This window comes from Mesoplodon bidens, assembly GCF_964165515.1.
Source record: "Mesoplodon bidens genome assembly, chromosome: 18".
NCBI classification, from domain to species: domain Eukaryota; kingdom Metazoa; phylum Chordata; class Mammalia; order Artiodactyla; family Ziphiidae; genus Mesoplodon; species Mesoplodon bidens.
Window position 1 is genome coordinate 4,540,192 of NC_138175.1, and position 102,348 is coordinate 4,642,539.

At 51.9% G+C, this 102,348-nt stretch overlaps 2 protein-coding genes across 7 annotated transcripts; one reads left to right on the forward strand and one right to left on the reverse strand.

Moving 5' to 3' along the window:
- Positions 1-6,041: 6,041 nt before the first annotated feature.
- On the forward strand, positions 6,042-31,133 carry CIBAR2 (CBY1 interacting BAR domain containing 2; the record flags this gene model as incomplete). Its single annotated transcript, XM_081215303.1, has 8 exons — positions 6,042-6,077; positions 22,223-22,456; positions 24,300-24,368; positions 24,447-24,548; positions 25,482-25,586; positions 28,542-28,655; positions 30,430-30,528; positions 31,020-31,133. The coding sequence occupies 8 exons, from the start codon at positions 6,042-6,044 to the stop codon at positions 31,131-31,133; spliced, it is 873 nt and encodes a 290-aa protein (XP_081071429.1).
- Positions 31,134-36,066: 4,933 nt separating this feature from the next.
- On the reverse strand, positions 36,067-95,033 carry KIAA0513. 6 transcript variants are annotated; one of them, XM_081216853.1, is made up of 14 exons: positions 94,928-95,033; positions 92,114-92,227; positions 59,987-60,219; positions 56,638-57,141; positions 54,500-54,599; positions 54,003-54,076; positions 51,203-51,273; positions 49,834-50,038; positions 49,086-49,126; positions 48,565-48,643; positions 46,861-46,938; positions 42,750-42,830; positions 42,214-42,308; positions 36,067-41,225 (listed from the first exon to the last, which is right to left on the reverse strand). In XM_081216853.1, the coding sequence occupies exons 4-14, from the start codon at positions 56,970-56,972 to the stop codon at positions 41,176-41,178; spliced, it is 1,209 nt and encodes a 402-aa protein (XP_081072979.1). In that variant the 5' UTR covers positions 56,973-57,141; positions 59,987-60,219; positions 92,114-92,227; positions 94,928-95,033; the 3' UTR covers positions 36,067-41,175. The 6 variants fall into 6 exon arrangements, with proteins under 6 accessions (XP_081072979.1, XP_081072980.1, XP_081072981.1 ...); XM_081216854.1 differs by lacking the exon at positions 92,114-92,227; XM_081216855.1 differs by lacking the exon at positions 94,928-95,033 and having other exon boundaries at positions 92,114-92,703.
- Between the last annotated feature and the right edge of the window lie 7,315 nt (positions 95,034-102,348).

Here is a 102,348-nt window from a genome sequence, read left to right on the forward strand (position 1 = left end):
CACAACTGCGTCCCTGACTTGGGGGAGTGGCTTCTCCCGCCCCAACCCTGAGGTTCTGGGGGCAGGTGCCAATCACAGTATTTTGCTCTTGTCCCTCTGCAACAGGGGGGAACATGTGACCCAGTCCGGGCCAATCACAGTTTCCCATTCTCCTAGCCACTGTGATTGGTGCTAGGATGGGCATGTGACCTAACCAGGACCAATCAAAGCCCTTCCCTGAGACTTTTCTAGGAAGATGGCAGAGGTGGAGGTAAGTGTCATCCTGAGTGAGGACCTTGTGGGAGGTGGAGCTGGAAGGATGTTCAGGTAGCCTGAGCTGCTCCATGGACAAGGAAATGGGGCCCAGACTTGCAGGGAGAGGAGGTGAGCTGCATGACCCACTGACCTTGGGCCCTAGAGCACCAGGAAATCGGAGCGACTGGAAGGATCGGGGGCGCTGCAGCTGTGCAGGGCGGGGAGACCGTCCTGGATGGTACCCGGAGAGGTCTACTTTTGCCTTAAAATGCAGGCTGAGGCCAATTAAACCAAATGGGCCAGGTCAGGCCCTGGCCAAGTGGCTGAGGTGACTTTGGGCAGGGGAGGGGTTAAATCTGGGCAGGCCTGATTGGCCAGATTGGGACAGGAAGTGGGGCCAAACCGAGGGCAGGCCCTGGAGGAAATGGAGAATTCTTTCCCTCAGCCCTCAAACTGACCTTTTGGGATGGCCCGAGCCTTCTTCCTTTTTTTCCTAATGTGTATGAGCACTGAGGAGCCCGCTAATTTCATCTTGCTAGCTTATCTACTCCTCACAACCACCCACGAGGTAGGAACTATGTTTTGCTCACTTTCCAGATGAAGAGACTGAGGGTCAGAGTGGCAGTATATCCACCCAGGAACGCAACTGTTAGCAAGTGTCAGCACTGAGGCTCTCCTGCCCACCCCGGGCCAGGGCTCTCTCCTCTGCAGCACAGCGGCTCCCACTGACAGGGCTTCCCTGGGGATCTGGGGGGGGCAGACACGGTCCCCATGCCCTGGGGACCCCCACTGGAGGAGCCATGCCTTCTCTCTCATAACCCCCCCTGGCCTTGTGGCTTGAGCGTGTTCCCTGCCTGCCTTCCCCTCTCTTCTCCTTCCAACCCCTCCCACTGTCCGCCCCTCTTCACTCTGACAGCCAGGCTCTGAGGAGACATCGGTCCTCCAGGTGAAGGTGGTAAAACACACACACACACACACAAACACACACACACACACACACACACAAACACACACACACACCCCGGGGGTCTGTCCTGGAGAAACGTCAGAAGGAAGTAACACAACCGCTTCTGCTCTCCCCCATAAGAACACTGTTTGGGCAAAGTCCATCCAACTTCCTGGTCCATTCAGGGTGTTCTGTTGGATGTCACTGGAGCCAGGAACGGGGCGGGGCGGGGCGAGGGGAATGTTCTCTCTGCTTCCAGCACAGTCCTGGGCATCTCCACCAGGGGTGAGAATCCCAGACGCAGCCTGGGTGCACGGGCTGAAGTCCTGGGGTGTGCAGGGCAGGTCGGCAGAAGGGTTAGACACTCCCAATTTGGAGGCAGACGTGCTTGGGCTCAAACCTTGACTGCCTCTGATAAACTTAGTGTGGCCTTGTCAAGTCCCTCAAGCTCTCAGAGCCTCAGTTTCCCCACCTGTGAGGTTGGGATAATGACCCCAGCCTATCCAAGGACCGCCGCGCGAGGCCTGAGGGAGGGAGTGTGGAGGGCATCCACACGGTCCCATGACACAGGTGAGCACTGCAGTCTCCAGACCCACCGTCCGCGAGCGTGACACACGAGTCAGCTGCACACAGCCAGAGCCGTCACCCCCTCCCTGGGGGCTGAGGCCCCCAGCCCCGTGCCCCAGGGGGACAGCCCAGAAAGGCCGGGGCTGGTGGCAGGCAGAAACTGGAGCAGCAAGGCCAGCAGGGTGGGGGCCGGGAAGAGAAGGGGCGGCCACAGGAAAGCGTGGCCGGAACCCCCGGAGCCAGCAGCTGGAAGGAAGGAGTCGCCAGGTGGGCCCCACCCTCACCAGGCGGCGCTGGGCGGGCAGAAGGCCAGAGCACTTGGCAGGACCGGTCCAGCCTCCGGAGACCCCGGGATGTCCTTCGGGAATGAGGGCCAAGCATTGTCCCTGATTACAAGAGGCTCTGGCCGGCGGCTTTCACACGGCTCACTGTGTCCCGGGGCCTGTGGGAACTGGCTCTCTTCCCTCGGCTCAGTGGGGTTTCAGATTGTAGCCCCTCCATCTGCCACCACCCCTGAGCTCAGTGCCCTGTGGGACGCAGACAAGGGGGTGGAGAGAGGAGTGGACTTAGCTTTCATTCACACAATCATTCATTCAGGCTGCCTTAAGGAGCCCACTGCATGCCAGGCCCTGTGCTAGGACTCGGGAGACAGTGATAAAAGCTGGATCTAATCCTTACACCTCTCTTCCTTCCTTTCTGATTCATCAAGTGCTCTTTGTCATTAGCAGTTAGAAGCTGGGATGGGGCCAAATCGCAAGCCAGCTAAGCCATGGGAGGAGCCTGGCAGTACCCAGGCTCTGGAAAGACAGCCCCAGGTTCAAATCTGCTCACTCATCAGGGCTGCTGTGTTCGGTTGTTTAGGTTTTGCACTGCACAAGGTGCCATATCCAAGGGGATGCTGTTCGCACTGTGAACATCTTTATCATTTAAAAACATTTTTGAATTTTTATGACAGATTTATTGACATGAGAGGTGGGCTATTTGCGCATCAATTATGCCCATTTTCTGTCAGATGGTGGGAAAGGGACCCGCTATGACAAAACTGGCCTAACACAATTGCCTTAATTATTCCTGATGGTTATGAAAAATTTGAATTCTTCATTATTTTATGTTCAACAGTTTATAGAGAATGCCTTTACATGTGGCATCCTCTTGTTAAACAGAGAACAGTACAACTTAAAATCATCTACTAGGGAAGAGATGGTTCTTTCTAAGGAGCCGGGGTCAGCCCATCTGCCTCTCTCAGCCACGGTTTCCACATCTGTCTTATGGACCTAATGGCCCGTCCCTTGCGGGGATGTGTGCTAAGGATGCAGGGAAGCCTGTGGTACACAGTAGGTGCTCAGCCAGCGGTCCTTGTGGTCATTCTCCCCCGACATGCAGTCCTCGTTTAAACCCTCTCTGCAAAGTGAAGGTACGTTGGTGCCTCAGTTTACACCCCCCTCCCCCAAGCAGCAGAGGCAGCTCTCCCCAGGACCACCGTTGGGGGAGAGTGCTGTGCCTTTACAGCGAGTCCTATTCCTGCCTGGGCTGAAATGCTTGCCCCTGAGTTTCTCCAAATTTGGTCCTGCCCAGACTCCCAAACCTGTTTCCTGTCCCCCGCCCCCGCCGCCGCCCCTCCGTGCTGGCCGCCAGAGGGGCCGCCACTGATGGGGGCCCTCCCCAGAGCCCCCAGAAGCCGCCCAAAGAGGAAATCCTCTTCCTCCCCTTACAGGCTGGAAACTACAGAATGTTTCTTTTGGAATTTTTTGGCTTTCACACTGCAGAATGTTCTAGCCTCATCAGCCACAGGTTCCCCTTCCCTGTTGGCCAGCAATTCTTCGGCCAAAGATGTGCTTGGACCTTACCGCCCCTTTCCCCACCCCCTTCGCCTATGTTTGTTGCAAGCCAAACAAAATATGCCAAGGAGCCCAGAAGAACCGACCGGAAATGACCCAAACACGCCTACGGCTGATCCTTTCCAAAACTAGAGAGGCCGGGTAGCAGGAACATGACAGCCGTGGCCCCCAACATGACACAGGGCAGGAGGACGGGGGAAATCCGAAGGGCCAGGTCGGATCCTGCCGTGGCCTTTGAAAAGAAAAATCCACCTCTTTATCCATTTAGCTCCCAGCCCTCCCCTCCTGGCAGCAGAATAATTAAATATTCATGCATTTTCTCCTTTCCCCTAAGAAAGCGATAAGTCAGATTTCTGCACACACATAGAAAAAGTGCCCCAAGGCGAGAAGCTGGAGCCAAATTTCAGTGGAAGACAAAGCCTCCACTTCAATTTACGAATGAAAACACCCTTCACCTTTGCTGCTGTGAATTTCCTAGATACACATGGTCAAGACAATCTGAGAATTATGAGGCTCCAGGACCAATTAGGGCTGTTTGTGTTGACGTAAAGTCTGGGGGAATTTTTTTTCTTCCCCTTGCAAGTATTTATGATCCTGACAGATGCAACAGGAAGAAAAAAAAATCCCCTAACAGGAATAAGGCTTCTGGGGCCATGTGGATGAGGATTCAAGGTGAAGAACAGCCCCCGTTTTTTTTATTTTTTAATTTTTTTTTGAATTTTATTTTTATTTTTATACAGCAGGTTCTTTTTTAAATAGATTTATTTATTTAATCTATCTATCTATCTATTTATGGCTGCATTGGGTCTTCGTTGCTGCGTGCGGGCTTTCTCTAGTTGCGGCGAGCGGGGGCTACTCTTCATTGCAGTGCACGGGCTTCTCATTGCGGTGGCTTCTCTCATTGCAGACCCCGGGCTCTAGGCACGTGGGCTTCAGTACTTGTGGCTCGTGGGCTCTAGAGCGCAGGCTCAGTAGTTGTGGCGCACGGGCTTAGTTGCTCCGCGGCATGTGGGATCCTCCTGGACCAGGGCTCGAACCTGTGTCCCCTGCATTGGCAGGCGGATTCTTAACCACTGCACCACCAGGGAAGCCCCTAGCCCCTGATTTTGTTTAAGCCACCAGATCTGTGTGTGCTGCCACGTGACGATGGGGACAGAGCTGTCGCCACAGGTACCAACACCCTCCCAGGCACGCTGCACAGAGTAGGTGGTGTAAGCCGCACAACAAACCTAGGGCAAGGTGTTCATCCCATTTTGCAGGTGAGGAAACTGAGGGCCAGAGCAGCCAAGTCGTTTTCTCAAGGTGGCAAGGCCAGAGGTGGGGTGTGAACACAGGCTCTCCCAGTGGCAGAGATGACCCTGCTGTTTGGAATTCAGTCCATTTAGGCCCTACTGTGTGCAAAGCACGCTGGGGCAAGAAGAGGTACAGGCGGGGAGCCTACTCCAGAGGGGCTAGTGGGAGGCAAAGGCCAGCAACCTTGGGACTCCGTCCTGAAACAAGCCTCTTCTGGGGAAGAGGAAAGTCGGGGAGAGGGGAGCAACTTAAGGGGTAAAGGCCCCCACATCAGACTCCATGTCTGACCCGGCCTCCCAGGGAATGCGGACCCCCTCTGCCTCTCGCAAAACTTCCTGGAGAGGGACTGGGCACTGGTGCACATTACTGCACCCAAGCATCACTCACATGGGCCTTTATCCAGCACCTACTGTGCACAGAGGCACAGTGTGGTAGTGTGATCTAGTATCCTCCATGCTGGGCCTCGAGCCCTGGACAAGGAAGTGACTGAGCCCTCTGATCTCACTGTCCCATCTGGAAAATGGGCACAAGGAGAGAAGCCCCTGGCAGGGGGTTGTGAGGATTCCGTGAGCCGAGCCAGCACAGGATCCCCGTGGGTTGATGCAGCCAGAGGCCTGGGTTTAATCCTGCCTCTGCCATTCACTGTGTGATCTCAGGCCTGCAACTTACACTCTGCATCTCAGTCTCCTCCTCTGGAAAATTGGATGGTAATAATGACCCCCTCGCGGTGCTGCCGTGAAGGTTAAATGTGTTTATAGTTTGTTGACAGTACATAGATGTTTTGTGCAGTTTTCTATATATGTGTTATGCTTGGTAATATAAAGATTGCACGTGATGGGGGAATAGGCATTGCACGGAAAATCCCTTAGCTCAGTCTGGGCATATAGTAAATGATTAGGAAGTGTGAGCGCTATGTTATTATTATCCTAATTTTTATCCTGTAGGTCAGTGGGAACCATGGAGAGTCTCAGAGGGGGGGGGGTGGAAGCGGAGTCACACTTAGCAAAGTTCTGTTTTAAGCGTCTTAGTAGTAAAGATACAGGAGCCAGGACCACTAGCCCAGGTGGTGCCTTTGTGTGTGTGAGGAAGAGATGCTCCGCTGGGCCACAGAACCCCACGCCAGGGCACGCGGCTTGCTGGACGGAGCCAGGTCTTCGCGCAGAATGAACGACCTGCCCGACAGTCCCCGGCGGCCCCGGGTGAGAGGGAAGAATGGAACGGTTGGTGGAGGGGTGAGGGGGCCTCCACCTCTGAAACTCTTTGCCTCTCGGGCCACTCCCCCCATCTCCACAGCTCGGGCAGCCCACACAGCAGATGGAAAGGCTCCCCGGCTGGCATGTGTGTGGGTGGGTGGAAAGGGGGCGGAGCAGCCACTTCCTGTGCCCCAATCCCAGCTCGCTGGCTCCCTGACCACATTTTTCCACCTCGCTTCTCTCCTTTTAATGCGCTCCTACGTCTTAAGATCTAGATTGTTTTTTGTGAATGGAATGTAACTGTAGAGCTGGAGATGCAAGTCCCGGGAAGCCCTGCAGATGGAGAAGGTCCCCTCTCCGCGCGAAAGGCTCCCTGGTGGCCCGGGCAGCCTGCGAGATGGACGGGGCCAGGTGGGGAAGGTCACGGTGCAGGCAAGGCCGCTAAACAGGAGAGGCCAGGACTCCCCCCCTCCCCCCACCACGTGGGGGCCCTACAGCTGTGTTTTCTGGGCTTTGTTCTGATCACACCCCAGGGTAGGACCACCCATGGAGACTCTGACCTCTGCCAGGATGGGGCACCCGGGGGCTGTGGCCTCTTGTACCAGGGGTCTGGTGACTTCCAGGGGCCCATCCTGCAGTCTCAGCCTAGCTCCCAGCACTGAGTAGGACACATTCATTCATTCGTTCCTTCATTTGTTCAAAAAAATATTAATTACATGCTTACTACGTGCCAGGGAATGCACCAGGCACTGGGTACTGCTATGAGTGGGACGGCTGGGCCCCTGCCCTGATGGACTGATGGGGAAACACAACCAGCATAGGATTGTGAAGCAGAGAGATAAAACAACTTGCAAGAGAACAGAGCCAGCTAGGTTGGACCCAGGTCCTGTGACCCCTTGTGCGAGCATCTAACCACTGCACTTCCTCCAGCGAAGGCCAGCTCTAGGCGTGGAGAGGCCTGGGGTGGTGGAGAACTCCGGCTCCTCCCAGTGGTCAGGCAGGGCCTGCTTTGCAGGAAGGCTCCTGCTGGAGTTGCATCCCTCCCAGCACAGCTGTGAAAGGAGCGGGAATTAAGGGGAATCATGAAATTTCCCAAGGCTCCTGCCTTCATAAACTGAGGGTAACAACTCTCACCCAAGGGTGAATGTGAAGATTAAACAAAGTTCATCGTAGAAAATGAGCTCAGTACGGTTTCTGGTATATCGCAAATGTTCAATGAATGCTGCTTGCACAGTGAACAACCTGCCCCACAGGACCTGGCAGTACCCACTCTGTTCCCTTTCATTAGAAGGCTATATGTCCATTTAAGTGGAGAGGGTCCAACAAGGGCTGGCTTTGAAGGACAGAAGGGTCTGAATGGAATTTAGACCTCCGAAGTAAAGCAGAGAGGTGACTGGCTCAGACATCCCTGTGGCTTCTGACATGCCTGCATTTTCTGAGCCCTTACTGTGCTCAAAACGTGCTAGCGCCTTCCCGGGACAGCCCGGGCCACAGAAATAACCGCTAGCAAGAAGATCATGAAGAACAGGCCACAGCTCTCTGGCCTGTGAAAGCCTGGAAGGTTTAAAAGGAATGAATAGTTTATACACTTTCCAGGACTTGTGTGTGGAGAGATCCTTAAAAGATTGAAAGCGCCCATTTCCCGGCCCTTCTCTCTTTTTTTTTCTTTTTCTTTTTTTTTTTTTTTGCGGTACGCGGGCCTCTCACTGATGTGGCCTCTCCTGTTGCAGAGCACAGGCTCCGGACGCGCAGGCTCAGGGGCCATGGCTCACGGACCCAGTCGCTCCGCAGCATGTGGGATCTTCCTGGACCGAGGCACGAACCCGTGTCCCCTGCATCAGCAGGCAGACTCTCAACCACTGCGCCACGAGGGAAGCCCTCTCTGCTTTTTTTAATGTTGAGCTATAATTCATATACTATAAAGTTCACAATTTCAAAGTGTACAATTCAGCAGTCTTTTTAAAAACGTATTCACAAGGGCGTATAACCATCAGCACTATGTAATTTCAGAACAATTTCACCACCCCCCAAAGAAACCCTATATCCTTTAGTGTCCACCCCCATTCTCCCTACCCCCCAGCTCTGGCAAACACTAATCTACTTTCTGTCTCTGTGAATTTTCCTATTCTTGACATTTCGTACAAGTGGAGTCACACAATACGTGGGTCTTCTGTAACTGGCTTCTTTCACGTAGTAGGATGTTTTCAAGGTTCGTCCAGGTCCCAGCCTGTGCTTCATTCCTTTTTATGGCTGAATAACATCCCAGTGCACGGACAGACCACATTTTGTTTATTCATTCATCCACTGATGGATATTTGGGTCGTTTCCATTTTGAGGCTATTGTGAAGAGCGTTGCTGTGAACAGTTGTGGACACTTTTGTGTGTGTGGGCGTTTCCGTTTGTCTTGGGTAGATACCTAGGAGTGGAATGCCCGAGTCACGTGGTCACTCTATGTTGAATCTTCAGAGGGGCTGCCAGGCTGTCTTCCCAAGCAGCTGCACCGGTTTCCAGTCCCAGCAGCAGTGCATGCTGGTTCTGATTTCTCTGCACCCTCGCCAACACTTGTGACTGTCCGTCTTTCTGATTGTAGCCGTGCCAGTGGGGGTGATGTGGCTTCTCTCTGCTCTCACCTTGCTCGTCCACCAGATCTTCTGAACACAGACTTTACCACCCACGGAACTGCCAAGCTCTTGTTTAAATGGGGGCTCCCTCGGGACTTCCCTGGTGGTCCATTGGGTAAGACTCCGGGCTCCCAATGCAGGGGGCCCGGGTTCGATCCCTGATCAGGGAACTAGATCCCGTATACGTGCTGTAACTAAAGATCCCACGTGCTGCAACTAAGACCCGGCACAGACAAAAAAAAAAAAATGTTGGGCCCCTGTAAACATTTAAAAAATAAATAAATGGGGGCTCCCTCTGGACTGAGACTCCAGGAACTCAGGGCGCACACCTGTCCCGTCTACTGTGGTCCTCCAGGGCGCAGTCCAGAGCAGCTGCTCGATCACAATCTTGTTGAATGAATGGATGGCTTTATGACCATCCTAAGCAGCCACATGGGAACACAGATCCTGACCGCATACTGCGCTCTGAGTTCTAAAGACCTCTGATCATTCAGAAGTCCAAGGAACCAGACCCAAACTCGCATTCTGTGGAAATTTCCACATTCTCATCAAGTTCTCCTCCGATATCATGTCGTCACTGAAGGCCCCGCCGGGTTGGACGGCATCCTCCGAGTGACTGTCCTGGGAGGGACCTGGTCTCGGGCCACACACACACACACCCACCCCTCCGAGTCTGCAGTTCTGCTCCTGGACGGAGCCCATCCCCCATGCCTTGGCCTCCGCGGCGTCCATCCCGGCCAAACGCAGCGGATGTGCGATGCCGCCCTTGTAGGGGAGGAAGCACAGGAGCTCAGCACTTATTGTTTAGAGGAAAAAGTTCTGCAGAGCCCGAGGGAGACGCTGAATTGTGCCTGTGGAATCGGGGAGCCCGAGGGGAGGCCACCCTTCGGTGCCTTGGACAGAGGCGGCTTGGATGCCTTGGTGGAGCCGGAAGTCAGTAGAGTTGACCTTGGCCATCCTCCCACTTTCCTCGCTCACACTCCCCCCATCCTCCCTGTCCTGAGCCCAGCCAGGTCCCTGCTTCAGGACCGGGGACAAAAGTGACGATCACTTCCGGGCACTCACCCCACGCGAAAGCCTGTCGAAGGGCCATCTTACTGTTCCCATTTTACAGATGAGGAAAATGAGGCCCCAGGCAGGTCAGACCTGGGCCACAGTCTCAAGACTGGCAGGCGGAGGAGCTGGGATTTGAATCAAGCAGTTTGGCCACCGGGAGCTCAAAAAAGAGGAGCAAAATAGGGACCCTGAGCATTTAGAACACGTCAGCGTGAGGGGGCAGCTGGCACCTCCTCTGAGGTCATGCGCGTGTGTGTGCGCGTTACAGTGTTCCTTCCTCGAATAAAATGCTGTGATAGGGGAACCTCAGTTTTTTGGGCTTTTGAAAAGTGTTTGTCTGGGCCAAATAAAAAGGTGTCTTACCTGCATTTGTTCCCCCCAGATTATTATTCCTGAATTTTCCTGATTGGTGAAATCGGGATCCCTTGTGGAAGGGAGGCACAGGCTTTGGCGCCCGGCTCTAAGCTCCTCGGGCACAGGACGCAAACCCTTCCGTGCCTCAGTTTCCTCATTTGGAGGGCTGGCATAAAGGTGCCCCTGCCACACGTACCAGAGAACTGTATCCCTGGAAGCCACGAGCATCCTTTCCCCCCCCCTCACTGACAGAGGTGGCTCACCTATCTCCCAGGTGAGAATGCCCCTCCCCCTTGAGGCCTGGGGCCCGTGGACACTGGGACAGGCTGGATGGTAAGAAATTCAAGCTGCACACTATTCACAATAGCCAAGACATGGAAATAACCTACATGTCCATCGACAGATGAATGGATAAAGAAGATGTGGTACACATATACAATGGAATATTACTCAGCCATAAAAAAAGAATGAAAGAATGCCATTTGCAGCAACATGGATGGACCTGGAGATTATCATACTGAGAGAAGTAAGTCAGACAGAGAAAGACAAATACCATATGATATCACTTATCTGTGGAATCTAAAATATGGCACAAAAGAATTTCTCTACGAAACAGAAACAGACTCACAGACATAGAGAACAGACTTGTGGTTGCCAAGGGGGAGGGGGGTGGGGGAGGGATGGAGTTGGAGTTTGGGGTTAGCAATGCAAACTACTATACATAGAATGGATAAACTATGAGGTCCTACTGTATAGCACATGGAACTATATATGATAGCCTGTGATAAACCATAATGGAAAAAAATATGAAAAAGAATGTAGATGTATGTATAATTGAATCACTGTATTGTACAGTATAAATTAACACAACATTGTAAATCAACTACACTTCAATAAAATAAATTAAGAAAAAAAAAAGAAATTCAAGTTGTAGATCAGAAAGCAGGAAAGGGTCACAATGCCTTGGCCATTCCCACCCTCTGCGAGTGTGTGAGATGGACCCAATGGCAGCTCCCAGCTCTTAGATGTCATAGGTTAGTAATTCTTCTTTTTCCCCAGTTTTGGGAACTAACAGAGGGTTGCCAACTCTTTGTATGGCCAAGAAAGGACAACTTCTAAAGTACCACTTACAACCACTGCCATTTTGCACCAAGCAAGAGACACGTTAGCACCGAAAGCAAAGGAAATCAACGATCTCGGAATTTTTTTTTAATGGGATCAGCCCCACTTTGTGAGTACACTTTTGCGTCTCCCATGTTCCTTCCTGTCTGTTTGCTTTGGACTGTGCAAATGCTTAAGCAGGCCTGCTTTGGCATGTGGTCAGCCTTTGGGGACCACTGGGCTGGGCCCTGCTGCGGTGGCATCTACCCACAGCCGGTGGCTGTTGTGGAGACGTGGCTGAAAAAAGTCAGGGATCACTTGGCACTGGTTTCCCACTGGCTGGGGGATGCCCTGATGACTCTATTGTACTGAGGAAGTGGGCCCCAAACTGATGGCCAAAGTCCCTGTAGAATATATAAAAGAGATAACCAACCAGGACCTACTGTAGAGCACAGGGAACACTACTCAGTATTCTGTAATGACCTATATGGGAAAAGAATCTGAAAAAGAAGAATATGTGTATATGTATAACTGAATCACTATGTTGTACACCTGAAACTAACATGCCATTGTAAATCAACCCTACTCCAATAAAATTAAAAACACACACAAACACACACACACAAAACCCAGAAGTCCCCATAGAGAACTTTCCCCCGTCTCAAGGGTGCCCTGAGCTCCCAGGAAGGCTGAGTTGCATGTTAGAAATTCCACTTCGCCTGCTGGCTATTGGCTCCCTGGTCTGGCTTCGTTCCGCACTGAATGTCCACTCAGGAAACGCAGGCCTACGCTTCCCTGACGTGGCCCCAGTGCCTAGGAGATTGCTGGGCACAGAGTAGCCACTTAATAAATATTTGTTCAGTAACTGACTGAGTTCAAGTACACCTACTGTCATGGAATATTATATAGCCATTAAAACAAGGTCACAGACTAGCAAACATTAACAGTATTCGAATCTAGATGGTGGGGACACAAACTATGTTGTCCTATTTTTTTTCCCACTGTTCTGTATATTTGAAATCTTTCTTAATAAAAAGCTGGAAAAAATAACAAAAATTATACCCATGCAGAGTTTATAAGAAACAACAGGGGCAGACCTGTGATATGTAGAAATTATGAACTCATATAAGTTATTTACTAAAGAGATTGTAAGGAAACGTACCCCAATGCAACTAAGGGATATTTCTGGATGTGGGTTATCAGCTTTTCCCTCCGTACTTTCTACCTGTGTTTCTGGATTTTCTAAAATTAGGGGGAAAAAAGCTTTGTAAAAAATATGAATAAGATGCATCTTAGGGTTTTCTTTTCCCATCGTCCTTCCCTTTCTCTCTTCTCCCAGGGAACTGCTAATTGCTCCTAAATTGTCTTCTCTTTGCCTAGGAGGGAACAAGGCTTTCCTGTTCTGGAAACGTTTGTGCTGCCAGGAGTCCAGCAGATGAGAAAGAATAGAGGAGAGAGGCCCCTTCACGTGGAGCTGGGGCCGGGCTCCCAGGAACCACGGGTTCCTGGGGCAGCGCTGAGTTGTGGGCTGAGGGTTTTTCAGAAAGCTATACAGGGTCAGAGTGCAGGGTGCCCTGGGATGTGGAACTGATCCCCAGGGCAACAGAGATGGGGGGACTCTTGATCCCACCCTCTCATTATACAGATAGGAACATGAGATCCAGAGAGGGGAAGTGACTGCCCAGGTCACATGGCACCCAGCAGCCAAGGTGGACTTGATCCTATGACTGCTGAGCCCTCCTCCCCAGATCCCTCTCCCCATCCTTCAGGGCACTCTCCCAGGAGTGCTTCTGGATTTTTCTCTGTTCAGTGGACCCAGAGAGCAATCACTCCAACCCCTTCCCAACATTCTGCATCACTGGGTTTCAAAATCACCCCTGAGTTTTCCAAGGGAAACATATTTTGGTTTTGGTTCTTTTCTTCCACTCATTTGAAGAAATCTGAGAGCCCTTTCTAATTGTTTGGTCAAGACTGCAGACAGGCAGTGAGGCACGCCACAAACAAGATCTTGAGCCTGGGGAACCCAAGGCCACCGCTGGCCTGGAGAAAGATGGGACACCAGGCCTGTCCCTGGTGCTTGCTCAGCACATGAGCCCCGAGTTCTTGGAACACAGGGTGGGGTGTTTGCCAAGTTCCCCAGATCCCTGACATTGGTGTCCTGTTGGGAAAGGCTGGGGCTTTGGTGGCTGTGAGTGCATACTGAGTCCATGCGAAGCTGGTAGCTATGGGCCCTGCCAGAAGTGGGGCCCTGCAGCCTAGACTACAGTTCCTAGCCTCCCTTGCAGCTAGGTGTAGCTGTGTGACTAAGTTCTAGCCAGCAGGACGTGAGTGCAAAGTGATGTACAACTTAAGTAAAGAAAGGGGCATGCCGTTCTTTGCCCCTCCCTTCTTCTTGCTTGCTAGATGGTAGATGTGATGACCAGAGTTCCAGCAGCCATTTTGGAGCATGGGGTGACTCTAGGAACAGGAAGAACAAGATAGGAGAAACTTGGGCCCTGACATCATAGAGCCCCCTGCAGTGAAAAATAAGTTTCCATCTTCTTTCTTTTTTTTTTTTTGGGCCACACTGCACAGCTTATGGGATCTTAGTGACCCGACCAAGGATTGAACCCAGGCCCTCGGCGGTGAAAGCACAGAGTCCTAACCACTAGACCACCAAGGAATTCCCAATTTCCATCTTCTTAAAGCCATGATTATTTGGGGTTTCCTTTGATTTGTGGACCCCCATGAGTCCTCTGGTCCCCCAGGGTTCACACTAGCTCTGTGTCCTCTGCAGCCAGCCCCAGAGAGCAGATGAATGGCCAGGCTTGGAATTAAAAAGGAGTTTCCTGGGGCGGCTGTAACCAAATGACCCCAGACAGAACACGTTTATTAGCTCACGTTTCAGAGCTCGGAGTCAGAGTAGGAGCAGAAGCTGGGGGGGTGAGGGGCAAGCAGGGCGAGACACCCCCAGCCCCACCCCGGACGCTGCCCGTCACGTGAACTTGGACGTTCTGCTTCGCTCTTCACTGCTCTGTTCCAATTCGAGGCCAGGCAGGGTCAGGGAACCTTCCCCATCGCCCCCTCCAGCCTTATCCCCCCCGGCTGGCCTGATGCCCCCAGCGCAGGCCCATCTAGGACAGAGCCATTTCCGGGCCTGGGACCATCCCCACGCTTTCACCGAGCGGGACCCACTGGGGGGCCCTACCCGACCCCTGTCTCCCTGGCGCCTCTCAGCATGTCCCCCAAGCCGGACTCAAGAGTCAGAAGAAACACCGGGCCCGGCAGGGCTGCAAAGCCACTGCTGACTGTAGGGTCTGCAGCAGCCCCAACTGAGTGCCCCTTGCTGAGTTCATGTACCTGCCTGCTGGCTCCGTGAAGCCTGTGAAATGCCAGCTCGGTGTGATGTGGCTGCTAAAAAAAAAGCTAATTCAGGGACTTCCCTGGTGACGTAGTGATTAAGAATCCGGGTTCAAGCCCTGGTCCAGGAAGATCCCACACGCTGGGGAGCAACTAAGCCCGTGCGCCACAACTACTGAGCCTGTGCTCTAGAGCCCGCAAGCCACAACTACTGAGCCCACGCGCCCTAGAGCCCGTGCTCCGCAACAAAAGGAGCCACCGCAATGAGAAGCCCGCACACCACAACAAGAGTAGCCCCCGCTCGCCGCAACTAGAGAAAACCCACGTGCAGCAACAAAGACCCAATGAAGCCAGGAAAAAAACAAAACAAAAACAAAGCTAATTCAATCTTGAGTGGCACTAAAAATGTTCAGGCTTGGATCTGGGAGGGCAGAGCTCCGGGAGCTCGGTGTGGTCAGACCCCACATGGGGATGGGGCCCCTCTGGGCAATGGCAGCCACCCCCATGCTGCCCAGGGCTACTGTGGCCTGACACCAAGGGTCCCTTCCTGGCACCATCTCATTTCCTCCCTGAGGTCACCCTGTGAGGGTGGAAGATGACTGTCCCCACTTCACAGATGAGGAAACTGAGGCTCAGGGGAATCCTGGCCTGCCCTGAGGCCCAGCTAGGAGGAAGGAGCCTGGACTTGGCCCCTGGGCACAAGCTCCACGAGTCAGGGACCCTTCTGTCTGTGTAGAGAGGTGTCCCCAACAGCAGCCCAGGGCCAGGGGTGGAGGAGACACTCGGCAAACCCCTGGTGGGGGGGGGCGGAGGATGACTGAGCCAGATCCTGGGCTCACCAGCAGGTGAGGGGCAAGTGACGAGAGCAGGCAGTGACATCACATGGGGAACGGTGGAGGGAACAGAGCTGGCTATGGAAGACAGTCTCATAAAATGGGACAAGACCACCCGCCTCTGAGTCCTCCTGCCCGGCGCCCAGCCCAACGGAGCGACGTTCCCCCAAAGCAACTGGCCCCCCGTCCACGAAGACATCAGAATCGTGCCAGCTAAGGACAGCGGGTGACCCTGGACTGGACGCTGGAGCAGGAGAAAATTATCTGCTTGCTTATGTACTGAAATAACATTACGGGGACAAGTGTGAAATCTGAATGAAGCCTGTAGATTAGATAAAGAGTGAAAGACTGTGTGACAGTGTGAACCCTCTGGTTTTGAGTTTGTCTGTGGCTGTGAGAGGCTCGTCCTGCTCTTAGGAAATGCACACTGGGTATTTGGGTTAAGGGGCATCGGGTCTGCAACTCACTCTCAAGTGGTTCAGAAAAGAGGGAGAGAAGGGGGGAGGGGGGGAGAGGGAGAGGGAGAGAGAGAGAGAGAGAGAGAGAGAGAGAAGAGAATGATAAGGCAAACTCAGTAAAATGTTAACAGTTGGAGAAACTGGGTGAAGGAGTTCTTGTATTATTTCTGTAGGACAGAAATGATTTCTGTTACAAACAGAAAGTCAGCATCCTGAAAAGAAAAAGCCTGGGGGGGGGGTGCCCATTTTCAACTCAAGGAGACTAAACAGACTCAGCAGGAATTGCAACGCATCCCGAATCAGCGGAAAAACCAGCCACCAGTGACTTTAGTGGGATGGTTGGGGAAATGCGATCACGGAGACAGTACTGCATGCCGGCCCTGCATCCATGTTTTCTGGGTGTGATGGTCACATGAGGTCTCGCAGGAGAACACAACGAACTTGCTCTCGAGGTGCACGCTGGACTGGGGGCAAAGGGTCAGGATGTCTGCAATGGGCTCTCACGTGGTTCAGCAAAAATACATATAGGAAAGAAAGAGTGCAAGCCATGGGCACTAAACGGGTGGGGGTGGGGTGTGCACGGGGTTCAGGCCACTTTTCTCTAAGACACAGACCTGCTTGCCCCTGCAGCCAAGGGTGGTGAAGGGGTCTGGGGTGGGGGAGGGAGGAGGGGAGGGGGAGGGGAGGGGAGAGGGGAGGGGGAGAGGGGAGGGAGGGGAGGGGGAGAGGGGAGGGAGGGGAGGGGGAGAGGGGAGGGAGGGGAGGGGGAGAGGGGAGGGAGGGGGGAGAGGGGAGGGAGGGGAGGGAGGGGAGGGGGGAAGGAGGGGGAGGCTCTCTCCCCACCCAGCCCCTGCATCCTCCTCCCTCCCCCTATCCAGCCCCTGCGCCCCCCTCTCCCCAGTCTCTTGGCTTTTCTCTCTCTGGCCACAAGATGTCTCTGTGTGGCCCTACTAGAAAGTGGTCTCTGTTCTTTAAAGTTCTTTAAGTTCATGAACGACCCACTGCCCTTTCTCTCCATCCGCTGCTCCTTCTCCCATCTTGCCTGAAGGCATGGGCTTCCTCTGGTGCGTTTCCTGCGGTCACCTCCCACTCTGCCCTCCACGTGGGAATTCCCCATTAGGGGGTCTCTGCTGCCCTCTGGTGGTCGTTGCCTATAACACCGAACTCATACTTCCGGAGCCCCAGAAACCTGAAATGGCTTTGCAGCCTCTCCTAGTCCTACAAGAGGTGGGTGCTCCAGGGAAACAGAACCAACTGAACATATGAGGAGATTTATTTTAAGGAACTGGCTCACGTGATGTGGGGCTGGCAAGTCCGAAATCCACAGGGCGGGCTGGAAATTCAGGCAGAAGCTGAAGCTCCTGGAAACCTCACTTTTGCTCCTAGGATCTCCCAGTGGTGAAGGGATGACACCCCGCGCCCCTCCCACCCTGCCACGTCACTGAGGGTCAGGTCCTTTACTTCAAGCCAACTGACTGCAAGGCCGACCGCATCCCCCAGTGCCTTCCCAGCAACCCACGGGTTCGTGCTGGATGAAACGGTGGGTCACTGTGGCCCGGCTGAGATGACACAGAAGACTGACCATCGCAGTTCGCTAACTGAAAAGGTTGCATTTTAAAGTGAAATGTCACGTCTCCAGTTAATGTTGTCCTGCTGATTTCCAACTCCAACTTTTTAAAAATCCCACATTTGGTAAGAAAAAGCTTATTCTGGTTTCTGAGTGTATGAGTGAATGAGTGTGGGGCTTGGAGCAGGACAGGCCCAGAGCTGCCCCGCAGGTATTATTATTGTTGCCGTTGTGATGAGAATGACCTGCATGAAACGTTAATGAAGTTGGAAAGAGACAGAGGGAAGGAGGGAGGGAGAGAAATCATACATAAGGGATGGAACTGAAGCTTTTCACCAAATGTGCAGGAAGCGAGGGACGCCAGGCCAGGCGTAGCTCACAGCCACATCCCTCCGGTCTCCGCCCCTGCTGTCACGTGGCCATCTTCCCTGTGTGTCTGCTTCCTCTTTTTACAAGACCCCCGTCGTTGGACCAGAGCCTGTCCTGCTCCAGGATGGCTCAGCTCAGCTAATGACATCTGCAAAGACCCTATTTCTAAATAAGGTCACATTCTGAGGTCCTGGGTGGACGTGCATTTGGGGGAACACTATTCAGTGCAGTGCAACCCCCAAGAGAGATGGAGCCAAGAGCGTGCAAGGGATCTGACCGGTGCCAGGATGGCTGCTCCACACAGAGCTGGGACACAGGAGCCCCTCCCGTGGCCTCATCCAGGAAAGACTTGCACAGTGACTGGCAGAGCCTCAGGGCACCGGTCAGGGCCACCGTGTGGTAAGTCAGGGGAGGTGACATGCCCCAGACAGGAAGAAGCTGAGTTATGTGTATGCATTGCTCAGGGCCCACGGGGAGCACTGAGCTTGTGCAAAGGGACGTATGGAGTGATAAAGGGACCACGCAGAGATGTGGGGGGAGGGGGCAGGTAACCAGCACAGGACCAGCCACCCCAGAGCTGGCACCACTGTGGGCAGACAGGCCAGGAACTGCCCTGGGGTCTGCCCTGCCATCTCTTTACTGATGCACCAGGGACTTATTTCTCCTAACAACAAGGCAAGGAAAGAGGGCCACAGTCCTATTTTACCGGGGAGAAGACTGCCGCCCAGAGAGGTCAGGTGATTTGCCTAAGGTCACACAGCAGGGCTGGGGGCTGGGATTTGAACCTGTATTTCGCTGACTCTAAAGTCCTCACTTTCACGGTGTGGAGAAAAGGGAACCCTCCGACACTGCTGGTGAGAATGTAAGTTGATGCAGCCACTATGAAGAACACTATGCAGGTTCCTTAAAAAACTGAAAATAGACCTACCATAGGATCCAGCAATCCCACTCCTGGGCATATATCCGGAGAAAACTATAATTTGAAAAGATACATGCACCCCTATGTTCAGCGCAGCACTATTTACAATAGCCAAGACATGGAAGCAACCTAGATGTCCATCAAGAGATGAATGGATAAAGAGGATGTGGTGTATATATACATATATACACACTTACAGAATGGAATACTACTCAGCCATTTAAAAAATGAAATAATGCCATTTGCAGCAACATGGATGGACCTAGAGGTTATCATACTAAGTGAAGTAAGTCAAACAGAGAAAAAACAAATATCATATGATATTACTTATATGTGGAATCTGAAAACATGATACAAAGGAACTTATTTACAAAACAGAAACAGACCCACACGCATAGAAAAGAAACTTACGGTTACCAAAGGGGAAAAGAGGGGAGGGATAAATAAGGAGTATGGGATTAACAGACACACTCCTATATATAAAAGAGATAACTAACAAGGACCCACTGTATAGCAAAGGAACTATATTCAATATCTTGTAATAAACTGTAATGGAAAAGAATCTGAAAAAGAGTGTCTGTGTGGTGTGTGTCTGTGTGTGTGTGTATATCACCATGCTGTACACCAGAGACTAACACAACATTGTAAATTAGCTGTATTTCAATAAAAATAAATAATAAATAAAGTCCTCGCTTTCATATACACTTAAAAAAAAACGCTCTTCGTTATAAAGACCTTCAGACATATACGAAGTGAACAGACATGTGCAGCGGGTCCTCCATGGCAACAGTTACCAACATTCCGCTTTTCTACCTTCCCCTCTTCCCACCCGATCTCTTACTGTTGTGGTTGTTAGCTGCATATTTCTTTTCTTTAGGTAAAACGTAGATGCACTGAATTGCACACATCTTACAATTAGCAAAATGTACCGTACTTCAGTTAGCACAATTTTGTATGTGCTGTTCTATTTTCTTCTTTTTGTGTTATCTTTGTTTTCTTGCTTTTCTAGCAATGAGCAGATAGTGTTTATAATAAGGGGGAAAAGACCAGTAAAATGATGATTAACACGTTTAAGATGTCCCTGTGGGCTGGTGCCCTGTCTGTCCCCTCGATTCAGCGACGAGCAGCGATTCACTGTGCTTTTCCGCAAACCCCTCCTGAGTATCCAAGTCTCCTAGGAGCCTGGGGAAGGCCGGGTGGCCTTCTCGGAGGAGGGGAGGAGGAGCCCCAGCAATACGACCCACGAGCACAGCTGGGCGCAGGGCCAGCAGCCCTAAGTCCGGTCCCCGCACCTCCTGGGGAACCCCAGCGCTGCCGGGTCCACAAGAACCTCCATCTTCACCGGGAGAGTGGGAGCCTCTCGGCGACCCCACCTGGGCCAGCGCAAGGCTGGTTGAGGCCTCCTAATCCGCTCGGGGAGGCTGGCCCGTGGAGAGGTTGCCTTAGTGACCAGCGGAGGCTCCTCCCAGGGTGACTGCGGGCGGCCACGTCGCCTGGTAGCCAGGCGGCAGCACCCCTTGAGCCAGGACCATGCAGCTGCACCCAGCCCTGTGTGGCTTCTCCCAGGCCTGTGGGACCCCTGGGCCCTGTCCTTACTCCCCAGGACCAGGACGGCTGCTGTCTCCAGCCACAGTGAACATGGTTCTCTCCAGGTGAGCAGCCCCACGCTGGCCTGGGTTGGGAGGGAGGGGGTGGCCGGGTTTTCGGGGCCAGACGCACCAAGACTGATGGGGCCGCCTGGACTGCTGGGGGGGGGCGGTGCAGTGGTAAGGATGCTCTCCCGCCCACAGCACGCCCACCTGGAGGTCTAGAGACCATGGAGGCTTCCAGAATCTGGCCTCTGCTTCTCCAGCATTTTTGCCCACAGCCCTGGGGTAGCTAAATTCACAGGGGCCACCCCAACTTCCCTCACTCATCTCTACCTGGGAAACCCCTCTTCATACCTCAAAACCCCATCAGGCATCACCCCCTCTGTGGAATCGTCCCCGAGCCCACTGCCTGCAGCCTGAATCTACCACTGCCTTCTCAACTTGCCCCTTACCCAGTTGTTTCCACACCTGGCTCCTCTGGGGCCCACAAATTCCAGGGTGCCCCTGGACCACCTGATGGACTTCTTTAAAAATGCAGCCCCCTGGACCTCGCTCACAGGGAGTCTGGCAAAGAGTGGGCTGGGATGCTGCAGGCTTAACTTGTATCCCAGGCAATTCTGATTGAGGGGGTCCAAGGACCCCATGTGGAGGGACAGGGACTGTGGCCAGCTGTGTGACCTGGAACAAGATGCTTCACCTCTCTGGTCTCCGTTTACCTTGTTTGCAGGGTAACACACACGAAGCACACTGCAAACTGTAAAGGGCTGCACCAGTTAGGGTTTGTTAGGAGGACAAAGGGCCCTCCTCTCAGCTTCCAGCTTTAGAGGTGTGATTAGAGGGATGCACAGGTTGGGGGCTTTGGTCTTACAGAGAGGGGATGGGGCAGTGACCACCTGGGTGGGACGAGAGGCAAGGACAGGGTGCAGTGGTGCGAGAGGGAGGCGACTGTCTGAGGCTGTGCCCCCTTTACTGTCTCGGGAAGATGAAATCCAGCGGGTCCTTCACTCACCCTGTATTTTTTCATGGAGCACCTGCGATGGGCAGGCCCCAGGCTAGCAGCACATAAAGATGAGTCAGCAAAAAAAAAGAAAAAGATGAGTCAGCAAGCCCGACCCAGAAAGATGCAGAGGGTGACAGAAAGCAAGCACAACAGGAAGTGACACGTGCTGATAAATGGCACGCCAGGAGGACAAACTCAAGGTTCAGGGCTGGGGGAGGGACCCACGGGCGGAGCCTGGGGTCTTTAGGGCGGTGAGAGTTCTCTGCGACACTGTGATGGTGGAGGCAGGGTACTGAGCACTCGTCAAAATCCACGGAATGCAGGACACCAAGAGGGAGCCCTCATGTAAATGAGGGGCTTCAGTTAATAAGAATGTGTCACTATTGGTTCACCTTTTGTCACAAAGGTCAGGCAGTACAGGGGAGCTGTTGATTGTAGGGAAACCCTGCGGGCCGGGGAGGGGGTACGTAGGAACCCTGTGCACTTCCCACTCAGTTTCTCTGTAAACCTAAAACTGGTCCCCCCACCCTGCAAAAAAGTTTATTAATAAAGATTTACGATGTAGAGAAGGGAGAGAATTTCAACAGCTCGGGGAAAAGGTAGAATCTGGGGATTTCAGCAGCTCGGCATGGTTGGAATACAGACCAACTCTGCTGGGAAGATAAAGCCCCTCTAAAGGGCCCCAGGGTGGGAAAGGCCAGGTTAGGAGCCAAGCCCATGTTTGCACTCCTGCCCAGCCACGGACCAGCCCTGTGACCCCGCTGGTCTCCCGCATCTGCCTTGACGGCCTGACCCAGGGACTTCAGGCATTATCCTGGGGACCGGACGCCTGGCCTGGGTTTGCCACCTAGGAGGAGGGCGGTGGGTGGGTGACCCCTGCTTCGCTGTCGTGGCCTGGCTGGGCGTCCCTGCCCAGAACGGCTCCTCAGGCCCCCACCTCCCCAGGGACAGCGGGTGCGGGTGACAGAGGACACAGTGACCAACACTGAGAAGTACTTTGGCCAGTTCTGCTCGCTGCTGGCCGCCTACACCCGCAAGACAGCCCGGCTGCGTGACAAGGCCGACCAACTGGTCAGGCAGCTCATCTACTTCGCCAACACGGAGAACCCGGAGATGCGGGCCGCCCTGAGGAACTTCGCCGAGGACCTGGTCAAAGTGCAGGATTACCGGCAGGCCGAGGTGAGCGAGTGGCCCCAGCGGGCCCATTTCCCAGGGGGATCTGAGAGTCGGAGCTGGCCGGCCGGGTCCACAGTCAGCGGACGCATCTCCTCCAAAGGTGTCCCCAGAGTGAGGACGCTCCCATCACTCCCTCCCCAGGGTCACACCTCAGTTTACAGGACTGAGAGCCTGGAGGCTTGTGGAGGGCAAGGAGGCTGCAGGGAGTTAGGGAAAGAATTAAAAATAAAAATCCCCATGTGGCGTCTATACAACGGAATACTACTCAGCCATAAACAAGAAGGAAAGAATGCCATCTGCAGCAACATGGACGGACCTAGAGATTATCATACTAAGTGAAGTAAGTCAGACAGAGAAAGACAAACACCATATGATATCGCTTCCATGTGGAATCTAAAATATGACACAAATGAACTACGAAACAGAAACAGACTCACACACATAGAGAACAGACTTGTGGTTGCCAAGGGGGAGGGAGTATTGGAGAGGGAAGGGTTAGGAGTTTGGGATCAAAAAAACAATAAAATAAAAATAAAACAAAACTCCAGCCAGCCCAGAAAAATCCTCTCTGCGATGGTAGAAAAGAATGAAACAGCTTTTCTATTGAATAAGCGTCAAGCCAGAAGGTAGACTGAATAAGTGATGGCAAAGACAGAGAAACCTCACTCCCCCTGAGGACAGGGAAGGGGACAGCACCCTTTGTCACACAGGACTTCCTAATTCCACCTGGCGATTGGGTGGCCATCTGGGCTGGCTAATCATCTTTATCCAAAGAAAACGAAAACCTCATCTCTCTCTGACAAGCAGGTAGGTACAGCTGGGAGCCAGGCACCAAGCAAACTCAGCCTGGAGACACTGTCCTCCCAAAGTTTACAGTTCAGAGATGACTGGGCTTTCCTAGTTGTAAAACCAGCCAGAGGCTTCTTTAGCTTTTAAAAGCTTTATATCCATCTCAAAGGGACAGAGAAAGGATTTACAACTGCATGTTTTCTCAAAGGAATACTGCACAGAAACGGAAGGGATAAGTCCCTTTCCCTTTCAGCACTTGGGAAAATTATTTCTTCTTTAGGTTTGCGTTTACAAGAGCCATAAGCCGTAATGGAGGAGGAGGAGGGGGCTGGGTGGGGACTCCGGCTCCCCTGGCCCATCGGGCAAACCAGACTCTCAGGGGACCTCATCCTCCAGGCACCAGCCTCACCTGGGAACCTGTTAGAAAAATGCAGATTCTTGGGCTGCACCCTGGACCTGCTGAGTCAGAACCTCTGGGGTGCTGCCCGGGGATCAGGGTTTTAAGAAGCCCTTGGGGGACTCCTACACCTGTTCTACTGTGACACCCACAGGGTAAGCGCTTAACCCACACTAGCTTTAACTGCGACCATTGTTACCAGCACTGATATTGTTTATCCTCGTGTCTAGTGTTAGGCTTGGCACACAGGCACTGACTCAGGGGCATGAGGTGTCCCCCTCGCTGACCCTGCCATGTCCCTGGGGGCTGCACAGCACAGTCAGCTCTGAATTCCCTGCTAGTCCGTGTTCCAGGTGGATCTATCAGCATCCCTGGTGAGATCTAAGGCAGTATGGAGAAATGAAATAGCGCTGGGTCCCATCCAGTTGCTAAAAAACCGTGGGCGGGTACACTCCTTATACCCACTGTACAGGCCGGGAAACAGGGCTCAGCCAGATGAAATGTGTCGCCCGTGCTCGCAGCCCCAAGGTGGGAGGAGGACCCACCGTGCAGCTCCGGACATGCAGACGGCGCTCTGTAAATGCAGGCCAGGGGCCGTGCAGCCCCCCAGCATCTCCCTGGCTCCACCCGCTCTGACTGTGTATGTCCGCGTGCCCCCAGGTCGAGAGGCTGGAGACCAAGGTGGTCAACCCCCTGAAGCTCTACGGGGTGCAGATAAGGCAGACCCAGGTGAGGAAGGGCACGGCACTGCGGCGTGGGCCACGCAGGGTGCTGGGACCCCAGGCAACCACCCTCCTCCTTCCATAGGCTGAGATCAAGAAATTCAAACACGTCCGGAACAACGAGCTCAAACAACTGGAAAAGCTGGAGAAACTGAGGCAGAAGTCCCCTTCAGAGCGACAGACCATTGTATCCTTCCCGAGGCAGGGGCTTGGGGGCGGTGCAGCCGGGGCCGTACATCACCGTGCCCCCTCCGTGGGGGCTGCTGACTAACCTGAATCCCTAACAGCACCTGTTTCAGTCCCAGGTGAGTATCACAAGTCTGTCTGGGGAAGGCAGGCTCGCACGCAGGTAACGAATGGCCTCACAAAACGGCGAGGTGAGCTTGACCTGGGCGGGTGTGTGCAGGGCCCTGGGCTTAGGACAGGAGAGTCAGAGGCTCTGGGAGAGCCAGCCATCGGCTGGGGCTCAGGAGACCTGGGTTCCGTCCCATCAGCGATGCTACTCAGCGAGTCAGAGACACTCCCCTCCACAGCCTGCTTCCTTGTCAGGGTTGCTCACAGAAGGTGGGTACTTCTAGGTGGGGAAACTGAGAAAAGTGACTTGCCCAAGGTCACACAGAGAGCTAAGGGGCAACCCCCAACTCAGCTCTGCAGGCGTCTGGCTCTGAAATCCAGCTTCGTCACGTGCCAGGCCTGCTGTGGAGTCAGGCCATGTAGATGCCAAACAAAGCAACCAATAAGTTAATTACCTAAAAGCGCTCCACATGTGGGAATTAATTATCAGCTAATGTGGAGTACCTGTCATAGCAGTAGTTCAGCTGAGCCCACTCTCATTCTTGCAACAATCCTGCAAAGCAGGCCTTACACCTGTCCCCTGTTTGCAGGCAAGCACACTGAGGCTCAGAGGGGTTCAGTGACTTGCCTGAGGTCACACAGCTAACAAGAGGGTCTGTCCAAGCAGCAGCTGCCCCTTTCGCTGTGGTCCCACTCGGCCATTCCTTCCACAACCAAATTGGCAAGAGACTCCCACGACGCAGGACAGCTGGCCCAAGGGTGGGGCAAAGGGCCAGAGAATGATCCAGAATGGAGCCCCCATGACACTTTGTATCTCTGGGGCCAGGCGGAGACCAGCATGCAGAGGGCCCCCGTGGATGCCAGCCGCACCTCCCACCAGCTGGAGGAGACGGTGGATGCCTTCCAGGAACAGAAGCTGAAGGACCTCCGGGTAGGGGTGGTCGGTCCCCGGTCGGAAGTACTCTGGGCTGCCCCGTGGGTGAGCTCGGGTGTGTGTGCACCTGTGTCTGTGTGAGTGCACGTGTGTTCCCTGTGACAGAGTGTGTGTGTGTGAGCTTGTGCCTGCTCGGCTCTCAGAGCCCTGACTCCCAGGACAGTTCATCCTGGCTTCCTCCGGGCCGCGGCGGGTAGAGGCCGGCTGCTCCCTGGGCAGCTGTCTTGCTCAGCTGTCCTGCCCGGAAGCCAGCAGTGGCAGCCGTGCGCTCTCAGCACCCGGCCAAGCTGCCCGCCTGCCAGGAGAACTGGGCAGAGTCTGTCCCCCCAGCCCCTGCCTTTCCTCACAGGATCCACAGGACCCTCCACTTTTCCTCCGCACAGCCCCAGGGGCACAAATCCTTCCTCTCTCCACCCCGACACACCCAGAGCCCCGGGGCCCAGAACCCCAGCTCTTACAACAGGCCTCAGGGAGGCGGGGTCTTTAAGGGCAAGACGGTCACAGAGATCCCTGCACCCACTCTTGCCCCCCTGCCACTTTAATCCATTTTCCAAACTGCAGCCCCAAGCATCTCACAAAAGGCAGCTCTGATTTGTCACTCCTGGGCTTAACACCCTCCTGTGCTTCCCTCATTCCAAGGAGAAAGGCTGAAATCCTCCCCAAGGCTTCAAAGCCCCAGCCCCACCCTGCAGCCTTCTCTTGGACACACCACTCCAAGCTCGAGTGCACCAAGGTCTTTTATACCTCAGGGCCTTTGCACAGGCTGCGTCCTCTACCAGGAGGGCTCTGCCCTTACTCTGCATCGAGTTCACACCGGCTGTCCCTCAGAGAAACTCACCTGGACCCCCAGCCCTGGTCCGACCAACTGTCAACACTCTCTGCTCCGCTCCCTCTGGGGGCAGTTATCCCAGGGGGTGGAGTCATTGTATCTTTAATTCACTCGCGAATCTCACACATGTTGAATACACACCTACTATGTGCCAGGCGCTATGCCTGAGGCTGAGGACACCACAGCCAGCAAAGCAAGGCCCTGTCCTCACAGAGCTGACACCCTTGGGAGAGAGAGTTCACGCAGACCCCGTGATGGTGGAGAGCCGGGGAGAACTCACTGCTCCACGCCACCTCCTATACTGTACGTCGAAGCCACAGAGCAGACCCCCTGCCTGCCACGTCCCCTCCTGGGTCCTGGGCACCAGGTCTAGGGCCTGGCACTCGGTGGGTACTCAGTAAATATTGGGAAAATGAATGAACGAAGCGAGTGAAACAGTGGTAATTACTGCTCACGCACCCACGTTGCAGGCAGAACCTAAAACCCCCAGCTGACCGTTATCAAGCACCTGATGTTTTCGAGGCCGGCGAGAGTCTGCTCTGTCGGCGGCCAACAGAAGCGTGCAGTTTAACACCGGCATCCTTTAAAATCGGGGGAATTCATTTGTAAGAGACGCTTATCCAAACCTCCAAATGTTCAAAGAGATAAAAGCCCAAACTTGAAATAATCATTACCGTTATATCAGTTTTAGGTCACGGTTCTAATGAAATATCTACAAAATAACTCTCTGGCTCCTCTAAAAAGAATGTAAGCCGTGCTTTCAAGCAGCGGTTCACTCACCTGAGCGTGCGTCAGAAATGCCCTGGCGGACTCCTTAAAACGCAGACGGTGGGCCCACCCTGGCGTCCCATCCAGTGGGCCGGGGTGGGCCGAAGAATTGGCATCTCTGACAAGCTCCCAGGTGAGGCTGGTGTTGATGAGGGGCCCGCAGGTCCAGAGCCGCGGCACTCAACGAATCTCTCGTAGGGCTTTGTGAACCGGGACCACTCCCGTCCTTCCTGTGCAGACGAATAAACTGAGGCTTGAGAGGAGACGTCATTTACCCGGGGCCACAGGCCGGCAAAGGGCAGGACGAGGCCTGCTGTTGTCACCAGCACTGCCTCCCGGGGGCAGGACGGGAGGAGGCAGGAGGCAGGGATTTCGAGCACAGTCCTTGGCCTCCTCGCCCCTTCCTTCTCCCAGGTAGCCTAGCGGCTTCCTCTGGCCCGCCTCTTCCAGGCGCTCCCCATGTGACCGGAAGAGGTGTGTTTCCAGACTGCAGGCTCCTCCCCCAACAGCAAGCCTGTGTTCTGCTGGGGCCTGCCACGTTGTAGGAGCTTGTGCTGAGCCCAGCACACAGTGGGAGGTTGTGCTGGGCGCTACACACAGTGGGAGGTTGTGCTGGGCCCTACGCATAGTGGGAGCTTGTGCTGGGCCCTAGGCACAGTGGGAGCTTGTGCCGGGCCCAGCACGTAGGAGGGGACTGACACACAATAGGAGCCTGTGCTGGACTTGACACACAACAGGAGTTTCCCCTCAGGTCTGGCACACAGTAGGAGCTTGTGCTGGGCCCAGCACACAGTAGAAGCCCCCACTGGAGCTGGACACGCAGTAGGAGCTCTGTGAGAGCTTACTGAGCCAAGCTGAACCATCTGATCAAGAGAAGCCAACGTTTCCATCACTAATAATGTTTTGACAAGCTGGCTTATCAGGTTGTGGGGCTTCTAGGCCAGTAGCATCCCCTCCCCCTGCCATAAGACCCACTTCCAGCCCGTGGGTGACAGAGGCTGAAAGTTTGTAGCCATCAACCTGACCTCAGAATGAGAGAAGTGCAAGCTGAGTGGAGGAGCCCAGGTTGACAGAGCTGAGAAAAGGATGCCCCTCAGAAAGTCCACAAGCCCTCACACATTTCTGGAACAATCTCTGTGCAAGGCAGCTTTCGAACTATGGGAATGCATTATCTGTTCAACAAAAATAAATTAATTAGAAATAATATATTGAAATTCCACACCTAGGACCTGCCCCGCAAGGACAACTAAGCCCCCGCCCACACACACACACCCCCAATTGGTCCATGTCGAGATGACCCCAGGACAGTCCTTCTGACAGTGTTACTTATGTGATCTGGGCGTCTCTCCCCATAGAAAAATTTTTTGGACTTTGTGACCATTGAGATGGTCTCCCATGCCAAAGCGGTGGAGGTGTATTCCAGTGCCTTCCAGACCCTGGAGAGCTACGACCTGGAGAGAGATCTGGAGGTGGGTCACAGACATCCCATCTCCTATTTGGGGGTTGGGGCTGAATTGGAGGTTGTTTTTGTCTTTTTTTTTTTTTTTTTGACGCCTAGTTGATTTACAATGCTGTGCTAATCTCTTCTGTACAGTAAAGTGACTTAGTTTTACACATACGACATTCTTTTTTTAAATATTCTTTTCCATTATGGTTTATCCCAGGAGATCCAATATAGTTCCCTGTGCTCTACAGTAGGACTTTGTTGTTTATCCATTCTATATGTAATAGTTTGCATCCACCGACCCCAAACTCCCAGTCCATCCCTCTCCCTCCCACCCTCCCCCTTGGCAACCACAAGTCTGATGTCTCTGTCTGTGAGTCTCTGTTTTGTAGATAGGTTCATTTGTGCCATATTTTAGATTCCACATATAAGTGATATCATATGGTATTTGTCTTTCTCTGTCTTGACTTACTTCACTTAGTATAACTTTCTAGTTGCATCCATGTTGCTGCAAATGGCATTATTTTGTTTGTTTTTTTTATGGCTGAGTTGTTGGTTTTGTCTTGAAAGAAGCAGTTTTTGTTGGCAACATTCTGCAGTTTCTCGAGCTTTGAAGGCTCATTCTAATGAACTCTTTTAAATATCTGCCCCTGGGCACTGAACCAGAGGTGGGGAATTTCCCCAACACTGTCTCTCTGGACCATCATCGTCATCACCTGGGTGCTTAAAAACAAATGAATCAACAACAAAAAGCATCTCCAGGCTGATGCCTGCTGTACTTCGGAGGTAGACAGAGTGCTTATTACCCTCACCTGATGTGATTAGGATCTAGAAAAAGCCATCTGAGTTATCTATAATGTGCTGTGTCACACCTCGGGGGTCCTTTACCGGGATTATCTTCTGTGGCTCTAGGGTTGGTGGGTTCAGCTGGGCTGTCCTCACTCTGGTCTTTCAGCCAATCCGTAGCTGGGGCCGGAGCTGTTTCCAAGGCTTCCTCGCCCGTGTGTGGTAGATGATGGCTGTCATCTGGGTCCAGGATGGGCCACGTGATTCGCAGAGTTCAGGGCAAAATGAAGACGTGGGCCCTTTGTTCAATAAGTATTAAGAATTCCAAGATGGCAGAGCCCTTCTGAGCTGGGGGCCCTGGGCGACAGCATGAGCTGTACCCCAGTGAGGCCCATCCTGTCTGGGTCTGCAGTGGGGTCTGCAGCCTGAATAACTGCTCACGGCCTCTCCATGGGGTGTGGACGTCCTCACACCATGGCAGCTGGTCCAAGAGTGAGCATCAGAGAATTACACTGTCACCTTCTGTGACCTAACCTCCGAAGAAACTGAGCATCCTGTCTGCCACATTCTGTTCCTTAGAAGTGCGTCATTAAGGCCATATTCAAGGGGAGGAGAATTATAGTCCAGCTCCTGATGGGAGAAGTGTCAAAGAATTTGTGGATGAGCTTTAAAACCGTCATAGGAGGGTCAATGAAGGTTGGCTGGGCTCTGGTGCATTCACTCAACTCTACTTTATTTTGGTTGGAGGGAAGTGTGATCTCTAATCTTCCTGCATGACTGTGGACATGTTACCTTGCCTCTGAGCCTCAGTTTTCCCATCTGTAAAATGGGATGACAATGCCCACTTACCGCTCTGCAGATCATATGGAATAAGAAACAGGAGACTCCTAGGCAGACCTGGTGTAGGTGGGGGTCCCTGCAGTTACCTGTGCACCGGCCTTCTTGTCCCACGTCTTTCTTTCCCGCTGGCACCCCTTTCTTTGTTTCCTGACCAGATCCAACCCTCCTGGCAGGATTTTAGAGCCAAGATGCGTGGAGTTTATGAGCGTTATGACGCTCGGCTGCTCACGGACACCACCCAGTCCCCGGCTGTCCCGTGGTTTCTTGCCCAGGTGAGCACTGGGGGTGGGGCGTAACACCTGTGACAAGGTGAAGAGACCAGAGACCAGAGGCCGGCTGAGAGCTCGGGTCTGAGAAGGGAGTGCTGCTTGGGGAGTGGGAGGGTGGCCCTGAATCTGACCTGGACCTGCCTGAAGCAGACTCAGGGAACCACAGTGTGGTGAGGGGCGTCTCATGCTTTCTGAATAATTCTCTTGAAAGGCAGCAGAGGAAGTATGGTCCCCAGCCAGACTGCCTGGGTCCAAACCCACTGCTCCCAAGCTGTGTGACCCTGGGAAAGTTCCTTAACCTCTCTGTGCCTTAGATTCCTCACCTGCAAAGTGGAGCCAATGATAGTAACCCCCTCAAAGGGCTGTGGTATTAGGCGAACACATCTACCCGAAACATTTAGGAAACAATGCTTGTCACTGTCATTATTATTATTGCTGTTGTTGCTGTGATGATGATGATGGTTTTGTTATTGTTATATATTTTTTTTATTTAGAGCACCCAGAGCACCAGACGGAGCCAGAGAAAAGCAGCAGCCAGTGAGGACAGCTCTGCTGAGGAGGACCCCGTGGAGGACCTCAGGGGACAGGGGAAGGGGCTCCATCAGTAGGACGAGAACTCCCCAGTCAGGAAAAGGGGGCTGAGGCTGGATGCTCAGAGGCTCTGCCGTGCGCAAGTCCCGTGTCCTCTGAGTCCCGCTTTCCTCATCTGTCTGGCAGGAATCATATCACTCAGCTCACAGGCTGCTCTGGGGATCAAGGTGCCCAGAAGGACACCTGGTACATAGCAGGTGTTCAATAAACGTGCGTGCATCTCACCCTGACTCCTGCTGGGTCTCATTTCCCGTCTTATGACTGGGCTTCGGGGTGTTTAAGCCTGTGTTAACGTACCAAACTCGGGTCCATTTGCCTGCGTGCAGTAAAGCCAATTTGCTGACACCGGGTTGTAGTGAAGGAACAGGCAGGATTTGTTGCAGGCGCCAAGCAAAGAGCCCAGGCAGCTGGTGCTCAAAAGGTCCCAGCTTCCTGATGACTTTCAGGAAAGGTTTTTTTTTTTTTTTTTTTGCGGTACGCGGGCCTCTCACCGTTGTGGCCTCTCCCGTTGTGGAGCACAGGCTCCGGATGCGCAGGCTCAGCGGCCATGGCTCACAGGCCCAGCCGCTCCGCGGCATGTGGGATCCTCCCAGACCGGGGCACGAACCCGTGTCCCCTGCATCGGCAGGCGTACTCTCAACCACTGCGCCACCAGGGAAGCCCTCAGGAAAGCCCTCAGGAAAGGTTTTTAAAGACAGGGTGAGGAAAGGAGACTGTGGGGCGCGTTATCAGTTCTTGGACGTTTTTCTTTTATTCTTTTTTTTTTTTTCCAGCTGCACCATGCGACTTGTGGGATCTTAGTTCCCCAGTCAGGGATCGAACCCGGGCCCCCTGTAGTTGAAGCACAAAGTCCTAACCACTGGACCACCAGGGAAGTCCCTTGTGGACATTCTTCTGATTGGCTGGTGGTGAGGTAACTGGGCAGCATCCAGTTAACTTCTTCCACCTGTGGGGTTTCCATACCTGCAAAACAGCTCAAAGGACATGGCGCAGAGTATTATCTATAGCCCTTGAGGAGGAACTAAAGGTCCTTGGCTTTGTTTAATGGCTGAACTCTTTATTATTTTGTCTTGCTTGACTATTTTCCTTAGCTTCTGCATTTTCTCATTTCTCTGATTAAATTTATTCTTTGGAACTCGGGGAAGGCCTAGGAGGCTAAAGTTTTTCTACAAACAAGAGGCAGGTGGAGGACATTGGGTGGGTCTGTCCCGGGAAAGCCCCATAGAGTCCTTATTGGGTGCAGGTGAATCGTCTCCCAGGGCTGCCTTAAACAAAGCACCACACACTGGGGGCTTCAAACCACAGAAATCTATTCTCCCTCAGGCTGGACTCCAAGATCAGGGTGCTGGCAGGACTGGTTCCTTCTGGGGTCTGTGAGGAGAATCTCCGGGTGGTTCCCAGGCCATCCTAGGTGTTCCTTGGCCTGTAGACACATCACCCTGATCTCCGCCTTCATCTTCACATGGCGTTTCCCTGTGTCTCTGTGTCCAAATTTCCCCTTTTTAAAAGGACGCCAGTCACGGGATCAGGGGTCCACCCCATTCATCCTAACTAAATATATCTGCAAAGACTCTATTTCCAAATAAGGTCACATTGTGAGTACTGGGAGTTAGGCCTTCAACACATGAGTTTTGGGGACGCAATTCACCCAAACCATAGTGACGTGATGTGCGGGAATGACCTTGGGACCAGGGACACATCACAGAAGTGGAGCAGGGGTGGGGGTCCGCAGGCTCGGCCGCCTGCCTGCCTGGGCCCCCTGGGTGTGCACATTTGGGGAGCAAACTCCTGACGGTGGCTGGGGGCATCTGAGCTCTGGGTCACTCGGCTCTCAGCACACCTCCTGCTGCCTCCTAGAGACCTCTGCCAGGGAGAGGACGTCCTGCAGCCGTTCAGGATAAACGTTATGCTCTGGAGCCAGCTAGCCCCTGATTGCATTCCCCACTGCGGGTACCATGATTTCCTCATCAGCAAAGTGGTAAACAAAACCTTCCTCGAGGGTGTGGCGATAAGGGAACCCTCCTACACTGTTGGAGGGAATGTATTAGAAACTGGTGTAGCCACTACGGAAAACAGTATGGAGGTTCTTTAAAAAATAGTGTTACCATATAATCCAGCAATCCCACTCCTGGGCATATATCCGGAGAAAACTAATTCAAGAAGATACATGCACCCCAATGTTCTTTGCGCACTATTTACAATAGCCAAGGTACGGAAGCAACCTAAATGTCTATTGACAGATGAATGCATAAAGATGTGGTACCTATATACAATGGAATACTACTCAGCCATAAAAAAGAATGAAATAATGTCATTTGCAGCAGCATGGATGGAACTAGAGATTATCACACTAAGTGAAGTAAGTCAGACAGAGAGACAAATATCATATGATATCACTTAAGTGTGGAATCTAAAATACACAAATGAGCTTATCTACGAAACAGAAATAGACTCACAGACATAGAAAACAAACTTATGGTTTGTTTAACCAAAGGGTTAAAGGGGGTGGCATAAATTAGGAGTATGGGATTAACAGATACACACTGCCATATATAAAATAGATAAACAAGGTCCTACTATATAGCACAGGGGTATCTTGTAATAACATATAATGGAAAAAAATATGAAAAAGAATATGGATATGTATAACTGAATCACCTTGCTGTACACCAGAAGCTAACACAACATTGTAAGTTAGCTATATTTCAATAAAAAATTAAATTAAATTAAAAAAAACCCAAACCTTTCTCATGGGATCATTGCAGGATTAACGTCTTCGCCACAGTGACTTATATTTCCCAAAATCCAGCTCCAAGGCACCTCCTCAGGGAAGCCCACCCTGATTCAACCAGGAAGGACACTCACTCCAAAAATAACTAAAACATTCTATATTTCCTATATAATAATTTATAAAATAACCTTATCATAGATTGTATTATATATCATCACATTTTACAGTATATATTTTGTTATATTTTTATACTCTAAGCATATATATGTGTGCACATGCACACACAGACAGACACACACAAATGTACCTTTTTTTAACCTCAGTTGTGTCTGAACCCCACTGATAGTTTCTGAAGGAAAAGGACCTTGCTTCTTCACCTTCTGGTCCTGGAGCCTGGTGGAACCTGGCACATAGCAGGGGCTCATTAAAGGTAAGTGGACGGCACAAGGGGCCTCTCCCCTCCCTCTCTGGCCCCAGCACCCCGAAGAGACCAGTTGTTCCCAATTCCAGGGTTGGACATTGGCCAGGAGCTTCCCTGTCTCTCTCTCTGTGCATGGTCGCTTGGGAGTAGGGACAAAATTCCTAGCTCCTCTCTTTGGGGCCCAGGAGGTGGGAGGTGGGGTGAGCAGGGGTGAAAGGAGCATAACTTTTGGGGTCTCTTGCTTTCAGAGTCCCAGGCATTGAGGGCAAACCCACACCACTGGTTCCCAGTGCAACTTGCGCGGGATCTGAGTACCCGAGAAAAGAGAGCACCTGCGGTCATTTCCTGTGACATTAAAAGATGACTTCGTGAGTGAGAGGCTTGTTCCAAATATGGAAAGAGGGAAGATGCTTCTTTAGGGGAGCAGGGGCGTTTGTGGCACTGCGCAGGGGAGGTGGCTGCAGACAGAGGTGCTCGGCACGAATTTAAAGGACAAGAGCGTTACATGATCAGGGTGCCCTGGAAGTCTCAGTACAGTTTTAAGCATCAATAAAGTCAGAAGTAGAAAGGTTACAATTTACAAAGAAACACCATTTGAATGCTTAATTGTTTAAATTTCTTTTATATTTAGTGTCATGAATTTTGAAGAATATGTTTTAAATGGATTCCTATAAAATTTAGAGAGAAGTTTGGTCGTTTTTCTTTTTCCTTAAATGGGCAGGACCCTTCCTACAGGTACAGCTCCCAGGTTGATTTATTTCCTCATCGGGACGAGGAGGAAAGAGATTGGAGTGAGAAGCACGTTTGCATTTCTCGCAGGAACCGCCTCGGGGTGGGTGATGCTTTCCCTCCCATTATATGGATGAAGAAACTGAGGTTCAAAGAAAAATTTGGCAAAAGGCACGCAGTGGGTTGGTGGGGAGGTAGAACGGGACCCAGGCTTCTTCCCAGGGCCACCCCACCCCGTGTTCTTCAGGGTCCTTGCTGCCTTCAGCTGCTGGACTCTCCTGGCACCAGAGGAAAAGTCAGTTGTGAAGGCTTCTACCACCCGGGCCGGTCCTCCAGGCTGGGTGGGAGAACCAGAGACAGGGCGGTCCGGCCCCCGCCCCACTGAGCATCAGGGCACATACCCCAGCCCATCTCAGGTGGCCAGGCCAGGGCTGGGGGACCTGCCTGCACCTTCTCCCTGGGAACCATCCCACCCAAGGCCCCTGGAACTGAGTCCACTGCTCCGGGTACCAAGGACACTTCCTCTAGGCCCTGTGCTGGTCCTCAGGCTCACCTCCCAGATCTGTTAGTCTGGAGACTTAGAACATGGCTATTGACCTCTTATAATCAGAAAAAAAGCAAGCCCAACATTTCACAAAATACGTCTGTCAAACCAACTTGTAAGGGATGATGAAGGTGTCCTGTGTGTGTCAGGCAGGGGTGGTAATCGCGATCTACTCACAGCCCCCCGACCCCCAAAAGCAAGAAGTGAGGCAGCTGAGGCTCAAAGGCAAGACCAAGATATCAGCTGGAAGGGCTGGAGGCATCCTGGAGGCCAAGGCCCCTCCGTTCACTAACACACCCCCGGCGGTAACTCAGCGAACTCTCCCTCTGCCCATCGGTTTGGCCACGACACGCACACACGTCTGCACAAGACCCAGCTGCTCAGCCTAAGTGGGGAGAACGTCTATTTGACCCTAGAAAAAGGTGTTTTCTCTGTCGTCACTGAGAAGATTGCAAATTCTGTAAAAAAAAAAAAAAAAAAAAATGTGCTCACGGACATGTGAAAACAAAAATTCAACAGACTGACTTCTTTTTTTTAAGATAATTTATTTCAGTTTCTGCCTTCTGACAATCTGAGGTGAAATATATAGACGTTTTTTTTTTTTTCACAGGAAACAGCTTTGATTTTAGCACTGTTCTGAGAGCTCGACCTTGAAACTTTCTCTACCTGAAAACACAGTTTGTAGAACATCGCCTCGTGGGACACGAAATTGCGTAAGTGTACATATGACACACCTGCATCACAGACCCCGACTTCTGGGCCACTAAGGGCAATGCGTGGATATGGCCAAGGCAAGTTCAGGTCCGAGACCAACGGGTGGGAGAGAAACAGGGGATGCACGTGGGAGACCCTCCTGAAGCCCCAGAGGCCACAGTTAGAACCATGAAGCTCTCAAGCTGACACATCTTAAGGGGAGGTACCTGCCATTTGAGTTCGAGCCTTTCCTACTGTTCAAATGGTCAGCCCGTCCATCTCAAGGCATCCACGGGAACCTAAGCAAGCCTCCAGCACAGGGACAGATCAGGGCCCACATATGCAGCCTGTGTGTTGGAACAGGGCCTGCTGAGCACTTCCCTTTCATTTTCGCGAGTGCGCCATCCAGGACCAAGGTGGGGACAAGCACAGCCCCCCAGGGTCCGAGGGGCGTCACCAGCAGGAGCCCTCCTTCCAGCTCAGCGACCCCGTCGGTGCTGCTCAGGAGGGCGCCGAGCGACAGCGCCCTGGTCTGACCCTGCAGGACAAGCGAGGATGCAGGGTCACCCCTGCCTGCACAGAGGTCCTGCGGGAAGTGACGGGAAGACGGGCAAACCCAGACCGTCCTGACTCACTCTTGGAAATGACGAGGTGTTCCTTCTCCAACAGTAACCAAGAACTCTGGAGCAGGAGCAGTATCCCCTTGACTCCTGGGGACACAGCCAGGGGGAAGGTTCCCCCCGCAGCCCTTCACTCATCTCAAGCGCAGACAGACCAGCCAACTCAGGGACACAGGCCAGCGCCAGGACACCCAGGGACAAGGTGGGCGGGCCGGCCGGCCGAGGCGCTTGCTGGGGAGGGACTGCAGGGAGATGGTGGCAGGACGAGGCCGGGGGGGCGGCCACGCGGAGGGTCTTGGCGTTGAGGGTGCTCCTGGGTGGGAACCATCTGGAGAACCCACACAGGCCTGTTCCCGGCCGCCGGGCGACAAGGACGTACTGGGACACGTGACTTGACTAAGGCCTGACTCCAGCCCAGGTCTGAACGTCGCACACCAGCCAGTTAGGGGTACTCGTCACCGATGCCATTCCCCTGTATGAACTCAGCTTCAAAGGCTTTCCTAGCGAAACTCACCCTCAAGAATCGTAAAAAGGGATCAGTGATTTGCAGGAAGACGGAGAGATGGCTGAGTGGCTGGAACAGTGGTTCAAGGAAACTAAAAGGCCGGGGTGGGTGGGGCGCTGCGAGAAGAACCCTGGGACCGAGGGGCCATGGGCCCCCAGCCCCGCAGCTCTGCCTGTGGCTGAGGAAGAGGGTGGCCAGGGGGTGACCAGCCTGGGACCGCCCGGCTACTCCCCCTCCCCCGAGGCTGGTGCTGGGCCCTTCTCCCCCCTGCTTCCCAAGCTGCAGCCCTGACTGCTGGTCACGGTCACCTGGGTTCAACAAAACTCCTCGCAAGCCCCTCTGTGGCGTGAACACTGCGCTTCTCACACTGGGAGGCTGCAATACCAAGTGCTCTGGGTGAGAAACTAACCCACTTAAAACAGCAGACAGAAAAGCAAGCCTCAAGGCTGCCACCTTCTCTCCACAGCAATGAACTTCACCGTCTCACTGGGCAGGGGGAGATCAGTATGGGTTCCACTGGTTCCAGCTCCCGGGAAGGACGAAAGAGAAAGGTCAGGCGGCACCTCTGACTCCAGTCCTGGGTCTCTGCCCTAAATCCAGCGTGGGGCTTGCCCGTGACCCTGACCGTCCCGGGTTTCACGGGAGCACAAAACTCGCCAATTGGACTCTCTCCAGCCCTCCTTTTGGCAACTTAAGAGCTCCTAGGTCTGCTTTTTTCCCCTTCTGGCAATAGGAAAATCATGGTCTACTCCCTTTCACTGTACAAAGAACTTACATCAGAACTTGGTTCTCCTGCCTTTGATTAAACGCGCGCACACAGTAGATATGATCTGAACATTAGCACAGCCCTTAAACATCTAACAACATTGCTAAAACTGCAACACAGGCTGAAGACGTACAAAGCCACATCTCGACATCATCCTATTTCCAAAGCAGAGTACTTTTTACCTGGGAGAATTAGCTGGTTTTGGCTCATTACAATTCACACAGCCCTGAAGGGCAGACAGCAGGAGACTGAAATGCCACTGCTAACGCAGGCCTTCGAAGCTCCTGGCTTGGGACCCTGAACCTGCCGGGACTGGAAACTCTCCTCGTGGATATGACCCGACGCTTCCTGCCCCGAGCCTAAGGGTCCTGAGTTTACAGGGAGGGCCACCAGAGCTTTCTCCAAAGCCTCCTGTGTGTACGGCGGGGTGAGACTTCTCCGAGCTCGGACCTGACGGCCCGCCCTGTGTCTGTCTGCGCTGAGCAGGCCTCGGAGGGAAGACAGTGTCACAGAGAGAGGAAACGTCAGCGAGGCAAGCTGCCGGCTCCTGCTAGGGACGCCGTGCGTCCTCCGGGTGACAGTGGCCGGACACTCCGAGGTGAAATGCTCGGCCAAAGGCAGACGCCACCAGGACACAGCAGGGCAGCCTCAGAGCCACCCCGACATCGGTCACTCCACGAGGCCCACGGTCTCCGGCAGTGTCCCCTCGTGGGGCTGAAAGCGACAGGCAGGACTTCTGGGGTCAGGCTCCACTCTTAGGAGCTAGAGTTACACAAACAAGGGGAGGGGAAAAAACCCAAAGCAACCCTTGCTTCTACCTTCAACTGCTATTTCAAGAGGCCTGTATGGAAAAAAAAGGTCTCAAGATCATCTGGAAGTTAAAGTGCCTGGAAAAGCCCAAAGAAGTCAAAGCTGCATTTCCTTCCAAGGCTGCACGGGCCCTCCCGCCCCACCCTGGGGGGAGAGAGCCACCAGCTCCCCAGCAACCCTGGGAAGACCCAGAACCTACCATCTCCCTCCAGAAATCAGACTGGATAGAACGTCCGTACAAAAATCTTCTATGTACAAGGATAAGTCATTTGGGCACCTTAGAATAAAATCTTAACGCATTTCAACTAACCACTAAGAAAGCCAACGACACACAGCCGCCGCGGGAGAGTCCTGCGAGGGCACGTGGTCCTGCTCTTACGGGGGGTGGGGGGAGCACAGCACACCCAGGGGTTGTGGTTGAACGTCTCAGGAGGGGCTGCATTATCTTCAGGAGGCACTGGAGGAGGGGCCCACACACCCGTCAGCTGGATGTTATGCAAACTGGCGACACAGCTGTGCTTTGTTTAGTGACGTGGCCAGAGAGGCTGCCACCCCCGACACACACAGACACACACACACACACACACGCATGCGCGCGCGCGCCATTGCGAAAACAGCAGGGTTTCTGAGGCCCCAACCCCCCAGGTCTCCTGGAGGAGCAGCTCACGCCGGCGCGCTCGGGTCCTGCCGTGTTTCCCGTCATCTCTCTTACGATCACCTGGATGTGCGTTTCTCGGCTCAGCCAATGCACGCTCTGCTCTGGAACATTCCAAGGAGGCATCCCCCACGAGGGGAACCTTGGAGGGCTGGAGGGCTGGGTATCAGGCGTGTGTTTGTCATGCTGGAGGAGGTGCAGCAGGCACACGGGACGAAGGATCAAGGCGAGAAGGACAGAGCCCCGCTGGCCTCGTCAAGGTCAGCGCCCAAGAGCTGGGGCTGGGGCGGGGGAGCCGGGCTCGCCAGGGCAGCTGGCAGGCTGGAGGCCTGCTGGCCAGACTGCAGTCCCTCGGGCTGGTCAGCTGTGCCTGGTACAAACCTGGGGGGAAGAGCCCCGATTCCCGGCACCTGAGACGGCGAGGGGGTGTCTGCAGAGTCTGCAGGAAAGTGGTCCAAGGGCTCGGGTGGCGGAAGGTACAGGCTTCTCCAGGCGGCCGGGGTGGAGGGCCCGACCCTCCGAAGCCCCCGCTACCCAGCCTCACACAGTCACCGCCAGAAGCGGCCTCTGCCACGGTGCCTGTGACACTGACACAGATTCTTTTGTCTTTTTTGAAATAAAGAGCAGCACTGTTTGCTTTCAGAAAGGGCGGTTGTCTTGAAGCTGCTGAAGAAGCTTCTCTTGTCTGTGCTTCGTCACGGGACTGATAGCCCCAAGCTACTCCCAGGGAGCAAGGGGCGGAAGCTTCTCCACTCCAGAAGGAAGCTGTTGGCTGAGCGGGAACATCTCAGACGGCCTGACACAGACACCTGAGTGCTACGTGGGTCCAACACAGCCACTTGGAGCCGTGCCGTCTCCCGGCGCCCACACCCCTGACTGTGGCCGGGCCTTCTGCAGCCGGGAAAGCACGTCCTCTGCCCCGGTCTCTCTCCCGTCCTGGAGTAGGGGGTGTCCCTCTCCTCCTGGAGCTTCCTGGGACTCCAGTCCCTGCTGCACGGAGAGGGGACCCGGGAAAGAGCCACACCAGCCATGGACCGACACTCAGAGGCACCCGCCCCCTCTGCTTGGTCCCGGCTCAGCAGGAACCCCACTGTGGGAGGAACCCAACCCCACCCTGCCAGGGGCCCCCGGTCATCCCTCCTCACTGCCCTGTGTCACTGGCGTGTGCCACCCCACAGCTGCCCTGCCCCACCCTCCCACGGGCGCCCCAGCCTCTCCCGCAGGAGGCTACGATGGACGCCGGCCCATTGTGGACCCAGCATCCTCCCTCCTGCGCCCCCTCGGTCCCACGTCGCAGGTCTGCCACTCGGGGATATGGACAGTCACCTCGGTGCTAGCTGTGTAATCCCAGGGACACTTTGGCACGCAGATGGGGGAGCAGACACAGGCAGAGGGGAGGCAGGGAAAACAGGCAACCAGATTCTTCTAACCACTCGTTCTAGGGCAGTGTGGGGCGGCTCTGGGTGCAGCCAATGTCATGCGGGGGCGGGGTGTGTGTGTGTGTGTGTGACAGCCAGCTGTGGGCCCGGGAGGGAGGCGTGCACCCACAGTCCTCCTGGGGGAGCCTCGGGCCACCTCCCGAGGCCTACTCGGCGGCCATCTGCTCGATGTGGTCGCTCAGCAGCTTGTACTGCTCTGCAAGAGAAAACAACGTTATTCCTCGTGAGAGACACGGCGACACGGACAGGCAGGTCCTTCTCATTCGGGGTGATAACAAAGCAGGCCCTCCCGGGCATGGTGAGTGTGGGCTTCTGAAGGTGTGCCCTCGGCCTTGCAGTGGGCTCCTTGGAACCAGGATGCATCTTCCCATGGCCATGATGCTCCGGAGGGCAGCCCCGCAGGCCCCCAGGAAGCCTGGTGTGGGCGGAAGAACCCTATCCCGGGAGCCAGGCGCAGGTCCTGGAGGCCACGCAGGAGTCACGTGGTGGACGGGACAGTGTTCTTGCCCTGTGATGAGTGGTGGGGCTGGTGACAGCACTTTGAGATTGCCCAGGGGCACGTCCCGAGGCCACCTGTCCTTGGCCCTCATTAACTTGGTCCAGGATGGAGTTTTATTTGTAAACAATATTGATCTGTACCAATCTATGTCTAAGTGGAAGACTTTTCAGGGGACAAGGAGGAAGCATCTTGCAGCACGTGGGATGACGCATAAAGGCCAGCTGTCGATCAGGGAAGCTGACATCAGCAACGTGTCCCCTTCCGTTACAGAAGTTAGAGATGCTGGAAAGACCTCAAGGCCCCCGCCGCTCCCCCAAGACCTCTGGCAGCAGTGTCATTCAAGGAGCGAAGGCAGGCCACGTGGTGGCCGTTTAGAAGGAGGGGCAACTCAGGGCCAGAGTCTGCCCATTTTCAAGGTCAGAGTCTGAGCACCAAGTTATATCTTTTCCTGGGCCCTGTCTGTAAGCACTGACCTGGTGGGCCCCGCACCATCCTGCCCCACACGGGCAAGCCCTACCTAGCACAACTGGGTCTCCAAGTGGAAGGAAAAGTGTCCCACGCACGCAGGCAGACAGGAACGTTTCATGTCCCATGTGTAATTACAGCAGGGACCGTCCTCCGAGCGGGTGGGGACTCCAGCATGCGGCGCACTGGCCCCCGAAACCCCGGCCCCGCCGCCACTCACCCTCGTCCAGGTTGCCGATCACCGCCTGCTTCTTCAGAAAGTCGTTGCACAGCTTCTTGTTCAGCCCGAACGCCAGCATGTTGTGCGTGAACGTGCTGGGGGTGGGGGGACACGGCCGTGAGCTGGCACCCCTCCCGCCTCCAGAGGGGAAGGGAGCCAGGGCCCGACATGCAGCCCACCAGGCCGGGGAATCGACAGAAAGATGTAAAACCAAATCGCCTCATCGGCCAGCCTTGCTCACCATGAAACTGTGTTAGGGGCGGACTGATTAGGAACCGGAGTCAAGGCCAAATGGAGTGAATCGTGTGCTTCTGAGCCGTTTAAGAACGCACAGTGGTGGTGACACTGAGTCAGGGACGTGTGACATCATAAGGGTGGCGCTCCCCCAGCAGAGCCCCCGGGTAGGAGCGTCTCACCCGGAGGCCCCTCCTCACACCGCCCTGCTTGCTCATCTCCTGGGTGACCCGGGGTGGGCGTGGGCCCCGTCCGGGTCACGGGGCGGGGTGGGGGGGCGGCAGGCCAGCCCTGGCGCTCACCCCAGCTGCCCGAAGGTGATGTTCTCGTTGAACCGCAGGCTGTCGTCCCGCTCCTCCTGGGTCATGTGGCACCACCTCTCTCTGCAAGCACAGGAGGGGCAGTGGAGGGGCTTCAGAGCCCACATCCCTGCCGCTTGGCCCTCCCCTGCTCTGACCCACAGGTGCTGGCCTCCCTGACAGAGAGGGGACACCTCTGCCGAAGAGCTGTTGGCGCTGCTTCTAGGAAGCCTGCCCGAAGGCTGCCCCTCTCCCTGGGGGCCCGAGGCCCACACTCATCAGCTTCTCCTGGTGGAGACAAGGCTCAGGACCCAGAGACAGTGTGCACTTAGCGGCTGCCCGGAACATTCTCCAGGAGACGAGAACGCTGCCCCCACACCCTTCTCTAAGGTTCCAGGACAACGGAGGCCAAGGCCCGTGTCACTGGTGGGGAGGCGCGCCGAGAAGCCGGCGGAGCAGGGGCCAGGAGCCCAGCGAGGAGGCCCTGGGCCCCGCGCTGTGTGCAGGTCCGAGGCTCTCCGGCGGGGGTCTGCGGCCTCTGGCCACACGCTGCCCGCCAGGCCGGCCCGCCTCCGCCACTCACTCTGCTTGCAGGCTGCCTCGCAGGGCGCGGGGACGGGCCCGTGAGCGCAGTGAAGACGGCACAGAGCCTCTAAGCAAAGCTGGGAAACCCAACGAGGAGGGACCACAGCCCGTGTGGCTCCACGTGCTCTCCGTGAAGGAGCACACGGCTCAGGGTTCGGGCAGGGAAGGTGCTCTTTTGGGCTCTTTTTGAGCTCGGTGTCCCTGAGTGAGAGCGAACGCCGCCCGGTCCTGCAGGGCGTCAGCCCCTCCCCTTATGGCCGAGCACCCTTGTCCCCAGTGGCCCAGGACCGTAAGCCACTGCACCACTCCACCTCCACCCCCCCGGGGCACGGGAGCCGCGTGCGTGGCCACCTGAGAAGTGAGCAGATGCCTATTTCCCCTTAAAAATTACACTCTGGACAAGCAGTCTGACTAAAACAGGGCTGAGAGGAAAAAGACAAAAGAGAAGGGAGAGAAGAGGCAGTATTAGGGGGCGAGGGGTCAGGGCGATGGAGAAGCTGAAAGAAGAGGAACAGAACCAACAACATCGACTCTTAACTCCTCTCCCCACTCCCAGCCCAGGGAGGCCACGGGTGCCGCTGCAGTTGAGCGGGAGCCACGGGACACCAGGGCGGCACTGTCAGTCTCCCAGTCTCCTCATGCTGACAGGACACCCACGAAGATACCTGGAACGTGCTTCCAGGCACTATGCTAATCCCATGCCATGTTCCTCCCCATCCTTTTTCCCTGAGTGGTCACATATGTCCAGGCACATAAACTCCCACATCACCGCCAGGCTCGCTGGGTACAGGTGCGCAGGTTGTGCACTGCACAACCCCAGACCACGTGGAAGTGGCCGCCTTGGAGTCGTGCAGCACAGCAGCCCTGACCCAGATGAGGAGGTGAGTCTTCTTGCTGTGGTGAGGACTAGAGTTGGGACATTTTATCTGATCTCTGAAGAAACAGGTAGAAGGTCATTTGGGATCAGGGGATGCCTACCAACAAATCAATTCCTTAAAATTGAGTTCAACACCCAATACTGGTCGAGGTCTAATACCACCGGAGGGCAGATCGTGTGTCTAAACTGCCACAGTGGGAATTCGGATGTGTCCAGCAGCTTACAGAACAGGAAGCCTCCTGAAAAGGGGACCTTTCTGCCTCTGAGCACAGAGAGGGTGCTGATGGTGCTGTCGGCAGAGTCTGCCAAAGAGGAATCATGCTGGAGGCACAAGGCTGCCCAAGGACCCAGAGCCAACCCCCGGCCCCCAATCTTGGGGTGTCCTGGGGGTCAGATCTGGGATGTGCATGGCCAGACCACATCTGCTCTGGGTGAGGAGGCCTGTGAGGCCCAGAGGCTCACTTCCCCTCGTGGGGCTCAGAGGTCATGATGCTCCAGCCCTGTCGGGCCTCGGCTGTGGTGCTGGCAAGCCTTGCTCCAGGAAGGCTGGTTAATTACACACACACACCCGCCCCACAGAGAGTCTGTGGGAACTTGGGGGCTTCTTAGGAACGGAGGTAGCTGCCATGCCTAAATGCTCCTTTTAAAGCCACAATAAGGCTGCATTAACAAAAACAAGATTTCTCATAAAACAATAAGCACTAAAAATACATCACTGATTAAAGGAAGCATGCTTTGGGAAATTTCCACCAAATTAAAAAAAAAGCACTGAATCAGAAACTGTATTTTGAATAGGCGGGCCTTTCACTCTAAAAATATCTTAACCAAGATATCGAACACATATCAAGTTTAAACAATTGAAGTCAGACCCCACCGTGGGCTCGCAGGAAATAGCCTGTTCTAGACCTTTGTCTTCAGGGGACCCCCTCACACACACAGGCCTCACATCACACAGTGGCCGGGGGGAGGAGGCAGCTGTCCTTCCTCCGGGACCCCCCAGACCTGTCAGAGTGGGCGAGGGTCTGCCAGAGCCCGCAGGCCCCTAGGCATGACTGCAGGGACAGGTCCTCTGGCCCGACCTGCGGCTCCTGAGCCCGGATCAATGACCGAGCGGACAACAAGGGAACCCAAGGGTGTGGTTTCAGGGTCCGCTGGGAGGGCCAGAGTGGCCCATGGAGGCTGGACTCGCTCCAGGTCGGAGCTGACCTCCTGGACCTCACTGCCCTCACCTCTCGGGATGCGCACCGGACCTCGTGGGGGTCTCGGGGGCCGTGTCTGTCTCCTGACCATTTCGGGGTCTCTACGCTCGGTGAGCTCCCCACTGTCTGTCGCCAGCCTGTCCCAGCGCTGGGCCCGCCAGCTGCGAGTCACACCCACGTCTGGTCACACCCCACTCCCCTCCGACCCAGCGGCCCCGGAAGGGCCCCCGCACTGTCCATGGACAGTCACGTGGACACACACCTCTTCTTCTCCTCCTCTCCAGCATCCCCTCTGGAGCGGCAGCAGAAACAGGTAAACAGAGGAACACGTCAAAGTCATGCAAGATATGTGGATGGAAAAGAGAGCAAGCGCGGAAGGAGGGTTATCACAGCGGAGACGGATATGGAGACGGGGTTCCAGGGGGCGGTGGCCTGGGAGTCTGAGAGCAAAGCAACACGAGGATCCCCCTCGCCTACAGGCACCTCCTGCATCTGCAACTCCCACAAGGGCGGAGAACTCTCTCTCTAGAATCCTGAGGAACGTTCCAGCATCGCTTCCTCTCCACGTGCTCCCCTGCCTTTCCGGGACACACGGCCACAGCAGGCCACCGTGGGGTACAAGGCAGGTCATCCCGATAGGGTTTACTTCCCCCCAAAAAAGTTTTCACTTAAGATCCCCCAAGTGCTCGTGGACTAAAGCCTTTACCAGCAGGCACCTGCCCTCTCCTGCCGGGAGAAAGGTTAAGGGGTCTCCCCAGGGTCAAAGAAGGCGGGGATTCATTTCATCAACGAGGAGAGACTCAGACTTCAAAGTCCCATGACTGGAGGGGCCAACAAGGTGACCCAGGCCTGGGAGGCCGCTGCCCCTTCCCCGCCCCGCCGCTGCACACAGCAGGCACCAGCCTTAGCTCACCACCGTGGCCAGAGGGAGCACCCGTGCCCAGCCCTCACCGCCGCCCAGTGCTTAGTGAACCGGGTTACAAAGGGAGTCTTCCGAAGTGGCAAGACTGCCCTCGGGGAAGCTGCAGCCCAGAGGAGTAAGTTGACGGTAGCGACTGCCCTGCCCAGACGTGAGCCCAGCATCCAGGGTCCCGCGGCAGTGGTCTCAGCTCGGGAGTCTGGAGTCTCACAGAGACAGGCAGAGTGGGTCCGAGGGGGCCCTGTGGGCTTCACTCAGTGGGAGTCTGCATTTCTTAGGAGGGTCAGGCCGAGTCATGCCGGAGCCCCAGGGCAGGAAGCGTTCATGCAAGCTGGGCCCCCCCACCCATGAAGCGGTGCGCCCGGGACCCTTCAGGCAGCTTGCAGGGCACCAGGGCCGCAAGGGGTTGAGGAAGAAACACAGACGCATCGACTCAGCCGTTCTGTCCTCCTGCTTCCTCTTCAGAAACGGGGCAATAAAGCCTCGCCCTGGTCCTCTTCCCTGAGGCCAAGCGGGCCCGGACTTGGCTCCTACCTGGTGGTGGGAGACCGCTTTCTCCTCTCACAGTGGACAGCGTCGAAAAAGGCCGCGTTCCAGAACCTCAGCGTGTGCCTGCGAGACAGACAAGGCCCATGTGCCTTTATCTTAAATGGAGCTGGTTCCCCCACCACCCGGCAAAGTGTCCTGAGGGCATCTGTGCGTCTCTCCCAGGACTCAGCCTGGACTCATCGGGTCAAAGGGGAAGCCGCCTCCAGCAGGATGTGGGCGAAGGCCATTTCCCCTTCTCTGTCTCCGGCTGAGGCTCCCAACAGGAAGCACAGGCTTTAAAGGAGACCTGCTTCTCTAGAACAGGGTCTAGGAACATAAATGGGAACCCCCGGCAGGGACAGGCCACGTGCAGAGAGCAAACACGTTTATAGCGACACACGAGGGAGAAGCATTCTTCCCGAGGATCAGGGTCAGCAAACCTACGGCACGTGGGCCAAGTCCGGCCTGCTCTCTGTCTGTGTAAAGCAAGCTTTATGGGATCACAGCCACACTCCTCCACTTACATCCTGCCCACGGCGGCTTTGGCGCTACAGCAATGGAGTGCAGTGGTTGCCTGTAAAGCCCAAGACACTCACCACCCGGCTCTGTACAGAAAAGTGGGGCTGAGCCCTGTATGACAAGATAGCAGCTGAGCCTACCTCACGGACAGCGGGACCGGGGCTGCTGGGCTCCTTCTCCCTGCTTCCCCCCGAGGCGGGCCCTGCAAGGTGGGCCCTCCGCACGGAGGCTTCAGGAGAGCTGCAGCCCAGCCCTGGCCGGCCGCGTGCCTCACACACCCCATTCTGCTGCACCAAATTCTCCCACCGCCGCTAGACTGTGATCCTCGCGGGAGGGGCACGCCTGACACCCTTTGGGTTCCAGGTGCTACTACACCGCCTACTTGTGAGGAAGTAAAAGCCACCAACGGAGAGGCTTCAGAGGGAAGAGAGCGTCCTCCGAGAAAGACAGAGGGCGAGATGTCCCCTGACCACTGGTCTCCCACTGCGACCATGACCATCACGTGTGTACATTATTGACACATACAGAACAGCTGTACTAGGATATAAGTCGCATACTGTAAAATGCACGCTTTTCAAGTACACAATTCAGTGCGTTTTAGTATATTCACAGAATTGTGCAACCATCGCCACTATCCATCTCCGGGACGTTTTCATCACCGCACTCCCGGCTTCCCCCAGCCCCTGGCAACCACCCATCTGCCCTGTCTCCAGGGCTTTGCCTCCTGGACACGTTGTGTACATACACTACGTGGTCTTTTGTGTCTGGCCTGGGTCGCGTGGCAGAATGTTGTCCAGGTCCACCCACGTCGTGGCAGGTGTGGGCGCCTCATTCCTTTAGGTGGCTGAGTGACAGCCCACATTTCGTGTAGCCACCTCTGGGCTCTTACGAATAACACTGTCATGAACATACGTGCACAGGTTTTTCGCTTGAGTACCTGTTTTCAACTCTTTTCAGTATCTACTCAGGAGTAAAGCCGCCGGGGTCATGGGCTAAAACTCTGTTTAACTGCTGCCCGACCATCCTCCGCAGTGGCTGCTGCACGGGACAATCCCGCCAGCCGTGTACGAGTTTCCCATTTCCCTGCATCCTGGCCCATCTTTTCTCCTTTGGCTCTCCCAGGGGGCGTGAGTGGCCCTCACTTCTGATGGAGACATGGGTGTTGGTGACTCAGGTCGCGGGTGGCCTTACCAGATGGGCTGCTGCTTCAGGTGTGTGTACAGGTAGATCTTCTCCCCTTTCCTCTCCTCCTCTGGGCTGCACACGGTCACTGCGGGAGGGGGAGGGAGACTGAGCGAGGCAGAACCCCCCCACTGGCCCGACTCCAGCGACCCTCCTCCCAGCAGGCCCCGCACCATCCCACAGGTCACACAGACATGCAGCGGAAACTCCATGGCACCTGCCCTGCGGCCCTCGGGCCTGGCCCTGAGGACTCCTCCCCAGGGAGGGCCCCGGGAACAGCTCCCCCACTGCTGGGGATACTTTCCTTGACTCCCCTGGGATGAGGGGTTGATCCCCAGAGAGGCGGGTTTTCCATGGAAATTCAGTAAGCGGTTGGAGACCAGAGCAGAGGGCAGTATGACAGCGTCCCCTGCGACGGGGGAGCTGGAGCCCCAGGCCTCCGGGGACCTGCAGCTCACCGTGGGCTGGACTCAGGCCCCGTGGCGCTGCTGTGGCACCGCCCGGCCCCGCGAGCACAGGTAGGCACTCACCCGTCTTCCGCGGCTTCTCCTGGGGCTTGTCCTCTTTCTCCCTTGGGGAGAGAAACCATAGCAGTGACAAAACGACCCAAAGAACCCTGTTACGTTGCTGAAATGGGATGATGCCCATAACCAATGTGTAAATCAAAGGTGGTCTCCTCTGAAAACATGTTTGTGAAGTCAACGCCACATGTACCAACTGCCAGTCTTCTAGAACTGAGATGTGCTGTTCAGGCTTCTTCGTGCCATTTTCTCTGAATCCAAGACTGTCCAGACCAGAGGAGGAATAAAGCCAAGTGGCCTGGTTGTAACCGAGCCGTCGGAGGGGACGGCGGGGACCACAGGTGCCCCTTCCTTGTGGAAGCCTCGGCTCCTGCACTGTTCTGAAGCGGCCCCGCCCCCCGCGGGTCCCCGAGTGGCTGTGGGAACACCGCTGCCCTGGGGAACGCGGCTTCTCTCACGGCAGCGGGGGGCGGGGTGCAGGGAGGGGGTGTAACTCGCCTCCTGCCTACCGACAATTTCCGCACACTCCTCTCCAGTCCTAGAAACGCGGGGCCACGGGGAGCATCCCAGCACGTCAGCAAACGCAACAGCGTTCGGAAGCCCCAGAAAACTGGAGGGTGGGGAGGCAGCTGCCCCCCAGGAGCAGCTCTCAGGCCCCAGTGACGGCCGAGGGCACGGAGATGCTCCTGTCACTGGGCCAGGGTGGCCTCCTTGTCACGCCCACGGTCGGAGAGGGACGCACGCAGGCGACACTCACTCGCTTCTCCTGGCCAGGGGCCCCTTGGGCTTGGTCTCCAGCCCGAAGAAGCCCTTGACGTTCTCCGTCTTGGCCGATGTGTTCTTCAGAAGCCGCTCGGCGATATCCTTCTTCTCCGCTAACCAGCTGTTGGCCGACTTCAAGTAGGAGTCGATGCTCCCGGCCGGCTTCTCCTTGAACTCGGAGGGGAGCAGGTGTGGTTTACCTGGAGGGAGGGGGAGAGAGCAGGGATGAGAGCCAACTGGAACCACGGAGGCCGGGGCCACCTCCCTCCGCCATCGTCAGACACGGCGGCGGTGGGACGCAAGAGGCTCAGGAGGCCTGTGGGCACACGGAGAGCCGGGGCCCCTGCCCTCTCGGGTGGTCGCTGAGCACCTGTGTGTACAAACCAGCCAGGTGCCACCAGGGGCTGCAGAGGAAACAGGCAGGGATCCAGCCCCAAAGAAGCACCAAGTCCAGAAGGCGGGGGAGCAGCGCGCACAGGGAGAGTATAAGGTACAAAGTGATGGAGGAAGACACAAGAGTCTCTCCTTGTGGAGGGAGGGGGCGTGCGGATTCCAGACGGCCAGGCTGGCACCTGGGCTGGTCCTGAAACAGGGAGGCCATTGGACGTGGGAGAAAAAGAGGCATGTCCCTTCCTAAGGCTGTGCACGGACCGAGGCCCAGGCACCCCGCGGGCCGAGATGTCCCGCCCCAGATCAAAGGGCTCCACGCTAAGGCCGTCAGAGCAGCTGCTGCAACAGCGCGGAGCAGCAGGGAGAGGGTGGGCTGCCGAGGTGAGGAGAGGACGAAGCTGAGCTGCAGAGGTAGGGGATGCACCACAAGCGCCAGCCCACTGGTGCTGCGCTGCCCTGGCCCAGCTCCAGCCCACAGGCAAGCCCTCAGCAACCCTCTCCTCAGGGCGGCCTGAATGAGTGCCAGTGGTCACAGCCCAAGGAGCTTAACACGGGGAGCCCCCCAGCTGCCCCCAGCTGCGATTCACCAGGAGGCCCCAGGGCCACGAGCCCGAAAAGCTCAACCCACACTCTGCCCCAGACCCCGGGCTGCTCCAGGTCACCCCCGTCCACAGCTGACCCTGTGTCACATTTGGCCAGAACGTGAGACGCCGTCCTGTGTCTACCCTGCAACGTCCTGCACACGTGTCTACTTTCTCGCGTCCTCCCAGCCAGGACCGTCAGCCTCCTGACCCACGCTGTGGACCGTTCTTCGCCTCCCGTTCTAGGGGTCTCCCTCCTCCTTGTTCCCGCCCTAATATCAGCTCCCTTTGTTTCCTGGATGCCTCACAGCTTTGCCTTCAGAAATCCCCACTTGACGTGGCCTTGGAAGGCGACAGGTCTGCCTCCCGTGTAAGCTGCACCCCGGGTCTCACCGATGTGATAATACGTGAAGCACATGGTCATGAGGTTCTTTGCGGGTCCAAAGTCGTCCATCTGGTGACACCTGAAACGGAAAGGGGGTGACTGGCTGACGGATCCTTCCACCGGCTCCTCTCTGCACGTTCCTGAGACAAGACCAGCATGCTCCACGGACACCTCTAAACTAGTACCTCACTCCCCAGACACTCCAGAGGAGAAGCCACAGAAAGGACTCCCCTGGGTCCAGGCACCTGGCCTGGGAGCGGGTCTGATTTGGGGCACTAAGGTGCTCACCACCCATCCGCCTGGCCTCTTTCACTTTCAAGGTGGAATAGCCAGGGCCCCACCCCAAGGAGCAGACCCGGAACTGGAGGTCGGGCCTCAGGTCTCAGGCTTAAACCGTTGGCCCCCTCCAGCCCCTACTTCTCAGGAATGAGCAGTGACTTAGATGATACCCCCCAGATGTGGGTAGCAGCAGAGTCACCTGGCGGGGGGGCGGGGCGAGTGAAGATGTGGATTGCTGGGCCCACCCTGGAGTCTCTGGGTCAGCAGGTCTGGGGCAGGGCCTGAGAATGTGCATTTCTAACAAACTGCCTTGGGAAGCTGATGTTCTGAGGCTCCTGGCCCAGGGACAGCACTCTGAGGATGACTGGGAATACGAATACCTACGTACCCTACACCACTTGCTGAAAATCAAATTAAAGTACTACGCGCCAGAACCTTTGCTGTGCAAAAGATGTCCTACAAATATAAAGGATTATATTAATACTTACTATATTATATCACACTTACTATATTGAGAGTATGAGACATACATGGATTCATTCAATTTAGCAAACAAAAAGGGGGGAAACACTTCAAAAAGAGGGTCTGCCTGCCACTAAGAATTTGTACTGTTACAGTGGCAAAAGCTACAGTGATGTCCACTGTTGCACTGTAAATTAAAGAAAAAAATGAGGAATCAGCTAAATGCCCATCAACAGGGCAGGAGCCGAATTAATTATGGTGCATTCGTACGTTCATGTATTAGAATACCTCACAGCTGTTACAGATGCAGCACTGAATGCAAATGCACAGTACTGCCTTTTTAGAAAAAATATCTATTTGCTGGCATGTGCATTATTAAGAGTAGTTATCACTGAGAGATGGACCAAAAGTGAGAGAATAGGGTGTGAAAGAACACCTCCTTTCCCTCTTAGGCTTCTGTGCCTCTGCATCCTGTTCCCTCATGCACTTTGCTTTCCTGTTTAGTTTTTCACCTTGGACTAGTGTTACTTAAAGAAAGAAAATCAACAGAAATTATCTAGACAGTGGGATGAGGGCCATTTTTGTTTATCTTTTTAACATAAAAATAACAAATCTAAAAAACTAAATGTCTGTAAGTTCTTTTTTTTTTTTTTTTTTTTTTTTGCAAAAAAATATACGCTCACAGACAAAGTAATGAAAAGGTTCTGTGTTTTGGCAGGGTTGGAACTTGAGGTTAACTACCCCCCCACCCCCCACCTACCAGTTTGCTTATTTAAGGAAAAACTGGAAGAAAAATTGAGAATTAGATAAGCACGTTGCCATGTGGACAGGCACCATCTACACAAAATACAGGTTCCTGAAAATTATGGATGCAAACGTCTGGAGGTCAAAGGGTCTTCAGGGCAGGAAGCCACACTGACCCCCGACCCCCTGGGGCTGCTTTACCGAAGCTCCGGAAGCAAGCTAGCATGGGCCCTTGGCTACCTCAGCGAGGGCCTCTCTTCCCTCTGCCCACACTAGCTCCCAGACCCAGATCCCAGCCCCCGCCCCTGGGGAGCACACCCTGAACTTGGGACATTCTGAGCAAGTGCAGGAAAAACAGGGGCTCCTGTCTTTTGGCCATTTTCCTCCAGTACATGCCCCGTGCTCATGGGGGACAGAGAAAGCTGGGGAGGCACCGAGACAGGGAATTAAAGTCAAGAGAGCAGCTACATTTCTGCTGGGAGAAGGGGAAGGAACAGGAAGGGAGGGGTTTTCAGGCCTGGAAGGACACAAGGGACACAGAGAAGCGGCCACGGCCTAAGCCAGGGGACCAGGACCTGCTCCGAGGCCACACTGAGGTGAGGGGGGGGATGCGGGCTCAACCGAAGGTCAGATCAGGGTCAGAGCTTCCCTCCCTGTCCCACGCACTTCCCCCACACCCCATGATCCCCCAGGCAGACACGGCCGCTCCGGATCACACTGCGGAGGGCACGTCCAGCTCTGATGCACGTCAGGATGTAGGAAGAGGGTCAGGAGTCCTAGAGCCGTGGGCCTCAGGAGGAGGAGCCCCTCAAGGCAGGTTGCCGTCCCCCCCGGCCACACGGAGGTGGGGGGCCCTTCTCCCCAGCCCACGCTGTCCTGGGCGATAAAAGGCCCCAGTGGTGCCTCATTAGAACTCAGGGCAGCGATGCCATCCAAACATCTCATTAGCGGGCGGTGACCCGGTTTGGAGTACTTCACCACAGGAAATCCAGAGAACCCCAGACCTCAGCTGGAGGAGGGCAGGGCCGCTGTGTAATCACAGCCTGTCCTGGGACCCGCAGGAAGAGACCGACGGTCCTCTGATCGCTGCTGGCAGGTGGGGACCGCTCACTCCCCGCCATGAGATACTGGTCACGACTTCCAGCCAATGCTGCCGCCGCGGGGGAGGGGGGTTGGGAGGGGGGAAGGGGAGCAATTGAGCTGATGACGCATGCGGCTGGTTCTCACGACTGGGGTCTCCCAGGTGGGGAGGGAGGGAGGGAGGGAGGACAGGAGGTCAGGACGGAGGTCAGGACGGAGGCGCTAAGCCGCAGCATCACTTACTCAAATAGGACCACGGCGAAGGACTGCACCAGGCGGTAGAAGGTGGCCTCCGAGACGCACTTGGAGTTGCAGCGCTGTCCGGGAAGAGGGCAGCCGCGTCAGGCGGCCGCTGGCGGAGGTGCACCCAGCTCAGAGGGGCTGCGTGCTCACCCCGCCCAGCATCTCTAAACACAGCTGCGGCAGGAGCCCAGGACAGGCCCTGCTCCCCAGAGACCGGGACCCAGCAGAGGGCTGCCCCCCCGCTTGTAGGTTATTTAATAAAAACATGTGTGGACATAGCCCATGTGCTTGTCTTTAAAAAAATGAACTTTTCTGGAATTTCATGAAGTTGACAGCCCAGCATTCCTTTCTAGTGGGGCACCTTCCACTATTCTAATTAGACTTTATAACATCTCTAGACGAGCTTTACGCTTTTGCCTGTGGGATCGTTTTCCTCAACTCCCTTCTCCAGAGCGGGCGGGCTGCCCCACACCACAGCCCGGCGTCACCCCTCTTACCTGGGCGCTCACGTACCGGGCAAACCATTCCCGGCCTTTTCCGTTCTCACTGCTGCAGTACTCTCCGAACTTGGCTTTCTCCTCCTGGTCCAAGTCCTCCCTGGAAAAGAGGGCAAAGGGAAAAGACAGGAAAGCTTTAATCCTCTGCAACAAAAATGGCTACAGTAGGGAAAGAGGAAGGAGAGGAACTCCTAAGTGCAGTCGGCCCTCGGCATCCGCACCACGGAACCCCGACGGTAATTCGCCCCCGCCAAGTGCGGATGCTCATCTCAGCCTCCGGGCAACCCCGAGAGGAAACACTTATTATTTCTGTTTCCAGGATGAGAAGCCTGGCTCGGAGGATCACACACAGCTGGGGAGTGGCAGGTGGGAGCCCCATCCAGACCTCCTGGCTCCAAAGCCCACGTGCATTCCCCCGACCTCCTGCCTCAGTGAGGTCCGGGTACTCACAAGGGTTCCATAACTCTCCAAGGGCTTGGTTCTCCAGCTCATCCAACTGCCCCCCATCTTTGCTGCTGAGGTCGGTATGGAGCCACCGACTGGATTCAAGAATTCCTAACGTGCTCAGTCTCAGCAGGACCCACTGAGGCCAAGAAACACAGAGGTCTGACGCCACCTCCAGCCATCAGAAGGAGGGCATGGTTGCTTATTCCTCTGCACTTCTGAAGAGCCGGTCTGCTGACTCTCCATGGCTCTGTGTGAGGGGTGAAGATCGGGGGACCCCAGGCCTGAGGGTCGCCCCCTGCCAGGGTGGACAAAATGCTCACCTGATCTCAAACCACTTCCAATCATCTTCGTTGGGGGACCAGTACTCTACCCCAAATGTAATGACTAAAAGGGGGAAGCAGCAGGCTGAAAATCCACTGGCTTCTGCAATTTCATTTATTTAAGGTTTTATAGAAAACATCTTGGTCTCATTTATCCCAAATACCAACACCAGATGAAATGTGAGAATTTGCCAGGCGTTTGCAGGGAGTTTTGGAAGGCTCTTAAAGATGCATCCCACTCACTTGTCCACGTTCCATGTTACCGACTGCCTGTCACAAATCTAGAGTGGCCTTCCCGGCAAATTAGTGAGCTTCTGGGCTTTCTCCCCTTTTCATTAACTGGGTGTACTCGGAGAAAGCTGACTAATTTCAGTGTCAGTCAAACAAAATGAGTAGGAAGCCACATCTACTGCTCTCCCAGGATGCACTCAAAATCAAACATAAAAGCAGTCTGGGGACAGTCAGATATTAGGATCCTAGAACTCTCCCCACTTCTAACTGCAGAGAAAACTGAGGCACACCTGGAAAAGGTGGAAATCAACCTTGCCAGTTAACAAACGAGGGGCCTAAATCTCAGCAGGAAAGGACATCCTCAGTGCGTGGCGTCAACAGGCAGAAATTCTTCTTAACGCTTTAACGAAATTGGAAAAGGGTCCCTTCAGCCAGAGCTCCTCAGGCCGCAACGCATGCAGGTCTAGAGGTCTCGTTGAAATGCAGATTCTGACTCAGTGGGTCAGGTGGGGCTCACGACTCTGCATTTCTCACACATACCCCACCCCGCTACGCTGATGCTGTGGGTCCCAGAGACAATCTGAGGGGCAGCACCTCCGGCATTTCGCGCACCACTGTGAACGACGCAAGACCAGCCGTCAAGGCCTGAGGCCTGAACTGAGTTTGCAGCGGGCTCCCCTTTCTGCTGCTGTGACGGCAATAGCCGTGAGTCAGATTCCCGGCTCCTCGGCCTCCGCTCTCACCCCAGGCCCCACCAGCGCTACACCTGTCACTGCTCCTTGTTTGCACTGTCAAGAACCACCAACGAGAGGCCAGAAGGAGGCGCGAGGGTGGGTCCCCATCCTAGCAGCTGCTTAAGGCTCAGCTGCCCGAGAGCATCCCAAGGGCCGCGGGTAACTGAAACCTCCTGGCCTGGTACTGCCCCTAAGTCACTGCCAGCTAATAACCACCTCTGAAGGCGCGCCCATGGGGGCTCACCCGAGGGGCCGCGGGAGCAAAGCCAGGGCCCTGAGCGGAGGGAAGGAGTGGCAGAAGCTCCCCACGGGGGCCTACGTGCACTGGGGTGGGGCGTAGACGCGAGGGGGCCAGCGGCTGGTGAGGCCTGGAGCCCTGGCCGGCGGCGCCCTGCGTGTGGCTCACCCTCCGGAGAAGATCTTCTCCACGTAGCCGCGCATGAACTCCCGGAGCTCCAGCAGCTCCTCATCCTTGGCCGAGTCGGTGCTCTGGTTGGAGGAGAAGGACTCGCTGGAAGAGCAGCGGCGGTACTGCCCCCAGGACAGGTGCGAGGGCGATTCGCCCATGTCGTTCTCGCTGTCGGCCGACTCCGTGGTCTCGCTCTCCGACGCGCCCTCGCCCGGGGAGCAGTCCCCGTCCTGCAGCTTTGGAGACAGCACCTCCAGGGGCGAGGAGGTGGATGGCTTGGCCCCGGCCCCAAAGTCAATCAGCGAGCCCACGGGGACCTCGGGGGCCTCCATGGCTTGGCGGGGTGGAGGGCACTGCCGGCAAGGATGCTGGGCGGGGGCCGGTGAACGAGGTTCCCAGGTGCGTCAGCGGGAGCCTGAGGCTGAGCGCATGCGAGCTGCTTGGGGGCCGCTGGCCACCGGGACTGAGCCCTCTGGGGCGGCCCACGGGGCCCTAAGGCATCTGGAATGGAAGCAGAGACACGTCATCATCACCACGAGAGCTTCTCGTCATATAAGGGGAATGAATCAGGGCACGAATGCCCTGTAAGAGGCTCCAAACTTCCAGAATTTGGGCCACCTGTCTGCTGATGTCATCTTCCTACTGCCCACTTACCGTTAAACACCTGCTATATGGTAGGCAAACGATGAACAAACACACACCATCCGTCAGGATTTCTCCAAACTAAGCAAGGAGACCTAGAGGGGGCTGCACCCCCCGGCCCTCTCCCGACTTCGGCCGACCAGACTGAGGCCAGTCAGAACAGAAATCACTGCAGACGGCCGTCTGCCGCTCACTCTTGCTGGGTCACCAACCACTGAAGATGGTGTCGTCAGGCACATGCTAAGCACAAGGGTCTCCAAGGCCCACGTCTCTTCCTTCCTGGGTTCCTTTCTTAGCATTTTCCCACTCAAGACCCAGCACCTTCCTGGATGTTGGATATATGTCCCCTCTCATCATCCCCTTAAACCCTCCCATGGTTTCATGTTTTTCTTTTCTTTTTAAAGCACCTCACCAGACACAAGACCTGCTGGCACATTTTTAAAAATGATTTTCATTGTTTTTTGGCCGCACCGCGCGGCATGCGGGATCTTGGCTCCCCAGCCAGGGACTGAACCCGCGTCCCCTGCAGTGGAAGCGCGGAGTCTTAACCACTGGATGGCCAGGGAAGTCCCTCCCTCTGATGGTTTCTAAGCCGCATTTGCCGTTGGACCCACCTCCTCCTCCCTGCCCCCTCCCTGCACTACGGCCACCCTGGGCAATGGCATCCACCTCTGGTGTCTGTTCCTCCGCCCCTTAAGCTGGACGGTCCTCTCCCTTCTCCCCTATCTTCCTCCCTCAGCCCCAACCGGAGTTCTGTTCATCCCTCGAGGCTCAGCTTAGGGCCACCTCTTCTGAGAAGCTTCACTCAAACCCTGTGCAAACTATGTACTGATTCCTGTGTGGCCCACTGGCATTTTACTGACACTCATTTCTAAGTCTGCTTGTTTGATAGGTAGATGTGGGTATTTCTGTTTATCCCACTGAAGTACAATCCCCTGAGGATACCCCATGCCTCAGCCACCTTTGTAGCAACGCGAGTGCCCAGCACAGAGTCCTAACTAAGTGTCCACTGTACGTTTGCTGAATGGATGACCAGATCTGACCGTGAACACGCTCTAAGAGTCGGGAAGTCGACGGTGTAGGCAGAGCTGGGATTAGGATCTTCGCTTCTAAACCAGTCTCCTGCTGGTCAGTTCAGGGGTCACCTGCCAGTTCTGGGGCTCCCTCCCCCATGACGATGGGCAGACAGCTAAGCAGTAAGTCAGAGCCCTCCTGATATAAGAGTCCAACTTGATCCTGGGCAATGTCCCTATCCTCCACCTCTACAGACCCCAAATATCTAGGACAACACCTGGCAGACAGGTGGCTGCCGATACTGTGAAACTAATGCATCTTCTGAGGGTAATTCAATATCAAAGCTGCATTCACTGCCTGTTAAGAGCTTAATGTTCACGAATCGATTACGGGCTCCTCCAAATTCCCCAGCCCAGGATATTTTTAGATGCCCTGAGTCAGAAGGATGGAATGGCTGGCTCTGTGCCACTGGAGTGGCAACGGCCCCCCTTCGGAGAGTCCTACAAAGCCCACCTTGGTCCAAAACAGAGACGCATACACCTCAGCTCAGAAGAACTTTCTGGGCCAGGAGAGCAACAGGGAGTCTTAGGAGCTCAGATGGCAGCACAGACTAAGGAGTCGTGGGCCAGGGCCAGGGCAGCCCTGGCCCCTTCTCGCTGGCGGGGCCGGTGAGCTGTGGCCTCTGCTCTCGGGGCCAGAGTCCCCGCCAGACACTGAGGTCAGGTTAGATCTCTAAGGTCCTTCTGGCAACCACACTCACGGACTCTCCAAAGAACAGAAAATAACACCTATAATGACTCACCGGATATTAAAAATGAAAAATCACACACTAGGAAAACGTTTACAGCCACTATGATAGGAAAATTGAGTTAATCATATCTGTACGATAAATTCACCCACATCCAACTAAAAATCTATATTCTAATAGATACACAAACTACTCAAATAGGCATGGCACACAAGAGGAAATATTATTATTAAGTGCTTAGACAATTCTTCAACCCATACTAATGACCACACATATAGATAGGCAAATCAAAACAATTAGGTACCTGCTTATACTACAAAATAAGCAAAAATTTGAAAATTATAAGCCAAAGCAGATGAGATTAAGATAAAACTAATATTCTCAAACAATCCTGGCAATACGGATAAATGAGATTTTAGAAAGCAATGTCTATAATTCTTATTTTTCTCTCCTCTGATCCAGGAACTCAAATGCTTGGAATTTATTCTGAGAAAATAATTCTAAACAGTCAAAAACAGTTATGTGGAGAAAAATGCTCGCTACAACATTATTTATAGTCCGGAAAAATAGGGGAAAAAAATCTAAATATAGTAAAGTGGCAAATATATTCTAACAACTTGATATAATGGTCATCAGTGTATGATGCAATTAGAAAAATGCTCACTTTATACTTAGGTAAACAAATTTCCACAATCAACAAATATTTACTGAATCCTGTTGCATGCCAACCTCTTGCTTTGGGTGCTAGAAATACTGGTGTGAATGAATTTTAATTGTACTGTAATTACAATCACGTATACATATGAAAAAGGACTGAAAAAGGAGATAGAAATGTATTACGGTGCTGGCACCGAGGTAACCGCCCCTTTTTATTTTATTATCTTTAACAGTGGAGTTTACAATCAGTAAAAATTCAGAGGAAAAGGAAACAAGTTACTGTACCTTGCAACGTTTCAGGTGGTTGGTCTCAAGGGTGGCATCTATTTACCAGAGCAGAACGTGACAACGCAGGAGGGGCAAGATCAGACCCAATTGTTACGGCTATTTCTGGTCCGGCCCAAGGCGCTCTCCCAGCGCCTTTCTAGCTTGGAAATTCAGGGAGTGCATGAGTCATCCTTTCCCAGAAGCCTCCTCTGTGGGCTCAGGAAGGAGCGGACAAGGTGAGGGGCCTGGCCCTGCAGGAGAGGAAGCAAAAGTGACGGGGGGCCCAGTCCTGGGCGCCATGTGGGCAGCGTGGGCTGCAGAGTGCGGGTCCCTCTGCCCGGGATCTCATCTCTCAGCCAACCTTGCTCCCGGAGCTGAGATGCAGGTGAAGTGGCCACTCATGCTAAGGGCCTTGGAAGTGACCCCACCCTCTTTCTCCAGGAAGGAAACATAATTCCGGGCCTCCGTCCAGGGCAAGGTGACGGTCACTCTCAAGACACCAGGATCACACACCTCACTCGACTGCCTGTGCTCTCCCAGCTGCAGAACAGAGAGGAAGTGGGCCCAGTGGGGACTGACTGCACTGTCCCCGAGTAGGGCCAGACAGTGGCTGCCACTCAGGATCGTGGGCCCAGTGGGATCAGATCTAAAGAGCTTTCTATAAAAGTGCTGAAATCCGCTTCATGAAATCTTTCAACTCTTCAACACTGGCAACTAATTCAAATTTATTTCAAAGCACATCATGGACCAAAGAGAACATGTCTGCGGATTGCACTCAATCCCTCTGCTCTGTCCTGTGTACAAGGAGGTCCCCAGACCCACTGCAGGGCCACAGGCTCTGAGACTCAGGGTTTTAAATCACAGTGGAATCTCTGCAAACAGACAGCGTGGATATTAAAAATGCTTTCTACAGACTTGCAGCCAAACAGACCTTCCTGCAACCGCATCTTTACAATTCACCTCTTAGGCCCTATGGCAGAAGCTTCGACCAATCAAATTAGGCTAAAATTCTAAGTCAGCCCATGTCTCTGAGCGCTGAGAGGGGGCTTCTTCGGACTGGAGGTCAGGGAGGTAGGTATCTGAGCTGAGATGGAGGGGGGCCGGGCCAGCCGAGAAGACTCGAGAAGGCTGGAGAAGGCTGTCTTCTGAGCAGAGGGCAGGGGTCTGGGTGGAGGAACAGCCCATACAGAGGCCCTCGGCAGCCACGACTTCGGAAAGTTCAGGAAATGGGAAGGCTGAGGAGGGAGCAGGTTGGCAAGGGGGGCCAGGTGAGACACTAGGGGCCTCGACTGGGTTCTCAGGGTGATGGGCAGGCAGCAGTTTGCAGAAGAGAACGAGCGCAAGGGGGCCAGGGGAGGTGGTCCCAGCCGGCGCATTCGGGGGTAGGTTTCCTGAGCTCCTGCCCCGCCTCCCGCCCACATCCCCCCACCACGTGGCCCCAGCTGCGGCAGCAACTCGGAAGGAGATTGCCTTCTGTGGCTGCTGCGCCACATCCCCAGGGGCTTTGCTCAAACCCTGATTTCCCCAGCACCCAGGGCGCCCAGAGTGAGCCCTCCTCCAGCAGGCTGACCTTGGGCAATCCCACAGGTTCCCGGGGCCGGGGGAGGCTCCGGAACCTTCTGGAACTCTGCCTCTGCCATCCGTCTCAGGCAGCTCCCTCTCCTTTACTGTCCCAGAGCCACCAGACGTGCTGCTCCTCCCACCAAAAGAAGAGACGGCAAGCCTCAGTGGACCAGCACACACCCCGCGCTGGCTCCCTCCATCCCCCCCGCCCCTCCTCGCACAGCATCAGAGAATCGAGGCGGGGGTGGGGAAGCAGGAGGTCCCCCCGCACACAGCTAGGAAGTGACGGGGCCCAGAGTCCAAACTCAGGTCAACGCCGAGCCCAGGCTCTCAAGTCACCACATGGGCCCTGCAGCGGCCTCTCTGATGCTCTCCTGCGGGTCCACCTCCAGAAGCGGAGCTGAGGGTCAGAGGCCTGCACAGCAGTGAGGCTCTGCTGGGGCTGCCGAATCGCCTTCCCCAGTCTGTGCTGTGCGCTAGAACAGGGGTCCCCAGCCCCCGGGACATGGACCGGTACCGGGCCGCGGCCTGTTAGGAACCGGGCCGCACGTCAGGAGGTGAGCGGCGGGCGGGCGGGCGGGCGAAGCTTCATCTGCGGCTCCCCATCGCCCCCGCCCCCGGCCCCCAGTCCGTGGAAAAATGGACTTCCACGAAACCGGTCCCTGGTGCCAAAAAGGCTGGGGACCGCTGGCCTAGAAGGCAAGCCCGGGTCACGCCCAACAAACACCTTCCCTGCCAGTGGAGCCGAGAACCTGATGTAGGACTTCACACACATCGGTTAGACGGATTCTCCCCAGCACTCAAGTCAAGCTTGTGGAGATTATTTTGTTTTCTTTTCCCTTTATCATAAATGTATCGTTAGAGAAAGATTTGGAAATAGATGAGGGAGAAGAAGCTCCTGGTCCCACCAGGCCGACAAAATCCCGTCTCCATTCTCGTGGATGCCCTTCTGGTCTTGGTCAAAAGGCAAACTCTTTTTTTTTTTTTTTTTTTAACCATTTCAACGGCGAGAGAAATTCGGATGTTTGTTTGGCACCTAGCTAGTGGCTGTCCCTCTCGTGACAGCTACAAACCTGCAGGGGACCCCAGGGAAGAGGGCCTTCTCCGGTCTCCTGAGGAGTGTTTTACTTCAAATGGACCTGACGGAAGGTCGACAGGCGGTCTGGGTTTGGCTGCAGGGATGAGGGGAGACAAGTGAACTTGATCGATGATTAGATTACTGTTATCTGTTTCGGTTCAGCTATGAAGTGACTTAATAATGCACGGCTTCCAGGAAAACTGTGCCTCACTGGAATAGCTGGAGGAGAGGAGAGGGAGATGAAATAAGGGAGACCTTTCAACCCGCTGCTGCATCCTTCGCCCTGTAGAGACCACTGTGGACACGATGGATGGACTGCAAACCTCAAGGTTCTGCAGGGTCCTCCTCCCCTCCCCATGCGCCCGCCTGTGCCCTGGCAGGGTCCCAGCAGCACGGGGTGCAGGTATCACTTCCACACCTCCCCGGCCTGCCACAAACAATCAGCCTCACAGCACACAGGCTCTTCCTGCAGCTCCATCTGCATCTGTTCCCCGGGCACCCCTCCCCCTCTGAGGCCACAGGTCACAGAGAGACCCTGCGGGCTGGCCAGGGAGGCGGGGCTGAGGAGGAGCCCCAGGTGGACCCGCAGCCACAACTGAGGCTTGTGGAAATCCGCTTCCTGTTGCTCAGAACCTCTCCTGCAGCGAGACCATAACAAGGACCTGCATTTGCCTCCTCCAGGGGCTGGTCACAGCGCAGCCCTACAGCTCCTGATGGATAAATCCGCTCAGCGCTTTCTGGCTGGGATAACTGACACTGCCTTGGAATCACGAAGAAATGTGGGGCTATTGGGGGCTATGAGACAATAGTCATTCCAAAGAATGAATACGTGTCAAATAAGAAGTGTCACCATCCTTTCAGATGTCAGTGTGTTCGCGCAACTGTTCAGACGTAGATTTAAGTCCAGTCAATGTGGATCTAGGGCAACCTCAGGCCAGTGGGATCGAAACCCATTATTGCAGTCGGGCAACGAATGTAGTGGAGCTTCCTGGCAGCCAAAGCAAAAATGGGAATTACAGCGGGTCACAAATTCTTTTCATTCTGACAAACTCATCTGTACATGAACTTTATCCAAATACCTAACTTAAAAATCAATTTGTCGGGCTTCCCTGGTGGCGCAGTGGTTGAGAGTCCGCCTGCCGATGCAGGGGACACGGGTTCGTGCCCCGGTCCGGGAAGATCCCACATGCCGCGGAGCGGCTGGGCCCGTGAGCCATGGCCGCTGAGCCTGCGTGTCCGGAGCCTGTGCTCCGCAACGGGAGAGGCCACAACAGTGAGAGGCCTGCATACCGCAAAAAAAAAAAAAAAAAAAAAATCAATTTGTCAAGAAGATCCTCCTATGAAAAGACACTGATTATTACAGTGGAAGTCTCTAACAGGTTCTGTAAAAGACACAGAGATGCTGAAACATACATTTTTTAAATGGTTCTCCAAAAATCTGAAAGCACATGTTACATGCATTTGGAGCAGGTATTTGTCGGCTGGAGCACGCTACTGGGTTAAGGTAAGATCTCCTTGGTGGTGCAGGGATGGAGCGTCACAGACCTGGAGACGTCAGAGTTAATAATATGCCCATGAGGGTCCATCTCCCTCAAACATCAGATGTCCCCCAGGGCTTCTGGCAAGCACCAATCACCACCATTCACTGCAGAATTCTCTGAAGAGCACTTGCGCCAACATTCTGATTTGGTGATCAGAACAGAACTAGAGCTGGAGGGGTGCAGGGAAGGGGCGCCTCCAAAGCCCTGCCTGAGGCACCAGCTCCAGGGGTTTCATCGGGATGAGAGCCCACACTGGTTAAGGAGAGGGGAACTGAGCAACTGGTGAGGAATCACAACCCACAGCCTCTGCAGGGTGTCTCTGAGCCATGACCTCTCGTCCTCAAGGAAGGAGAGAGGACGGGTGGGGGAGGGAGAGGGACATATGTAACCTGGTTTCAAAAGGGAAGACAGCAGATGATGAGAGAGAGAGAGAGAGAGAGAAAGAGAGAGAGAGAGAGAGAGCCACGTCAGGGGACACCCGGGTCAGCAGCAGGATGGCTCTGAGCACCAGGACCGGGAAGCGGGGAGGACCAACGTCAGAGCCTGATGCCAAACGAAGCTCTAGAGCCTCACTCGCACACGCATGTGTGTGTGTGTGTGTGTGTCTGTGTGCCTTACAGACCCATCAATCAAGGGAATACCGTGGAAACAGCACAAGGGTTTTAGCAAGATACTAGACAAACGCATTACAGCTTCGAGGACAAAACAGAAAAATGTGGCCGGAATACTGTGTAATTAGGTGGTTTCATCAACACTATATTTCATTATCCTAAAATGCACTTTTTTGGCGTTTTAAGGTCTCTGAAATCAGATGTGCCTTAGCATTGCTCCCAGCCAGGCCCCCTGGGATATAGCTGTCATTGTCCAGAGACAAGAGTGGAGCCTCTTCTATTCTTTAGTTTTAAAAATCAATTCAAAACACATAAACTGTAGTCATACCATTCCCGCAAAGTGAACTCTCCCCGAAATCCACCACCCACCTCAGGGAACAGAACACGACACGCCCCCACCTCGTCCCCCTCCCCCCGGGCTCCCCTCCTCCCCAAAGGGAAGTGGACCAGCACCCCGTAGAGGGCATGTTGACGGCAGAGAGGATGGTATGTTACAGAAACCCTGCTGCACTTCAACGGCTCTGAGGCAACTGCAGAAGAACAGGCCTCTGAATGTGAGGAAGTTTTAGAAGTCCTTTAGCCAACTTATTTTGCTTATATTTTCCTCTTTATTATGGACGAGAGGGATGCTTCATAATAATCTATGCCCAAGTCATTCTATAAGGGTTCTTACAAGAAAGACAGAATAAAATTCTAGGGACAAGAGAGCATTAGGTCACAGTTTAAGTGGCAGCGCTGCATCTTAATTCCTTGTGCATAAAAGAGTGGCGAATCTTACAACTGACGGGGTCTTCAACTTGATAAAAGACGGTGGTTGAACCCCTCCCCCGGCGTCAACTTGGAAAGATGTCTCTACCGCTCATGGGCTAAGGACTCCGGCCGGCTCTATGCTACCCCCTCATTAATTACTCAGACTTGAGTGCAGTAACCTGTTGGTGGAGAACGTGGGGAGCCGAAAGCCAGCGGGAAAGTTAACTCAGAGAACGACACAGTCGGGACCCAAAAGATTCCGGCAGACTCAGGGAGGCTGAGTCTAAAAGACGCCCCTGGACGGTGAATGTGGTCATTCGCTGGGCACCAGCCAAGTGCCTTCCACGTGCCAGGCCTGCTGTGGGAGCAAAGAGATGGTGACAGTGTGGCCTCTGTCTCTGAATAACTCATAAATTATTAGCGAGGGAGTCTGACCTCCTGACTCAAAGTTTCACAAGTCCATTGTCGAGAGGCAGCTCGTTCTCGGGCGGCACACGTGCCACACGAGTCAGTGGGTTTGATGCCGACAATAACAACAAACTCGAAACTGGCCTTGGGCTGCCCTGATAGAAGCACCTGACCCAAAAGAGGAGAGACTCACCGCTGCTCCCGCCGGTCAGGCGGCTCCTGGAACATTCTGTCCAGCCCCACCCCTTGGAAGGAGTAAGCAGCTCCTCTTAGGGCAGCAAATCTGAGAAAAAAAGTCTGGGGACCCAGGCCTCGTTGTCCCCAGTTGTTAAGCCCGAAGCAACTCAGCAGGATCCATCGTTTTGGAAAACGTAATAAACTGGCACAAGTATTTCAATTTAATAAATGTTTGGAAGACTTGTAAAAAAGCAGAGAGCATCCCCCAACAGGAAAAGGAAAACAAAGGCCCACTTGATAACTGTGTCACATGAGCAATGGTGAGAAAGTCAAGGGGATTTACTGAGGGGTAAAGTAACTTGGGAAACAAGACAGTGAATTCAGGGACTTCCCTGGCAGGCCCGTGGTTAAGACTCCACGCTTTCAATGTGGGAGGGTCGTGGGTTCAATCCCTGGTTGGGGAACTAAGATCCCACATGCTACGTGGCCACAAAAAAAAAAAAAAGACAGCGGATTCAAATCTGTGAGGAGTGGCTATGTGACCAAGGGACTAGGTTGTCCTCCATAGCTCCAGAAGGGAGAACAGAGTCCCATCAAGGCAGCCGTCTCCACCAGCCCTGGGAGTGGTCCCTCAAGAGTCTCCTTTCTAAAAGGGAAGCCGGAAGCAGAAGGTGTTAGCACGCTGTTAGCAGGACACGCTGCTGGACCTCTAGGGTTTCATGCCAATTCCATCCGGAGATAACATTTTATGACACTTATCGCAGGTTTTTCTCCGCTGCAGCTGTCGTAATGGTTATATCCAAGATAACTCTTATTTTATGACCTCCAGGAAAAAGGAAAGGTCTAAAATATTCACAGTTCACAGGAAAAAGAGATAAGGGGCCATCTGCTGGTTCCCGCACACCTGACCTCACTGGGTCCCTATTAAAACCACCACGATGGGCCAGGCACTGTGCTAAGTGTGGGGAAACGGGCCATGGAAGAGACAAGTTCCCTACAGTCTAGTGACTCTGCCTGCCTTGGTTCAGCAACAGTGCAGAAGGCTCCAGAGCAAATCCTTTTTCACCACCACATTGCCCAAATCAGAAGGGTCCAGGAATTCAACTAGCCCCAACTGGATTAGGGAGGAAGGAAAGGGATTACAAACCAACAGGTCCTCCCCAGTCTGAGACTTTGAAATTTCTTAGTTTTTCCAAAGTTGCTCGAAGTCTCAAGTCCCCTCCCACCGGGGTCTGGATGTACCTTACGCACTTTACTAATGTTTAATTCATCCCAGGTAATTCTTCAATGAATTGACGAGCCCGCTAATTTAAGGCAGCAAGGAGGAATTTGGTGACAGGTGTTTTCCATTAATTCTCACCACTAACTTACTGAGTTGGTTGCATTATAACCAAATGTTCGAATTTACTAGGCACATCCCTCCCTCTGTGAGCAGCTGCACTTCTTTAGTAAAAGAAGGACATAGCTGGTGATTCAGTGACAGCCGGATTTGATCTGGATACAGACGGACTTGACCTTCCATCCTTTTGGGTAACGTGGCAAAACAACTGCATACTTCCCCCACCCCTGGCACGAAGACAGCCGCACTCCGTCGGATTAGGATAGGCTCCCTAAAAGCTCTGAAACTTGGTCCTTCTCCTAGAACCCAAGGCAGGTGAGGGATGGAACTGAACAACATCCAGTCTCTTTGGTGTTGGTGCTTTGCTCCACTGGACCAACCCGGGGCCAAAACGAAGAGCCATGCAAACGGACATCTGTGCCCCCGTGGGAGGGAAGGCTCTGGGCAAACCCTCCTAGAGGGGGGACCACCTGGAGGCCGTAGTAAGCACTCTGCTTGAAACCCGCTCGTGTCCGTCACCAGTTAGCTGTGACATTGTCATCTCTGGCTGCTGGCCAAGGAGCTCTGCCATCTGGAGCTGGTCGAGGCTGCCCACACAGCTCTCCAATGGCCACTTGCAGAGGGGATGCTGCGGTCATTCAAAAGCAACCTCACGTAAGCATGGGTTGTCGGTTTCTTCAAGACAGAACTTCTGCATAATCAAGCTAGTTTCCTCCCTCCCTCCCTCTGACACACACTGGGCCTTTGCTAATGCCCTCTTCATTTCCCTATACACACCACCCACCTCCCTCTGGCTAAATCTCTTGGCACATACAAAACCTGCTCTGCAACATGGAGAAATCTGAAACTTGTGATTGTGTCACACTGGTGCTTTCTCTAGGTCATTTGTGGTCTTTTGAAATCCTCCTGAATGTTGAAACATGTTTAACAATATTTTTTAAGTCTATCTATTTAATTTATCCTAAGGAAATAACCCCCAAAATGGCCCAAAATACCTCTGTGCAGCATGCTTTATAATAGCAAAAAAAGTGAACATAAACTAAACACTCAACAACAAGAAAGTTATGTCAATTCTGCTACATTAATTCTGGACCTTCACTGAAATAGGACAGAGAGCAATAATGACAACATGGCATTGTGAAAATACTTACGTTAAATGAGAAAGAAGTGGAAAATGAAAAACCAAGATGTAAGTTTATATTCTCCCTGCAATTACAACTATGTAAAAATAATACAGGGCAACGCCACAGCTATCCTGTCTGCCTTACACTGTTGTCATAAGGATCAAATGAACTAATAAAACAAACCAGAAAAAAAGAAGGCAAATGGCTGAAGTACTCTACGAGTTCTGAATGGTATTCATATCAGGCACTGGAAGAATGTTCAGTACGTGAATCGAGAGAGCAATGGGAACGTTAAAGATGAAATCAGTATCAGAGACCCCGGAGAAAACGGCCACTTCCAAAGTTCTGCTTACGATTTTCAGAGGGCTTTTGCTTTCATCTGTGTCAACACGTGTAGGTTGAAATTCAGTGACACTTAACGGTATCAGCAGTCCTCTCATTCAGAAAATCTTTTAACAAAGAAAGAGTTATTCTTGCAATAAAGGCTTTGCTTTATTTGAGTGAGAGAGAGAGAGAGAGGATCTACTTTAAGAGGTTCTTTTTTTTTTTTTTTTTTTTTAATGCTTAATAGATCCTTTCCAGGGAGCAGATTTATTTATTTATTTGGTGGCACCGGGTCTTAGTTGTGGCAGGCAGGCTCCTTAGTTGCGGCATGAATGTGGGATCTAGTTCCTTGACCAGGGCTCAAACCCTGGCCCCCTGCATTGGTAGCGCAAAGTCTTGTCCACTGAGCCACCAGGGAAGTCCCCTAAGAGATTAATTCTTTTTTTTTTCTTTCTTTTTTGTGGTACGCGGACCTCTCACTGTTGTGGCCTCTCCTGTTGCGGAGCACAGGCTGCAGACGCGCAGGATCAGCGGCCATGGCTCATGGGCCTAGCCGCTCCACGGCATGTGGGATCTTCCCGGACCAGGGCACGAACCTGTGTCCCCTGCATCGGCAGGCGGACTCTCAACCACTTGCACCACCAGGGAAGCCCAGAGATTAATTCTTTATCAAGCCCAGGTCAGATTCTGCAGCACGAGGCCATACACATTGGTGACCACCTGGATACAAATCCCCAAATACGCTAGATTAAAGCCTCCTGACTCTCCGAGAGATCTGTCCCTGCTTCTCTATGTACACATTTCCTGACACGCCCAACGGAGAGGAATAAAGCTCATGTGCTTACAGTCAAACCGTTCCCTTCAAGCTGGCAGCCTGAGTGGGCGAGAAGGAACCCCCTTAACACTGAGCAAGGCTAGATACGTAACGATGGGGTGAGGGGAGCTCAAGGAGAGAGCTCCTTCCATCAGCCCTTTACGTGAAGCTGCCTATCAGTTACTTCTGTTACCATCTACCTAATCCTTCAACTTTTATTCTTTTATTTTCCTCTTTCTCCACACGAACCACAGCTCTCCTGCATCAGTGACATTCTGACTTCCTCGTGTGTCCGTTTAATCTGGACTTTTTGTTGAACGTCTCTAAAACTCCCGTCTCCTGGCTTCCTTATGGCTCTGAGTGAGATGGAGCGAGCGCACTCCGTCCTGTCTCACCCACTGAGTGTGGCTATGAAACGGGGGCAGAATGGACAGGGCAGCTATTGGAGGACTCCGGAAGGTAAACAGTAGCAGGCCGAGGAGGGAAGATAATCAGAATCTGAAGCACCACCAACATGGTGGTGATTCTGCCACCTCCACACTCCAGGACCCCCAGCCTGGACTGAATATAACCCGACATCCAGAATCAGGTATCAGCAGACCTCCAGAAGGCTGGTCCTGGCTTGGGGAGCAAGGAAGCGGTTGCCTAATTCTCAGAGGCAGTGAGCCCAAGCCCAGGGCTTTGCCTTTTTTGTGCTTCTGTCTTCTTGGAGCTCTCACGCCCCAGTCTCCCAGCAAATCCCCAGCAGCAGAGGGGTCCACAAATGCCTAAAACTTTGAGGGATGGAAGCTTCCTTTCCAATTGGAGGAGCTGAAGCAGGTGGAAACCCCACTGAATTTTTCTCTCTTGGTCCTTCTCTTGCTTAGTCACAGATGTGAGCTAAGTCCCAGGAAGAATGTAGCAGAACAGGAGAAATAACGCCCCTGCTTTCTGGCTGAAAAACCAAACAGAAGGGGTCCCTGGAACTGGAAAGGACTGGGGAGACTGTGGAACAGGAGAAGCTCAGGAAAACAACCCCATAAAGCGTGTATGAGTCCCCGGGCCCACTCCTGAGATGAGCATGTGTAGGTAGAATCCTAAACAGCGTGCTGTGGACTCTGGGTACTGAACTTCAGGAGAGAACACTGCCAAGGTCCCACACTGGCCACGGAGTGATAAATAGGGGCACATCTGAAGAGCACCATGAAGACTTTGAACACACAATTGATACTGAAACTCACAGAAGGCTGGTAGGGACTTAGAATCTGAACTCAAATTGGTTGAGTGTCTGCTAAAACAAAGATGGCAACATTTTCCATAGGACTTAAATAAGACCAAGAGTCTCATAATGTAATATTCATATATTCAGGATCAATCCAAAATTACTCAACATACAAAGAATGAGGAAAATCCTCAACTCACATGGGAAAGGATAATCAATTGATACCAGTGTCAAGACAACAAAGTATTGGACTTAGCTAAGACTTCAAAGTAGTTACTATAAAAAGTACTCCAAGAAGTAAGGAAGAACATTCTTGAAATAAAGGGAAAGATAAAAAGTCTCAGCAAAGAAACAAAAGATATGAAGAAGAATCAAATGAAAATTTTAGAACTAAAAAATACAGTAACTGAGTAATTTAAAACCACTGGATAGGCTCAAGAGCAGAATGAATATGATAAAAGAAACAGTCGGGCTTCCCTGGTGGCGCAGTGGTTAAGAATCCGTCTGCCAATGCAGGGGACAAAGGTTCAAGCCCTGGTCCGGGAAGATGCCACATGCCATGGAGCAACTAAGCCCATGCGCCACAGCTACTGAGCCTGCACTATAGAGACCACAAGCCATAACTACTGAGCCCACATGCCACAACTACTGAAGCCCGCACGTCTAGAGCCTGTGCTCCACAAAAAGAGAAGCCACCACGAGAAGCCTACGCACCACAACGAAGAGTAGGCCCCGCTCACTGCAACTAGAGAAAGCCCACACACAGCAACGAAGACCCAACTCAGCCAAAAATAAATAAATAAATTTATTTAAAAAAATAATCACTTCTGGGCTTCCCTGGTGGCGCAGTGGTTGAGAGTCCACCTGCCGATGCAGGGGACATGGGTTCCTGTCCCAGTCCGGGAAGATCCCACATGCCGCGGGGTGGCTGGGCCCGTGAGTCATGGCCGCTGAGCCTGCGCGTCCAGAGCCTGTGCTCCGCAACGGGAGAGGCCACAACAGTGAGAGGCCCACATACCGCAAAAAAAAAAAAAAAAAAAAAAAATCACTTCTTTATAAAACAAAAAAAAGGAAAGAGTCAGTGAACATGAAGACAGATCAATAAAAATGATCTCATCTGAAAAACAGGGAGAAAAAGGGTTTTAAAAAAGTGAGCAGAGGGGTTTCCCTGGTGGCGCAGTGGTTAAGAGTCCGCCTGCCGATGCAGGGGACACGGGTTCGTGCCCTGGTCCGGGAAGATCCCACATGCCACGGAGCGGCTGGGCCCGTGAGCCATGGCCGCTGGGCCTGGGCGTCCGGAGCCTGTGCTCCGCAGCGGGAGAGGCCACAGCGGTGAGAGGTCCGTGTATCGCAAAAAAAAAAAAAAAAAAAAAAGTGAGCAGAGCCTTGGGGAATTGTGGACAAAATTAAAGGATGTAACGTTTGTGTCATCAGAGTCCCAGAAGAAGAGGAGAAAGAAGATGGTGCAAAAAATATATTTGAGGAAATAATGACTGAAACTTCCCAAATTTAGCAAAGGACATAAACCAACAAATTTTGGCAGCTTAGTGAATACAAAAAAGATAAATCCAAAAAATCCACACACACATACATCATAATGAAACTGCTGAAAACTAAAGACAAAGAACAAATCTTGAAAGCAACCAGAGAAAAATGCATTACTCAGAGGAGAATAAGGATTCAAGTGACTGTAGATTTTTCAACAAAAACTGTGGCACCCAGAAGGAAGTGGGAAAAAAAAAACACTTTTTAAGTGCTGAAAGAAAAGAATTGCCAGTCTAGAGTTCTAGATGTGCCCCAAAAAATCTTTGTGGAATGAGGGTGAAAACTTTCTCAAGAGAATTTGCTGCCAGTGTATGTGCTCTATAAGAAGTTATAAAGAAACTTCCTTAGATAGAAGAGAAATAATACCAGAGGAAGTGGAACATCAGAAATGAAGGAAGACCAAACGAAAAAAATCTGGGTAAATATAATGGACTATCCTCCTCCTCTTGAGTTCTTTAAAGTATGTTTGACAGCTGAAAGCAAAAATTATAGAGACTTCCTTGGAGGTCCAGTGGTTAGGGCTCTGTGCTTTCACTGTAGGGGGCACGGGTTCAACCCCTGGTCAACGAACTAAGATCCCACAAGTCACGCAGAATACATATGAAAACTACAACATACAGGGAAGAGAATAAAGGGACCTGTGATGGTTAGTTTTCTACTTTCACCTGAAGTGGTAAAATACTGATTCTAAGTAGACTGTGAAAAATTAAGTGTGCATATTGTAATCCCTAGAGCAAATACACACACACACACACACACAAGCTATACATAAAGAACACAATAGATAAATTAAAATGGAATGCTAAAACACATTCCAATAATCCTGAAGAATACAGGAAAATAGACAGAGAGGGGGAAAAAGAGGAAACAAATAGAAAACAAAAAAACAGAATGTAGACCTAAATCCAAACATATTGATAATTATATTAAATGTAAATTGTGTAAACACACCAATTAGGGATTTCCGTGGTGTCCAGTGGTAAAGAATCCACCTTCCAATGCAGGGGATGTGGGTTCGATCCCTGGTTGGGGAACTAAGATCCCACATGCCGTGGGGCAACTAAGCCTTCACCACAACTACTGAGCCCGTGCGCCTCAACTAGAGAGTGCACGTGCCACAACTAAGACCCGAGCAGCCAAAAATTAATTAATTAATTAATTAAATATTTTTTTTAAAAACCCCACACACCAATTAAATGACAGAGATGACCAGAATGGATAAAGACACATGACCTAACTATATTCTGTCTACAAGAAACTCACATCAAATATAGTTATATTGGTAGATTAACAATAAAAGGGTAGAAAAAAGATATACCATGCAAACACTAATCAAAAAAAAGCTGAAATGCTCTATTAATAACAAACTATACATCAGAACTAAGAGAATTACTAGAAATAAAAAGGAACATTACATAATGATAAAAGTTTCAATTCATTAAGAAGATATAATAATCCTAAATACATATGTACCTAACAACAGAGTCCCAAAATACATGAAGCAAAAACTGCCAAAACTGAGAGAAGGAGACAAATCCACAATTTAAAGTAGGAGACTTTAAAAACTCCTCTCTTAGTGATCTGTAGAGCGAGCAGACAGAAAATCAGCATGGATGCAGGAGGGCGGATAAGTAACCTCATCCAGCTGGATATAACTGACATATATAGAACATGCCACCAAAAATCAGCAGAATAAACATTCTTTTCAAGCGCACGTGCAATATTCACCAAGATATCATGGACTATAAAACAAACTTTAGTAAATTTAAAACAATTGAAATCACACAAAGTATGTTCTCTGACCATAATGGAATTAGACTAGAAACTGATAAGAAGTATAACAGGAAAATCTCCAAACATTTGGAAATTAAACAGCATACTTCTACATAATCCATTGGTCAAAAAGGAAGTCTCGAGGAAAGTCAGAAAACATACTGAACTGAATGAAAGTGAAAATACAGTATATTTAAACCTGTTAAGTGCAGCTAAATCATGCTTAGAGAGATATTTATAGCACAAAAAGAGAAAGGTATCAAATCAATAATTTAAGCTTCTACCTTAAAGACTAGAAAAAAGGGGCAAAATAACCCAAAAAGAAGAAATAAGGAAATAATGAAGAGCAGAAATCAATGATGTTGAAAAAGAGAGACCAATAAAGCCAAAAACTTCTTTGAGATCACTAAACTTGATAAACCTCTAACAAGATAGATCAATGAAAAAAGAAGACACAAATGACGAATATCAGGAAGGAAAGAGGGGGTTATCACCAGAGATCCTGCAGACATTCAAAGGATGATAAGGGCAAACTACAAACAACTCTACATACACAAAGCCGACAAGTTAGATTAAATGGACCAATTCCCTGAATATCACAAACTACCTAAACTCACCTAAGATGAAACAGATAACCTAAGTAGTCCCATAACTATGAAAGAAATTAAACTGATAGTTTAAAACCTTTCAGAAAAGAAAACTCCAGGTCCAGATGGTTTCAATGGCAAAGTCAACCAAACATTTAAAGAAGAAACAACATCAAGTCTACACAATCTCTTCTTGGAAATTCAACATTTTCCATTTCATTTTATGAAGCCAGTATCACTCTCCAGCAAATCAGACAAAGACAGTACAAGAAAGTGACAAACCAATATCCTTCATGAACATACGTGCAAGTCAAATACAGCATCATATGAAAAGAATTTAATACATCATAACCAAGTGGAGTTTATCCTGGGGATATAATGAAAAAAATCAAACAATGTAATCCACTGTGTTAATGGTCTGAAGAAGAAAAATCATATGATCATACCAACTGAAGCAATAGCAACAAAAAAGCATGTGACGAAACTCTATCTCCATTTATGATAAAAATTCTTAGCAAACTAAGAATAGAAGGGAACTTCCTCAGTCTGATAAAGGGCATTTATAAAAACTCTGGGACTTCCCTGGTGGCGCAGTGGTTAAGAATCCGCCTGCAGTGCAGGGGACACGGGTTTGAGCCCTGGTCTGGGAAGATCCCACATGCCGCGGAACAACTAAGCCCGTGCGCCACAACTATTGAGCCTGCGCTCTAGAGCCCGCAAGCCACAACTACTGAAGCCCACGTGCCCAGAGCCCATGCTCTGCAACAAGAGAAGCCACCACAGTGAAGAGTAGCCCACACTCGCTGCAACTAGAGAAAGCCCGCACGCAGCAACGAAGACCCAATGCAGCCAAAAACAAACAAACAAACAAAACTCTGTATCTAACATTACACTTAATGGTGAAAGACTGAATACTTTCCCTGTAAGACTGGGAACAAGGCAAGAATATCCGCTCTTACCATTCCTATTCCACACAGTATGGGAAGTTCCATCCAGTGCAATAAGGCAAGGGAAAGATATTAAAAGGCATTGGGAAAAAATACTGGAAAAAAGAGAATAAACCTGTCTCCATTCACAGATGACATCTTGTCTAAGTAGAAAATCCCAAGGAATCTTTCCTTAAAAAGCCCTAGAACTGATAGGTGACTTTAACAACGTTGTAAGGTACAAGGTTAACACAAAAATTCAATCGTATTTCTTTTTTTTTTTTTTTTTTGGTACGCGGGCCTCTCACTGCTGTGGCCCCTCCCGTTGAGGAGCACAGGCTCCAGACGCGCAGGCTCAGCAGCCATGGCTCACGGGCCCAGCCGCTCCGCGGCATGTGGGATCTTCCCGGACCAGGGCACGAACCCATGTCCCCTGCATCGGCAGGCGGACTCTCAACCACTGCGCCACCAGGGAAGCCCCAATCGTATTTCTATACACTAGCAACGAACATTTGGAAATTGAAGTTAAAAACTGAGCAGCATTTCCAATAACTTGAAAAAGTGACTACTTAGGCAAAAATCTAACAAAACATGTACAGTGTTTGTGTGCTAAAGAATCCAAAACACTGATGAAAGAAACCACAGATGACTTTAATAAAGAAAATAACTATCGTGTTCAAGGACTGTTAAGACTCAACACGGTAAAGATGTCAAGTCTCCCTAGACTGATCTACAGGTTTCACACAATTCCTATCCCAGCAGGATTTTTTGGTAGATATAAACAAACCTATTCTAAAATGTATATAGAAAGACAAAGGAACTAGAATACATAAAACAACTGTGAAAGAGAAAAACAGAGTTGGAGGAATCACACTTTCTGGTTTTAATCATACTTACTATAATAGCTATGGTAGTCAAGACAGTGCCATGGAGGTGGGTGGCAGACACACAGATCAATGAAACAGGATGGAATCCAGAAACAGCCCCACACAAGTACAGCCAAACTGATTTTTGACAAAGATCCAAAAGCAGTTCAATGGAGCAAGGACAGTCATTTCAACAACAAATGGTGTTGAAACAACTGGACATCCATGAACAAAGAAATAAATAAACAGAAAAACCTTGACCTAACCCTCACACCTTCTAAGAAATTAACTCAAATGGATCCCAGACCAAATGTAAAACAAAACTATAAAACTTTTAGAATAAAACAAGGTGAAGAGTTCTTAGACACTATGACACTGAAAGCACTATCCAGAGAAGAAAAAGGTGATATACTGGACTTCACAAAAATTAAAAACTTTTGCTCTGTGAAAAACACAATTAAAAGAATGAAAAGACAACTTATAGACTAGGAGAAAATATTTGCAAATCACATATCCAGCAAAGGACTTGTATTCAGAAAACAGAAGGAACTCTCAAAACCTAACAGTAAGAAAACAAAGAAATCGGGCTTCCCTGGTGGCGCAGTGGTTGAGAGTCCGCCTGCCGATGCAGGGGACACGGGTTCGTGCCCTGGTCCGGGAAGATCCCACATGCTGCGGAGCGGCTGGGCCCATGAGCCATGGCTGCTGAGTCTGTGCGTCTGGAGCCTGTGTTCCGCAATGGGAGAGGCCACAGCAGTGAGAGGCCCGCGTACCACAAAAAAAAAAAAAGAAAACAAAGAAGCCAACCTAACAATGGAAAAAGAACAGACACTTCACCAGAGATGAAACGGATGGTGAACAAGTAGATGAAAAGGTGTTCAACATTATTAGCCACGAGGGAAACGCAAATTAAAACCATGATGAGCCACAACTACACACCTGCTAAAATGGCGAAACTTAAAAAATACTGGTCATATCGAGTGTTGACAAGGATGCTGAGCAACTGGAACTCTGTGTTGCTGGTGGGGATGCAAAATGGTTTGGCAGCTCTTTTTGTTTGTTGTTGTTTTTTTTTTTAAAAAAAACCTTCAATTTTAGGATAGTTTTAGATTTACAGAAAAGTAACAGAGATAGTACAGACCTCCCATATACCCCACATAAAGTTTCCCCTACTGTTAACATCTTATATTAATTAGGTCTATTTGTCATTATTCGTGAACTGCTATTCATCCATTCTCATTAACTAAAGTCTGTACTGTATCCGTGTTTCCTCAGTCTTTTCCTGATGCCCTTTTTCTGTTCCAGGATCCCACATGACACTATCATCCTGTCTTCTCAGACTCCTTTCACTTATGACAGTTTCTCAGACTTTCTTTGTTTTTGGTAACTTTGACAACTTTGAGTATTTGTCGGGTATTTTGCAGAATGTGCCTGAGTGGGGATTTGTCTGGTATTTTTCTCAGGGTTAGACTGGGGTTATGGGGTTTGGGGAGGAAGACCACAGAGGTAAAGTGCCATTTTCACCACATCATTTCAAAGTCACATACCATCAGCTTGACTTCTCACCGTTGACCCTGATCACCAGGCTGAGGTCGTATTTACCAGGCTTCCCCACTGTAAAGTGCTCTTTTGTTAATCTCCCCTTCCAAACTGTGCTCTTGGGAAGGAGGTCACTTCACGCAGCACCCCCTTAAGGAGTAGGGAGTTATGCTCCAAGTCCTTCAGGGTAGAGGATCTACACACATCATTTGGAATTCTTCTGCATGGGAGATGTGGGGAGTTTCTTATAAAGTTAAGCATATACTTAACCACATAACCCAGCAACACCTAGATATGTCAAGACGAATGAAAACTTAGGTTCACACAAAATTCTGTACACAAATGTTTCTAGCAACTCTATTCATAATGGCCCCAAACGGAAAACAAGCCACATGTCCTCCTATGGGTGAATGACTAAACAAACTCTGCTGTACCCACACTAGAGCCTACCTCTCAGCAATGAAATCCTACCACACGTAACACCTCAGGGAACCTCAAATGCGTGATGCTGAGTGAAAGACGGTCCTCAGAAGTTCACCTAAGGCAAGACTCCATTTATAAGATGTGCTCCAAAACAAGGGGGTGCGGGTTGCCAGGAGTTAGGGATGGGGTGCAACAAGGGGGAACCCAAGGGAGATGTGGGGTTGATGAAGAAAATGTTTTGCCTCCTAATTGAATTTGTGGTTACACAAATCTATACGTATTTTAAATTTCACAGAAATGTATTCTAAAAAAAAGGCGAATTTTACTATGTGTTAATTAAAAAAACAAAAAAGAGGTGGAAGCGGCCAGCCAAGTGCCCAAAACAAGGGCTAAGTAAATAGTAGTTCCCTTTTCTTATAAAAAGCAGGGCCCTAGAGACCCCAGACTCCTCAGCTGCATGGCTGACATTCCCTTATCATCCAGCCTAGCGCGTGTTCTCGATTTCTTGGTTCAGTGGCTACCTGTGTCCGCATGCCTCCCAGGTGTCCATTTGGAACCACACACCCTTCCTGACAAACAGGTTCTGCACCCGAATCCCTAGAGAACGTGAGCAACCAAACCGGTCCTTTCAATCTCCGTGCCATGCCGGCTGACCTTAAAGGAGGGCACCTCCCTACACGTGGGCTGTCCTTCCTCTGCAGGTAGACAGGGTCAGACACGTGAGAAAAGAGGTGGAGAACGGGGGGAGTCCTCGATCCCAGAGTCCCTCGTTTTTCTGTGGTTTTTCATCCTTTGTCTGCATGGAGGAAGGGGTCAGGCAGGTAGAAGCTACTCTGGATCAAGTCAGTTTTGTTTTAAAACTGAACAGGTAAGAAACCGCTGGCAGAATAGCCACGTGTAACAGGTGTGGCTGCACAGTGAAGACACATGGTAAGAAAGGTTTAATGAGAGAAAATCTCACAGAAATGCTTCCTACTGGAAGACCAAAGTCACGACAGTCAAGTTAAAAGACGCGGCAGTGTCAGCACACGGGCCCGCTCGCTGCCCCAGGGCTGCACACGGCCCCCCACCGCCGGCCCACATCTCCCTTCCGACCCCTACTGCAGGTGGATGCCACTGGAAGATGTGCCACACCCACTGGGGGTCCAGCCACGGGCCCCAGAGAAGTACAAAAGCCCAAGCTGGACTTAAGGATCAAGGTCAGGAACCCAGAGGAGCTCCATTAAGCCTCGTGAGCTGACCACAGGTCTGACGTCGATGCAGCCTGCGGGGCCTGAAGGACAGGCCCCCTCCACACACGCACAGGGCAGGACTCGGTCCCCTCTCTGCGGTGACAATGACTTAGGATCCCTGAATCTTTGAAGTGGGACTCAATTTCAAGAGCCCCCGTACCACACTGTTAAAACACAGTCATGGGCCCTCCGCCGAAGTATCAAATACAAGCACTCTCTCCCCAGGGAACGTGCTCACTTTGCAGTAAGACAGCCCCTTGCCGCTCTGGGAAGAGCTGGGTGGCAGCCCCGGCCTCCTCTCCACCCACTCCTTCCTGCCAAGGAAATGTCCAGGAACGCGTCTGTCTGTTGCAGACCACGCCCATGACTGGGGAGGAACACCTCCCTTTTCAAGGGAAGCGCTGCCTTTTGGCGGTGGCAGGAGACAGGCTGATTCCAGAGCTGCTGGGAGAGCTGGGGTCTCACTCTTCTGCACCACGGACAGTAAATGCAGTCGAAGCTCCCCCTTGGGGCCTGTTTCTGAGTCACCTCCCTGCAAGCCTGGACTGGGTGACACAGGAGCCCACCACCTCCCCTTCCTGGGGACCCGTGGCCCCTGAGGTGCATTCTGGGCCCGGGGTCACCTCCTTCCTCCGAGCTCACGCTATGGACCCAGCTTCCTCACTACTGACTGGACAAAGGCGCTGAGCTGCAGAGACCTCGTCAAGTGTCCACGAGGAGAAGAGACAAGCCTTCTTTCTGAGCCACTGTGGTTTTTAGGAAGCAGAGATGGGGAAACGTTCATGCCTTTCTAAAGGCATGAAGGTCCCTGTAAGGTATTTCAGCCAATTTAACACACGTCAGTCACACAGGGCAGATTGGGGAGGAGGCCACACTCTCTGTGCTGGGCCACAGCCTGACCCAAACCTCTGCTGGCCGTCGGCCCGTCTTTCCGCCCAAGGCCCAGGGCTCAGGAGAACCGGGGGCGATGGCTCTGGCTGCCCTGCTGGGATGAGACAGGATGCCTGCTTCCAGGTTGCCACCTCCACGGCCGGTTTTGCTTGTTCTTTCCTCAAGTGATTTACCCCCAATTCCCCACTTGCCGCCCCCTTATTGAGCAAATGTGAGTATATTCCTAAAATCCCATTCCAGACTCTTCGTGTTAACATAAGAGATCCCACGTGCCTTTGGCCTCAGAATCCCCCGAAACATGACATGGAGGAAAGTGTCATCTCATCAAGGGCCTCTGACCAGACCGTACTTGCTAGGTTGCTCCAATGACCAGAGAGACAGACAGACAGAGACAGAGGCAGAAAGAGAGTGAGAGAGACAGAGACAGCAAAAGAGACACAGAGAGGGAGACGGGGGTGGGGTGAGGGTGGGTTTCACCACTGGATCTAATGACAGAGTATTATCACTTCTATAGAGTGGTCTGAGATGTGAGATGAGTCTTTCACCAAACCTTTTAAAGAGTTTTATACCAGCCGTGAGAGAAGCTATACACAATCACATTTCGCTAAAAATTTTCTCCCCCTGGCAAATTTTAATTTGAATAAAAGGATGGCATTTCCAGACATCTCAAAAGAGTCACTGCTCCCACCTCTCGCACATTCACCTGAGACCTCCTGCCGCACCTGAATCCTGCTGTGGTTCCCGGTGTGACGTTCTCTCTAGAAGGTCAAAGCCACTGACTTGGACTGTTCTTTTCCATAATGCTATTACAATTATTTAGTACTTTTTGATAACTGCAACCAGTACTCATTGTATGCTCACGACACACCAGGCCCTAAGCTAAGTGCTCTGTGCTGAGAACCTGATTTAATTCTCCTGTAACACAGAAGCTAGGTTATTATTATCCCTATTTTACGGCTGAAGAAACTTTAAGGCTTAGAAAAGCTGTCTAAAGAGCTTTTTAGATAGATATTTTTAAGTAGCTGTCTAAAGCCATAGAGCTAAATACGAGAGTCTAGATAAGCCCCAGCAGAGTCTGAGTCCACAGCCTTGCTGTAGGGCAAGTAGGTAACTGTGCTCATTTGGGGTTCAGATAAGGACGCTCCACAGAGCCGTCAACGACTGGAGTGGATTAAGCCTCCCTCACCAATCCCTACCGGAGAAGACAATCTACAGGTCTTCCTGTTTGGAAGTGATACAGGCAATGTCTGATTTAGCAATCTGACATTTATTCCAAAGCATTTAAAGAAGTTTTCTAATTCCTATTTTAGTAGAGACAGGCAAACAAGGAGGGTTTAGCACTTTTCACCCACAAATGCTAGGCTTTCATATTAATTACTCAGGGCCTTCAGGGGAAAAAAACTGAACGATTTTAAAATAATAAAAAAAGAATTGGGAATTCCCTGGTGGTCCAGTGGTTAGGACTCCGAGTTTCCAATGCAGGGAGCACGGGTTCGATCCCTGGTGAGGGAACTAAGATCCTGTCAGCCGCGTGGCACAGTCGAGAAAAAAGAAGAGAAAAAAGAATAAAGGAGAGGCTTCCCTGGTGGCGCAGTGTTTAAGAATCCGCCGGCCGAAGATACTGTTGGTGAGGAAAAGGGAAACCAACAGCCCTAACCCAGTTCATCCACTCCTTTCCCCCCCTTGCTCATTCTTCTTTTGCTTCTTGTTTGCAGATCCACAGTTGAGACCCTGTGCTCTGTACGTCAAAGTCACACTTGGATCACTGTTTCCGATGTCTCCACCCTTCGGTCACAGGACAGCAGCCTGCCGGGCCTTCGGGGTCTCAAATAAAAAAACGAGGGGCTTCCCTGGTGGCGCAGTGGTTGAGAGTCTGCCTGCCGATGTAGGGGACATGGATTCGTGCCTCGGTCTGGGAAGATCCCACATGCCGTGGAGCGGCTGGGCCCGTGAGCCATGGCCACTGAGCCTGCGCGTCCGGAGCCTGTGCTCCGCAACAGGAGAGGCCACAACAGTGAGAGGCCCGTGTACCGCAAAAAAAAAAAAAAGCAGCGAGGTCTTCTATAGGTTCTTCTTCAGCAAGTCTCTCTGTCTGAGGTTCTTAGAATTGTGTAGAAAGATGGTCTCCATAAAGGATTAGAAAACTATCTTTTACGAAGACATTAATATATACGTGAGTGTAATTAAAATGCCTTTTTGGTGTAATATTGTTAATGATTGGCATGCAGAGGAAAGAACAATCCCTGAGTGTCAGTTACTGTGAAAGAGGCATATTTTCAGTTGTTGCTTTGTTGGGCACTTGCACCTAAATCCATTTGCTGGATGTAATTCGAGCTGCTCGGAGCACAAGGAGTTGAAGGAAGCGGTCAGTGTCCATCCGTGAGACCCATGCTATTTTTATGCTGATGGCTTTTTCACCCTCTGTTTACAGTGTTAACTGACAGATTCCACAGATGGTCATTAATTCAGAGACATCATTATCCTACCATGTCAGTTTTAATGAATACTTGGATGAAAGTTAATATAGTGATGAAAAACTAAATGCAGGAATTCATTGCTAGGGACGGTTGGTTTACGACATTTTGCAGCAGGGATGTTGACACATGCAGAGTGAAAACTTTGTACTGAAGAATTCAACTGTTGAACAAATTTCTTGGGTTTTGTTGTTGATGCAGTGATGAAAATGTGTATCAAAGTCCTTAATGTGATTCCTGGACTATCAGGTTACGTAACATCCAGCATTGATGAAACAGCATTATTCCAATAGCATGCAGATGTTAACAGGTTACATTTTGTAATTAAAGAAACTGTGGAATTTAATTGTTATTCTTGAAGGAGTTGAACTCAAAATAGTTTTGTTTACAGCTTTGTTGCAGTAGGTAATAGTCTATCCACATCTCTGCATTTAACATAGAAAATGACTAACCCAGTAATTCAGGGAGTTAAAACTAAAAACAAGTGACATTTCACAGCAAATGCTGTTTTGAGTCTTTGACTCCTGCGATTCCATATAATTAAGCGGCATTGTTCTGATGACTGCAGCATGTCATACAATCTGATACTGCAGATTCTGCTCAAAGTAATCTGCCAATTTACTACATATGTGTACTAAGCAGGTTATATTTATCTGAATAAAGAGTCTTATTTGAAATTGTTCATTAAACTTGTTAAGCCTATAGGATTTCCATTGGAAAGTGTTTTTGCTTGGACATCTGTTTAAAAAGTAACTAAAGGATCTTCATGAGAAGTGTGTATATTCATCTGTTTTAGTTTTGTAGATTGAGAGAGCTATTGATCTGGTATCAGGATGACCATTACACAGCCTGTCTGACTACAGGTGTTTTGTCTTATTTTTTGACATCCTTCCTTGTATTAAGTCTAGGGAGTGTGGGGATATGATATAAATACACAGTTATATAAACCTGAGAATATGCTGCAATCTCTAGTTCCTTTGGATACCTTAGAAGTAATATGTTTGTTGGAGGCACTTGTGCTATTCGTTTAATGTTTTGATTTTACAATTTTTGGTATATTCTCATTAGTCTTAGCTCTAGAGTTCAAGCTCTCACTGGGCAGTAGTTGCTGTCTATCTGATGTGCAATTTGGCATCTAAGAAATGATTTTTTATGATGGTGACAAAAAAAAAAAAAAAAAGAATCCGCCTGCCAAGGCAGGGAACACGGGTTCGAGCCCTGGTCCGGGAAGATCCCACATGCCACGGAGCAACTAAGCCCGTGCACCACAACGACTGAGCCCGCGAGCCACAACGACTGAGCCCGCGTGACACAACTACCGAAGCCCGCGCGCCTAGAGCCTGTGCTCCGCAACAAGAGAAGCCACCGCAGTGAGAAGCCCGTGCACCACAACGAAGAGTAGCCCCCGCTCGCCACAACTAGAGAAAGTCCGCACGCAGCAACAAAGACCCAACACAGCCAAAAATGAAATAAATAAATGAAATAAATAAAATAAATTAATTTAAAAAAGAGAAGAAGAAAGGAGATGTTTGCAAAGGAGCGGGAACAAAACCGTCATGCACTACGTAATTCTAGACTTTGTTTTACTCGAATAAAACCCCAAGATGTTAGGCTTGGATGAGACTTCAGATTTCCAGAAGACGGTGGCAGCTGGCAGACAGACAAGAAAGGGATGGGACGGCAGACAAGAAGCTCAGGGGAAAGGCCCAGACTCATGGAAGCTGCCCTAAGATGGGAAAAGGAGACCCAGGGCAGCGAAGGGACGGGGGATGGCGTGTCAGCAAAGCTGCACAGCGGTGCACGCAGAGCTGCGTCTGGAACCCACACTTTCCGCCCACAATGTCGCCAGCCGACTAAAACAGAGACCCAGGGACAGTGCAGGGCCACTACTACCCTGGGACCGGTTTGTCATCTCTGCTCAGTGCCGAGTCCTGCAACTTCACCATCCAAGGCCAAGAACAGAGCCACTGCCTCACGTCTCGGATGGAGGCCGAACCAGCGTGACGGATAAAAGGTGTTATCTTGTAGCGTTCAGGTCATTCGTGCGACAGACATTTTATTAAGCCCCTACCATGTCCTGTGAATTGTGATTAAGTCCTGGGGATACAAAGATGAAGAGGATATGGGCCTTCCTTTACCAAACACAATCTAAGAAGACACAGACATAAGTAAATGATTATAGCAACGGGACAAGTGCTGTAATTCCAGGCTGCAGACATGCATGGAAGCCCAGAAGCAGGAGACTTTGATGCTGCCTGGGGAGACTTAGACTGCACTGCTTGGGTCAAATCTGGTAGGAGCCTGCCAGTCAGACAAGGGGAGACATTGCAGGAGAAAACAGCACGAAGCAGCGGGTGAGGGGTAGTGGGAACCACCCGACACACACACAACTGTTCAGACTTGTTCAGAACTAGTCGGAGGACTGGCAAAGATAAAAAATATTGCCAAGCCTAGCACAACTCTATATTTGCAAGTATTCCCCAAAACCTTAAAATCAAAACATATATAATCAATCCCTTTTCTACCCACAATACTATGAGAGCTGAATTCTCTTATTTTGGGGGGGCCTTAATATTGAACAAGAATTGAAATATATGTAATTTTGCACTCCAGTCCTGCTTCTGAGTACAAATACGTGTTTGTTTGTTTGTTTGAAAGCGTAGCTGGCAGATGTTTATTTCAACGTAGGTGAAAAGAGATGGGTTTCCGCTGCTGCTTTGCTTCAAAGCTTTCCAAACGGCTTCCAAGGGCTTAAAGTGCATTGATCCATGGTCCTCGAGGCGCGGGCTTCTCCACATGTCTTCTCTGCAGAATTCTAATTCATGCTGTAAACGTGGAGCTGATTTTCTTTCATCTCAAGGGCTTTAGCTGGAGGCAGCTCCCGTTTGGGCTATCCTTTTAGGAAAATAAATGACAAGTAGGGGCCGGTTTACATGAAAGAGAGACAAGGGAATGAAAGGATGGGGCCCGGCGTAGAACCTGTCAAGTTTCTGGAGACTAATAACCTCCCTGACGTTACCAGAGGCAATTCAGAAACGCAGCCAATGTGGAGCCGTGCTGATCCACAGCAGGGCTTCCAACAGTGGCTCCATCAACACGCAGGCTGGATAATTCTTGGTAGTGGGGTCTGTCCCGTGTGCCAAACTGTAGCATGGTTAGAAGCATCCCTTGCCTCCACCCACTGGATGCCAGAAGCAAGCCCCAGTCGTGACAACCAAAAGGTCCCTAGATGTTGTCCCCAGTTGAAATCCCTGATCTAGATTAACTCTCAGCAGTAACACCACCAGGGTCTCAATCCTGTTAACTGCTTCCTTTTGAAAATCCTTCTCTCGTTAGTATCACTGTCGCTCCCCCCAAAAAAGCCCAATAAAGAATAATCATGATGGGCCTTTGACAATACACAAGTCCCGATATGAAATAGTTAGGGACCTACAAGAAGCAGGGAACCTTGTGCATGCAATGCCCCTGATTGAAGAGGCTCCAAATGGCACTAACTACTGAGTTGCCTCTGGGACATGACGAGGATGGAGGTGAGGCTCCTTTGCTCGGTCACGTGTTTGATCACTCAATAAACATTCTTGAGCATCACAGGGTGCCAGGTGCTGGGCCACGTGGACAAGGCAAACAAAAGTCTGGGCCTCCAGGAGCATGTGCTCAAGTCAGAGAACAGAGGTAAACAGACAGCATCATGGTCTGTCCTAAGTGCCGTGAGTGAAGCACAAGCAGGTTAGAGCTGCAGCCACTGTCCCCGTGTGGTCACTGAGCCAGGGAATGTGGCTCGTTCAAACTGAGACGTGCCAACCGCACAGATCCCAGACTTAGCACAGAAAGAGAATGTACGCTGTCTTAACAATTTTTATGTTGATTAGCTATGTCAATGATAATATTCTGGATATCTTGGATTAAATAAAATCTACTAGCAAAATTAACTGGGCCTGTTTCCTTTACTTGTTTCGTGTGGCTGCTAGAAGCTGAAGCCCATGCATGTGGCTCAGCCTGAGATACCTCCACCACCTGCGTCCTCGGCCCCAGGAAATGACAAGTTACGGGCTCTGCGGTGGGAGTGAACTTGGTCCAGCTGAGGTTGGCAGAGCTGCAGGCCGTGCACTAGGCAGGGGCTTGGGAGGCACGTTACGGAGTCGGGATTTCATCCCAGGAACAACGGGAGAGCGCTGGAGGGTTTGCACCAGGGGAACGCCACAGTCTGTTTTCGATTTTGCAAAGATGCTGCACTCGGGCGGCCGTGCAGAGAAGCAACAGGCACGGAGGCGAGGACACAGCAGGACCACCAGGCGGGAGGGCTCAACCTAGCGGGACCCCTCGGGTTTCAGCCCCTCAACGTGACCTGAGAGATGAGGCCTTTGCCACAGGGCACAGGATTCTTGTTAATTCCCCTCACGTTAGATTCTGATTATGTAGACGACCTCTTTCATCCTCCTTACTTTCTTCTTTCAGGTAAGTGAGATTTTTTTCTTTTTCTCTTTGGCCTCACCGCACGGCACGCGGGATCTTAGTTCCCCGACCAGGGGTGGCCCTGAAGTTGTTGATCACCCACACGGAGCCGCGGGGTTCTAAGCGTGATCCTGCTGCTTCAAGAGCTTCAGCATAATCTACCCCTTCCTAGAGCGGAGAGGGGACCGGACCAGCTTTCCTCCGTGGACCGGTTTCCTATTCCTGTACACCACCACACGAATTAAGTGGGGAGGGGTCTTACGTTTTCACTGTTCTGATCTCACTTAATTCTTTTACTTCATTCTTGGTATTTACTATTAACGCACAGCTCAGGTCCGTTTTCTTCTCTGGCGGGGTTTTTTCCCCCACTTTTCTTGGGCCCTATTTTTTTTTGTTTTTTGCGGTACACGGGCCTCTCACTGTTGTGACCTCTCCCGTTGCGGAGCACAGGCTCCGGACGCGCAGGCTCAGCGGGCATGGCTCACGGGCCCAGCCGCTCCGCGGCATGTGGGATCTTCCCAGACCGGGGCACGAACCCGTGTCCCCTGCATCGGCAGGCAGAGTCCCAACCACTGTGCCACCAAGGAAGCCCCTTGGGCCCTATTTTTGATCTTAGCCTCCCTGCTTTACCCCCAAAGCCTCTCGCTCAAGGATGTCAGCTGCACAGCAGCCCTCCAAGCTCATTTACTCTGGTATTTTCCCTTTGCCCTGCTGATCCTAGAGTCTCCTTTTTCCCCAGCTCATTGGTCATTTTTGCTACTGGTGAATCATCTTCTCTGACTCATGCCAGGCTGTGATGCAAAGGCCTCAGAGCACACCTGTCTGTGAAAGGCTGTCCCTGAGAAACACGGCCTGCACCCAGGCACAAGCTTGCGCATGTGGATTTGGTAAACGGGAGAAAAAAATAATCCCCATTTCTCTCTCTCTTGTTTTCCCCTCCGAATTTACCATTTCTTTCAGCTTTTGTTGGAGATTATCCCTACGGTGGGATGAGTCTTGGTCATTCATTTTGCATCTTTTTTTTTTTCAGTCTTAACTGAATTTGTTACAATATTGCTTCTGTTTTGTTTTGGTTGTTTGGACATGAGGCATGTGGGATCTCAGCTCCCCAACCAGGGATCGAACCCACACCTCCTGCATTGGAAGGCGAAGACTTAGCCACTGAACCGCCAGGGAAGTCCCATCATTTTGCATCTTTAGAGGCAGGAGAGCATTTCTTGAATGAGCCCAGAAAGCCTGAGGGATGACAGATTTTCCTTCTGTGAGGTTCCTCCTCTGGAGCGCAACATGGAGTGTCACCCGGGTGCCACACTGGGATCACGCTGCCTTTTGAGAGCTGTGAAGATACCACCAAACTCTGGGGAGATGACATGCACACGCAGCTTTGGTACCTGGACTGAACCTGCCTGGAGCTGCGAGCCAGCTCGGCCCTTACAAGCAGATATGACAGAGGCACATCGCCCCGCTTCTCTCTGTGCCTCAGCTTTCCCACCTGTGAAATGGGGGGGGAGCAGCAGCTCCCCCAACAGTGTTCTTGTGAGGGTTAGTGCCGACCCCCAGAGAGTACCCGGCACAGCAAATCTGAGCTGGGAAGACACCACCTCGATGCCCTGGGGAAACACACCATCAACTGCCCCTCCCTGCTTCCTTCCCTGAGTCTCTGTACTCACCTCTTCATCAGGGCTAACCCTGAAGTTCAAGGAACCCGATCTAAAAAGCGCCCCATAAATACAAGCTCCCTCCCCACACTCTTCCCTGAAAGCCCCACATTTTACCGTTACAGACTCATCTCTTTTAAGCACCTCCCGTCTAAATATAAAGCTCTTGGCTGAGGTGTTGTCATTAGCTCTTAGCACCCGGGAACAGACCAGCCTCTCAGGTGCCCACAGCAAGGGGTCTGAAAAGGCCGGAGGAACGGAAAGCAGGGATGGGAGCACAGTCCGTGCGGTGGGGCGGGCTGGAGGTGATGCTTGGGGACAGTAAAGGACAGCAAGGTCTCTGCGAGGAGACAGAAGAAACTGGTGGAGATGGTGCCACTGGGGAAGAGACTGGGAAGCTGGGGGAGGGCAGGGGAAGCAGTGACAGAAACCACTTTTCACTGGGCATCTTTCTGTATTATTTTTTGAGTTTTGTACCATCTGCATGTATGACCCAGCCAACAAAAAATGAAATGAGGGAGGGGGGGATATCGGGTATTTGGGTGAGACAGACCCAGAAACAAAAAGGTCTCTGAAGGCGAAGGGACAAGGCGCCTCGGCTCTTTTGCTGGCAGCCTGCCCTGCTCTCACCGCCCCCACCCCCCGGGCCCCAATCAGCAAAGTCTCTCTACGAACTCCTGCATGGCTCATCTTTAGAACATCAGCAATACTTGTTCAGGGTCAAAATCTGAGACACCGAAACTCAGGGTTCTCCAGACCTTACTTAAAAGCCCCTCAGAATCACTGGAAAAGCCCAACAAAGGAAAAACGTGACTTCTCTGACGTTGTGGCCTCCGGCTTTGACCAGCTGTGTGAGGTCTGACCTGGGAACATCGTGTCCAGCTGCACCGCTTATCTCACTGTCACTGAGCCACTCCTCTACCACAAGGACGACGGGGTAAAGCAGAAGCCAAGGGAGGAGATCATCCCTCCAGGGCCCCTGAAGAGCCGTTGGAGAAACCCGCATCCTAACCTGGGCCGGAGCCACGAGAAAGGCCTGGCCACTGGCGGATGGGGGAGGGGAGGAGAGGCCATGGGCTCTGCAATCAGTGAAGAGGTGGGTCGGGTCCTGCACGACCGCGGGCAAGTCACTCAACGGCTCAGACCCTCCCTCCCCTCACCTGGGCCACACACAGATCACAAGCTGATAGTTGCGAGTTGTAAGGATTACAAACGCTTTGGGCACAAACATCCAAAACCACGTCCTTAGCCTGAAAAATAACCCAGCCCCTCCTGCCAGTTGTTCCCTTTAAAAGGTCAATGGATCTTGAAGTTAGAAGGTGTTATGCATTGAATTGAACAATCAAAAGAGACGTTGAGTCTGAAGCACTGGAACCTGTTAATGGGACGTTATTTGGAAACAGGGTCTTTGCAGATGTAATTAGTTAAGATAAAGTCATTATGGAATAGGGTGGGCCCCAAAGCCCATTTGACTGGTGTCCTTACAAGAAGAGAGAAGACAGAGAGAGACACACAGAGGGAAGATAATGTGAAAACACACACACACGCACACACACATGCACGTGCAGAGAAGGCCATGTGACCACAGAGGCAGGAGTAGGAGTCATGCAGCTGCAAGCTGAGGAACAGAAAGGATGGCTGGAAACCCCCAGAGGCTGGGAGGGGGTCCCAAACGGACGCTCCCTCTGAGCCCCCAAGAAGGAACCAACCCTGCTGACACCTTGATTTTGGATGTCTTGTTTCCAGATCCGTAAGAAAATATCTATTGCTTTAAGCCCCCCAGTCTGTAGTACTTTGTTATAGCAGACCTAGGAGACTCATACAGAAAAGGATCTGGTTTTACTGTCTATCTAATGCTTGAATTCTCTTGCCCGATGGTCAGCTAGCCAGCCTATGGATGACTGTCTCTAGTAAAAGAAGACTAATTTAGTATCTACCAATGCAGCAACCCCTCCCATCTTTGAAAAGATCTGTCGTAAAAATCATTCACTCAACAAATATTCATTGAGCACCTACTACGTGCCAGGCAGGCACTGTTTGGAGCACTGCTGATACAATGGTAAAATGGGGAGCAGGCAAATAAAAGCACTTACAAATAAGGCCATTTCTGATGTTTTGAAGAAAGTAAAACACCGTAACACGAGTGAGTGGGTTGGGGACCGGGATGAAATTATTTATATTGTTAGGGAAGGTCCCACTAAGCATGGGATACTGGACCGGTGACCTGAATGACAAGGAGTCAGCCACGGAGAATCTGGCCGGAGGAACAGCCAGTGCAAGGACCTGGGACAGAACAAGCTAGACCTGGTCAAGGCACAGGAAGAAAGAGGGGCTTCTGTGAGACAGTGAGAGAGGGTTAACTGAGGAAGCTGGAGAAACAAGGAAGGCCAGTCAGTCCTTGTACAGTGGACCCAGGTGAGAAGTTTGCATCTGACCCCACGACTACTGAGAAGTCACTGGGGAGAGCCATGATTTGATTCTTAGTTTTTAAAAGATCACTCTGACACCATAAAGTTCTTATAACTGAAGCCTTTTTAAGTATAACTTTTGTCCTTTCATTCTTGGGATCTTGGACCTCCACAAAACAAGTCTAATAAATGACAGTCCTGAATCTTGACTCCCAAGATTTCCAGGCTTACCAGCTCTCGTTCATTCCCCACTGTAGCAATTTCCAGTAAATATGCTTGATGTTTTTTTCTATGTCCTTCACTAAATGTGAAGCCCAGAAGAGAACTCGATATTCTAAGCATGAAGTAGAAGAGAACCTTCACCTTTGTCATTCCAGATCTACATGTCCACTGATGTGCCCCAAGACTGCCTTGGTTTTAATTCTGTTTTGTACCACTGACCTGCTGAAACGCATCTCAGATAACCTCCGCTGGTGTCCTTTTTCAGATCTAGATGCTCAGATCGAGAAAACAGGATTCAAACTCATTCTTCCCTAATGAGAACAGCTGTGCCCTCTTTAAAAAAAAAAAAAAAAGTGTCACTATAATGCGAACAATGCCATGCATAAAAAACTGGATAAAATAAACAAAAGCACTGGGTCAACTCCTCAGGTTTCACAACCACTGCATTTTTCTTCCGGGTGGAGGACAAGAAAAATGATTATGGCAAGTTGCCCTAGAATTGCTTTGGTCTCTTGCATCACATGGCTGAAGACACCTAGACTATTAGGAAACACTGAGTGCTTGGGCAAAAGACACTCCCTGCAATCATACCTCCCACTAGATTTCTCAAAGACTTCAACAAATCTGAGTAGGCGCAGACTCCCAAGCCTGGGATAGAGGGAAGTGGTGAAGAGAATCCACACCTGCGAGCCAAGCCGACTTAGCAGGTGGGGCAAGCGGTGGGAGAGAAGGATGCTGGGAAAGCCCTAGGGCCCTGGGGTGTGTGTGTCATCTGTCCTCATCCTTCCCACATCCCACTCGGCAGAGTGGTGACGGGCCATTGCATGTGGTGTCAGATGGCTAGGGTTAACACTCTGCTTTGCCCCCTAGCAGCTAAGGGACCTTGAGCAAGTCACCTGGCCTCAGTTTCCTCATCTGTGACATTTGTGAAGATCAATTAAGATTCTGTGTGAAAGACGTTTGCAAATGACTGTCCTGTAAAAGTGAGGGGTTATCACTGGCAATAAGCATTTTTACCCCTCCCTTTGCGTGTCATGAGGGTTGACTTTTCCTGACGTTTTCTCTTCCCAGGCTGCTTCTGATGGTTCTTTTAACCAGATTATTTTCTTTTTTGAGGGAGGATGGGGAGGCACGCAGCATGACTCATCCCACCCTAAACCCTTCCTAAAGACTATCCTAAAAGAAGTGCCCTCAGAGCCATTTGGGGTCACCCCAAAGCAATTTACCTTCAAAGAACCAAAGCTATAGTCATGCAAAAAGAAGCACATCTAATACCTGTGGATACCCTCCACTCTCTGGAAATCCAAAGCAACTTATTTAAGGTTTGTGATTTACTCAGGTCACCGAGTAGCTTTTCACTGGCCTTAGTTGTTATGTTCTTAAGTAATATGAACTATCTTCACATTAACTCACACAGGCCATACAAAAGACAAACACTGCAAAAAAACAAAACAAAACAAAACACGGGAATGTACTCCAGAACCAAATGAGAAGTTAATCTGCTGTTCGCTGAAGTGTCTATGCCTGAGTCCTTAGCCATCTTCATTTCTTTAACGGAAAAAGAGAATCTCATGAGTCAACTTTCTCATTGTGAGCTGAACTCAATAGCCGGTCGCCCTGTGTTTCAAATGCGTAAGCAGTCCTATTTCTGCACAAGGTGGAAATAAAAACCAGTGACAGGGGCCTCCCTGGTGGCGCAGTGGTTGGGAGTCCGCCTGCCGATGCAGGGGACGCAGGTTCGTGCCCCGGTCCGGGAAGATCCCACGTGCCGTGGAGCGGCTGGGCCGTGAGCCATGGCCGCTGAGCCTGCGCGTCCGGAGCCTGTGCTCCGCAACGGGAGAGGCCACAACAGTGAGAGGCCCGCGTACCACAAAAAAAAAAAAAAAAAAAAAAAAAAAAAAACCCAGTGACAGCCCAAGGGAGGGATGGAACAATGGGAGAACATACACTTCCAAACAGAACCGTGAAAAGATGGGAAGAAGCGCTCACGTGTAATACAACTGGATTTCTTTTTCTTTACTTAATTCGGTGTTAAGCATCTTGGCTGCCCTGGTTTAGGGTGAGGGAGGGGGTGCCTCTAAGCAAATGAGCCCAAAACCTTAGCATTAGGTGACAATGGTCTGGAGGGCGGCCTGGCTACAGCAGCCTGGTCCCTGACAGCTGTTGGCTTGCCTCCAAACGCTGACTCGCCTCAGGGACAGCCTGCATGTCAAGCACCTCACCTGTGCCAGCTCAGAGGTGAGTTCCCGCCCAGTCTGCAGGCTGGCACCCTGGCCTCACACTTAGGCAGAGTCACAGGAGCTGGCTCGTGCCCACTGCCAAGTCATCTTCCTCTTCCCAAATACAATCAACGTACAACCCAGGGAAGCCCAGACCCCACCAAGGGGCAACTCGCACCCAGCTCCAGAAGGACCGCATCCTGTCCTTTCCAAGACCCCGGACGCGGGTGCAGGCCACTCGGAACCAGCTGTTCCAAACAGCCTCCAACACTGTGTCGGTAGTGCTGGCCCCTCTGCAAAGCTCCTCCTGCTTCCTGAGCGTGGGGAGGAGGGGGCCCTGGGAAGGCACAAGCTGAGCCCTTTCTCCTTGGCCCCCATGCCGCCCCCAGCTGCCACCCCAGGAGCAGAGGGACAGAAAACTTAAAATCCAACACACAGCACAACTTGGCAACTGTCTTTCCCATCGCGGTCCCACGCACCCCTCCCCAGCACGCCCTTCCAGGAGTCGAGGCGGGGCGGGGGGCGGGGGGGAACCGGCTCCATCCCTAAGCCACCTGGCGACACCGTCAGCCACCGGGGAGCGGGGACACCTTGTCCAGCCCCCCCCTCAGGTATCGCACTGCTCCTCACACGGTGGGCTCCTGCCCCGCCTTCCCATTTCCTGCAGAAACCCCAGAGGCCCTCGACCCCACCCCACGGTCCCTCACCCGCCGGTCCTTGGGCGCTCCAGCTGTCGCCCCTCGGAGAGCCCCCTCGCCGCCGGGAGAACCCGGCACGCCCTCCCCTCTTGGCCGCTGGCAGGGTCCCCTCTCACCGCGGCGGGGGCCGGCCGGCCGGCGGCCGGGCAGACGGGGAGCGAGCGGGCGCCGTCGGGCTCGGGAATGCGGCCACTGCGCCGGCCCCAGAGCCGGGTCCTTCTGAGGCGCCGGCCCGCGCGAGCTGTCAGTCAGCTGGCCGCGCCCGCCCCCGCGCCCGCCCCCTCCCGGCGCCCCTCCTCCCGGCCCCGTCTGCGCAGGCGCGGGGCGGCCCGGGAGCGGCGTCACGTGAGTGGGCGGTGCAGCTGTCGGCGCCCGGCCCTCCCGAGGGTTTCGGCCCAAGTCCCGCGTCGCTTGGGCCTGGGGTCGCCCCTCGGCGGGGAGGCCTCGTCCTGCGGCCCTGGGAGCACGCTCGGGGACTTCCCGTGGTTCGCTCTAACAGAGGGTCCCGGGAACCCTGTTTGCTGGATCTGCTCAAAACTAGGGTGTTCTCCCAGGCGGGGCAGAGCTGGGTGGGCGCAGGCCGCTCTGCAAACAAATGAGTGGGTGATTTGGTGATTTTGGAGGGGGGAGCCCCGGCAGGGAGCCAGAAAGTAGGGCCTGATTCTGGTTGCTTCCCCGCCGTGGTGTCCGCACCTTTAAAACAAGGATGTCCTTTGCCATTTCCTCCTGGCCTATTTCAGAGTTAGGGTGACGTCTTGACATTAACGAGCATACTTGTGAAACAAGTCAAGCAAGGATGTATGGAATAGAAGGGCAATTTGAGGCCGATTGATTTTTTGAAAGGGGGCTTCTTAAAGCTGATGGATCCCACCTTCTGCTCCGAAACGTCTAGGCCAATCAGCATCTTTTCACCAGATACAATAAACACAATTTTCAGGCTGTCGGGTTTGGGTTTCTTCCACGTCTCTTCAATCCAAACCAACCAACCAAAACCACAAAAGGTAAAAAATAAAAGTATCTCCTACGGGAGCTTTTTCAGTTCTAGAGCAAGTACAGAAATGTAAACTGACACCCCCTCCCAATAATTTTGCGGTTATGGCAAACTTGGTTCCAGCACCTAGCAAAACAGTGTGTGGGCTCTGATGCCTCAAATTCTCTAAAGACATTTCCAGATCTACATTGCAGAGCTACAGTGCTCCTTCTGGGGGTTGGCTGTATGACATAATAAAACTCTACCTTTAAATGAATGCCCTGGTATCTGAACGAGGGCAGACTATCAATTTCAGAAAACTGGGGGTTCTCCGAAGTCCTAGCAGTTAGGCAGAAGGAACTAAAGATCTGCCATGTAGGAGAAAAGATGACATATGGATTGATGATCAAGTGTCTTTCCTGTGCCCCAAGTATGGAGCTACTGATCTCTGGGAAGGTGGCCTATTGAACTTAAAAGACTTTCTGGGAGGGAGGACTTCCCTGGCAGTCCAGTGATTAAGACTCCCTTCCCCACTGCAGGGGGCATGGGTTCGATTCCTGGTTGGGGAACTAAGATCTTGCATGCCCGTGTGGTGTGGCCAAAAAGTTAAGAAAAAAAAAAAATTGTTGGGGGAAGTTAAAGGGACCAACGTGGAGGACGAAGCTGGGAGCTGTGGTTCCACAAGGGTTATGGGGCCTTCAGCACCACAGGTCTATTTCAGATTTGCTTGACCAGCTCAGTGTAGCCATCATGTGCAAGAAACCGGATCTCTGGGTGTTTTAAGCTTGGTATGAATTCAGGAAGGGAAGGAGTGGAAGGTGGCGTTCATTCCCTTATGTGGCCACTACAGATTGGTGGGCATGCCATTGGTCCCTGTGAGTTTCTGCCCTGCATCCAGCAGAATACAAGCCCATCAGGAAGACTTTATGGGATGGAGGAGGGTCATATCTGTGGCCAGAGGAAGTCCTTCCTTGGTTCAGTGAGTGAACCCAGAACCAGGCATGGGCTCTTGCAGCCTTGTTCTGACTCTGGAGATACCAACTGTTCAAGGAAATTGGAAAATGAGTTCATTCAGGGTCGGATTCCATTTGGGGGAAATGTCATTTCTCCTCAAGAGATTCACATGGACCTTATCTCTCCATACCACATAAAAGATATTCTGTACTTGCCAGAAAGTTGGAGAGAGGCAGATGATATGGCCATTTTATTAAAAAAAAAGGGGGGGAGAGTGAGTTCTATAAACCACAGACCAGTGAACTTGACATTGGGCCTGGGAAGCATTCAGGCCAGATAACTCATGAAAAACATCTGTGACCCCTCAGAAGAGGAAGCACTGATGTCAAAGATCAAGTCATGCGGGCTTAACCATGAGATTTCAAGCTACGAAATCTATAGACTCGTAATTCAAGGAAATATGATAGAAGTAGTGTATTTGGACCTGGAAGGTATATTTACCAAAATTCTTTCAGTAATGAGTGACAGAAATCCCGGCAAACTGTTTTTTCAAAAACTGAAAAGTTCTGGGGTTGGCCCAGCAGGATCCAGGGGCCAAGTGATGTCATCAGAACTTGGTCTCTCTCACCTTCTTGACTGCTTCCCTCTGAGCTGGGCTTCACTCTCAGACCAGGTTCTTTTTATAGAGTGGTCTTCAGCAGCAACAGGCTTATGTTCTCTCAAGTTAGCAGCCACTGTGGAAAAAAAGAATTTTCTCCTTCAGTATTTCCAGCAAACGTCTCAGGATTTGGTCTGAATGGACCAGCAGCACTCATGTGCTCATGCCCTTAAACCAACCGCTGAGGCCAGGTTTTGGGGATCAGCCCCACCTAACTACTGGGTGGAGAGGAAGGGAAGGGTGGGTGCCCATGGGAAACTGAGGTGCTCTTGCCAGAAGAAGAGGGGTGGACTTGAGGCAGGCAAGGGAAAGCAACAGGGACTTCCTTGGTGGCGCAGTGGTTAAGAATCCGCCTGCCAATGCAGGAGACAGGGGTTCGAGCCCTGGTCCGGAAAGATCCCACATGCGGCGGAGCAACTAAGCCCGTGCGCCACAACTACTGAGCCTGTATGCCACAATTACTGAAGCCCGCGCACCTAGAGCCCGTGCTCCACAACAAGAGAAGCCACCGCAATGAGAAGCCCGCGCACCGCAACGAAGAGTCGTCCCCACTCGCCGCAACTAGAGAAAGCCTGTGCACAGCAACGAAGACCCAACGCAGCCAAAAATAAATAAATAAATTTATGAAAAAAAAAAAAAAGGGAAAGCAACAGATACCTGGAACCAAGCATTTGCTAAGATATCTTGTGATATTGTATAACGGGCATGAAAAAAAGGTGGGAGAAGTAGTATATTCATTTGATGGGTGAATCAATATTCAAAATACTTTGATTAGAGGATGAATCCAAAAAAGAACTATACAGGATAAAGCAGGCAATGTGGCTTGTCCACTTTTTTTATCTGTTTAATTCGTCTCTGAGCTCCGCAACAGGTAGGAACTTTGGTTTTGCTCACCCCCGTGTCTGCAGCACTTAACATGGTTCCGAGAGTAGACCATTAAATATTTGTTGAATGAACCAATATAGGTTTAAGATAAGGATCTGGGGGGTGGAGGTGGAGGAAAAGAAGAGAACTGAGTTACTGGAGCCAGAGCACAAACGGGCAGGGACTTGCTTCCAGGCAACTTGGTGGATCAGGTCCTGGTAGGAGGAGCTGGGGACCACATCCCAGGTGAGCCCTCAGGACTTGGTATAGAGCTGCTATGTAGAGCGCATGGCCTCCGGCTCCTTAGAGAGTGAGAACGTTATGGTATGAAGAGCAGGATCTTCAGAGCTGGACAAAATGAGGTCCGCAGGCTAGCTGTGCTCGGCTTCTTTGGGGCGGTCACTTACCTCTGAGCCCGTTTTCTCAGCTGTGCAAAGAGATCGTACCAGTTTCACAGACATGCGGATGAAGAGTCTATGAGGCAGCGCGGCTGCGCTCCTAGCTGTGTGACCTTCAGCACACCCCTTAAACTCACTGGGCCTGTTTGTCTGAAAAAGGGGCCAACCATGGCATGTTCATTCATTCGTTCAATGCGTATTTATTGAGTCGCTGCATTTTGACAGCGAACGAGACCAACAAAATCCCTGCCTTTCACGAGGCTTGCGTTGCAGTGAGGGATAAACAACGGGATACTAAGTGACAGAGGATGTTAGCTGACGTGTGACCAGGAGCAAAGCAGGGAGGGGGAAGTGAACCGTTGCAGGAATGGGAGAGAGGGAGAATTTTTCAGTGGGGTGCCGGGGAGGAAGATGTGCTCTGAGTCAAGTCCTGAAGGGCATGAGAGAGCCAGCTTGGGACATCCAGGGGACACAGAGCCAGCTTGGGACATCCAGGGGACACAGAGCCCCAAGCACAAGCCTGCTGCCCCAGCAGGCTTGACCCGCAGCTGGAGGTGAGGTGGCCCAGTGAAAAGGAATTCAGGAACGTATCATACCACTTTGGGTTTTTAGACTTCCTGGGCCTTGTTCAACACCACGGGTTGTGGAGTTTCAACCTTCTGGCTTCCTGATGCATTCAACATCACGATCTCAGGGGAAAAAATAAGAAACCACCCAAACTCCCTTCTGAAGAAATTTCTGATTTTCCACTGTACAACCGTTGGCAGTCTCTCTCTCTCTTTCTCCCACTGTTTACTTAAAGTACAGCATACAAATCATAGATGTACGTGGCTGAATGTTTACCAGGTGAACACTCATACAACCAGCACCCAGATCAAGAAATAGAATATAACTAGCACCCTAGCATCCCCACCTCAGTGGTCACCACTGCCCTGCCCTGTCTTCCTACACCAAAGATCAGTTTTGCCCAAGTTTGAGCTTTTTATTAATAAAATTATATAGTATGTACTCTTTCATGTCTTGCTTCTTTTATTCAACATCCTATTTGTGAGATTTATTTGTATTGTTGTATGTAGTGTGTACTTTCATTCTGTACAGTATTTCACTGTAAACGTATACCACGATTCATTCATTCTAGCCCCAAACTACAAACAACCTAAACATCCATGAACCACCCTGTACTGTGTATTGTGGGAACATTCTAGCACAAGTCTTTTGGTCCACCTTCAGCAGATACTCCTAACAGTTGCCCTGGGCGGTTTAATAATCACATTCCTACCCCCAGCAGTGAAGCGTATGGAAGTCCCAGTCTTTCTACATGTTTGCCAGCACTTGTTTTTTCACGTTAGCCATTCTAGTGGGTGTGTGAATACGATTTCATTGTGGTTTAAGTTTGCATTTCCCTGATGACTAATGAAAATGAGCATTTTTTCATGTTTTGGATATTCTTTTGTGAAGTACCTGTGTTTTGCCAATTGTTCTATTGGGTTGTCTCATTTATTTTTAATTTTTATGTATTTAAAAATGGATCCATGGTTTACAAGCTTAATAAGTTACAGACCTATTCCTTGTATATTTTTCCAGGGATATTCTGTGTACATATATATATCCCCCAAATCTTCTTTTTCACACAAATACCGTTTTACACATGGACTTAATATACCTCAAAGGCCACTGCACACCACAGCATTCCATTTGTATGTATAACATACTTTATTTAATATACTGACGGCATACAGGGCGATGCAGTTTTTTGCTTCTACAAACATCCTACTGTAAATACTGAAGTGCAAACATCTTTGTGTACATGGGTGAGTCTATCTGTAGGATAAATTCCTGAGTGGGACTGCTGGGTCAAAGGGTACGTACACTTAGATTTTTGTGATTCACATTGCTATCTTGCTCTGCAAAGAGCTGAATAAATTGACAATGGCACCAATTTGGGCTGCCTTGCCAACAGAGAATCACCAAACTTTCATCTTTGCCAACTCACTAGGTGAAAAATGGGGTCTCCTGGTACTTTAAATTTGCATTCATTCCTTTTACTTTGAATGAGGCTGCGGATCTTTCCACATGGTTGAACAGAGGCTCCACTTTAAAAGAACTATTTCCTGGGATGAGTGGTTAGCTGGAAACTAGCTCCTGATGGGTAAACAGAACTAATCCTGAAGATGGGATGTTTCCCATCCCTGCAAGGGCCTCCAACGTTAGGTTTTTGGTTCTATGGGCCTTATAAAATCAAGGTGAGGCAAAAAAACTGTGTTGAACCACAGTCTCAGAACAGGAAGCAACCTTAGAAATCGTCTGAGCTCATATTTTAGAGATTAAAAAAAAAAAAAAAAAGCTGAGGTTTGGAGAGGGGAGATGACTTGCAGAAGACCACGTATCAAGTCTGTTGAGAAAGAGATGAAAATCCTTGAAAGAGTTGAATTGTTTTTGTCAGTTGCTGTCATCCCTGTTAAATATTGTAACGAATGATTTTACTGTGCTATTTCCTGTAGTAACAATGCAATTTTAAAGTTACAATAAACAAGCCTATACAAGACTATACAGAGAAGAATTATGAGTCTTTTTGTGAAAGACTTTGAAATGGGTCAAAAAAAATTGTTGGGTGCCTTCAATGGACAACTAGGTGTTGTCACGCACACCCTTGGGTTATGTGGTTCTATGGATTTTTTTCTTTGCTTTAAGCTATTTATAACTCTATAGGCTTTGGAGAATCGAAAGCAGTGATTCTGTTACCAAGGCTGTTGCCCCAGAATCATATCCCTGACCCTCCCTCGAGTGGAAATCAATTATTCTTATCTAAGTTTCAGGAGGAAGATGCAAAGAGAAAAAACATAAGAACTGGTTAGAACCAACCAGGCCCAAGATGGCCAAAGATTTGACTTCCAGTAGACCTTGAGCCTCATTATACTCTGACTGTAATATATTAGCATATGTTAAATGACACACCCACCAGGGCCAGGAAGTTGACGACTGCCATGACAACCACCAGAAAAGCCCACACAAAGACTGAAAAGGAGAGTTGCAACAGTTCAAGGTCCAAACCACACCCCTGTTCTCCAGTAAGTCAAGAATATTCCTCCCACTCCTTCCAATTCCCTCCTTTTTACCTCGACCTGCCAATATATTTGGTGGCTCCACCTGAACTGGGTGGAGAAGTTGATTTGCGAACTAGATTCCCCCATTCCATTCTTTGGCCACTAAATACAGCTGGTACTGTTCCAGTCTCGGCACTGGTTTCATCATTGTCTGTGCGAATCTGATCGGAAAAAGACAAGAGATCTCGGCTGGGGCTAGGACCCCGGCGCAGGTCCAGTTGACCAACTTGGTAACAATTTTTGTCCACCGATATTAGACATACAAATGAATCTTGACTGGTAGAAGTTCAGTTGACCTCCCCATTGTCAGAAGCCAGAAGAAGAAGCCAGTTTTGGCTCTATTAAGCAAATTCACTGCAGCATTCCTGACCGCATACATGTGCCTGCCTTTTGGATTCATCTCTGAGCCACATGTGTCATCTTACCTACTTCCTCATGAATTAGTGAGTTAAATTAAATCTTTGACATGTGTTTATATTTGTATGACAGTCATGATTTAAGCTTTTTTTTTTTTTAAGATACTCTTTTGGGGGGAGGGATAAATTAGGAGGTTGGGATTAACATACACACTACTATATATAAAACAGAT

Excerpts from the sequence above, each read along its gene's own strand:
- KIAA0513 (XM_081216857.1), bottom strand. The coding sequence starts at position 56,972 with ATGGAGGCCCCCGAGGTCCCCGTGGGCTCGCTGATTGACTTTGGGGCC. Across the intron at positions 54,600-56,637 it reads GAGAAGATCTTCTCCGGAGG|GGAGGACTTGGACCAGGAGG; the intron begins GTGAGCCACACG and ends CCTCTTTTCCAG. Across the intron at positions 49,127-49,833 it reads CCCCTGGCCAGGAGAAGCGA|GGAGAAAGAGGACAAGCCCC; the intron begins GTGAGTGTCGCC and ends TCTCTCCCCAAG.